The 126,817-nt window shown below is 32.3% G+C and overlaps 8 protein-coding genes across 35 annotated transcripts; 4 read left to right on the forward strand and 4 right to left on the reverse strand.

The window, feature by feature from the left end:
- The first annotated feature begins 14,407 nt into the window (after positions 1-14,407).
- On the forward strand, positions 14,408-17,334 carry LOC116403825 (probable helicase senataxin). Its single transcript, XM_031885444.1, has 4 exons — positions 14,408-14,724; positions 15,461-15,997; positions 16,092-17,144; positions 17,320-17,334. The coding sequence occupies exons 1-4, from the start codon at positions 14,602-14,604 to the stop codon at positions 17,332-17,334; spliced, it is 1,728 nt and encodes a 575-aa protein (XP_031741304.1). The 5' UTR covers positions 14,408-14,601.
- A 1-nt stretch (position 17,335) lies between these two features.
- Positions 17,336-19,095, forward strand: LOC116403719 (helicase SEN1-like). Its single transcript, XM_031885254.1, has 3 exons — positions 17,336-17,645; positions 17,806-18,067; positions 18,680-19,095. Exons 1-3 carry the CDS (start codon positions 17,408-17,410, stop codon positions 18,909-18,911), a joined length of 732 nt encoding a protein of 243 aa, XP_031741114.1. The 5' UTR covers positions 17,336-17,407; the 3' UTR covers positions 18,912-19,095.
- Positions 19,096-28,244: 9,149 nt separating this feature from the next.
- Positions 28,245-33,636, reverse strand: LOC116401620 (40S ribosomal protein S5-like). 6 transcript variants are annotated; one of them, XR_004217055.1, is made up of 6 exons: positions 33,503-33,636; positions 31,797-32,428; positions 31,103-31,200; positions 29,216-29,306; positions 28,559-29,125; positions 28,245-28,454 (listed from the first exon to the last, which is right to left on the reverse strand). XR_004217055.1 is itself a non-coding variant. In XM_031886395.1 (3 exons), the coding sequence occupies exon 2, from the start codon at positions 32,421-32,423 to the stop codon at positions 31,800-31,802; it is 624 nt and encodes a 207-aa protein (XP_031742255.1). In that variant the 5' UTR covers positions 32,424-32,428; positions 33,503-33,636; the 3' UTR covers positions 30,881-31,200; positions 31,797-31,799. The 6 variants fall into 6 exon arrangements, 2 of the variants coding, with proteins under 2 accessions (XP_031742255.1, XP_031742254.1); XR_004217056.1 differs by having other exon boundaries at positions 28,559-28,858; positions 28,963-29,306; XR_004217053.1 differs by having other exon boundaries at positions 28,559-29,306.
- A 5,620-nt stretch (positions 33,637-39,256) lies between these two features.
- On the forward strand, positions 39,257-69,644 carry LOC101217031 (pleiotropic drug resistance protein 3). Of its 2 annotated transcripts, none has more exons than XM_004140412.3 (23): positions 39,257-39,871; positions 41,169-41,292; positions 45,447-45,532; positions 46,837-46,921; positions 47,026-47,185; positions 48,813-48,889; positions 48,998-49,051; positions 49,309-49,399; positions 49,568-50,157; positions 50,378-50,691; positions 52,608-52,768; positions 59,439-59,542; positions 60,117-60,270; positions 60,370-60,480; positions 60,613-60,686; positions 60,957-61,289; positions 61,395-61,685; positions 62,343-62,426; positions 62,512-62,645; positions 62,815-63,042; positions 63,172-63,343; positions 67,811-68,065; positions 69,192-69,644. In XM_004140412.3, the coding sequence occupies exons 1-23, from the start codon at positions 39,498-39,500 to the stop codon at positions 69,456-69,458; spliced, it is 4,323 nt and encodes a 1,440-aa protein (XP_004140460.1). In that variant the 5' UTR covers positions 39,257-39,497; the 3' UTR covers positions 69,459-69,644. The 2 variants fall into 2 exon arrangements, with proteins under 2 accessions (XP_004140460.1, XP_031741892.1); XM_031886032.1 differs by lacking the exon at positions 69,192-69,644 and adding an exon at positions 68,275-68,572.
- A 6,328-nt stretch (positions 69,645-75,972) lies between these two features.
- Positions 75,973-82,048, reverse strand: LOC101217503 (pentatricopeptide repeat-containing protein At5g39680). Of its 22 annotated transcripts, XM_031885658.1 has the most exons (9): positions 81,661-82,048; positions 79,170-81,577; positions 78,651-78,716; positions 78,458-78,558; positions 78,195-78,347; positions 77,399-77,681; positions 77,194-77,280; positions 76,459-76,558; positions 75,973-76,324 (listed from the first exon to the last, which is right to left on the reverse strand). In XM_031885658.1, the coding sequence occupies exon 2, from the start codon at positions 81,364-81,366 to the stop codon at positions 79,240-79,242; it is 2,127 nt and encodes a 708-aa protein (XP_031741518.1). In that variant the 5' UTR covers positions 81,367-81,577; positions 81,661-82,048; the 3' UTR covers positions 75,973-76,324; positions 76,459-76,558; positions 77,194-77,280; positions 77,399-77,681; positions 78,195-78,347; positions 78,458-78,558; positions 78,651-78,716; positions 79,170-79,239. The 22 variants fall into 22 exon arrangements, with proteins under 22 accessions (XP_031741518.1, XP_031741507.1, XP_031741528.1 ...); XM_031885647.1 differs by having other exon boundaries at positions 78,458-81,577; positions 81,661-81,771; positions 81,867-82,048; XM_031885668.1 differs by having other exon boundaries at positions 78,458-81,301; positions 81,414-81,577.
- Positions 82,049-90,776: 8,728 nt separating this feature from the next.
- On the reverse strand, positions 90,777-95,120 carry LOC101205960 (PHD finger protein MALE STERILITY 1). Its single transcript, XM_004140375.3, has 4 exons — positions 94,805-95,120; positions 93,439-93,706; positions 92,107-92,751; positions 90,777-91,569 (listed from the first exon to the last, which is right to left on the reverse strand). Exons 1-4 carry the CDS (start codon positions 95,118-95,120, stop codon positions 90,867-90,869), a joined length of 1,932 nt encoding a protein of 643 aa, XP_004140423.1. The 3' UTR covers positions 90,777-90,866.
- A 7,939-nt stretch (positions 95,121-103,059) lies between these two features.
- Positions 103,060-105,076, reverse strand: LOC101206206 (D-galacturonate reductase-like). The gene is made up of 4 exons (XM_011661572.2): positions 104,732-105,076; positions 103,966-104,209; positions 103,695-103,874; positions 103,060-103,416 (listed from the first exon to the last, which is right to left on the reverse strand). Exons 1-4 carry the CDS (start codon positions 105,034-105,036, stop codon positions 103,204-103,206), a joined length of 942 nt encoding a protein of 313 aa, XP_011659874.2. The 5' UTR covers positions 105,037-105,076; the 3' UTR covers positions 103,060-103,203.
- Positions 105,077-118,746: 13,670 nt separating this feature from the next.
- On the forward strand, positions 118,747-120,839 carry LOC105434417 (D-galacturonate reductase). The gene is made up of 4 exons (XM_031885218.1): positions 118,747-119,132; positions 119,653-119,896; positions 119,988-120,167; positions 120,446-120,839. Exons 1-4 carry the CDS (start codon positions 118,828-118,830, stop codon positions 120,656-120,658), a joined length of 942 nt encoding a protein of 313 aa, XP_031741078.1. The 5' UTR covers positions 118,747-118,827; the 3' UTR covers positions 120,659-120,839.
- The last annotated feature ends 5,978 nt before the right edge of the window (positions 120,840-126,817 follow it).

Raw genomic sequence — 126,817 nt, forward strand, 5'->3', positions numbered from 1 at the left:
TTTATAGATCCGTCACTGCCTCTGTCTGGACAAGGATGGGCGTGCTGTGGGGGTTAAGGGCATGCTGGGAGTTGTCTTGACCCGGAGGTGCGCACACAACAGACAACAATGTTTCCCTGCATTTTTCAGATTTAATCCCAAAATTAAAAAATTTATACTCGATACTTAACCAAATCGAGTTAGCATTATGTCAAGTTCTTCAATTTTAAGTCCTCTGCAACTTACCTGAAGACAAGAAGACCTAAAAACCCTTGGATCATTTGGAAGTTCTCTTGAACCAGAGTTTACTTCATATTAGGGATTCGAGACAACCCTCAAGTTCTACGTAATTCCTATCGTTCTCAGTTCAAACACTCTTCATAAACATTTTGTTTGGAATTAAGTTAGCTTTCTAAACTGACTATGGGCAGCTTCAAATTCCACTTCTTTAGCTCAAACAGATTAAAAAACAGAGACTGTTCAGATTCACGAAATTTTCCAGTGTTCTGTCTTCTACCTACAATTGCATCATTTTCCTTTCATTTCCAGCTCATGCATTCTTTATAAAAGTTCTTAGAAATTGAAATAGCTTTCTTGCCGGACTGATCTCAACTTGACTCCACTTCTACAACTTGTTCTTCCCTAAAATTTAGAGATGACTGAGCTTGCTCTAAATTCCAGCCCAACTTGAAATTTCTTACCAACTTCCTCCGATCTCCTTTTTTTATCTCCTTATTTATTTTCCAGCAACCACTTGAGAGAAAAAGGAAAGTAAAGGAACTTCCAAAACGCAGCGCCAACCATAAATTTGGGGTTTAATGTAAGTTTGTTTTATCACTTATGTAATTTATAATTCTCTTCTAATTATATTCTTGGTGATTCATGCATTTATCCTATGTCCTACTTTATTTGTTACGAGCCTTTAACTTTTGTGTTTAAATTCTTTAATTTCTCTTTGCCCATGAGGATGACTTCAACGATATAATCATGGGAACTTCAGTTTTATTTGTCACTTACCCGTCCAACTTGTTAAGAAAATCTAGTTAGAAAATATTTCAAGTTCCTAAATGAGCAAGCTTCACCTCAAACCTCTTTTGTAAAGTTTTTCTAAGTAAATCTTAGGGATAATTGCAAATTTAGCAATTAAATTTAAAAATTGGTCTATCACCGATAGATCATATGAATTTGACAAATTTTGCTATATTTGCAATTTTTTAAAAATATTGTTATATTCTTAATTATTATTCTTCAAATGGTCATCCATTATAATTACCTTTTTTATTCAATGATGAGATTAAAGTAGAATTACTAATCATACCAAGATTATAATAATAATCAAAATTTTGATTAAATTCATATTTAGGTGTTTGGGAGTTAACTAAATATGCTTGTTATACAACCAAAACCAAAGTTAATTAATAATTTTAGATTTTATTAATGATACACAGTTTTATCGCTGTCTAGCAATGACATTGATATAAGGGGTATTTCCAAAATTAAAATAGGATATATATAAGTGTCTATTATCGTTAATATAATATGAAATTTTGCTATAGTTTTGTAAATATTTTGGTTTATTTGTTATTTTTGAAAATGTCCATTTCAAATAATTATAGAGCAATTGTAAAAAATAGCAAATTTGTCAAATACTTCAATTTTCAGATTTTATCAATAATAAACATAATAGACACTAATATGTTTCTATCAGTGGTATTGATAGACAATGAAAAATTCTATCGATTTTGTCATTGATAGAATCCGAAATTTTGTTATAGCTTGTAAACGTTTTAATTTATTTTGCTACTTTTAAAAAATGTCCCTTAATTATAAGTATTAAATAATTATTATTCTAATACTATGTATGATAATAGTTTATATTTAGAGACATTTTCAAATATAGCAAAATGAATCAGAATAATATAACAAAATAATAAACACAACTAGACTTACAAACCAAAATATAAAAATTTTAGATTCTATCAGTGTCTATAAGTGACATTGATAGAAACTAATAATCTATCGGTGTTTGTCTTTAATAGAACCAGAAATTTTGATATTACCATTTTGTTGAATATTCATAGTATCCAAGAACAATGTTACCACTTAAATTTTGTCTAAACAAAAGGTAATTTTGTTAAATTTCACACAAACTAACAACTAATGTGTCCCAAAAATAGAACTTGGAGACAAATAAAATAAAAAAAAAATCAAAGTCTCATTTCTTGGCATTTGATCACAACATTAAGCTATTGAAGCTCACACATCCGTCAATAAAATCGTCAAATGAGAGAACAAATATCACTAAATTGATTTATTTCAACATAAGAGTTGGGTTTTGGTGTTTTCTTAGTATGTTAGAGTGAATGTAAAATAGTTTTGTTGTGAGCATTGATTGAGAGTGTAGAAGAGAGTGAAGTTTATTTTTGTTTTTCCTTGGTGATAAGAGTGAAATATGTCATAAATGTTGTTGTAATTCCTTTCTCCATTGTTCAATTATTTTGTTATTTTGTATTTTGAGATAGGTCTCCTTAAAGCTTTAATTTAAGGCCATTCAATGTTTAGTGATTTTACAATTTTTTTAATGATTTATTGAATTGGCCAAGTACAACGCTTCGAGTTTAAGAGAGATGAATGAACCGAGACGATATAACTATTTTAGTGTCACATCATTTTTTCGTTAGTCAACTTTAACCTAGAAAAAAGTGAAAAGTTAAAGTCTTTACAGTTAATTTGGACCAAATATACTTTTGGTCCCTGAGGTTTTGTATTATTATCTATTTGATTCTTGAGGTTTCAAAAGTGACACTTTAGTTCTCGAGGTTGGAAAAATAGTTCTAAATGATTCATATGTTAACCACCCATAGTTCTAAATTGAAGTTTTAAATATTTTTTAAACTACTCATATATAGTAGTTAAAAAAATATGTTATATAGATTAGGTTTTAGGGCCACCGGAGGAGAAGATAAAATAGGGATAATTGCAAATTTAGCAATTAGATTCAAAATAATTAAGTATAAAGCAAAATTTTAAAAATTTTGCAAATATAGCAAAATTTGTCAAATTCTATCAATGATACAAATTTATCACCAATAGACTATGTTGTAAGTATTGGTCTATCACTAATAGATCATACGAGTTTATCAAAGATACAAGCTTATTAGCAATAGTTTTACTATATTTGAATTTTTTTTAAAATATTGTTATATACTTAATTATTATATCTCAAATGGCCATCAATTACAATTACCCATAAAAATAAGACTCGTATATATTGAGTAGGTCCACGAGCTAATCCAACTTTAAAAAAAAAAGGGTTTTAACTACTGTAGCCTAAATATGGGTTGCTTTATTATAAGTTTGATCTAATGTTGCTAAATTTATATAAATGTTCTAATGGACTTCAATTTTATACAAATGTAAAGTCTAAAATACCAAACTACTCATCTTTATTATTAATAATATATTAAAAGCAAAAAGAAAAATGGAATAAGAAAAGTGAACCATGATCAAAATTTGCATTTATTATATATCCTATGTAAATATGGTATGTGATTATTTCTATTATAGTAATATTATAATCAAAATTACTCCTTAATTATTTTCTTTTGACGATTATGTTTAAAAAAATTTCACTCAGTCTGATCTCTCTCACTTTCCAATCTCTCTATGTAACGTCCAAAATTTAGGTAATTATTCTTAATCTAACTATCTTATGTTAGTAGGATTTTAAATTTTAGGTGTTACGTTGAAGTTTGGCAAAAAAAAGAAGAATAGATTTTGTTATAAAGAAAAAGAAAAAGGAAAATGAAATAATAATTTAGAATAAGATAATATTTTTATTTTGATATTATTATTTAAGGGTTTCGCGTGTCACTCCATCTTCTCCTTCATCTCTTCTTCTTCTGGTTCGTGTACTAGCCACCGCCCATCTTTCCCTTTATTTTTTTCTTTGTTTAAGTCATTCGTCGTCTTACACCTGCAGCCTGTGGGCTATTAATCTGCCATGATCTTCCTAAAATAGGTGGAAGAATTAAGTTATTTTTCTATTTATTGTTTTGGTTATTTAATTTTTTAATTACTTTCAAAATTTTAGCAAGCACTAAGTTAGTGGGTTACTGATTTTGCTTCCTTTTTAGACTATAAATATTAGTCCATTAAATTGAATAAATGCAAGAAGTTTCATTTAATTTTTTGTCCCTCTTTGTTTTCTTCAAGAAGAGTGCGTGAGATTTTACAGATCCTTTGTTTTAAAACCAACATTTGGTATCAGAGCAGGTTGTCTTCTCATCGAATATTCCAACGAAGATGACAAGCATCTCGCAGCAAACAAAGGAGAATGGTGGAATGTCGATTCTCTACCCGATGTTAACTCCACACAACTACACGGTGCGGACGATAAAGGCAGAAGCAATCCTCGATGTCCAAGGAGTTTGGGATGCAATAGAGCTAGCGAGAGGAGCCGAAGTGGATGTGAAGAAATACAAGAAGGCACGTGCATACATTCTCCAATGCATCCCGAAAGACGTGCTTCTAAAAATCGCAAAGAAGAAGACCGCACAGGAAATATGGGATAGTCACAAGACAAGGTATTTGGGTAGTGAGCGGGTGAAGATGGCAAGAGTTCAAACCTTGAAGAGTGAGCTTAATGTTCTTCGGATGAAGGAAACGAGACAATCGATGAGTTCATAGGAAAGATCAGGATTAGTAAGCAAGTTCACCACCCTCGAAGTCGCACTTGAGGATTCATCATTGGTCAAGAAGCTCCTCGATTCCGTCCCCGACAAATATCTTTCCATTGTCGCCGAAATCAAGCAATTCCAAGATCTTGAAACCATGCCGTTTGAAGAAGCAATTGGACGGATGAAGGCGTACGAGGAATGAACAACACGACTCCGAAGAAAAACAATACCAACACCGATGGACAACTCCTACTTACCCATGTCGTATGAAAAGCTAGACAAAAACGACATAGTGGTGACAACTTTTCGATGAACAAAGGGCACAGATTTGGTGGTACCGATCGAGGAAGATGGCGAGGACGTGGTCGTGGCCGTGGTCGTGGCACTGAGCGTCAAAGTAATGCGGGAGGCACTAGCAACACTGGAAATGGCACTCGTGATAAAAGTCACAGTAAATGTTTGGGCAACAAGATGAGACATTACGCGTCGGAATGTCGTGAAAAGGTCATGATGACGAAGCTCATCTAACTTGTGTCGCCGAAGAAGAACCGACTTTGATGATGGTCGTGTCCTAGGAGGGGACACGCATTAGATGTGATCAGGAGGATGTCATACTACTCAACAAAGAGCGGTTGTTGCTAGAGATGTATTGCAACGACAAGAATGGAGAAAATAATGATGTTTGGTATCTTGACAACGGTGCTAATAACCACATGACTGGCCATCGTGAGAAGTTCCAAGAATTAGATGAAAGCTTCACTGGGAGGGTGAAGTTTGGCGATGGATCAACCATTCAGATCATGGAAAAATGAACAGTCATGTTCGAGTGCAAGAACAGTGATCAGAAGGCTCTCCAAGAGGTGTATTACATTCCAAAATTATGTAGTAACATCATAAGCTTCGGACAAATGACAGAAAACGGAAACAAGGTGCAAATGACAGAAGATATCATGAAAGTGTCTAACAGGAGTGGAAAGCTTTTGATGTCGGTGAAGCGAACTCAAAATCGTTTGTACAAGATAACTTTGAAGACACTCAAGCAAGTTTGCCTTCTGACAAGCCTAGAAGATCCAACATGGTTATGGCACGTGAGACTTGGCCATGTAAATTTTCATGACTTGAAGCTTGAAGCTCATGGGAGAGAAGAAATTGGTAGTTGGAGTACCACTAGTGAGTCAACTGAACAAGTTATGTGAAGCGTGCGTGATTACCAAACAAGTCAAATTCCCTTCCCCCGTCAATCAACATATAGAGCAAAGAAGCCTTTAGAACTCCTCCATGCTGATATATGCGGATCGATTTCACCATGTACTCTTGCTGGAAACAAGTATTTTCTGTTGATCGTTGACGATTCCATGAGATGGATGTGGTTGTATATGTTAGAGGCAAAAAGTGACGCATTTGAAGCATTCAAGAAATTCAAACTCCTAATGGAGAACAAGACGAAGTACAAGATCAGAACGCTCGAGACGGATCGAGATGTTGAGTTCTTATCTGCAGAGTTCACTCAATTTTGCAAAAAAAAAAAAGGAATCGAACGACACCTCACTGCTCCATATTCACAACACAAAATGGCATTGTAGAGCGTCGTAACCGCATCGTAATGGGGATGACGAGATCACTCCTCAAAAGCATGCACGTGCCTGCAAAATTTTAGGGAGAGGCAGTGAGACACGCGGTTTATTTGTTAAACCATCTTCCAACGAAGGCCCTTGGAGAACGCACACCATTTGAAGCTTGGAATGGGAGAAAGCCACATCTTGCACACTTGAGAGTCTTTGGTTGTGTGGCATATGTAAAGAACACAACCCCTCACCTCAAGAAACTCGACGATCAAAGCTCACCAGTGGTATATTTTGGCGTCGAAGAAGGATGCAAAGCTCATCACTTATATGATCCCAGGCCGTGGAAAACTACAAATTTAGTGGAGATGTTGCTTTTCAAGAGAATCTTGAATGGGCTTAGAACGAAGTCGTTAGTGACGGTAAGGAGATTACGGAGTTTCACGGTGAATGAACCAATTTTATTCTGACGAGTTCAAAAACTTGGAGGATGCCGAAACTGGAGTTGAAAATGCTTCTGAGACAACCAAACTCAGATACCTACGATTGGAGAGACTAGTTCATCTCCTCCATTCGACGAACACACCGGTCTGTCTAAGATCTCTCAGTGACATCTACGCCAAACACAGAGGAAGTTGTAGGTGGTGATGAACAAGAGAATGAGGTGATGATGGTAGTGTCCGAAGAACCGACTTGTTACCAAGAAGCTGTTATAGAGGCCCACTGGTACCAAGCAATGGAGAACGAATTAAAATCCATTGAGAAAAATAACACATGGAGTCTGACTGAGCTTCCACTAGGACACAAACCCATTGGTCTAAAATGAGTGTTCAAATTGAAGAAAGACTCTAATGGAGAAGTTGTCAACCACAAAGCAAGATTGGTTGCTAAAGGCTATGTACAAAGACAAGGCATTGACTTTGAAGAAGTTTTTGCATCGGTTGCAAGACTTGACACCGTTCGAGTCATTCTTGCACTCGCTGCAAACCAAAGTTGGGAGGTACACCATCTAGATATGAAGTCGACATTTCTCAATGGAGAATTGGAAGGAGAAGTATATATTACTCAACTGGAGGGTTTTGAGGTTCCAAATGAAAAACACAAGGTGTATAGATTGTTAAAGGCTCTCTACGGATTGAGGCAAGCTCCACGAGCTTGGAACATTCGACTTGATAGGAGTCTCAAAGATCTTGGTTTTGAAAAATGCACTCAAGAGCAAGCAGTCTACACAAGAAGAGAAGGAGAAGAATGTGTTCTTGTTGGAGTGTATCTTGACGATCTCATTGTAACAGGAAGTAGCACTGAAAAGGTCAATAAGTCCAAGCAACAAATGATGGCAGAATTTGAAATGAGCGACTTAGGCCTTCTCTCTTACTACTTAGGAATTGAAGTTGAACAACAGAAGGGTCGAATCTTGCTCAAACAACCAACTTATGCCAAAAGAATTTTGTCCCAGTTTGGAATGGTTGATTGCAATGCCACAAAGTACCCTATGGAACCCAAGGCACAACTTCACAAAGACATGGAAGGAGCACCAATTGATGCTACGGAGTACAGAAGCATCGTTGGTTGTCTTAGATACTTACTGAACACAAGGCCAGATCTTTCATATGTTGTTGGGATGGCGAGTAGGTATATAGAAAGGCCTACAACCATGCATTACAAGGTGGTCAAGCAAATACTTAGGTATTTGAGAGGGACAATTCATTTTGGGCTCACTTATACGAAAGGTCCTAGAGAATTCAATATATTTGGTTACTCTGACAGTGATTTAGCCGGTGATCTCGACGGGTGGAAAAACACAAGTGGAATGACATTCTACTTATACGAAAGCTTGGTTTCATGGAATTCGCAAAAGCAAAAGACGGTGGCACTCTCATCTTGCGAAGCCGAGTTCATTGCAGCCACTACCGCAACTTGCCAAACATTGTGGTTAAGATACCTTGTTAGCGAGATAGTCGGAATGGAGCCAAGGCCGGTAACATTATTTGTGGACAACAAATCCTCGATAGCTCTCATGAAGAATCCCGTATTTCATGGTCGCAGCAAGCACATAGATACACATTTTCATTTCATTCGAGAGTGTGTCGAGAATGGACACATTATCATTGAATTTGTCAACACTAGAGAACAACGAGCCGATGTTCTGACTAAAGCATTGATGGGAGTAAAGTTAGCTGCTATGCGTGAGCTACTTGGTGTTCGTAATTCAGAATCATGTCAGGATTAGGGGGATAGTGTGGGCTATTAATCTGCCATGATCTTCCTAAATAGGTGGAAGAATTAAGTTATATTTTCTATTTTTTGTTTTGGTTATTTATTTTTTTAATTATCTCCAAAATTTTAGCAAGCAATAAGTTAGTGGGCTACTAATTTTACTTCCTTTTTAGACTATAAATATTAGTCCATTAAATTGAATAAATGCAAGAAAGTTCCATTTAATTTTCTCTCCCTCTTGGAAATATATCCTACAAAGTATTTATCTTTGTTTTCTTCAAGAAGAGTGCATGAGATTTTACAGATCCTTTGTTTTAAAACCAACACAGCCGACGTCAAGCTATTTTTGTTCGTGTCGTCGCATCTCCATTAGCTCAAGTCGTTCCCGTCTCGTTGAAGTCGAAGCATTGTGTTGTCCAGGTCTGAGCCGAGTGTGCATTTCTGCTTCGATCTGTCTCTGCCATGAAACACCATCGCCACATCTGATGTGTCGTGAGCCGTCATCTCCTTGACTCAAACTGAAATGTCGACACCTACTCTACTTCAAGCTACGTCGACGTTCGATGTTTCGTTCTAGTTGAGACATGAATCAATCCACTCCACTCCAAGCCACACTCAGATCTAAGACGTTGTCGCTGTCTTGTTGTGGTTTATGGTAAGGGTGTAGTTTATAGGTTTTTTGGTGGTTGTTTTTCAATAGCCATTATTTGTTGTATTGATTGGTTGAGTTACCATTTGATTCTTGAAGGCACTGTTTGAGGATATCGATCAAATCCTTGAATTTTCAATAGGTTTGGTTTGGGTTCGATTCTCCACTACTTGGTTAAGTTTGGAACACACATTTGGAGTGATGAAATTATTTATGAAAATTGTCTATGAAAGTTTTTTATTACTGTGTGTAATTATGTTTAAGGCAACTTATTGAATTTTAGTTTAACCTAGAATCTTAGATAAATTTAAGCTAAGTGATTTCTACTACTAGACTCTACATTGAAATTTAAACGTATTGACTGAAAGGATTTGATGGACATATTGACTTAATGGATTTTACTCAAGTGAGATGGTTTGACTAATATGTAGATTTAAATGTGATGATTGATGACTGGTATGGTTGACTAATCTGTGATATGTACTAGTGTATATTTTTTACTGATTATGTATGGAAAAGGAGAAATGTCGATAGTTTTAATTGTACTTTGATGTGACAATTATGAACTGTTGGGAAAAATTGTTAGCTTTATCTATGGAGTAGTGTACCTTGTCCTATGAGATCACCACTTGTGCATCCTTTGGGAGCACTAGACTGATTATGTGCATCCTACGGGATCAGGAGACTGTTATGATGCAGGGTTCCTCTCAATAGGAAGTTAACTATTTTTACCCTTAATGGGACCGGTGATGGGTCTCACTCTTTCATGCAAAAGTAATACGAGAGGTAGATCGACGAGGGACAAGAATGACACGTGATTGCCATATGGAAACACAGTTTCTTTTTTAAATTTTTTTTCGCTTAATGCCTTTAATGCCTTTAATGTTTTTATGATTAAAATGAGTTTGTGGATAGTGACTTTATAAACAGTACTTTTGTATTTTTATTTTTTTTAAATAGGATTCGAGTTGAAATTTCATTTGACTATTGTTCTTTAAACGATTTGCAAAATCTTTTATGTTATTGATGATTTCTTTTGGGTGATTTAGTAGAGTCTTTAGGTCAAGTAATGATCTCAACTTAGTTTGAAAAGTTGGGTTGTTACACTCTTCGTTCATTCTTTCTTCTGTTCTGCATTGTTTTTCATATATTTCATGTAATTTAATAATTTCTTATATATACTTATTATATTATTTAATCAAATTTTCATTAAATTTCATATATTTGAAGTTAATTTATAAAATCTTATTGTGGCTGAAATTGTTTTCGATTTAAATAGATCATTATAAAACCATGTATATTTAGTATAATATTAGATAACAATGTATGTGCGGATATTTTACATTGTATGTTAATTTTGTAACAAATTTTACATTATGTGAAAGTACAAATTTATATCAATTCAATTAGGAAAAAGTATTGCTAATGATATTATATATATATATATATATATATATATATATATATATATATATATTGTATAATATATTATATATACTGTAAACTATATGATATTTTATATATTGTAGAGTGCAACATTGATTCTAAAAAAAGAACATATCTGACATGAAATAATACAAATATATGAATCAATGCTTACATGTTATTGCAAATATGCATGAGTATATAATGATCATGTAATAACAATATTTGAAATATGCACTAGTATATAATAAATATGTGTCCCTGCTTATAATTTATTCTTATAAAAATGAAAGTGTACATAACGAGCACAGCATAAAATCATTTTAATAATGCAGTCGTATATATTAAGAAAGGAACAAGAAGTTCATTATATTTTGTATATTGTATTTTAAAAATAAATTCATTAACCGCACACTAATATTTAAATAAGAAAGGGAAAAAAAGTCATTATACACGGTGTACTATATTTCACAATTCAAGAAAGAAAATTAATAACATGAAACTAATAGTTAAATCAGAAAATTCATAGTAAAATTTTTTTATGGAAAACTTGAATGGATAAATAAACTGAAATGTATACTCACCATATAACTGGACGAAAAAAAGTGAATGATGTTGGATAGGAGATGACCAGAAATATAAATATTGATTGGTGAGATATAAATCAGACAAAAATTGAGTGAAATACAATGGAAAGTGGACAAAAAAGTGGTGAAAGTTGCTAGAAGAATTAAAATGCATATATAATGAACTTATTTCTTTTTAGTTTATGCACTCTAGACCACGGTAAGAAATCGAAACAATTGTAACGCCAGAAACAACGTTGGTGAAAGGTGTGTCGTCATTGATCACCTTTCTGCAACGCATGCAATGTTACGTCGCGGAAAGGGTCCAATACGTCGAGAAAAAATCTAAAATTAAATTTAATGCATTCACTTTTCCCAACGTCACCCTATCAAACGTCGCAAAAAGTGAATGCATTAAATTTAATTTTAGACTTTTCGCGACTCACGCAATGTTACGTCGCGAAAAGAGGTTTTATGCGACGTAACATTGTGTGCGTCGCAAAAAGTTTAAATATTGGTTTTTAATTTAAATTTTTCCGATATGCACCCTACCAAACGTCGCGAAAAGTGAACGCATTAAATTTAATTTTAGACTTTCCGCGACGTCTTGTTCCTGTACATCGCGAAAAGGGGCTTTTCGCTACATACAACTGTGTGCGTCATGAAAAGTTTAAATATTGATTTTTAATTTAAACTTTCCCGACATGCAACCTGCCACACATCTCAAAAAGTGTTCGTTTTGAAGTGACAGTGGTCATCTTTCCTCGACGTGTGGCAGGAGACATGTCGAAAAAAGTTTAAATAATGAATTTATTATTTAAAATTTTCCCGTTGTTTGTACTACGTACGTCGGTGATAGGTACCTTCCCTGACGTTTTCGAAGACGTCGGGAAAAGTCCACACTATTTATTCTCCCTTCAACACAGAATATAATGTAAAACGAAAATAAACCCAAAATTGATCGAGAGAGAGGGAGAGGAGAAGAGTTGTGTTGCCATTGTCGTCTGCCTTTGCTGCCATTACCACCAGGAGTGTCCTATTTTCTTCTCTTTTTCTTTTCCATTTTCAAAACTTTTTCGTTTCACTGTACCCTTTCAAATCATAGCAAAGTTAGAATCCAGAGCTAAAATATGTGTTTATGAATCCACACTGAAACACAAAATTTAAAAAAAAAAAACGAAGAAACTACAAGAATAATAGAAGTATGCAATTGAAACAAAACGTAACAAGCTAGAAGAAGAAGATGATGGTGAAGAAAAAGAAGATGATGATGATGATGATGATGAATAACAAAGAAAAGAAAATAGAATGTAAAAAAGAAAGAAAACATAACGTAAAGGGTTTCCTTGACATGACATCGATTTCCTTGACGTGACATCGATGAAGGGTTCCACGATGTGACGTTGGGGAAGGATTTCACGATGTCACGTCGGGGAAACCCTTATTCGACGTGCTGAAAATGTGTGCTGGTGAACGTTTTCTCGTCGTCGACGTGATTTGCATCGGAGAAAGTATCTCCGATGTGCTTTCCTCGACGTACATGCCGACATCGACTGAGACGTCGGAGTAACCTTTTCCGACGTGTTTTGGGACTTTTACCGACATGGAGCTGCGTTGGGGAAGACCTTATTTCTTGTAGTGGACTATTTATTTCTTGTTAGAATCAATGATGCACTTTGCGAACATACAACACAAAAAATATCATATAGTTTATAGTATATAACATATATCATTAAGCATTAAGCATTAAGCATCAGACACATAATATATAATTAAGTAGCGAACACATAATATTTTATATATGTTACAATATATATTAAATATCATTAATCATTAAACATTAAGCGTTACACACATAATATATCTTTAAGCAACAGACATGCACATAATATATCATATATTATACAATATATATAAAATATCATTAGCAATACATTTTTCTAATTGTATTGGTATAAATTTGTACTTTCACATAATGTAAAATTTGTTACAAAATTAAAATACAATGTAAAATATGCACTCATACATTGTTATTTAATATTATGTTAAATATACAAAGGTATATAATGTAATCAGTTTCAGTCACACTAAGATTTTACAAATTAACTTTAATTATATGAAAATCAATATAAATTTGATGAAATATAATAAGTATATGTAAGATATTATTAAATTATGTAGAATATATGAAAAACAATGCAAAATGAAAGAATAAATGGACGAAGAGAGAGAATGATAAGTGAAAGAACAATTAAGAGGAAATAATTTTCGAACAAAATCACAAAATAAAAAATGATAGAAGAATAATTTTAATTATAATATTATCATAATAGAATTAATCATATACAACCTCTCTGAAAATTTTGAAAAGTACGAGTCCATCTTATAATATAATATGGTATACCATTTTAGTTTTTAGAAGTTAAAATTCCGAAATGAAATTATCTAAAATATTAAAAAAAAATGAAGTGATTTTTCTAAATTTTCTTCTTTTATGCTTACTAAATCAGGGTTCTTCATAACTAATTTTATAACTTAAACAAATAAAACAACCATAATTGAGCTAAAATTAATTCAAAGTTTATATATATTTTAAAAACTCAATTCCGTAGTATACTAACTTATGTCTTAATTTGGAAGACTCTAAAATTAAAATTAATAGGGTTATTTTCAAATATAATAAAATAAATTAAAATATAAAAAATATAAAAAATGTTAATCTTTACCACTCATAACTACTATTCTATCGTATCAACAATTATATTTTACTATATTTTAAAATATTTTCAACAATTTTATTATTTAAAACAATGATATAAACATGAATTCCAAACCGAACTTAAATTTTATATATATCACTGTATTTGAAATTCTAAGCAACCAAAATTGGTAAAATGAAAAAGAAACAAGAAAATTTGATTCCTTTGTATATGAAATTTTAAGCAACAAAATCGGTAAAACTAAAAAGAAACAACAAAATTTTGGTGAAAAGGAAAAGAAAACAAAAAAAAAAGGCTAAAAATGCTTCGTTATTTCAATTTTTAGGCAAAAAAAAAAAAAAGAAAAAGAAAAATGGTAATATAATATTGTGAGAAAGAGAAATTTGCAAAAAGAAAATTGTAATAGAAGTGAGTGAGGAAATGATAAAGAAAGAGTAAGAAGTGATTGGTGAATATATAGGTAAAGTAGGAGTCAATGTGAAGAAAAGAAAAAGAAAGAGAAGAAGAAATGAAGGGAATGGGAAATAAGTTGGAAACTAAGGTCTGTATTCCTTTTATATATTTGTTATTAACTTCCAAGTCAATATTTAGAGTCTCCCCGCGCTTCCTTCTCAAAGGGTTTTCCTCCATCTCTCAACATTCTTTTTTCCTTTATGATCATCAGAATCACTACTAAGACTTATTATAAATTTGTGTTATTGCTTCTCATATTTTTCATTCACTCGCATATAAACAACTTTCTTACCTCTATATTTGTACTAAACATTCATACTTACTCTTTCACTCTCTACAACATTCAATATTATGGAAGCAGAAGGAGGATTAAGCAACAAAGGTAGTAATCACAAGGATTCTAATGGCCTTATTGATGCTTTGTTTTCTTGGGACTTTAACAATGTCTTCAATCAAAACATCTACAAACCCAAGGTACCCACTCTCTCTCTCTTTTATCTATTATTTCTTTTTCTCTTTTTGTTAATTTGGTTTATACTCTTCCTTTATTTTATTTTTTTGTACCATTTCTAAGACTAGACGACAATTTAAAACAATTGTAAAAATAATAAAATCTATCTCTTGTAAACTTTCTTGTTAATTACATCTTTATTATCACTAGTAGACTTCTATTGAGATAGAATTTAGTATTGATAAACTCTTTATATCTATATTTTGCTATACTTGTAAATTTTTTTCTTATTTTGTAATATATATTTTTTCTTTTTTTATATATTTAAAAATGTTCTTAAAAATTATTTCTTATTTAAAAAAAATAAAATATTTTTGAAACAAAGTAGAATTGTTTCTAAAAATACCACGATTGGTATGCATGTTGTTAAAGACTCTAAGAAAGTTTAAGAAGAATTGTGGCATTATAGAAACTTTTGAAAATTTAAATTAACAACTTTCACCCCTAAACTAATTAAAGTAAGAGTATGTTAAAAAAACCATTAAAAAAAAAAAGTTAAAAAAAGATATTGAAACCTTTTGGGTGTTAGGGGTAGTTGAGAAGTAAAATATAAAGTTTAGTGGTATTTTTTGTTATTTGATTTTGATTTGTTTATGAAATAGAATAAAGGAAGGATTAAAATGATTGTGAATGTTGATTTATGGATAGATTTTAGTATATATAATATTGATATTATGGACTAAAAAAGTGAATTAACAGGTAAGAAAGATCCCAAAATCATTTGAAACAGAGGAGCAATATAAAGGCTCGTATATATTCCCTTTGTTAGAAGAAACAAGAGCTGAGTTGTGTTCTAATTTGAAGACAATTCAAAAAGCACCTTTCTCACAAGTGATTTCCATTGAAACTTCAAACACAAAAAAGGACAAAATCTTGTTCAATGTTAATGTTAGCTCTTGGAGAAACACTTATGGTGGGAAGGGACAACAACCATACAAATCACTTCCAGGGGATTTTTTTGTCATTTTGGACGTTGACCCTCAAACTATTACAAGTGATTATTTGGAGAAAAGCTCAAAGCTTAATTGGGCTTTTGCTTGGTTAGGACAAGTTAATGATAATAATACCCCTACTCATCTCAAGCTTCATATTTCCAACAGCATGGATCAACTTAAATCAACACCACTTTTCATTGTTTTTCTTATGAATCTGACTACCAACTTGAGGATATGGAAGACGTTACAATGTTCTTCTAGTGGCGGGATCGTCAAGCACGTTTTGGGAACTATGTCAATGGTGAGTTTTCTATATACTTCACACTAAGGTTATTTTGGGAACTATGTGAAGTTTTGAAAGTGATTAATTAGAGTTTTTGGTTATTTTGTCACAGGATAATAAAACTTGCAAACAGTGCAATAATCAAACTGATGGAGAAGATTCAACTGAAGATATGGCAACACTAAGGTTAGCATCTTTATCACTGAATGAATCCCAAAGAGTAGCAATAGAAAGTTGCATTAGAAAGGTTAAATGCCAACACAAACCTTCAATAGAGCTTATATGGGGTCCACCAGGGACAGGCAAAACCAAAACCACAAGTATATTACTTTGGAAAATCTTAGCAATAAATCACCAGATTAGGACTCTTGCTTGTGCACCCACAAATGTTGCCATTACAAATCTTGCCTCTCAAGTTCTGAAGTTACTTAAACATGATTCCCTAAGTAGAAATGCCATCTTTTGCCCTTTGGGAGAACTGCTCTTGTTTGGGAACAAAGATAGGCTTAAATTTGATTATTCTCATCAATTGGAAGACATTTATTTGGACCGTAGGGTTGAAAAACTTTTCAAGTGTTTAGGACAATATGGTTTGAAGTTTCAAATATCATCAATGATAGGGATTTTCCAAGAGAACAAGCTATCAAAACTGAAGAGAATGTTCAAATCAAATGTTTCATCACTCTTAGAATGTGTTCATATTTTCACAACTCATATACCTCAGCAAGTGATTATGGAGCATAATTGGAAAAAATTGGAGATTCTTGTTGGGTTTATTTGTGACATTGGGACACTCTTGAGTAAAAATAATTATAATTATGATGATGATGATACGATGGGAGAAGCTTTGATTGATTTGAAGTGTCATTTTTTGTTGGTTTTGAGGACACTTTTGGTTTCTCTTGATGAAATTGAAGTTCCAAGTAAATTGAGCAAGAATTCAATTGAGAAGTTCTGTTTTCAGAAAGCTTCATTGATTTTTAGCACAACATCAAATTCCTTCAAATTAAACTCAGTGAAAAAGAATTCACTGAATTTGGTTGTTGTTGATGAAGCTGCACAATTGAAGGAATGTGAATCCCTTATACCTTTGCAACTTCCACATATAAGCCATGCTATTCTTGTTGGCGATGAGTTCCAATTACCAGCAACAGTAAAGAGCAAGGTATGCAGTTAATTATATCCCATATGGGTTAGACACATAATTAAATGTTAATGAATCTATTAAACATATTTTCAAATCTTTTATACATATATTTCAAATTTCTAATAGTCTCATTTAATTGGGATTCTTCATTTGAAATAATATCAAAACTAATGATATATCTTTTTTGTACTAGGTTTGTGAGAGCTAAATTCGGTAGAAGCCTTTATGAGAGGCTAAGTTTAATAGGATACTCAAAGCACCTATTAGATACACAATATAGGATGCATCCATTGGTGAGTTACTTCCCAAATTCAAAATTTTATGGAAATAAGATTATGGATGCTTCCATTGTAATGAATAAAGAGTATGAAAAAGAATACCTTCCAAGTCCTCTATTTGGTCCATATTCTTTTATCAATGTTTGTGGTGGAGAAGAAGAAAGCAATGGTGATGGACAAAGCAAGAAGAATATGGTTGAGGTAACTGTTGTTACCCAAATTATCCAAATGCTTTACAAAGGTATGTATGTCAACTTCAACTCTTTGTTGAATATTATATTATATATATATATATATATATATTATATATATAATATATATATATATATATATATATAATACGAGTTGGAACTTGGGTTTATGTAAAATCTAAACTAGTTTGGGCTTTCATTGAAATACAGCATGGTGCAAAAACAAGAAAGATATTAGCATTGGGATAATATCTCCTTACAATGCACAAGTTTCATCAATTCAAGAAAAACTTGGAAGAAAATATGAGAAGAAGAATAACGAAGGATTTGGAGTAAAAGTAAAGTCAATTGATGGTTTTCAAGGTGGTGAAGAGGATGTAATCATAATATCTACAGTTAGATCCAACAATGGACACAACATTGGATTCCTCTCAAATAAACAAAGAACCAATGTTGCTCTCACAAGAGCAAGGTACCCTATACTACTATTATATATCCATTTACTTCCTTATATATATATATATATATATATAAACACATATTGAATATTTAAATTTCAAACATTTAATTTCCTTTTTTATTTAAAAGGTTTTAGACCTAAACTTGTAATTTAACAGTTTTGTTTTTTCTTTTTTAAATGTTGTACTCTTAGCAATAGGAATGGTCTAGCTTCTCTATTGTCATACTTTCAATGCTATAAAAGATGTTGGAATTCACCCTTTTATTTTTTTTTTAAAATACAAGTTTACTTCTAAACTTTTAGTTAGTTTTATTATTCTAATATAATTACTTAAGTTTTTTAGCTTATAACCATGTATTTAATGAGTCTATGAACTTTCAAACATGCAAAGTGAGTCATTGAACTTAGCTAAATGAGATTGTTGTTCAAATTTAAAGATTTATTAGACTTACTGGGTAAAATTTTATAAATAAAATTCTAATTTTTTTCCTTTCCATGGTCTTTCCTTTCAATACCATATAAAGAAAAACATTGTGAAGATTGTTTAAAACAATATATATATATATATATATATATGTTAGCTTTTTTTTCATTAGCTTTCTTATGTGTGTATTATTTATTTAGGTTCTGCCTTTGGATCGTGGGAGATGCAAAAACTTTAGGAAAGAGCAATTCAGAGTGGAGAGATGTTATTGATGATGCCAAGACTCGCCGATGTTTCTTTAATGTTGAGGAGAACAAAGAGTTGGCAAATGAAATGAGAATGATGAAAACTTGGCAAATGTCTGATATCAAACAGGAGATCCTCAAACTTGATAATATTTACAACAGTAATCACGTCTATGGAAGAGTTTGATTTCTATTTACACTTATGAAGATTATGGTTAATGGGTGTTAAGTTTTTAGCTTGTTAATGGTATATATACAGTGCCATGCATTTAGTTTGTTGATAGTATTTGTTTCAGTCTCATGGTCTGTTTCTGTTTTTAGTTTGTTGGTGATCTTTATTGTTCGGGTTATGTTTTTTATATTTGCTTTGACCTCGGTTGTGAGGTCCTCCTACTTTTCCTTACCATTTGCAAACAATATATATATATATATAGGGGCAATGACATATTTGAAAATCTAACCCAAAAATGATAGCATAAATGTAGTACAATTTAAAAGTATTTGCAAAGTTTACGTAGGTATTTATAATTTAAATTGTTTGCATGTGTCACCACGTGCTCGACATCCTAAAAATAGGTTAATTTTAAAATAAAACAAAAAAAAAAGAGTTGTTACTAATCTTTTCTACGATGTGATTAGACATCGAAACAAAGTAAATAATTTATAAATAAAATCATTATAAAAAATGGTTTGCAAAAACTAAGTTGTGTTTAGGAGTCTTTTGTGTGTATGAGAAAATGTGAAAGAATTTGTAACTACCATGCCTTGTCTCATAAGTTACTTTATGTGATCAGGTGGAGACGTGATCACTTAGACATCCTAGCTACATGAGCCTCTCCGCGAGATAACACGCAGAACGCCTAGTAAGCATAATTAAAGACATTATTAAGCTTAAATGTGGAATATGAATTCAAAATGAAAGGGGAAGACTTAATAGATCTTTCATTTAACAGGGTACATCATGTACTTAATACAAAGTTTCTTTCAGACTAACTATACACAACTAAAAAAAACATTGAGACCCTTCTTATCTAATATTTACAAGCTATGCGAGTTGATGTGACCACTACAAAAAATGATGCGTTCACGGATGGCACAATAGGCATTCAAGACTGCAAGTTCAACATTAGATGTCATTTGCTATCTGGAAGATGAAACAAAACATTTGAAAGGTTAGACATAAGTGTCTAGTGAGGGGTTTTTTTATCAATATTTTTAATAAGTCAAAGTTGTTGCCTTAACGAGTTACAATCATTTCGCCAAATTAAGCATGCAATATAAATACTTTGTAGTTCAATAATAGAAATTGAGTTTAAGGTAAATCACTTCAGTGTGTTAGGCGGTCAACACAGTTCACATCTCTTTATCAATGTTTACAAATTACATGAAAACATCATTTTTAAAAAAAATCAAACTTAAGGTTCATATCGCATAGAAACACATTTATCTTATGATCACAATGCAGAGTCATTTTGCTCATCTAATTACATCTTTTGTACCCTTTCCTCAGCTCAAGTGTTTACCACACTCTTTTGCCAAGTTGAAACTATGTGAAGTAGTCTCAACGCATTTAGCAAGTTTCATCAATTCCATCACACTTAATGTGTCTTCCAATATAAAATTACATAGCAAGCAAATGACATCATAACCAGATCACACACACAAGTGTGAGACATTCTATTCTAAATCACACAGTAAGAACAGAGTATCTTATCTCAGATCACACAACGTGGATAAGACATCTCACATTAGAACACACAACAAGTATGAGACATTATATTGCATAAGGTACTAATTGTGTGTGTTTGACAATACGATGATCATTCGTGTGGATGTGTTATCTTAAGTTCTAAGTGATCGACTTAGCAACCGACTAGAATAGGAAGATGTAATAAAAGGTGCATGTCTTATCTATACGTTGTTGCTTCCTAATGATATGCATGTAGTCCAAGTTTTCTTCTCACTTGCTCAAATGTAAGCAAAACGAGAGGTTTTCAGAGTAAGCAAGAGTGGAAGACAAGAAATTTCAATCAAGTTTTAGTTACAATGTCTACTTTTCATCTAAGTAGTATATAATATTTGTACGGTATGAAGTAAGTGTGTATGTGTGTATTAAAGCTACTATTTAGACTAGAGATTTTGCACAAGATGACATGAGATGATGTGATTGTGGGAAATTACCTAACTTGTTTGTTTTAGGAGGGATGAAGAAAAGTGTTAGTGATCTAAGTAATTTGAGCCATGCAGCCTATCCTTGCTGAAATTAATTGAGAATTTGAGACATTTGTGTAAAATAGAGTGAAATTAGGTCTTTCTTTTTTCTCTAAATTTTTCTAAAATCGATTTCCGCTAGGTCATGGGCTTCTTCAGTTATTTTGGAATGGGCCTAAAATTGGGAAATTTTGTAAAGGCCCAATGTATCTGATGAATTGGTTTGGGTCCAATAAGCATTCTAAACCGACGAAACCTAATAATCTCAGTTCCTCAGAGTCACCGATCTTTTAGTTTGTTTGTTGCGTTGCGCCTCTCTCCCTTCTCCCGCCTCACTATCTACGCCGTCGACGCCTCCATCTCAGATTCACCTCTCCATCAGGTTTTAAAATCTCAGGGTTAATTTGAAGAATGGTTTGCAAATTTTCTGTGAGGTTGTTGAATGTTTGTGTGTCCTCGCTTTGTAAATCTGAGCAAATGCAGAAAGCTGAAATTGTAATAACAGACGCCATTCGGTTAGGAGTTCTACCTAATGTAGTAACTTACAATTTTTTGATTCATGGATATTGTCAAATTAGGTGCATGGATGCTGCTTATTCCGTTCTTTATAGAATGAGAGAAGCTAGTATTAGTCCAAATGTGATTACTTACAATTCTTTGATAGCTGCTGCAACTAAGAATGGTTCGTTAGAACAATCCCTTAATCTGTTTGAAGAAATGCTTCAATCAGGTATCACTCCCGATGCATTGTGTTACACCACTTTGATGCAATGTTACCACCAGATGGTAAAGCCAGATGAAGGCAATAGGGTTTTTGAGGAGATTCCATTGTGCATTAAAGTTACCGCTTGCCTGCTTGAGAAGTTGAAGGAAGGTTAGTCAAAACAATGCGCCAGTTTTTTTTGTAAAAACAAAATGAAATGGCCACAACGTCAAAGCAGTAAAGCCACATTGAAACGAAGACGATAAGGTTTGAAGAGTGGTTAAAGCGTCCATCTGGATGGCCGTCGAGACCCCACACCTCTGTTCTTCCGGATTTACAAGTAAATTAGCACGGAAGCTCAAACAGAAATACGCTTGGCTCCACTCTCTCATGGACCATCTGGATCCTTTATGGTGTATGATATCCCAAAATGGCTTATTAACTTGGAAAGCCAATTTATTTGATGATTAATTGGGTCACGCAAGCTTCCACTGCCAATGCCATGAGGTGTGACCCTTAAACTGCCAATGCTTTTTTTTTTTTTTTTGTTATTTTTGTAAATTCCTCTCTTAAAAATTCATGATAAGGTTCTGTAAATTTTCGGTGAGTCAGAAAGAATGGGCCCTAAGGAGCAATATTTTATGATTGATTTGGTCTCCGTACGGTTAAAGTGACTATTTTATTGTCCGCTCTTATACAATTTCATTTCAGAATAAGTTATCCAACTTTATTCTTATGCTATACATTATTAACATTTATATCTCTAAATAAAATTCAAGTACTAAAGAACCTTATTTATAGGATTCTAAGTTTTATTAAATTTCTTATTCAATAATAATTTATTGAACAATACTTCAATCACATAAAACTTTATTGACTAATATAATATTTTAACATTCACAAATCACAAGTTTTAAAATACAAAATCCAATAACATTTTTAATTTACTAATTCAAAGAGGGAGGATGCGGTTGGCGAGGTGCCAACATCTCTTCATGGGATGAGACTCTACGTAAGGTTGAAACTTCTCAACGATGTCCAACTTAACACTTCACGCACTTATTTAAGAATATAATATCAAAATAAGCTTTATGGCCAATGCTCGCAATCATTTCTAGTTATGCGATGAAAACAAGTTAACGAGTTCCAAGTACTCAACTTCATTAACTTTCACACTTTCTCTAGTTGTAGACTTGACGAGTGAAAATTGCTAGTTTTCAACGCAATGGACCACAAATGGAGCATGACCATACATATTTTGTATTAATATCAACTACGTTGTACAACTCGAAGTGCTAACTGAAAGAATTAAATTTTGAACGTGTGGATGGTAGTCAATTTGAAAAACAAAAAAAATGCAGAGAAAACAAAAATAAACATGCTAAGGAAGAAAAGAGAAAAAACTAACCTTTGTAGAATTTCTCCCAAGAACAATTCTTTAAATCTCCAAACACCACCAAGTTTTCTTTGTTACCCTTGAGGTTCAAATCAACAAAGAGTAGTGTGGGTTTCTATGATTTTTTTTTGGTGAATATCTTAACAATCTTTCTTTTAGAAAGAGAGAAGATGGAGGGGAAGTTATCAAATAACTCCCTCCCTCTCCATCACCTATTCTATTATTTAAAATTATATTAATTAAATAATATAAACTTAAACTATATTATATCTCATATAATCTAACTTTATATTATATTATATATAATATAACCAATAGTTTAAATATCTCATGTGACTTATAGTTCTAATGGGAATCGAATCCATATTAATTTTAACCTATAGTTTATTTATTAATTTTATTCATATTATTATTATTGAAATCATATTCGAGTATTAACTTCTTTCATAATAACTTTATACTATAAATGTATCAAATACATTATATTAATTGTATCATATACAATTATTCCTTTTAATCAATTTGAACAATTCAAATTAAAACAAAATAAATTTGATTCTCACTTTATCATTACTGAGCTAACAAGGGGACCTTATGAACCTATAAATTGAAGCTCCAATAAATATACGATTAATTAATTAAACTTTTTAATTAAATTAATCTATATTCATTAACTACCACAAGACTAATAGTTGCATTCTTCTTACTGTAGATATACTTTTATGTCCATTAGATATAACCAACCAACAGTACAATGACCCTTCACAAATTGCTCGTAAGTACAGATAGGTCAAAAATTATCGTTTTATTCCTGAAGTTACATCTAACTTCATAAGTACCACTAATTCCTCTAATGAACAATAATTATAGGCTCACTATAACTGAACTCCTCTTGGGCCAAGAGAGGGTGTGGCGTTACATTGTTCAAGCTCTGGAATCAGCACTCAAGAGAGCAATTTCTCTACTTACTCTATCTATAGAGAATAAGTGAATTCCTTATGTCGTGTTTCCAGCTCCCCAATAAGACAAATCCCCAAAATAGTAAGCATATTGAGACGACATAGGTCACTTTTATCCATGGAAATCAAAAGACCGTCTATATATGTAGGAGTTCACAACTCACTCAAGATTTAGGTCAAGTCACATATGGTCATCTTGGTGAAATGTAGTCTCAACTAGTAACAGTGTTAATAAGAGAGACTATTCATTTTATGGTTCGGTTTTATATAAACTCTTTATATAGAATACCCCCGCTCTAATACCTGGACATGAATGATTAGGATCAAAATCATTTGTAGCATTTTAAACAATTGTAACAACTACAAAGCATGTTGTATTTATAGTGTCAACAAGATAAGGTATATCCAACCTTATCCATCTACTATAGACCATTGAAGTTATCACTTAAACATGATCCACTTGTATGTCTCCACACACATGTCTAGGTTACAGAAAGTAACCTTGGATGATAGTTTATTGGTTTTGTGGGTTAATGCGACTAAATGTCAAATAAAATAGAACATTTTATTTTATTAGATAAATAAAATAATTGTATATTATATACAATTACAAACTACAAGATCGTGAGATTTAGTACATCAACCCCAACAATCTTCCACTTATTCTAAAGCTAGTGCGGTGTACAACATAAAAGTTAAAACACTATAATAATACATAAAACAAGAAACTAGGGCATACAATACACATCCAGTAAATCTCCCACTTGCCCTAGATTAAATGTGACATGTCACGTAGACCCAGACTCTCTAGGTGGCCCTCAAATGCCCTACATGCACTATCTCTCGAATGAAGTGATACTTGTGTTCGATATGTTTTCCACGCTTCTGGCTTCTAGGATCTCTAGAATTAACTACAACCCCATTGTTATCACAATAAAGAATAATTGACTTTGACATGTTTGGAACAACTTCCAAATCTGTTAAAAATTTATAAGCCAAACAACCTCTTTGATAGCTTCACAAGTTACGATATGCTCTGCCTCCATGGTGGAGTCAACAATACATCCTTCCTTGATACTTCTCCAAACTACATCTCCTTCGTTAAGAGAGAACACTGAATCTGAAGTATATTTCCTAGAATCTCTATTAGTTTGAAAGTCAGAGTTTGTATATTCTGTAAGAATCAAATCCTTAGAACCATACACAAAGCATGTACTCCATCGTTCTCTTAAGATACTTGAGGATAGTTTTAACGGCAGTCGGGTGAAATAATCCTATATTAGATTGATATCTATTAACTATCTCCACCGCATAACAGATTTTTGGTTGTTTGTTTGCGATTATGTTGTCGTGTGTGGACAAACTAGGACTTAGTAGTTTTGCCTTTGTATAATGCAATTGCAATATGTCATGAAGCAGGTTCACCACATGTTAAATGCTCACCATAACTTTATGCATTGTGTGATTAATTCTATGCGATGGGTCATGGGTCATGGGTCATAATCATAGCATGCGAGATGCTCATTATGTACCTCTTCATCGCATAGTAGCTAAGTTCTTGTTGAGTACAAGTTTTTCTACTGATCGTCCAAGTGCAAGCGAATAGTAGGTTGACCTAGGTTTATTGTTTAGGCATTATGACAATTAAGTTAAAATAATATAAAAATAACTAAAACTACTTACTTACACCTAGAGACTTATGCACAGGGAATAAATTATGAAAAGATGGAAGATTGAGCAAACTAACCTGTATGTAAGAGAAGGGTTAAGGAAAGTCTATGCATTATTAGGCGATTAAGCAATGCAAGACCCTCAATGCAATGTAACTTGCATAATCAACTCATGGTTAAGGTAACCTTATCTCGAAATGTTTAGACGCCCCACTTGCTCACCTTTCAAGATGCAAATGACTGTGCTTGATTGTGCGAGATATATCTAGAAGAGTTCACTTATAATATTTATAGAACTTCTCGTTTAAGGACAACAACCTCTCAGCGTCTAATGTCCGCACTTGTTCACCTTTCGGGATACAAATGTTGAAAGTTATCTCACATAGGTGGAGTTTGTTGCCAAAATCCTCCTTGTGTGCATTAGCCCTATCCTTGCTACTTGCCCTCTCAGGTAGTTGGCGAATGACACTAGCTAGGCGAGGAATAGCTTGACTAATGCGATAATAATTATAAACTAGACTTCTTATCAAAAACTTATCACAGACCTAACTACTAAAAATCACATTGACCGATGAGAAGCCAAGAACTGATGGATTGAAAAGGTATAAACATGTAATATATGTATAAAGAATGTAGGCCTTTGGCCACTGTACAATATAGACAACAAATATTACAAAGAAGTGTAAAATTGAAAAAAGAAAGAAGAATGCAAAAATATTCTTAGTTATGGGGAAACAGAGGGTGGACTCTTCTCCTCTCAAACTTTAAGCTTTCGCGTTACAATCTGGTCAGAGAAGAAGAAGGGGTGTTGTACAGACGATGGTGAGGCTAATCCTTGCCACCTACTCTCTAGGCTTTGGCCCATATAGGCTCCCTTTAGGCCAATACATGCATCCTTTACTTGGTGGGGATGAAGTGCTTTTATAGGCAACTTTAGGCAGAAAACTTCTATTACTTTGAGATTGTTAGCGGCAATTTTGGTCCTATGAGGTCAAATCACTCCAACTACCATTCTTGTCCTCTAGTGAGCCTTCCCTGCGTGATGACATGATGATGTGGTTCCTTGATTGGAGATGTTAATCGCCCAATGAGTTCGCATCGCATAGCCCTTGCGCAAGATATCTCCTGCAATTCACTAGATTCTTTCTTTGTTCATTATTCTGCGTTTAAACATGTCAATCACATAAAACAGATATGATACTTGTGTAAGATGTATTTCAAAATATTTATGTATTTACAACGTAAGTTACACGTTTTGATCATCTGCTTATGCGTTCTGACCTAATTATTCTAAGAAAATAGGTTATAATAACATGTATTTATACACATTATCAATGTCAGATCTAGTATATAACATCACATACATTAAGTTACCAACAGAGTATTAAGCCTCTTGAGGGATATGTCTCATTTTCCTTAAACAAAGTAACTCCGTGCCTAAAAGATATTAAGCCTCTCTTGGAGTTTTGCATTGAATGTTTAACAACTATCTCGTCAATATACGATGCTTGGGACAAAACTAGCGTTTTGCTCTTACGATCTCTAAAGATCTGAATGTCAAGAACAAATTGTGCCTCTTCCAAATCTTTCATTTGAAATTGGGCCATCAACCATTGGTTTATATAAGTTAGTACACCTATATCATTCCCAATGAGTAGGATATCATCTACGTACAGAACTAAGAATGCTACTAAATTGTTAATGATTCTCTTATAGACACAAGGTTCATCAACAATTTGATCAAAGCCATAAGATTTTATTGCAGTATCAAATCTTATGTTCCAAGATCGATAAGCTTCTTTCATTCCATAAATGGAACGATTAAGCTTGCAAACCTTTTGCTCTTGACCTAGAGTTATGAATCCTTCCAATTGTTGCGTATGATGGTCTTGAACCAAACCATATCCAACAAGGTTCAATTTCTCCTTTTCGATACACCATTCTGTTGAGGTGTACCAGGTGCTGAGAGTTGGGATACAATTTCATATTCCATCAGATAGTCTTGGAATTTCAAATCCATATACTCTCCACCTCGATCAGATTGAAATGTTTTAATAGTTTTACTTAATGCATTTTCAACTTCAACCTTGTATTCCTTGAACTTTTCAAGAGCTTCAGACTTATGTTGCATTAAATAAACATACCTATATCTTGAATAATCATTAGTAAAAGTGATGAGATATTCAAACTCTCCTCTTGCCTTAACATTCATAGGATCATATAGATATGAATGTACAAGTTCTAAAGGTTTTTTGGTCCTATGACCTTTTCTAGTAAAAGATCTTTTTTTCATCTTACCTTTAAGGCATTACTCACATACAGTAAATAGTTTTCTTCTCACTCACTTAGACATCCATTCTTTACTAATCTCTCAATCCTATTAAGATTGTGCCTTAATCTTAGATGCCAAAGATGAGCATTTTCTTTTAGAGAAATTTTAAAATTGAGTCACTGCAGTTTTAAACATTTCAGTATTAAGGAGGCCTTTAGATGTTAGCAATCTTAACACATAAAGATTATTTTCTAACTTTGCAGAGCAATTTTCAACACCAATTTTGCAAATACACTTTATTCACATTAAAAGTTAAAGTTGTAAGATTGGTTCTAGTAAGCACTTTACAGAAATCAAGTTCCTTTTTAAATCGGGAACAACATATATGTTTTCTAATAAAAGGAAAAAATTATGTAAACAAAGAGCAAGCCCTCCCATTACAACTGCGGAGACGACATGCCCAATTCCAACCAGCATCGTCATCTCTCAAGTCTTCAACTGTCGCCAGGAACTAATTCCCTGAAATGAAGAACAAACATGCTTAGTGGCATCTGAATATATTATTCAGACTGAATCATCATTTTCCACTAAATAAGTCTCCAATACCAGTAAATCATATTTACCTTATTTGGCCTTCTTCTTTTCTGCTAAGTACTTGGGATAGTTTCTCTTCCAATGTACCTCCTGGTTGCAATGGAACATATTTTATTTGCAGCCTTGGCTTTCTTGCTCGTTTTAGCAGCAACGAAGTTAGCTTTATTTCCTTGACCACCCTTCTTCTTCTTCCACTTCTTAGTGCCAGATGAAGAAGGCATATACATGGTTCCAAAGGTCGAACCTTTATTGAACTTTCTTGTGGAAGTAGCAACATTTGTCGGCCTCTCCCTTCTGTCCCTTGATTTTCATTAGAGACTCAAAATTCTCTAGCTCGTTGAGAAGGTGGCAAGGGTATAAGAATCTTGTTCATAACAACATTTCTTCTAAATTGCATAAAACTCACTGACAGAGATTCCAAAATAAAGCTAACCTGACTGGCTTTATCGATGACAACCTCATTCATTTCTGGCATGTACGTTGAAATGAACCATCATATTGAGAACATGTTCTCGCACTGAGGCTCCTTCAATTCGTTCATACATGCATTATAATTAAATGTATTTCAAAGCATCATGTTTGATCTGATAAGAGACCTAACCAAGCATCTCTTGCAATGAGTCAATGATCTCACAAGTCGTTAGCATTGATTCATGTTTCTTGCCCAATACTTCAAATAAGCTTACCAAGATGTATGCTCGAGCTTTTTCATTTGCCTTTACCCAATGCTTATGTGCTTCTCGAAGAGTTCGAGTTGCTGTAGCAGTAGTGACTTAACTAGGACAAATTGCAGATTATTGATGATTAGCACAATGTTCATAATATTTTTTCAAGATGCATAACTATTCTCATTAAGTTTATTAGTAGCTAGACTTCAGTGAGGCAGGACAAAAACCTCTGCAGGGTGATTAATTATCCCTTCACTGAATTGAGACAATCTCAACTAAATATTGCACTAGAATAACTCTTATTTCTATAATAGTTAGTCATCATTTTAGTCAAGAAATGATTAACTTACTTAAAACTGTCTTGTAAGTATAACCTTTCATTTTAAATTGTAGAGTTCCACTCCAATATATTTGTAGGAAAAAACCGATTGGAGCAAAAACTAAAAAAATTTCATCCATTTTTTGGAGTTTGAATAAAATTTCATGCAAACACCTTTCGTAGGGAAACACAAGCAAAGATGCTTTGAGGCCGAGCATTATAATTTTCTAGAAATTAATGAAAGAGATAGCAAGATGTGTCCTCTCCCACTCACTACAAACATTATCTCCATTCACCTTGTTGTTGATTTATGACATAGATGGACACAAGCAAAAGTGCCTTGAGGCCGAGTATAAATCTCATGGTGCAAACGTTTAAGGAGAAACGTGCAAAGAAAAATGAAGTATCATATATCTCATTTTCTCCCACTTCGTGTTTTACTTAAAACTTAGAAAATACGGCTAATTATTTATCTAAGTTTATTGTTAAATTGGCCCAATATAACTCTTATATTGGATAGTTTAACAAAATATGATTATTATTCTTCAAACACTTTGATAATATAATCATGTATTGCATGCTTATAAAATATTTGACTAATTCACCTTTTAGGTCAGTTCCCAAGTAGGAGTGCTATGCTACCATCAGCTTAAGTATCCCAACCTAGACATAACCTTCCTTAGACAAAGGTTTCTTATAGACAAATATTTTATAAATTTAATCTTTTATTGATATCATTTTAATCCTATTAAAATGAAAAAAGAAAATAATCATATTTCTAATATAATTATAAATATTATTCATTAAGGTCGAGATGAATCATAAACTTATAACACTTGTAAGAAAATGAAACAATTAAAACCTATAAACATGTATTTCTAATGTCATTTAATAAACGTAACAATTATATTTACCAAGTAATGACATGCTCAATGCATTCCGATTTTCATCACACAATACAACAATTATATTAATCCAATAAAAATAAACATATATCCATCAAACTATATACAATACAACATATTAAAATATAGTACGATGCACAAAAGTATTAATGATACATGCTATCACATAATATAACAATTATATTAAATATGATGTATGAACATGCTAACAATCATGCAACTAAAATATAACCCTTATATTTAAGAATGATGCATGATAATTAATAATTCTAAGGTGAGATTTTAAACTATACAACATATATTATGCATATAATTAATTTAATCAAACATCACATACAATAATAGATTCAATGTTTTTAAATTATAGGATATAGTAATTTTAAAATTTTTGTATTCATCTTCCATAATTAGGTCATTTGGATGGTATTTGACCGATGGAAAAGATATAAGACATTTACAAATTCTAAGATTTTTGTATTCATCTTCCATAATTAGGTCATTTGGATGGTATTTGACCGATGGAAAAGATATAAGACATTTACAAAGATCGACAAATATAGAAAAAGAAATATTCAGATAGACATTGACAAAGATAGAAAAAGAAATTTCAGATAGACATTGACAAAGATACAACAATCAAACAAAGATAGAGCGATTGACATTGACATTCTATTTTGTTACCTCCGCTTCCTTTTCATTCTTCATTTGCTTTTCTTCTACCTTTCCTTTAGATTTGATTGTTTTGCTAATTGACATCGTTTGTTTTTTTGCTCGACCATCTATTTAGAAAAAAAGGGTTAAGTTACATAGAATTAGAATAAGAGTGGTTATTCTACCAATTCCAAAATTTCATATGGAACCATATCAAATTTGTGGTTTTAAGTTTTGGGTTTCTCTTAGTTTCTTTTCCTTCGATACAATGGAGAAGAAGCCCTTCTCTCCTTTGAAAAGAACCAGATCGAAAAGGTATTTTATTTATCTTTTTCTTGTGCTTCATAATTCAATATCTATTGTCCCATCCCACGTCTGAAAGTATCAACATTTATAACTTAATCCTATGGTTACAAATATTTTATGGTTGGTAAAAATTTCGAAAGAATCCACACATGAAGTGGGGCAATGAGCAAACTGTTTATTAGTTTCATCAATTTAGTATATACGATAACTAAACTCGATGAAATAGAAGTATTAGATGGGAAAACACCAATAAATACACTGACACTATTTCAAGAAACACAAGCATTTGGCTGTTCCACTGATATCAAAACTTTAAAGTCAAGTAATAGATATGATTTGTCCAAATAAGAAATTCAAAACCGGTAGATTTAGACTATGGCGTTCATTTTAAGAATGTAAAACAGACAAGAAAAATAACCTCTCAACGATTTGCCTTAGCAACTCTTTCAATCTCATCCTTTTTCTTGATTGCATAACTGTTGGATGATCCCTTTGCTGCATTAATAAGTTCATCCGCCAAGCATTCTGCAATTGTTTTGATGTTTCTGAAAGCGGCCTCACGAGCACCTGTTGTAAGAAGATAGATTGCCTGATTAACACGTCGCAAAGGGGATATATCCACAGCTTGACGCCTAACAACACCAGCTGAGCCAATTCGAGTGGCATCTTCACGTGGTCCACTGTTAACAACCGCATCGACAATGACTTGAATTGGGTTGAGATCGGTCAGAAGATGAATAATCTCCATTGCATGCTTAATAATCCTGACAGCCATGAGTTTCTTCCCGTTGTTTCTTCCATGCATCATCAGAGAATTTGTGAGCCTCTCAATAATTGGGCACTGAGCTTTTCGAAAGCGCTTGACAGAGTACCTCCCGGCAGTGTGGGGGACATAGGTGGCATGCTTGGCAGGTGCAACACCAACGTAATCAACCAGAGAGATGTCATTCACTTGGACATCGTCAAAGGTCCACCGGTTGAACAGCTTCACATCGTGATGAGGCTGGATCAGTTCCTGGTTAACCACATCAACTTCAACAGCCATTGTTCCTGAAGAATATCAGAACAAAGAAAAAATGAGTACCAGTTGGATAAAAACATGCAATGGGTATCCAATTGCCCAATCAGTTTCATTCTCCCTTGTTCAAATTAAAATTAGATGGTCATGAATTTCTCCACAATCAATAATGAACTGTCACTAGTCTTATTAAATACAACTTTCACCCCAAAATACACACAATATCACAAATTCCAAAACGAGTTGACTGTCAATGAGAGCAGCAGCAAAGTGTAAAGGTGAGAAAATGAGAAACAAACTATGAAGAATAAGAGCATTTCCAATAAAGGATGTTCCCTCAGTCACCCATCTATCACACCAAGCCAGAGAGAAATCCCAAAAAACCAAATGATAGGAAGGATCAGTGACTCTATTGATTCAAATTGGCAAATACATTTTTTCCATAAAGAAATTATAAAGGCAATGAAAAAGAAACAAATTCACCTGAAAGTAAATACACCCATTCCTAATGAAAACTTTATTAAGAAGAAAAGGCGCACGCCTGAAACAAATTATTTCTAGAATTCATTCAAGCCTTCCAACAAAATAGTAATACATCCAAACTAAAAAAATTAGATAAACAACAGTTTACTTCTTATTACTAATAATAGATTAGCATGTCATTGATCAAATAATATAATTTTGACACAAAAATAAAAACAAAGAATATTTAAAAAAAAAAAAAAAAAAAAAAAACAGGGTCAAACTAAATCATAGCATCAGTGGGTCTATGAAATGAAAACTCCTCAAACCTCAGTAAGGCTTGAATAGTGAATATTGCGAAGGAAAATTGACATCCCTAAGTAGTCATTATTCTGTACATAAGTAAACAAGATGCCGTATTAACGAAAAGTTAAGGAAGAAGAATGATAGAAACACACAGATCTCGCATTTAAATCCGAAGGAATTTGAAAATCACAAACAAGAAAAGGAAATATTAGCGGAGCAGGTGGGTAAGGAAGAGCGAGAGGATGAGGAGGAAATGGAGAAATGGGAAGAAAGAGTTTGTTTGAACACAAGGCGGCTGAAATAGAGGGAGGAAAACCCTAAGAATACAGGAGCCTTACCACTGCGCCACTACTAATAAAGACTTGATATGAAACGATATAAAAACAAGTCTTCCTCTTTCTCCTAAACACGCTCTCACCGCTCCTCTGAAGCAGACGACTTCTACTTCTTCAACAGAAACAACAAGGCCACACTGAAACGTTATGGGTATATATATATAGTTTGAAAACTATATTAAATAAATATAAATACTTTAATTGGCTTATTTTAAAAAAAAATCCAAACAAATCAGTATCAACGGTTGATGTTGAACTAAAGAATTTATCATTGATAGATCATGTAATAAAGAATGAAGAATTAAAAAATTGCAAATATAGTAAAATCGATCAAAATTTATTAATGATAGGAGTTTATCATTGATAAACCATGTAGCAAATATTAGTCTATCACTCATAATCAATAAAAGTTTATAAATTTTGTTATATTTGTAATTTTTTTATAAATATTGTTACATACTTAATAATTATTCTAAAAATTACTATCCATTATAATTACCATAGAAAAATTGGATGAGAAAAGAAAATGGATTCAAACTCAAGTACAACAAACACAATCCAACCCAACATGTAAACGGGTCTAAGCCCACCTAAAACCCATAATTTTTTCTATAAGTAGAGACATTGTCATTCATTTAGAGGATCTTTGATTCAAGGAAAAATCAAAGCTATCGAGAATTGAAGATTCAAACTTCTAAAAGCTCTCAAGACATAAAAGTTCTTATCAACCTCGAGATTACTACTTTTGAAAGATTGAAGACTTGAAATATTGTGTGAACAGTTGAATTCTTATACTTTCTCCCTACTTCTTACAACTATAAAATATTGGCGTGTGTTGCACGTGTGATAATGTTATTATAAGTTTCTTAGTACAACAATTTTGAGGAAGAGAATCAAACCTCCAACTGAAAAATCTTTCTTTTCTTTTCTTTTTTCATTATATAGGATGGGAGAATTGAACTTCTTACTTCAAGGTTATCGTACATATTTGACGTTATTGATCTATGTGATTGCTAAAAAAATCTTTATTTGGAGGTAAAGTAACCGTTAATAAATTATAATTATAATTATTTTAAAGATTTGATAATTAGAGACTTATATGGTTGTCAATCTACATCAAAGATTACTTATATTTGGAAAATTCTAATTACTTTTAAAAAGTTCCAAAACATGTATGCGCATATTTTTAATATGTTTGAATTTGTGTATCAATGTATTTTCAAGAGCCTAAGAGTAGTTTAAAATGAAATTTAAACAAATAATTATAAATCTAATTTGTGCGTAAAAAAATTCAAAATACACTTTCATGAAAAAAAAATGTAAAGGCATGGAACTTGATTATAATCTTGATTTCTTAATTATGAGAGTGGAGTACAAAAGTATCTATACAACATATAATCCAAATATAGACTAATAAAATCCCAACCATCTAACAAACAAAATAACACATCATATTTACAAATTACATTAGCATTCCCCCCTCAAGCTCAAGCGGGTAGAGAAGAAACCAGCTTGAGTATTCCATGTAACTAACGGAAGCGAGTAAGAGAGAGTGCCTTGGAGAAAATGTCTACTAGTTGTTCTTCAATAGATATTAATTGAAGATGAAGGTTGGAACTCTGAAGATGGCGATAGATAAAGTGATCGTCATTATCGATATATTTTGTCTGCTCATGAAAATTTCGCTATATCGTTTAATTATTATTGCTGAAATGGTTATCCATTCAAATTTCCCTTTTATTTATGTAATGTTCAATGATGTAGTTTTGAGCAAAAGCTCAAGACAAACTACGTTGTTTTAGGCTCTTTCTTTTCAAAACCAATTTGGTTTAGGTATTCCTCTTCCCCAAATGTTCAAGGATTCATGAGAACTCTAGATCTTGTTGTGAACTACCCCTACACAACTAAACGCTGCTGTTCGATAGTTATCAAGAATTTTCTTAATAATTCAAGATGTTTTTTGAAGTCAATTTTTGGACCATAGGATCTCACACTTTAATCAAGCTTAATTAATTTATTGTCATTGGATATTTCACATCTATCTAGAACATTTGGAGCCATGGGATCATACACATCTATCATGGACAAATTAGAGTCATTAGATTTGCTTGATGATCAAGTATCTTTTGGGTCCTTTCTTCGTAGGCTATAACATTGATCCTTTTTTCGACGTTTTGGGACGAAAATAAAAACTGACACTCGGGCATATTTTCTTCGGCTTTTATGGGCAAAAAAACTTTAATATAACTCAAAACGAGACCACTAGTAGTTAGATGTGAGTTTTCGAGACCTCTGACACCGTTATAAGTTGGGTCATTTCTTGGTAGGCTATAGCATTAGCCCTTTTTTTGACTTTTTCGGACGAAAATAAAAACTGACTTTCGAGCATAATTTTTTCGGCTTTTATGGGAAAAAAACTTTAATATCACTTAAAACGAGACCATCTAGTAGTTAGGTGTGAGTTTTCGAGAGCTTTGACACCGTTATAGATTGGGTCCTTTCTTCGTAGGCTATAACATTGGCCATTTTTTCGACGTTTTGTGACGAAAATAAAAATTGACTCTCGAGCATATTTTTTTTACTTTTATGGGCAAAAAACTTTAATATCACTCAAAATGAGACCACCTAGTAGTTAGGTGTGAGTTTTCGAGACCTTTGACACCGTTCTAGATTGGATCCTTTCTTCGTAGGCTATATCCTTTTTTCGACGTTTTGGGACGAAAATAAAAATTGACTCTCGGGCATTTTTTTTCGGCTTTTATGGACAAAAAACTTGAATATCACTCAGTAGTTAGATGTGAGTTTTCGAGACCTTTGATACCGTTCTAGATTGGGTCCTTTCTTTGTAGGCTATAGCATTGACCCTTTTTTCGACGTTTTTGGACGAAAATAAAAACTGACTCTCGGACATATATTTTTCGACTTTTATGGACAAAAAACTTTAATATCACTCCCATCCCAAAATCTCCAACAAGTAGAGTTTGTATAAAGTATAGAGTTTTTCTTATAAGAGAGCTTTGTATTCCTAAATAAGAAAGAAAGTTTGTAACTCCTATTTTACATAGTGAATTCTTCTATGTTTGTCAATGGTTTTTATCCTAATCTGTTTAGGAGTTTGCACATAAAATCCTTATGCTCTATCTTCTCCCTCTTCTTCATCATTATTATTGTTCTCAATTTAATTTAGCTGCAATCTTACTCTATTAGATCACAGTCCATATTCATAACAACCACTATAAATTATGTCATGAAACTCGAATTGGGATATTTCGAATGTTATCCACAATCCAAACAATCTAAGGTTAGATTACCCATTGAATGAAAGGTTCGAAAGTATAATTTAATTTCAAACTCACACGAATGCAAACCAGCAAGTCATCAGCGAATTTCAACATAAAAGTGGAGTAAGTATTCATTTGAATTTTGCTATCAAATTCAATAATAACATCGTGACATTAATTTACACTTCAAATGTATTCTATCCGACGTTTTAGTTTTCACTTTGTTTTGTGGATCGAAAACTTTTTCATATCTCCTTTCTTTTGAATGTGGGAGAACATCTTTCTTTCTTATTTTAATCCCTTTTTTTTCTCTATCTAATCGTCTACCACCTTCACTATATCGAATCATAAAGAAAGAGTGAACGAAAACAGAAAACTAAGAAAAATTCAATTGTTTTTATGTTCTGTATTTTTTTAACTTGGTTGGATAAATTCTCTTAATAGTTTTTTGCTTGATCATTTGAGACTGCCATTCGATTTTAGTGAGACGACATCTAAGAATTACAGGTTACATGTATGTTGAAATTGGTATAAAAAATCACATGTATCTCTTGGTTTGTAGTTCTTTCCTATCCTTGTGTTCTAATTTCATAAATAACAAAAACAATTTACCTCCCCCCCCCCCCCCCCCCCAGTTATCACGAATTCTTGAATCTTTACAAAAACACCTTAACTCAATTACCTTGAGTTTGACTCCAAACTCAACGCTATATTATATCTTTATAGTTACGTTCATAGTTGGAAGTTTAGTGTAATAAATTAATGTTGTTGTAAAGATTCTTTATGTTAACGAATGCATCGATCAATCTTGTTGATAGGGTTTTCCTTGTGTCCACGAGTTAAGTTAAAAGCAATGGCTACATCGATGGTGACCTGAAAGTGGGGTTTGAAATGGTCAAAGTCGTGACCACATCCACACCATTTCTTTCTTTCTAAAAATTATTATTTCTGTCTATAGTTTATTCTTTACCCTTACTAAAACGGACTCTTTACATTTTTTTTCAAAATCATTTCTTTTGATTTGATTTTTAAAACAAGAAATTTTGGGTTTGGCTCGACTTTTAAAATAATTAGTAAAAAGCCAAAAAATAAAGAAAATAAAGAAATTTAAAAGTAAAAATGAGATTTATAGAGTTAATTTTTAAAAGTCAAATACTTATCAAACAAAGTTAGAAGAAAGGTTTAGTTTTATATATATATTATTTGAGAATCTTTTTATAAATGGTGAAGCGGCTGATACACCACCCCAGAAAGAAAAAAATATATTGAAAAATGGTGGAGTGAACCAAAAATTAATTTCAAATAATTATTAATTAAACATATTATATACAATTGTTCTTCGGAATCTGATCACAATATATATACACACATACAGGCGTCAGGTATAAAATAGAAAAATGGCAACTTGTTGTTGCAATCTTTCACTTTTGAAAGACGAAGTAAAATGTATCACGTCACGCCTGACATCAATTTATATATATACTTCTAAAGCAACCATATTAATTATCTTATTCTATTCATTCCTCTTCTTCCATTTTCATTTTGAACTTCTCAATTTGTTGACTAATTTAAGCCTGTTAGATGGTCGACTAACCATAGTAACTTAGATGAGTTTTACGAAATTGAGTTGTCAAAGTTATTGGGTTGAACTTCTTTCCTCTTACTTTAGTTATCAACCTTGCCACTAGCTTTGGTAACAGCTAATATTGAAAACATAATCTATTTTATTTTTTCACTTTGACAAGGATCATGGAATTTTACAAGTTTCAATTGAACTTATCAAATGATTCGATTGACAGAAAGATTGTATTTAGGAAGCTCTTATTCCAATAATTTAGTTACACACATTGTTCAAGCAAGATATTGTAGGGTTTGATAAACTTTGCCACTCATGGGCATGTCTTTTCGTATCTAATTTTGGGCATAGCAAGAGTTTGCTAGTCAACTTTTATGTAGTTGCTACAAAAACCTATGAAATTAGAATGCGAAAGTTCATTATGCGATGAAGTTGAATGAAATGAAACCTATTATATTACTCAACCCTTTCAGATTTTTCACTTTTAATTTAGCAATACCTTTTGCATTTGGCATTTTTTGTTTCTGGTATTCATTCGTGAGTACGACGTAAATGAGACGTTTTCAAATATAGTAAAATGAACCAAAATACTTATAAATTATAGCAAAATTTCATATTTATCGCTAATAAACGTCTATTCGTGTTTATCGATACAATACTAAATTTTACTATATTTTATAAATATTTTCAATAATTTTGTTGTTTCCAATAACTTTTTTATTTAATACTTACATGTAAAATATCAAAATTTAACCTTGGATCAAAGTTATGTTTGAACAACTATAGGGTCAAACAGTGTAAAAACTAGTTGAATGTATATTACTAAAGTAAACTATAAATAGTATTAGCAATAGACAGATTTGTGATTCAAATGGTTTGTTATTATATTATTTAATTTACTAAAAAAACACTCGTATTGACTTCTTCTCTCGACCAATGACCAACAATATCATCCACACAAATATTTTAATTAAACACAAAGTTCTAGATAAATGTAATCTTTAAGTTCATACGTACCCTTCTCAAATTGAAGTCCAACCCTTTTACATATAAATAAATGAAGTTCAACTCTTCATTTTGTCTCTCATACTTGACGATCTTCTTGAGCTGTTGATCAACAGTTCTCCAAAATTGGCTCCAAATGGACGAGAGAGAGCCGGTAAGAATTGAGGTGCCGGAGATCAGAAGAATAAGAAGCCTTAGTTCATCATTCCGTCGACAAGCATCGAGTTTCCGAAGCAACTCGACTGCATCGCTAGAGGAGGAGCATGAGAGGGATACTATAGATGCATCGCTTTGGGCAACAGTCGAGAGATTACCGACGTTCGAACGGTTGAGATCGTCGTTGTTTGAAGACAAAAGAGAAGTAGAAGTTGATGAGAATGGTGGAAGAAGAGTTGTTGATGTTACTAAGCTTGGAGATGTGGAACGCCATCTTTTTATACAACGACTCATCAAACACATTGAAAATGATAATCTCAAGCTGTTGACAAAAATTAAAGAGAGAATCCACAAGTAAGTCATTACTTTCTCTCTCTCCTTCCATGCTTAATCTTCTTATACATTTCTTTATTCAATTTAGAGAGTTTATTTTAAATAATCAAAACTTATATAAAAGTTATTTTAAATTAAAAAAAAAATCATGAAAATATTATCAAATGAGAAGATAGAATTTTGTTTTTGTCACATTTGACTACATTTATAAGTATGAAAAAGCCACCTTCTTCATTTTAAGTAAAAGCAAAACATCTTTCTTAAAATTGGTAAAGAAAGTTAAAATTTCAATATGTATGGTTTTAATAGATTAAACTTGGTTGAAAAAACCTTTATAAATAATAATCTTCAATGAAACTCTCATAAAATAATCATTACCCTATGAATTATTCATATATAAGTGTTATCAAATTATGGAGATAAAATTTGGAATAAATTCTAACATTTTTCTTAATTTTCAAATAGTATGAACTAAACAACTTAACTTTTAATAATTGTATTCAATTTGGTTGACTTTGAATTATGATGCCTAAGAGGGTAGAGCCAACAAATGTAGAGTTGAGAAATAAAATAAATTAAAAACATTGAAGGCCTCTTAATTCTCATATTTTCAACTATTGTTTGATTGTGATTGCTCCAAATAAATTTTGATAAACCATATATTGGATAACAAAACCACAATGAAATCGTTACAAATTTACTCTTATATAGTTATTTTAATTTACTTGTTTATATATATATGTGAACTTAATTAAATAATTATGTTTTTCATTAAACTACTATTGAAGAAACTCCCTCGATAAACCAAATTAGATAAAGTTTTAGGTGTAGGCCCAATCTAATAAAACCTAACTAAACTACTTAGTAAATATTCTTTAATGTTGGGTTGAAATGGAAGCAAAAATTAAAGTCAGAACATTAAGTTTTGATAAAATTAGAATCAACCTCTGTTGAGTAAAGTAGATAGTTAATTAAGAAAAAAAAAGAGATTATAAACATGAATTAAGAGTAAGTTTAATTTAGTGATAACTTGAGAAAATGTTGAAAGCAAACCTATATAGATATATGTCATTGCGTAAAGGAAGATGAATAATGACTACAAAGAATGTGAGGGAGTGAAGGAAGAGAGATGAGAAGCAGAAAAAGGTGATTTGTTAGCAGTTAAGGATGAAACAAATTGAATGAACTAAATGTAAAAGAGTTTAATCTCAAACCAACCAAAGTTGAATCAAATCAATTGCAAGTTGATGAATTGTATTAAAATAGAAAAATCTTCATAAAGTTAATATTGAAACATAAAATGGTAAATTTGGTATAGGGTTGGAGTGAAATTTCCAACGGTGGAAGTGAAATACAAAAATGTGCACATTGAGGCAGAATATGAGATCGTTCGTGGAAAAGCCCTTCCAACACTTTGGAATTCATTTCAATCCAACCTTTTTGTAAGTCTATTTTTTTCTCTTTCTTTTTTCTATATAAAAATATTTAATTTTATAATCTATTTCATTTAATATTATATGACCTTTAAAACTTTCTTTTATTTAGAAAAAATGTTTTTTCCAATGGTTAACCTTTTAACCTATATACCCTAGATGATGTTTAGTGGGTAGTATTAACTTCTTCTGTTTTTTACGTGGCACGTCACTAAATAATTTATTAATTGATTACTATTTTTTACACATAATTCTTAAATGCTTCTATATTGTTGCAAGCGATGAATAAAGTTATAAAGAAAGTTCCACGTTAGCGAAGTACTAAAATTCTTTTCATCTTAGTTATTAATTAATTTATTTAAGAATTTAAATAGGGATTCAATCAAAATAGGGTTTTTTCTTTTATGTTTTCATATATGTTTGGTGAGAGATTCAACAATTGAAAGCTATTTTTTTAAAAAAATATTCAAATGTGTTTCATACTATTTGTTTAACCAACAAGAAGAATCCAATCCACCATACAATGAAAGGTGAGTAGGAGATTGACGAACTTCTAATATCTCTAGTCGATCATGTGAATTAGGGTCGAAGAATAGACTAAAAAAATTCCTAAACCCCCTGAACTCATAGGTGATAGAAGGCAAAACACATTTGGCCATTCCTAACAACCATCAGCACCAAAGACAGCTTCTAGCTCCTACCCTAAACCCATTGTTGAACCAAAAAAAACTTATCACTTATAATTTATATTAAAATCTTCATCTTTATATCTATATCAAAGGTTGAGGATATTGGATCTCCCGCCTCATAACTCTCAAACTAAAAAAATGACTTAAGAATCCTCATTTATATATATTAACTATGTAATTCTTATTTCAAGAAGAACGTGACTATTCGAATGGTCACGAAAATAGTCTACAAATACGACTCTTCTTCAAATTGCTTTTGAGAATTTTTGTCACACCGAAATCCACAAAAAAACCAGAACACGGAAAGTAGTGCAGATAGGATGCGATTTAGCTTAAAACTTGAAACTGGTCTTATCGCCTAGCTCAAACTTAACTCCTTTAAACTACCAAGCGATAGAGATAAACATAACGCAACGGACACTACAAGAAACCGGGAGTTTTCCGACGCAGGAAAAATCGTCGAAAAATATGACGTTAGTAAAAGTCGGTGTTTCTCGACGCATCTTGGTTTCCCCCGACGTAGACACATTAGCGTCAGAACTAGCTGGAATGGTTTAGGGTTCCTCCGACATGGTGCCAGGTCCATTGGGAAATGAACCCATATTCCCAACGTGGAAAGTGTAGCTCGAAAGAGGCAGACAATTAATTGGCCTTCCTCTGACGTGGTGTCAGGTGCGTCGAAAAATGGGTACCTATTCCCGACATCTATAGTGTTGCATCGGAGGAAGGGCAAAATTATTAATTGTACGTTACGCCTTCCTCCGTCGTGGTGTCAACAACATGGGGAATAGGTTTAGGGATTCTCGACGTGTCAGTAATCGCGTCTGGAATAGGGTGCTATTCCTGACGCTTTCGTTATGCGTCAGGAATTCTCCATCTTTTTGAACTCCATTCTTTATAGAATGGAAACATAAAAGAGAAAGAAAACTGAGAGAGGGAGAGGGAGACTGAGAGGGAGATCGAGAAGAAGAGGGCATTGTTGTTCCCGTTGTCGTCCACGTTGCCGTCGTCGTCGGTAAGTAGTTTAGTTTAGTTATTGTTTTGTTTTAGTTAATTAGTTTTAGATTTTAGATTTCAAATTAGTTTTAGTATTTAGATTTTGAATTAGTTGTAGGGTTTAGGAATTTGAATTTGAAGTGTTGAAGTTGAGATTGAAGTGTTGAATGTTGAGATTGAAGTGTTGAAGTTGAGGTTAAAGTGTTGAAGTTGAAGTTGAGTTTGAATTTCAAAATTTTAATTTGAATTTCAATTTGAATTTAGGAATTAATGAAATGTATTTTTTTAAAAAAAAATAGATGAACTTTCAATGAACTTGTGTCGGGAGTTCCTAGACATTTTCCGACGCTATATTGACAGCATCTTTGACGTTCATACAACGACGTTCCTGATCTCCTGACACATTTTTTTCGACTTGTGTCCCGACGTATATTTATGCGTCGAAAAAGCCTTTTCTGATGCTTTTCATATATCTCTCGACGGTTTTATGCGTCGGGAGAGCCCCCATTTCTTGTAGTGGGAAGTTTAACTTAAACTTTTATTCAATAACAGACGTTTAGTACATGAACATACAATTACAACACCTTAACCAAAATTAATGTCTAAACGCCAAAAACATTCATCTTTAGATCATTTACCTGGTTTAAATGTCAAATACTTTAAATAACATGCTTTAGGCGATAAAGCTTAACACAGTCAATATAACTAAAACTTCAACTTTATTAATAACGGGTGTTTCGTACGTAGTACACAATACAACTTAAAACTCCTAGTAGCTTTTCGCGTGGTAGGCCTTTTCCTTCCCCCTCCTCTTATTTGATCTTAACGCCAAATACTAGAAGATAAAATTTTAAAATGCAAGTCTAAAAGACTTGGTGAGGTTTTATGAAACCCTTTTCGCAACATCTTTCCATAAATCATTTCGCAAAACAATAACATTCGTTTTAAGTAGAAACATATCAAATCTTGTAAACATAACATTTCGCATAAACACACATTAGTCACAATCATTTCTTTCACCAAGGATCCCGAATCGTTCTCTACACTTGATCTCATTACCTCGCGTTTAGACTATTGTATCAACAACAGCCGAGAACATACAGATTCGTCCGTGTTGTTCACGTTGCCTAACACAATGCAATCATTTTCTACATTAGCTGACTTCACTCCACCATGCAGACCTTTTCTATATGGTTGTCTTTACCCTTATGTGCACATAACAGTTAGCTCACTCAACATAAGCAACTAATGGTTTGAAAACCATTTTATAATCATTTAAATCTCAATAATCAAAATCATGTTTTAAACATTATAAAACATGCAGTAAACATATAAGCTTTTCATATTTGAAATCCTCGTTAAATCATCAGAGCTTAGCAGAGAAAACATGAAATCAATATAAAACATTTTAAAGAAAATCGCTCACAAATACTTAGCCTTAAAACCAAAAATCTATTCTTCTTCTTTCTCGCATAGCCTTCTCACGAAAACAAAATGACAGAACTTGAACACTTCAAAATTTCCAGAAATCTCCCTTACTTAGTGACAAAAGTCCTTTACTTTATACTATTCCTTAAAATGGGTTAGTCATCTTCAAATCCTTGTCCAATTGTCAATTCTTAATTAAAACTTTACACTTGTAAAATCAAGATTTATCACTTAATCTTTCCGCGGATTGATTCAAACGCTAACTCTTCTTATCACAAAGTCTAATTTAAAAATGTCTCCTCTTATTCAAAACGCAAATTTCAAAACACTTAGTCAGATTTTACTTCTTTATACTCAAATTAGAAGTAGGTCTCACAAATTTTTTCACAATGGTTTTCTCTCTCATAGACATTTTTTTCCTTTTGTAAACTTTGTTGAAGTTCGATTTATTTCCACAAAGAATAGTTTATTGGATCTTGTGGACGAGGTGCTACTCCCTGAGAAAGTTAATATGTTATATCGTAGAAAACATTTACTCATGAAACTTAAGCATTAGAGTGAGTAAAATCGTATGGAGACAATGTGAATTTGTTGGGCTCAGCTTCATTTCAATGTACCAGGTTTCTTATTTTTCGATTTCTTTTTATGATATTCTTCCTATACACTAAAATTATTCCAACATCCCAAAAATTAGTTTATAAATATCTATTTTTTTGTGAGTACAACCTGTGAGGCAGAAGAATCAACCTTCTAACTTTGAGGATAATAGTATACAAATATTGTGTTGATTAAATTATGTTCGTTTCGACTTAATAATATCTTTCATTGTCAGTAATTTGTGTTATTTATCCCACTAAACTCTTATATTTGAAAGTTTTAAAATTGCGATTGTAAGTCTATAATATTACAAAATTACAATATTTGCACTTGTTTTATTTGGTTCAAGAAAATGTCAAATTTTGTGATTGTTTACTAAATTTCAATTTTTGGACTTGTTTATTTTGTTTAGAACATTGTCAAATAGTGTTACACTTGCTTTATTTTGTTTAGGACATCATGAAATTATGTGGTTCGAAGTCCCACGAAGCTAAAACTAACATAGTGGAAGATGTGAGTGGTGTCATAAAGCCAGGAAGGTAAGCTCTCTTATTTTATTTTCTTTGTTATTTATTTTAATTATTAGAATATATTTAAAGGATTTTTAAAAAATATAACGAACCGATAAAATATTTGCATTGGATAAAGAACAACTTTGAAAACGAAAATAGCTCACAGACCCACAATAAAAAATACCAAAAATGTCTCCGTCAATACGTGATTAATCGGTCACGCATACGCGTGTAATTCTTTTTCTAAACGATCGTGATACGTAATCTTGTAGTAAATAATACACAATCGTGTAGGTAGTATCAACACAACATTGTAGTTTTTTTTAACGAAGGAAAAATGTTTCAAATCTAAACGATCATGTTGACCACGCTAAACGATTGTGTTGACTATGGTAAGTGATCGTTTAAATCATATCCACACTATCATGTAGTTCTTTTTAAACGATGGAAAAATGACTTCAAATCTAGAAGATTGTGTTGACCATGTTAAAACGATCGTGTTGACCATGACAAGTGATCGTGTTGATTATGGTAAGCGATGATTTAGGAAATTTTATTGAAGCTACTGCCTTTCAGAGCCAAACTTCTGAAAAATTATGAAAAATGTCACTCTATATGTTTTGGTCCGTTCTTGCTTGTTTTAACTATGATTTAAGAAATTTTTATTGCATTGGACTTGTTGCGATGTCTAGATCATTATTTCCTATAAAATGAAAGATTTTAGTGAATACGTGATGAAATAGAAAGAGAGTTAAACTACAAAAAGTAAGTCAAATATAACCTCTAACAACACTCCATCCCCTTGAGCTTAAGAGATAGCGTTAATATAAATGTATATTATGTTTAATCTTTCTACGTCACTTGTCGAAATATCACCATGTCGGTTGGGTTGGGTGACATTTCTTATCTTGTTGTTAACATTAACTTTCCAAATAATTTTTCTCCTATAGTAATTACCAACTTAACTCAACTCAACTTTGTGCATCAAACAAGTTGCCTATACGGAATCATCTTTTGAACGATATTATTTGAACCTTGACTTGAGAATTGGAATTAAAAAAATGATGGGAATTTTGATGATTAATTGGAAATAATAAATTGTGTGGACGTTGAGAATTGGATATGAACATGAACAGTATGGTTGTTTTGTATTGAAAATAATAAAATGCTGAGTCTTGAGGGTTGAGGATTTGAAAAAAAGAAAAATTGGATAACATATGATTTTGTTTTTCTTTCTATTTTTTGGGTATCTGTTTTAGGTTATTGATTACAAGTATATGTGCTACTAATTAAATTGAACTCAAAAAGGGAATCAATATAATTTGTTTCAGGTTAACTCTGCTACTTGGACCTCCAGGATGTGGAAAGACCACACTACTAAAGGCACTCTCTGGGAATCTTAACAAATCTCTCAAAGTAACCTTCTTCTTTTCTTAAATTTATTATTCTTTCTCTCTTCTTTCTTTTATTTTACTTTGTATTTGAATTTGACTAATCATCATCATCATATTCATGAAAAGATGAGAGGACAGATTTGTTATAATGGACAGAAACTTGAAGAATTTGTCCCCCAGAAAACTTCTGCTTACATAAGCCAATATGACCTCCACATTCCTGAGATGACTGTGAGAGAAACCTTAGATTTTTCAGCTCGGTGTCAGGGCATCGGAAGTCGAGCAGGTACTTCATCTTTTTCTAATTAACTCTCCCATGCATGTCATGTTAAAAACCTACTATTTCTTCTCTTTCATATTTACACAGTACATAAATATTTCCAAAACAAACTCAACTAAAATTATACCTCAAAAACTCTCATTCTCAGGTGAGAACCAAAATAGTTACTCATCGCAAACTACCATTAAAAGAAGCAAAAAGTAAAAAAGAACGCCTCAAAAAACATGTAGTTGTTAGCCACAAACTTTGAATTATGTCAAGTTCTCTAAGTATATGCATAGGGTACCAAACCATAAATCATAATTCATTTACAAAACCCACCAATTTATAAACCGAAGAATGAGAATAATGTTACATGAGTTGAAAATCATTTTGGTTTTCAAAATATTTTAAATCCATTCATAGTCGAGATAAGATTTACTTCTAGCCTATCCACTTGGCCAAACTTCTCGTCAACCTTGAACGCGAGACTAATATGAGAAAACCTCCTTAGCCTTGCAATATCTCTAGCTCTTATACACTTAGCTCAAAGTTAAGACTAACCTTTAAAACGACTTATATGAAACTCTCCTATTTATACACTTCTCTAGTGAGAATTTTCATGCTAGAATGATTACTTCTGTTCGACGGTGGCTTCAATTAATCGTTTACTGCCACATATATAGCTCTCACTATTCAAATTCTAATCATCAATGGACGGTTGGATCAAAACACCGACTTACTAAGAATGATATCACCTCTTCAAACTTAAGGATGGTGTTACTTACTTATTTGCTAAGGAATCTTTAATTAGATCATGCCAACTACTAGAACACATAGAAATTTTCTCAACGCTTGTTCAAAAAACAACAACTCGTCAAAATCGCGAGAAACACTTCTAGTCTGACAAATCTTACCGCATTTAGTCTTAACTAGCTTAGAGGGCGATTGGGGTCTCATAAGTATCCTACGACGATCACATGAAAATGGTCACCTTATAAAGTTTGGTCGACAGCGATTGTCTAACAGCAATCGTTGGAGGTTGAATTAAGAAATATTTTTGCTGGATATTCCAATTTCGATCTCTCAAAACCAAAATTGTAGGTTAAGAAATATTCTTCAATTGGATATTCCAATGCCCATAAAAATTCCCATCAAATTTTGACCCCCTCCAAACCTCTTGGGTTTGATGATCCTGTGAGTAGTGAGTACTTCTTAATTACCCAATAGTTCTAATACAACTTGTTGGAAATTTACACTGAGATAAAACAATAATTACATAATAAATTAAAGCATAGGTTAGAGGCTTAGAGCAGGGGTGTAAGGAGAAATGGAAGAAAATTGCTAAAAATTTAAGAACTTAACCCTTCACTAATTGGAAATATAAAAACCATTATAAAATATTTAGAGGAAATTGACTTTAATTTTACAAATTAAAGATTTGATTTTTTAAAAATGAATTAATTATCAAACGAACTATATTATTATTAATTAGTTGTCTCTTTCAATCTGTGTTTTATTTCTAGTGTTATAGTTTCAAAAGTAAAAACACAAGAACTTTAGTGTATAAATGATATTAAAGTTGAATATATAAATGGATTATTATTAGTAACACAATTTTGTGGTTTGATTTCTTTTTAAATAAATATGTAAGATATGATGAAGGAAGTTTGTAAAAGAGAGAAGGAAGAAGGAATTATTCCTGATCCTGATGTTGATACTTACATGAAGGTAAAAAGAAAAGAAAAAAACTTTCGTCTTTTCACTTTCATCCTTGTAATAGTTAACTTTTATATACTAATTAGTAAAGGTGTTAAGTTTTAATTTTGGTTTAATCAGGCTATTTCTGTTGAAGGATTAAGACAAAGTCTTCAAACTGACTACATACTCAAGGTTAGTTCTCTTTTTAAATAAATTGTAAATTAATTAATTATTGTTTTTTTTGACAATATAATGAAAATATTGATATACTTAGATGATCAAATGTTAATAACTAACATGATTCTAAATTAGAAGGAAAAGTTGTTACTTAAGTATAAGAAATTGAATAATAAAAAAGAAAGGAAAGAAGAGAAGAAGAAGAAGAAGAAGAAGAAGGGAAGGAAATAAGGGTTGAGCAATTTGAAGTTATTTGATTGAAAGTAATGCAGATCCTTGGGCTTGATATCTGTGCTGACACTTTAGTTGGAGATGTAATGAGAAGAGGTATTTCAGGTGGTCAGAAAAAGAGATTAACCACAGGTATTCTTTTAATGCTCTCATCACAATTTCCAAATTGTTATCTCTAGCTAAACATTGTCAGTGAATCATATATAATCTCTATGACAATTTCTTGTTTTTTATTATTTGCTTCTTGATTTCTTCTTTTTTTTTTTATAACATGAAAAATCTTGATTTTCTAACATATAGGAGAAATGATTGTTGGTCCAAACCGAGCATTGTTTATGGATGAAATAACAAATGGATTGGACAGTTCCACTGCCTTTCAAATAGTTTCTTGTCTTCAACACTTTGTTCATCTTTCGGATGCTACAATTCTTATTTCTCTTCTTCAACCAGCCCCAGAAACCTTTGAATTATTCGATGATTTGATCTTGATGGCACAAAATAAGATCATATATCATGGACCATGTAACCAAGTTCTTGAATTCTTTGAAGATTGTGGATTCAAGTGTCCTAAAAGAAAAGGTGTTGCAGATTTTCTTCAAGAAGTCATTTCTAAGAAAGACCAACCACAGTTTTGGTACCCTAATCACATTCCCTATGCACATATCTCGATCGATACATTTCGTAAGAATTTCAAATCGTCAAGTTTTGGAAGGAAGCTTGAAGAAGAACTCTCGAAAGCTTCTTCTTTTGACAATGACAAAGGAGACAAATCAGGAAGCTTCCATTTCGATCATAATGTTTCTAAATGGGAAGTGTTCAAAGCTTGTGCATCAAGAGAACTTCTCCTCATGAAAAGAAACTCATTTATCTATGTATTCAAGACAACTCAGGTAATTAGTAGCTTCACACTTCATATCAATTTATAGGTTCTACCAATACCAATAATAAGAAACACCTTTTTTTTGGTGGCTTAATCAAGATGACCTCTTATGAAATTTTGTAGAAAGCAAGTGAATAGAGACAATAACATGTGTTGAAAGAAGTTGTGAATTTTGATGACCTTACAATAATGAAATTTTGATTATTGGTTTTTTGGTTTTGATGAAGTAGCTTATTGTCATCGGTTCAATCACGATGACAGTGTTTTTACGAACTCGAATGGGAGTTGATCTTGAGCATAGTAACTACTACATGGGAGCCCTATTTTTTGCACTTCTTTTACTACTAGTTGATGGGTTTCCAGAGTTGGCGATGACAATTCAAAGACTAGAAGTTTTCTACAAACAGAAGGAATTCTATTTCTACCCAGCATGGGCCTATGTAATTCCAGCTGCCATTTTGAAGATCCCTCTTTCACTACTTGGATCATTAGTTTGGACTTCTCTTACTTATTATGTCATTGGTTACACCCCTGAGGCTTCCAGGTCAGTTTCACATTACAACTCTCTCTATTCATCTATTTATTTATTTATTATTATTATTATTATTATTTCTTTTTTCCTTCTTTTGTTATATGTAGTGTTAGTGAATCTGGTTGAATTAGGTTTATTTTGCCACTCCACGGTTAAAAAAAAGTAAAAAGAAAAAAAAAACTTAGTGATAAACGTTTCAACGGTATTCTTAAAACGTTGAATTGGAGTGAGCTATAATAGCTCACTTTTTGTTTAGAGTTAGGTTTAGATTTAGTTGGCGATTAGGATTAGTAATAGTATGCACTCGAGATATAAACTATTTTAACATCCCCATGCTAAAATAATCAAATATTATTCTAGTTTGTTATAAATCAGACTGTAATTAATAATTTTCACCTCAAATACAAACTATAATAACACATTATTTATTATAACAGAAAAAACTATAATAAGTAACACATAATATAATAACTCATTTTGTACCCCAACTGTCTTCTAGTTTTTAGAAAACTACTCGGACTTTCAAAAGTTTTATTAATATTCTTAGTCTTATATGATAATGATTTTAAAGTTTAGCGGTACTTTTTTTAAATGAAAAACAAAAACAAATAGCACAATTTAGAAAATAAACTAGAAAAATAGCACAAGGATAAATATTTTAATAAATAGCTAATAATGTTGACTAGTCAACTAATCAAATTTTTTAAAATGCAAATGACCCTTCAATGCCTATTATGGATAGCTGCTATCAATGATAACAATTGATCACACACTCTCAAATGGAAAGTTATATTTAATATAATTTCTATTAATGATAGCTTTCAATTTAAGATAATGGGTAAAAAGCACTCATAATTGTGGCAACTAGAAAGTTATCACTTATACTAGTTATTAGTGATAATAACTAAAAGTTATCAAATATAAACAATCGTATATCAAATCTAAACGATTGTTTTTCAAATTTAAACAATAATTTTTCAAATATAAACAATCGTGTATTAAAAAATATTGAAAAAAAAATCATTTAAATTTGGTTATCCAAATTTAAACGATTGAATATAAACATTCGTGTACCAAGACAATTTTAAAAAAAATTCAATTAGATTTGGACGATCGTCAAATCTAAACGACCGTGTAGGAAAGAATAGTCAAATTTAAATGATTGTTTTTCAAATATATTATGGAAGGTGAATGCCAAATATATTAGGTGCAGTGGTTAATCATAACATTTTTTGTATCTTCCATTCTAAACATATGAGCTTTTTTCGTTTTTGAAATTGTTCTATACCGTGTAAATATTTTGGAGTTTTGTTATATTTTAAAAAATACACCTAATTCAAGAATTGTTTTTACAATTTTTACTATTTTTAGTAGTTGTGATTAATCCAATGACGTGTTTGAATGACTTAAAAAAGATATTTTTCAAAATTTTATTTTTATTAATTTCTTTAAAATTGATAGCCATCTTGTCAGAGTTGGTGGTTGAAAGTTCACCGATAGAGTTGTTGAAAGGTTAGCCGGCAACTTAGGATGCCTAACCCACTCAATGATCTCAACCTTTAAAACACACACTCATGATTACAAAACAAAAAAAACCCAAACTTTTAAGTTGTTGTTAAGGACGGATTTGTTCTTTTTAAGTCTCGAAAATTAAACTAATAAATACAACTTTCACCAATAAGTTTCAATAATGTGTTACATGCCTTAATTTGTACTCATTTTCAAAATTAAAGAATTATTTTTCATTTTAGAAATCGATATAATCGAAATATTGAAAAAGAAATACGTATAAGTTTTAAAAACAAACGATTAATTAAGCCAAAGTTGTTATGAAATTGACTCTTAGTTGATACCATCAAGAGATTCAATCGATATACCTAATGTTTACTCACATACTTATATGTCAATTGAACCTTTTGTATTTGTAGGTTTTTTCGACAGCTCATTACTTTATTTGCAGTGCATTTAACATCTTTGTCGATGTTTCGACTAGTAGCTGGGGTGTTCCAAACCAACGTTGCTTCCATGGCAGTAGGCAGTTTCGCAATATTAACTGTCTTGATATTTGGTGGCTTCATTATCGCACATCGTAAGTTTATTAACTTTACTATAAAAACCCTCTCACACACATACTTTAAAATAAAGGAGAAAACAGTTGAAAATATTTATTCAATAGAGTAAAATTCTATATACTATCAAAAAAAATTTTGTTTACTTCTATTAGTGTCTCACGATTGAAACATATTTATAGAAGTCTTTTTCTTTTTTAAGAAACTAATAGAATTTTGTTACTGTCTGTAGTAGACTTTTATCATATAGATATGAAATTTTGTTAATGTGGTAAATATTTTGGTTTATTTTACTATATTTAAAAATGTAGATTAAATAAAACTAAATTCTATAGTTTTGTAAATATGGTAAAATGTACTTGTCAGTCTATTGCCCTATAGACTTTGAGAGTTAATTTTATTATATTCCCAACTATTTTTGCATTGTGTTTTATATATATATTTACAATTGCTCCTTTTTTTTTTTATGCAATTTAAAATGTAGCCCCAATTTGGTAATCAATTGGGTCGCATTTAGTAACTATTTGAGTTATATTGGGTAACTACTTGGTTTATAAAAAATTAAACCCATAGTTAATTATTGCTTCAACCTTTAATCTTGGTGTTTACATATACACTTTCTACCAATATTTTAAAATTTTAAGATATTAAAATCTTAAAAAAGATCGTTTTCATTTTTTTTTTTTTGGAATTTAGTTGAGAATTCAACATTTTTATTTAAGAGAAATTAACTTCCCAAAAATTAGTAATAATTTCACGCTACAAGAATTATGGGTTTTTCCGACGCAGGCGAGCGTCGCCATAAATTTATTGTGCATCGGTGAAGGCTTCCACGATGCAGAAAGGCATGTCGGCAACGACATCGTAAGAAGCAATGACGACGCATGCACGTGAAGGCGTCGGCATAGACCTTATGCCAACACAAGATGTGCCGACGTGGTCAACACGTCGGCCGAAACCTTACGTTGATGTTGGATCAGAGCATCGATAATAACTCAAAGCCGACGTGCCTGTAGAAAGTGCTGACACATCGTCGCCTAATGCTACGCCGACGCTGCATTATAAGAGGACGCCATTAGCGACGTGATGTCTGTGTTGGGAAAGGTTTCACCAACTTTTTTTTATTTTTATAATTTAATTTTTATATTTTTATAATCGAGTTCCATTTAATTTGATTGAAATTGTAAAACATATAACATAAAATTAATAAAACATCAAAGAAAATATATATTAAAATTAATTAAAATATTAAAAAAAACACACATTTTGTTTGAAGAAACATTACAATAAACCTAAACTAAAAGGAAAACAACAAAAAACTAATCTAAGCGATACATATATAGTAGTTCCCCATGTCTTCCAACCTACAATATAATGACACGAAATTAAAATATAAATATATATATCATCCAAAAAGAAATGAAAGATTGTAAAAAGTTGAAATTACTTACATTAAATGAAGAAATCAAGGTTCTCTGGATGATTGATCAGTGAGCTTCACAATCATCTTCATCATTTCTTCCATCTTCCATTCACTTTCCTCGCGTCGCAGTCTATTTTGTTCTTCTACTTTCGTAAGACGAGTTGTTAGCACATCAACCCGCTTGGCGTGCATATCTTGCTCGTGGATTAATGCAACTGAGGAAGAACTGCCAGCAGCATGTCAGGACTTTGGCATGGGCCCCTATCAAAACCCTTTGAGTAGTCTGATTGTCTACCCAACACTGTCTCACATATCTCTTCATCAGATAGTGGTTAAGAACCCTCTGTAGTGAGTTGGGACTGGATGGTCAACATTTGATTCTACAATAAAATTTTGATTGATTAATAAGTTAAAAATGTGTGTAAATAAAATGTAAGTACAAATGAAGACAAACAACATAACCAAAAATTACATGAGCCTCTGTAGCCGCTGGCGAAATGAATTGGTCATCCTGAGCGTGTGTTTCCTTTAACAACTCTACTCAGTCGATTGGATGACCCCGTCATTTAGTGAGCTCGTGCACCCGTTGTATAAACGACTTGGCACCACTATTATGACTATAGAGCTGCTTTGCTCTAGCAACCCTATTCATTGATGGTTGCTCCCACATGCAAACAAATATCAAAATGTTACATAAAAAATGAATTACCATTTGAGAACGTTAATAAGTTCTGAATCACCTGAAATTGTCGAGTAAGGTAGTGGTTGCATAGGAAATGTCAATCTTCCACACGATACTTTTGTCTAGGGGGTGGGTTGGCATGTGTTTGTCCAGGATCACTGAACTTCTTGAAATGACGATGGTTTTGCCCCTAAACTCCTTCCAGGTGGTAAGCATCTGATGCTCAACGAACCGATTAAGTACTGAATCTGTGAAATCCAGCTCGAAAAAATGCTACAAAAGTACAAACAAATTAGGATTCTATATAAATACTCGGTAGGTAGAATTAACATATACGTATGCGTAATTGTAAAACTTAGCTATAAAGAGCCCTTCACGAGCTTGATATAATCTATTGTAACATTAGTCCACTTAAGCAAGTGAACTAGAAAAAGTATCCAGCGTTACCACGTCGATGATACAGCTAAAGCGAACGACGTGTGAAAAGATCAGCTTATCCTATCCTGAAGTGATCAATATGGAGATCTTCCCATTTTATGCTATATCGCTCCAACTCAAGGTTCCTCGAGTGCTTGCATCTCCTAGGAATGTGAGCTGTTGTAGACCCCTCTACAGAAATAGAATAATTTCATAAACTAAACTCCACACTTATGCAATTAATTATTTATATAACGGTAACTAACTTGATGTGTCACCCACCAACAACGAAACTTATATCTTATTAAACTGTGTAACATTATTAAAGTAAAAAAGATCATCGCTCTCATTCACACTGGGAGGAAAATTAGACAGAGTAGTACCTGATGACAATAAACCAAAATTAATTAAACATATGAGAGTACTTAAAACTTATTATCTAAAAAATGAAATATATGTTAGTTCATGATTCATCATTGTTACTATCCGTCATCGCTTGATCCGCTTTCAAGAGATAATTGTTCGTCATCATCGTTAATGAAGTCGCCAATGACATGACACACAGTCGGTCTTTTCACGATTGTAGGGTCAACAACGCATCTGCAGAGGGTGTCATTCTCAATGTGATCATCCACATTGTCCGACAACGACTTCAAGTACATTCAGTTGTTGATCCTCGACATCTTCCACTTTGGACACGTCCCATATACGTTTATTTTGGATCACTTGAACAATCTTCCAATTAAAACCATTTTTTGGGTTATCGATGTAAAAGTCTTGATGTGCTTGAATTGCGAGAATGACCGATTCCTCATGAAACAAAAAACAAGACGTGTTGATTGATTTGTACCCTAATTCAACGTGTGTGTTGTGGTTTTTGTTCTTTTCCTTGTCAAACCATCTACACTTGAATAGCCAAACACGGTACCATTGAATATTGAACGAAAAGAACTTCATCCAATAAACCGTAAAAATTGTTCTTTGCGCTTCCATTGACACTAGTTTCACCAACTACCATGACTCCACTATTTTGTGATGTGCATTGGAAATCACGATCAATCGTGTGAAATCGTATCCCACCCACGATGCATCCACTGTACGATCAAACGTCAAGTGAAGGTCCCATTGCAAGTGAGAAGAAATCATTAGAAATGTTTTCCCTTAAACGCGTTTTGATGACCTGAAATTGTCTTGCTAATGAATATATAAGTTTGGAATATGCCTCTATTCAATTCGAAATGTATTTATGTATTCTACATACCTGATCTGTAAGCCAGGAGACCTTGGACCGGGTATTAGCAATGACATGAACAAGTTGAACTCTTTCATGCATTTTGAAGGTGACACATACTGTAGGTGGTACTCATATGTCCAAACTAATGTTCTGTGGACCTGAAGCAAACTCAGGAAATTTAGAATCAAAATGGTTCCATCCCTCTGCATTAGCTGGATATCTCAACACGTCCTCTATTTTGACTTTATTTTTATGCCATCTCATTTCAAACGAGTCTTCTTGCAATACAAACAATCTCTATAATCTTAGTATCAATGAAAAGTGCCGCAATACCTTATGCAAAAAAAATTCTCTTTGTTAGGATGAACCTTGTACCGAGACTCACCACAAATGGACAATGTTGCAAATCATTGTTCCATCCCTACATAGTCGTACTTACATGCATGAATAGTCACATATCCCAAGTCCAAGTCACACACAATTTTCGTTCTGCCTTGTAGAATGAGCTAGGGACATTGGTGTCACACATTGGAAACGCAAGTCTTATTATCTCTAACATTATGTCGAAGGATTTGTTGCTCCAACTGTTGAGAACTTTCACATGCATTATCATAACCAAAAAGTTAAAAGATGAGAATTCTGAACAGTTGGGGTATAGCCACGACGTGCTTGGTTTAATAATAACCCCTGAAATATATTTGTCGTCTCCTCTTCTACACCATTATTTAGTCGCATGCTATTCTCCAAACCTTCCTCTTTTATTTCTTGTTCCTGTTCAATCGTCGCTTGTAAATCGTGCAACATACCCAACATTTCACTGTCTTTAGGAAACAAATTATTACTATTGTTTGATTCATGTAATGGGTCTGTGCTAGTTCCTTCATGAAAAGGGTCGTCACTACTAGTTCTTTCATCAAATCTTTCTATACCTCTATACAAGTTCATTGGCTCTCCATGATACATCAAATCTGTGTAGGAGGGGCATATTTCATTCGTTAATAAATGTCTCTCCACACCCTCTAATGAGTCTCAATTGGAGTTCATACATCTCTTGCATGGACACCTTATCCATCTGTACTCATCAACGTGATACTTGACAATTGCTAAAAATTGAAAAATTCTCTCTCTATACTCAAATAACAACTTATTCCCAAGTTTCATTCAACACTTGTCCATCGATAAAGACCTAGAACATAAATATGTGACATTCGTCTTATATTTCCTTCTCTCAAATGCTAAATTTCCTCCATGAATAAGTCACACCTCACAAGTATCTAATATCCGAACTTTCACTGTATTTAAGTTTAAACTAAAAAATCTAACACTTCTAACTAACCAACTAACAAGGCTTTAGTAACAACCTAACACTTCGAAATAACATAAATACAGTATACAATTTACAATTTATAACATAAATACAATATACAATTTTAATTTAAACAATCTACCAATAAACATATATACGATAACAATTTCAATTTCAATATACATATATATAATACACATACATAGTGCACATACATACAACATTCCAATATACACATACAATTTACAATATATAATTTACACATACATAATACATATATACATATACCATAAACATTCAAACCCTAGACCCTAAACCCTAAACATACAATATACTACATTAATACACAATCCCTAAACCCTAAACATACATACAATTTACAATATACATATACTTATAATAATACACAATTCCTAAACCTTAAAGATACAATATACATACAATATCCAATATACAAAATGACATTTTTTACCGGTAGGAGGTCGATGGGCAATGACGGACGGAACGACGACAACGGTTGGCGGCGGCTCAATCTCCCTCTCTCTCTTTCGTCTTCCTTTTTCGTTTTCTCTTCTTCTCTGCCTTTCTGTGTTCAAATGAACTCAATTAAAAGAACGAGGGTTCTCGCGATGCACAATGCGAGAACAAGCTTCTAATGACGCATCCACTTATGGTGTCGTTAATTAGAAGCTACCTAATGTCAACGCCGCCACTTATGGCGTCGACATTACCTTTTCAAATCAATCGAAATGTCGTTCGTCATAATGACTTAAAGGTTGAACCTTTATTGACGTTGTCGCAGGCGTTGGGATAGATCCCCCATTTTAATAATATATTAGGGATTCGTCGACGCTTCCTCGACGACGTCGCTGTTAGGGGAAAATGGCGATGTGGTCTTGCATGACGTTGCGGGAAACTAAAATAATATTTTTTAATAATGACCTTACACGATGTCGTCATGTTATGGCATCACTGTTTCCTCTAATGCCAACACCGTCGTAACCGCGTCGGCAAAACCATTTTTTGACGATGTCTTTTATCTCGACGCCTTTTCCTACGTCAGGAGAACCCCAAATTCTTGTACTGTCATTATTTTAAAATATAAATTAAGCTTATTTTCTTATAATAATTTATACATATTTTTAAGTACAATAGTTCAATAATTTTGTAAATATTTTTTAGCAGTTTTACTATTTGAAATAGTTTTCCTTTAACTAAATTATAAAGATAGGGGCAAAATTTTTAGATTTTATCAATAATAAACATTGATACTCCTTGTAAGTAACATTGATAGACAATGATAGAAGTCTATTAATTTCTAACCTTGATAGAATCCAAAATTTTACTATAGCTTACAAATATTTTAATTTATTTTGCTATTTTTAAAAATACCCAAAATCTACCTAATTTTTAAAATCATTTTTAACTTTTTTTACTATTTGTATAAATAGTTTCCACTTTTTTTTTTTTTTAATATACCAGATTTCTCATAAAAATATTCAAGTGGGAATATATATATTTAAACTACGACTTAAAAAAGAAAAAAAAAACTAATTAATGATTAATTGTTGATGTATTTAGGATGAGGAGAAAATGACAGTTTTACCCTTTATATTTGGAATTTGTAGCCTCAATGCCAGCTTGGTTGGAATGGGCATTTTGGGCTTCTCCCATTAGTTATGGTGAAATTGCGCTTTCAACAAATGAATTCCTTGCACCAAGGTGGCAAAAGGTAACTCTACTTTCTTCTTTATATAATCCATTCATATATATATCTCCAACACATTTATTTTTCTTTCCTTTAATAAATCATTCTATGCACATTAGAACTTACAAAAACTATAGCAATTACATTTCCAAGGTATTAGAGCATCATGTTTATTTTATTTTAAAAAAACATTATTTTATTCACAATGAACTTTTATACCAACTAGATTTAATCAATCCCAATTTATTAACTAAATGAATTTAAGATATTGTTAGTTAATTTATTAATACCTAAAAAGTATTAGAAGGAAAAAGAAGAGTTGTAGGTGAGAAAAGAGGATGCTTTTCAAATAGTTATAAGGATTGAAATTGAAAACTACATAACAAACATAGTGTTTGCATTGTTTAAGAGAAAAAAAGATCTAAACCAAACCCCTTGTAAGAACTATAGACACTTAGTTTAGTTGATGGTGATGAGTGGATGGAGATACGTACGTATTTTGAAAATAGAATTTAGGGAAAATTACAAAAATAATAAGGGGGAAGAAGAAGAATGTGTGTGGGTCTATGAATATGGTCTGTTGATGCCTTTTCTGTAGCTTGAAGCTTCCAACAGTACAATTGGGCATGACGTTCTTCAAAGCCGAGGCCTCGATTATCGTCCATACTTCTTCTGGATTTCACTCGCAGCCTTGTTTGGGTTTGCACTTTTGTTCAACGTTGGATTTGCTTTGGCTCTTACTTTCCTCAATCGTAATTTCATTTTCCCTTTTTATCGCTTTAAATTCATTTCAATTTTTATGGGTTTCTTCATATAAATATCAACTAATTCCTCTTTTATTCTACACTTAGCTCCTGGGTCTTCTCGTGCTATTATCTCTTATGAAAAGCTTTCCAAATCCAAGAACCGTCAAGAATCTATTTCAGTGGAACAAGCTCCGACCGCCGTAGAATCCATCCAAGGTCATATAATCTGCTTTTTCAATTTTATGTATATATTGATGATTAAACAAGTTCTACAAGTCTTATCGTTAATTATATGAATTTATTGATATTGTTTTCATGCTTTCATGGATGGATTGCTTCAAACAACAGCCAGATTAGCATTGCCATTTAAACCTCTAACAGTTGTGTTTCAAGACTTGCAGTATTATGTAGACATGCCATTGGTAATACTCTTGACTTGACACTCTTTTGTCTCATTAGCTTTTAAATTTAATGAGTGTGCTCGTTATGTGTTTTTAAAAACATTGTTTTATTTGTGCTTTTGTAATTTTTTTTTTAAAGAATTGTGATTTATTGATTTGGTAATCAATGCGTTTTCGCTCAATTTATGTCATGAGAAGGTGCAAAAGTATTTTGAGAACAGTATCAAATAAATTTCATTTTCGTTATTTAAGCACTGAAAGCCATTGCTAACTTTTTCTTTGGAATTCAAGGAAATGAGAGAAAGGGGTGCCAGCCAGAAGAAACTCCAACTCCTTTCTGATATTACAGGGGCTTTAAGGCCTGGCATCCTCACAGCGTTGATGGGTGTCAGTGGAGCTGGAAAGACAACTCTACTTGATGTTCTTGCAGGAAGAAAAACGAGTGGATATGTCGAAGGAGAAATTAGAATTGGTGGTTTTCCAAAAGTTCAAGAAACATTTGCAAGGATATCTGGTTATTGTGAACAAACTGATATACATTCTCCACATATCACAGTGGAAGAATCTCTAATTTTCTCTGCTTGGCTTCGTTTGCCATCTGACATCAACTTGAAAACAAGAGCAGTATGTGGTGTTTTCTTCCCTCCTAAACTGGAACCAAATGATTATTAGTTATAAACACACAGGATAATTAGTTCATGATACTAACAGTAGTCTATTGTTTAATAGCAATTTGTGAATGAAGTCCTTGAGACCATTGAACTTGATAGCATAAAGGATTCCTTAGTTGGCATACCTGGCGTCAGCGGTCTATCAACTGAGCAGCGTAAAAGATTAACCATAGCTGTGGAGCTTGTTTCTAACCCCTCCATCATCTTCATGGATGAGCCTACCACTGGTTTGGATGCACGTGCAGCAGCAATTGTCATGCGAGCTGTTAAGAATGTGGTTGATACTGGAAGAACAATAGTTTGTACCATCCACCAGCCAAGTATTGACATCTTCGAATCATTTGATGAGGTAAAACTTTTCAACTGTTTTATAATATTTAGGAATTTGACGATGTTCAAGACAACATTAAACTACAGTTGAATTATTTTGACAAGATGAGCAAGAAAATAATTCATTTGAGATTATCTCAATCATCAGTACTTTTAAAATATTGTTTGAAGGTTCTTTTTAAAATTATTTGAATTTTTTGTTTGGAAACTGTCTCTAACAATGATTATCGAGTGGCTAATTTTACAAATGCTTAGACATAGAGACCCAAATCCAATCCTCTTTTCCACCGTTTTCACACTTTACGATCCCATCTCCATTCCGCCCTTGATTCCTCACGTATCCCTAACACCCATTTGATACCTAGTAATCCAAATTACATTATAGCTCCCCAGTGAGGCCCTATGTGTCTACATTTTTTTACATGAAAATTGATGAACAATTTTTTAGTCAATCTGTCAGAAATCATTGACTGATGTTTCTTCAACAATCTTAACCCGCAGATCTTTAAACCATGAGGATGGCCACAATCACAAGCATCCGTAAAAACAAACAAAAGAACATAACGTCTAAAAGAATTCCCCACTCCACATATGCTTATTCTGAATTTTTGTTCTCCAAGAAAAAAACCCTTTTTAAAATTGTCACTTGTTTTAGACTGCTTTCATTATTGTGCAGTTGATTCTTCTCAAAACTGGCGGTCAAATGGTTTACTGTGGTCCATTAGGACAACATTCATCCAAGGTTATAGAATATTTTGAGGTCAGTCTGCTCTACAACTAGTATTGTTGCTTGTGACTGTATTCTATTTCCATTATTTCTGAGCATTTCATTTTCCATTACACAGCATGTCCCTGGGGTTTCAAAGATTAGAGAGAACTACAATCCTGCAACATGGATGCTAGAGGTTACCTCTTCATCAGCAGAAGCAGAACTTGGCATAGATTTTGCTCAAGTCTATAGAAACTCTTCTCAAAATGAGTGAGTTAAGCTCTAGAATTTTTGTTTCACTTAACTACATGAGTTAGGATCTCCATTACCATTTGTCTCTTCTTTTGGTCCTCTTCTTGAAATAAGATGACATTGGAAGTAAGATGCTATGCCTTTATGTACTGAAAATGAGAGGATTTTAACAATTCTTGTTATGCAGGCATATCAAAGAACTTGTGAAGCAGTTGAGTATTTTGCCTCCTGGTTCGAGAGATTTGCATTTTTCAAACATCTTTTCGCATAATTTTGTGGGACAATTCAAGGCTTGTCTTTGGAAACAAAACTTGTCTTATTGGAGGAATCCTTCTTATAACTCAATGCGTTTCTTGCATTCAACTTTATCATCTTTGATTTTTGGGATACTATTCTGGAAACAAGCAAAGAAGCTGTGAGTATACTTTTGGATTGTATTTATTTTCTTAATGTGAAGGGTTTTAGTGCCATAATTAGTTCTCAAATATTCGGAGGCTTATGAATGATGTGCAACCTTTCCTCTACTTTTTGTTTGTGTTTAAAGAGAAAACCAGCAAGACTTATTCAATGTCTTCGGTTCAATGTTCACGGCTGTGATCTTTATGGGTATCAACAACTGCTCATCGGTCCTTCCTCATGTATCAATGGAGAGAACTGTGATGTACAGGGAAAGGTTTTCTGGGATGTATTCTTCATGGGCTTATTCACTTGCCCAGGTACACATTCATATCTTAACCTCTTAAATCAATCTCTATTAGACCAACTTATAATTATAACCATTATGGGATAATGTAGTGGTATAAAGGGAGATATAGTCTCAATAACTAATTAAGAGGTCAAGGGTTTAATTCCTATGAGTTTCCTTGACACCTAAATGTTGTATGGTCAGACCGGTTGCCCAGTGAGATTAGTCAAGGTGTACGTAAGCTTACTCGACTCTCATAGGTATAAAAAAAAAAAGACCAACTAATAATTATGTAAAACAATTTCTTCATGAAAACTCTTTATATTCGATTGGGAATGCAAATAGTCTCACATTGAACTGAAATAGGGTATATATATATATAAGGACGGCATCTTCATAGTAATATAGTTCTTTCTAGCTCTGTATACCACAAAACATAAAAGAAAAGGGTTGTTCAACTCTTCCCGAGCATCTGCTTACCGAAACCCTCCCTTCCCAAGACCTCCTCAGACCTTGCTGCCTATCCATTGTGGACCTCTTCCAACCACATCTCTTCCGACCATCCTCCGTCGCCCCATCCCTTCTTTGACCTAACCATCCGACCTTCCAGCCTTCCTTTGCCCTTCGCCGTTCTTGCCTTTTCCAACCTCAGGATCTTTCTCTCCCCATTAACCTATCTGCCATTCTACGTTTGTCAACTCTTTCCATCTATCCGCCATCCTCCTTAGACCTTGCTGCTCATCCATTCAGGACTTCTTCTGTCTTCCTTCCTCCTATTCCAATCTTCTTAATGGAAAATATGCTCTCTCCACTCTCCTCACTTTTCTCCTGTGATCCTCTCTTCTCTCCCCACCTTTCATCCTTTTCCCCGTCACTAGCTCCGGTCAGCAGTTTCGATTTCCCTTCAATCATGGAAGTGAAAATTTGCAATGTGAGTGGGATCCCTTCTTGCATATGGAATGAATCTGGTATGTTTCTAGTAGAAGAAGTGGAGGTAAGTAATTTCCTAATGCTTTCTAATTCTCAATTAAGCTGGTTTGTGGAGAATATTGTTGAAAAATGCTCCAAGGCACTGTTTTCTGTTTTTTGTGAAAAATGGACGTGATGGTTTTGATGCAACAAGATTCTCTAAGTTCTATGGTTCCTCAGGTTGGATTATGCCATGCATTGTTTGACTATCAAATGGGTGTTTGTTTTTTATTCATGTTCCTCCTGGAGATTTGCAAAATTGTTGGCATTCTTTTCGAGGATGCTCATCTCAATTTTCACTGCCTCTACAAGTCTTCAATTTAGCCATTTTTCGAAGATAAAGAGTCGAAATCTTGCAGAAATTCTGATCATGAGAAATAGTTTAGGGATGGTGCTGCATACAACCCCCCGTTTTGATACCTGAAAAACAGAGCAAGAATTAATTTTGGGCAGAGATTGCTGAAATGCTAATAATGTACTTCCAAACAGATGTCATTGTTATCCATGGTTTGCAGAAAATGCTTTGATTGAATAAGATCAAGGACACCTGGAGGAATTAATTGTGAGCTAAGATAAATGGCAAAAATTTGGCTTGTTGTGTCAGGATTTCAAGTTCAATTTTGGCTCAACCCATTTATTTCCTTTATCCATAAGTATAGTTTTAATTGACTAATTTTGGAGGTAGCTTATCAATTGGTTGTTAATGGAAGACTTGCCTATGAAAGAAGAAATTAGAAGGTGGTGGATTTCTCTTTAAGATAACGGGCTTTTGGTAATTAAGGTTTTCTCCATATTGGTAAATTTTGAGGTGACAAACGATTAAAAGAAAAAAAGGGTGGTGGACATCGTCTATAAAAGAAGAAAAAATTGGGAGAAAAATCTTGAAGTTTGCTGAGTCTCCTCACCATTGAAAAAGAGAAAATAAATCAGATTGAAGTTTGAAGAGTTCCTTAATTCTAGTGTGTTATTTTAGTGTGGCAATGAGGAATTGTGTTGAGGGTTTTTCTTATTATCTATTTCAAGTTATCAAGTTGTGGTACTTGAATTCAAATAGTTCTTGTTGGGCTATTTGGGATGAGAGATTTATAATCGTGTTCGAGGGTTTCTTTTCGATCTCCATCACAGTAGAACTTGCGGTTGCAGAAGATTGGATGTAATCTTGAGTTTGGGGAGAACCAGTGCATTTTTCGGTGTTCTTCATTTTCCCTACACTTTATTATTTGCAATGTTAGAGAAATTGCTTATTTGGCTCTAACCTGTGGAAGTGGGCGTTTGAGATATAATTTAATTTGTTCTGCATTTATTTATATCTTGCATAACTCCCAACACTTTCCACCTGAAATTTGAAAAATGGAGTAAGCTTGTGAACATCCAGCCATCATATACAAGAGGTTTTGAAAGTTGGATTACTATAAAAAAAACCTCCGTTTAGATTATTGGATTACGATACAAGAGATTTTGGAGGTTGGATTACGATAAAAAACCTCCCTTTAGATTATTGGAGCAACCAAACGTTCGAAGCTATTGGTGCTTATTTCAGAGGATTGGGAAGTATTGCTACAGAAACTTTGAATCTTCTTAACGTCTTTGAAGCCAGAATTCAAGTCAAAAGAATCTTTATGCTTTTATCCCATCGATTGTAGAGATTAGCTGAAACACGAGGAAAGATTTATTTACATTTTGGTGATGTAGTATCAATTGATCCGCCAAGTAAGATCAAAGGTTTATTATTTGTTAAAGATTTTACTAATCCAATTGATATTGTTCAATAGTCTCAAGTCATGCAAGATGAAGAAGTGGATTTCAATTCTCGAAATCCTGAAATGAAATTTCTTTTACCTTCTTGAATTCTTCCGAAATTTTTAAGTGCATTAGTTCACAAACCAAAGATTGTGTTTTCGATGCCAAATACTTCAATTTCTTGTCAGAAATTTTCCCAGGCTGACGACTCCGGTTCCTTGCCACACTGGAAGTAGTTTGTAAACAAGAAGGATGTAAATTTGGTGAAGGATAAGGTGGAGACAGATTCATTACGGAGAGAGAAAGTGGATGGTCGTCTGTCTCCAAAGGACTCCAAGAAGCGTTCTCGCCTACTGAAGTTAAACATTTTATCAGAAAAACATCCTTCTACTCTTGGGCAACATTAGTCAACTCAGATGTGTTCGAGGAATGTTGTGTCCAGGTTCAAATCTCTGGTTTTTTTTCCCTTACAGGTCAGCTAATTCTCCATCTTTAATTACTCAGATTTTTAGCTCCCTGGCTGAAGCATACAATTTGTGAGAGGTGCCCTGAGCACACCACCGAGTATATCCAGCAATTATGACTCAGATGGAGATTCAATTGCAAGTGCCAGTAGTGAAGATTTAGAAAGATAAAAAACAGAGGAGACTATAAGACCCCTAGCTATAGAATTAGTAGGATTGAATAATATTAGTATGGTTCTTGGGAGGGGGCTATGTTAGTAATTGATTAGTAAGTTTGTTAGGGCTTTTTAGTTATAAATAGTGGGTTTGGGTTTAGGGAAGGGGGTGAGTAATTTTTTGGTGATTTCCTAATTGGGGAAATTTGGGAGAGGATTCTCAGCCCTCTTGAATGTGCTGAGGTATATTGTAGTCTCTTATTGATATTGCTATATGATTCTATATTTTTGTGTTTCTTGTGTATTCTTAAGTATTTTCTTATTAGGTGGGACCCTAACAAATTGGTATAAGAGTCCCTGTCTGGGAATATTAGTATGGATTCAGACCGAATATCACTGCAGTGTTTAAAAAGCCTTCTCGAGCTGCGCCTTAGCGCGCCTAAGCTTTAGGTGTACATCTGGCGTCTCACCTTGTAAAGGCAAGGCTTACAAAATAGGACGTGCCTCAGGTGTGCCTTTTGTGAAGCCCCAAGGCCCAAGCGCCTTGGGGCTTTTCATTTTTTTTAAAAACAGTAATAATTAAAGGTTTTCCTTTTTTATTAACTAAAAGAATCAAGTTACTAAGCCTAAATGCAAAATTTCTTGTGTTTGGGTTTTTTTTTTTCTTTTCCTTTTTCATATTTCCATTTCATCTGGGCTTTCTCTTTTAAGAGTAGTATTTTCTCCATATTTCCATATTTGTGGTTTCTTTGGGGATGAAAGTTTGAAAATAAAGCTCCAAGAAAAGTTGGATATTGAAAAAAGTAACATATTGAAAAAACTTCATCCTTTGTTAAAAATGAGATTGGCAATACATTAACATGTGAAATTATACAGTTGTGTGTAAACATGACCGGAAAACTAAAAAATAGTTGAATTGAGCTAAGTTGATTACATACATAATTCTTTAAAAATAATTCGTTGAAATGGGGTGAAAAACGAAATTCCCCCCTATTTGGATCAGAATTTTCTACCAGGGCCAGGTGTAGGACTCAAGCTCACTAAATGTTTTATTTTTGTTAAAATGTTGTATATGTTTACAATTAATATTTAGTTTCCTGAGATTTTGAATGCCTATTCAATGAAGAATATCTTATATTAAACTAATTCAGAAGTTCTTCTAATTTGCAGGTGATGGTTGAGGCTCCATATCTATTTATACAAGTAGCTATCTATATATTTATCACTTACCCAATGATTGGATTCGATGGATCAGCTTCCAAAGTATTATTGTGTTTCTACGCGATGTTCTCAACACTTCTTTACTTTAATTATCTTGGGATGTTGCTTGTCTCCATCACACCAAACTATCAAATTGCTAGCATTTTGTCCTCTGCCTTCTACACCATGTTCAATCTCTTTTCTGGCTTTCTCGTTCCAAAACCGGTAAGCTGCGATATCTAACTAAAGTAAAGACAAGCATCTCCTTAATGTTTATTTGCAAGAAAATGCATCTTTTCTCTCTATAATTGGGACTGAATCTAGCCATAACTTTGAATGAAGACACCACAAATAATTTGTTTTGACTCTTGCTGTTTAAATTTCATGTTTGGTTTCAAAATCTTGAATACTAAATCTGATATATGGGGATGCAGGGTTTTTCACAAAAAAAAAAAAATTAATATCAAGGACCTAAAAGATGTTCATGGAGAGGACCACCAGAATATTAAGTGGTAGAGCTAAGAATGATTGTATAATTAGATGTCTTTGCAAGTATAACTGGAAGTTATCCAATATAAATATATATGTAAGCTGGAAAGCCTAATTCTCAGTTTGGGAAGCAAAATTCTATTCTTATTTATTGTAACAACAAAGAAGTTGATGAAACCCAAAATATTTTGATATATAAACATTGACCAAAGTACGGGATAAACTAAGTTTTGGAGATACTTATACCCTCCCAATCTTTAGATCACACCTAAGTCCTAACTTCACTTACCAAAATATTGCTCTAGCTTCTCCATTCTCGTCCCCCTCTATTTGTAATCAACAAGTATAAGAAACTCCTTAACTAATTACTAATACACACTTGGTACTCTAATATCTTCCTAATATCATACCTATCAGAAGTGAGATTCACTCTGTAGTAACAAGAATACTACAAGAAAGGAGGTGGATTTCTTTAGTAGGATTGGTTCTTTGTTGTTTGATGCGACATTTGGTTGGGTGAAACAACAAACTTTTTAGTGGGGAGATTGAGAGGTCTTGGAGGGAGATATGGAAGATCATAGATTTTAGGAACAGTGGCAGACATAGAGTTACAAATATTATAAAACTTTGTTCCAAAACTCTTTTGAGTCTATTAGTAAATAGATCGATCATATTGCTAATAGGAGTCTATCAACAATACTCTTATCATTAGTAGATTTTGTTATATTTACAATTTTTTAAAAATGTTATTATAATCTTAATTATTAGTTTGAAATATGCTACTATTGCAATTACCCTACACTTTTAATACATATGTGGGCTTAAAAGAAGAGTTTACTAAATATTTTTTCGTTTTATGCAGCAAATTCCAGGGTGGTGGATATGGTTGTATTATATGACCCCAACATCGTGGAGTTTGAATTGTTTGCTAACTTCACAATATGGAGATGTAGACAAGCCATTGAAGGTGTTTAAAGAAACAACAACAATATCAGCTTTCTTGAGACATTACTTTGGGTTTCACCACAACCAACTTCCCCTTGTGGGAGCCATTCTCATTCTCTTTCCAATCCTTATCGCTTTCCTTTTTGGATTTTTTATAGGAAAATTGAACTTTCAGAGAAGGTAAACACGTAAACTAATTTTTTTTTTTTTGGTAAAAATCCTATCTGAAAATTAGTATTTGTCATTTTCATGCTGTCAAAGTTTCACCTCTGTACGTATTCTGATAATAAGAGTTGAAAAAAGATCATGTAATAGTTCATTTTCACAAAAGCATAGCATCAATTAAATATGATTGTGTGTTTCATTTCCATTGAATTCTTTTATCATCTTTTTGCCATAATGCACTAGATTTGGTATTCATTTGGTTTGATAAACAACATTTTGAGGATAAGGTGCAATTCGAGCCAAGTGGTAATGTGAGACCCCTAGTTTGCACACATACAAAAGAAGAGTTAAAATGGGAAATGCCTCGTGCCAAGGAGAGAATAATACTTGAGGGCCCACTGTGAAGGCAGTATAAATAGGGAATGTTTTTGGGAATGAGATTTCTAGATATTGAATGGGTTTAAAGCTGCTGTATAGATTTTGGGGAGAAGTTTCCAACCTTCCTTTAGGAGATAAGTTATTTTCTTTATAGTATTTTGTTATTTCTTGCTTATAGTTGCTTATTGGTTATTTGTTGGACACTGTGTTCAAGTAAGGTCGTGTATCAATATATTTCAATAGAGTGCTGCCTCTGTTTTGTGTTAATGTTGAGATTTTTCTGAGTTTAAGGTTTGGAAATCTTAACAGCTTCCTTCCTTATCTTTCTCCTCATTCTTCTCACTGTCGACTTCATCGGCTGATTTCTTCTTCCTCACAAGTAGAACAACGATCCACCTCCTCCTCCTCCTCCTTGCCGCTGCCTTCTTTCATCTCCCTCCTCTTCCTCCTTCTCGCTACCCACTTTCTTCATTCATTTTGTTGGATCAACTCCACTAAAATCTAAATCCAACAATCTCGAGGAGAAATAATTTTCATTCTGGTAATTCATCATGAAGCAAATATTTCTCTTCCTCATTTCTATTCCACCAAGAGCATCACAATTCCAAAACTACAAAGAAAAATGTTGAATCCCCAATCAACTCTCCCAATATCTTCTCATGAAAGTAAAGATAAAATCTATGAAATGGAAAGAACTTGCACCTCAACGTGAAACCCTGCTTGACCATACACACCCCTTTCCATCAACCATAGTGAACATTCGTTGCATGTGTAAATGGGCAACTGGTTGAATCCGTAATTTTCTTGGCGGTGGTGATTGGTAATCAAGGATTGAGGTGTTGGGTGTTGGGTGTCATCGGATGTCTGACTTTTCTATCACTAATACACTTCTACTTATCAACCTCTATCAATGACAAACTTGTACAAATTTTTATTTTTGAAAGACACTAATAAACTTCTTTCAGCCTCTATAAGCGATAAACTTCTATAAGTTTGTATCCCTAATAAACTTCTATCAACTTCTATCAATGATAACTTTGTTTAAATTTTTATCACAGATGGTATCGATGATAGACTTCCATCAGTTTCTATCATTGATACAAAATGATAAGACACTAACGGACTTTTATCAGTCTCTACCAATGAGTGCTTGTATCAGTTTCTATCATTGATAGACACAGATAACTTTCTATCAATTTCTATTAGTGATAGAATTCTATCATGTTCTATCAACCTTCTATTGGAGATAAACTTTCTATCAGTTTCTATCATCAATAGATAGACTTCTATCAGCCTCTATCAATTACAAATGTGTATCAATTTCTATCGCTGATAATAAACACTGATAGACTTATATTACCCTTTATCAACGATAGAATTACATAAGTTTTTATCACTAATAGACATTGATAGATTTTGATCAACCTCCATTAATGATAGACATGTATTGGTTTTTATCGCTGATAGACGTTAATAGAAGTCTATAATCAATGATATATATTTCCTGTCACTTATAACATCGATGTAGACTTCTATCAGTAGTTTATCACCTGATAAACTTTGATAAAACACTATCACTGTCAATCACAAATTTTATATTATATTTTTGCTTTCACTATGACATGAATATTTGAACTTTATGTAGTGACATAAATGTGGATTAATTTTGAGTTGTAGTTTAAATGGTCTATAATATAGGATTAAGGTCAGACGCCGGAGACACTATGAATGTGACTCACGTTTTATTTGAAAGAATTTGAGTTATGCACAATGGAATTTTGGATCTAAATCACTCTAATTGCATATAATCTTAATTAGATATTAACATGCATTACTATCCTAATTAAAATGAAATTAGGGTTAATGAAATTCACACTTTTGAAGTTCTCGGTTGAGTATGAGTCTGTATTCATTTTCTCGAAATTCAAATTTGAATATTTGATAGTCAAAGTTTGATTTTTCGAAGTCAAAACAAAGCCAAAAGTCAATATTTTGACTTTTTACAACTTTGATCATTTCCATCATTTCCGAGCTTCCGAATATGAATTTTTATTCATATTCTTAATATTTAAATCATACTTAAACATAAAGCTTTGTCTAATAACTGACAACTATATTACATATACTTGTCAGTTTCTCTCTCTTTTACTAATTTGAACAATTTGAATCATTCCATCATACTCTTCTAAGTTGTTCGTAATCTCGACTGAGTCAAAATTATTATTTTATCCTCGAGATTATATCTTGTTTCTTAAGTCATACAAATCATTTAATGAATGATTGGTGTCACGCCCCACGTTGCTCGCATCCTTAAACTTGTCATGCGGAACAGAATGCGATTTAAAAACTTTGAACCATTAACCATTACCATGTAAGTTTAACAGTAACAACAACATCTTAAGTAAAGCAACATAACTCTTATTCACTTAAACCCAAAAGTTTCTACAACAATATAGAATAATATACAACTTTTGAATTCAAGAGATTTACAAAGAAATGCCAAAAGCATTGATAATCTTCAACGATCACTTAGCTCTGATTGTCCAGCTCCTTAAACGATTGCTTAATTTCAACCCCATTTCTTACATTCCTAACTGATCGATTAGCTTCTTACAACATGAGGGAGAGAAAACTTAAAACATAAGTCAAAAGACTGAGTGAGTGATGCTTTAAAAACCTTTTGGGAATACAATTCATAAATCATTTTCGTTTAAACACAAGCTCAATGCCTAGATTCAATAACACATTTCCAATCTAATAAATACACATTAGTTTTACTTATTCCTTTCACCAAGGCATGAACCATTCTCGTGCATGTACTGTGATGGCCTTTTTATAAACAATATCCTTAGAGAATTCTCTAATTCATTCCTTGTTGCTCAGGCTTCATGGCGCAATACACATCTTTTATGCATTGTCCCACCTCATTCCACCATGTAGGTCTTCTTTACACTATACTCATTATGTGCACATAATAGTTAGCTTATTGATAAGAATATGACCAATGGTTTAAGCTCAATCAAGCATACAATACAATCGGAACTCAACTTAAGAAACTTCCTTTAGAATTCATTTGCATAGAACATGAACTTTAACTTGAAAATATTGCACTAAAGCTTCCTTATTAAAACATGCTTTTCATAAACATAAACATGCAACACATAATGCATGAAAACATGCTTTGTAGAAAGACAAGCTCTAGAAATCTGTAACCATTTAGAAAATCACTCACAAAACACTTGGATTTTCCTTCCTTTTAGAACGCTTAAGAATCCATGGTCTTCTTCTCACTTAACAATCTTTTAATACAACATTTGGCTTTTCTCTTAATAAAATCTCAAGATAACAATCACCTTCTTTAATACTTCCCAAACTTATTTATAATAATCCTTTTAATATGCTTAGTCACCACTTAAGTCCTTCTCAACTTGCCATGTCCTTCTTGCTTGCACTTTACACATGTTGGCTTACTACTTAGCCGACCATGCAAACCAACTTAAGCTCATAACTTAACCAACTGTTACTCAGGATTAAACATTTCCCTTGAAATGCTTAACTCTTTATCATCCGACTTCTCCTCCTACATGATTGTCCAACCTCCTACATGATTGTCCAACCTTCTACATAATCGTTCAACCTTCTACACAATCATTCATCCTTATGTATGATTGTTCACCCTTTTACACGATCATTTAGCCTTTTATACGATCGTTCAATCCTCTTGCACAATCGTTTATCCTAATTCTCTTCTTATACGATCGTCTAACCACTATAAGAAATTTGACCTTTAATGTCGGTTGACAATCGACATCTATGCTAACTTTATTAAAGGCCTTTAATGTCGTTTTTGTTTTGATGTCGGTTTAAAAACGACATTAAAGGTCTCATTAATGTCTAAACTCATAATTCGAACCAAGATTTAGAACTCGGATCTCCGACATTCCCCTACATCCCAGGAGGTCACCCAATATAGAATTACTCCAAGCAAAACACGCTTAACTTTAAAGTTCATATGATCGAGCCACCGAAAAGAAATGTGTACCTTGGTATAGATATTAACTTTTAATTCTTTTAAGTATTTCTTAACATGACTTTCATGTTCTCAGGATCCATCTCATTCAGATGTGATATCGGTCCATTCATGTCTTCCTCCTAATCTCGGACGTTACATTACATTGGGTACGTATAAATAAATATTTTTTCTCACGCTAACAAATCAATAAAATTAATATTATATTAAAAACTACAATATTTTTCTTTTACATTTGTATACACAAAATGAAATCTTAATATTATGTTTGTATATACATTCTACAATAATACATGCAACAAGATTCTCCTAATATTGGAAAAAATCTTAATATTAATAGTACCCACCCAACTCATGATCACCTTGATTCACTAGCATCTCGTACAAGAGGAGCCCTCCCAAAAATTAGCTTGTAGGAAACAAGTTTCACTAATTTTAGATGGATCACAAGGAGGATAGTGTATAAATGTTGTTGAACCAACTACCAAAGCTCTCCAAAAGAACATAAAGGTGATCATTGCAACAGAAGAGTGCAGTAAAGTGGATACATCTTTCAACCATTATGAGCAACCAGTTGGGGAGGTTTCGATGGGTTGTCTTCATTTCTTGGTCCACTCGTGAGAAAGGTAGTTTTTGTGACTTCAAGCCATTAGAAAAATTGGAAACAAAATCCAAGGAAGTCATTACAAGTACTTTATTTTTCAATATTTCATAATTTGATTGATTATAGTATGTTTTTATTTGTATCTAAGAATTATTTGAAATGTCGTAAAGATATAATGCCAAAGAAGATTGGCAAAAAAAAAAATATTATTGCCAAAAGATGGGTAGCCTTGAGGAGCAAAAAATCATAAATTGGTCATAAATTCACATTGAAGAGCTCGTTACAAAAACAAGTCATACAATATACTAGGAATAATTGTGGATAATTACAATGGATAGCAATTTTAAGAATAATAATTAAATAGCAATTTTTTTAAAAAAAATTACAAATATAGCAAAATCTATCTGTGATAAACTCCTATCATTATCGATACTCTTATGGTCTATCAGAGAGATAGACTTTGATAAATTTACATTTTTTTAAAAAAATGTTGCTATAAATGTTAATATTTTGAATGTAATTACTATATTTGCAACTATTTCTTTAAGATCCATGCAATATTGGATGAACTTTGTGAAAGAAAAGAAGAGTACAACAATATGATTTGTGTTACAAAAAACACAAAGTAAAATTAATGTTGATAATGATTAATCCATTTGTGTTTGATTAGGTTAACAGTGCAATGTTCAAATCAACTTACATCTATAAGGGTTATACTCGATTGGCATAAGATATGGTATTGATTATTTTTAAATTAAAAATATATTAATTACTTAAATATTAGTACTAACTAAACTGAATTTTTGTAAGGAAAAAAAAGTTACTCAAGACTCCTCATCATTGATAAAGGTTGCGTTATGCACTAAAGCACACCCAAGAAAAAATAGAACTCTTGTTAACTCAAAAGCTGTAGATACATTGGTAAAGTTTCAAAAGCTCTTTTATTCACTAAACATACTAGTAATTAATGTCTTTATCATTTCTATAGTTCTGGAACTTAGGATGCATCTTATTGTATCTGAAAAATTGTAGAGTTTATCCATTTTAAAGTTCCTTATTAGTTTTTGTGGTAAATGAAGGTTACCAAATATTCGACTTGTTGATATGAAGAGGTTTATTGTTGAGGCTCTTGAAATCACAAATGCTAATATGAAGAGGTTTATTGTTGAGGCTCTTGAAATGACAAATGCTATTGATACGATCATGGGGCATCAAATATTGACTTGTTGATTTGGAGAGACTTCTACACTACAACAAAACTGGACTCTACAATTAAAAAGGAACAATGTTGATTGATAACTGACATCTACGATTGTGTTATTAAAGCCTTTTAATGTTGGTTGGGGCTTTGACATCGATTTTAAACTGACATTATTAGTCTCTTTAATGTCAGTTTTAAACCGACATTATTAGTCTCTTTAATGTCAGTTTTAAACCGACATCATAGATCCCAAATAATGTCAGTTTAACACCAACATTATAGACTATTTCAATACACACGTCAACCAAATAAACGACAGATAAATTTTTAACCAAACTTTCACCAATACTTTTCGAAAGAGTTCACTTATTCAACATTGTCAATATACAACTTACAAGCTTGTGAATAATACAAGCATCCCCATATGAACAAAAAATATAATGAACAATTCTAACAACCTCATATGAACAATTTCAAAAGTATGTCTAACTATCAACCCCCGTATAAACACATTGTCAATACTAAAACCAAGGCCCCCTCCCCCACATGAACAATTCCAAAATTTACACACCTATCGATCCCATATAAAGTAATCCTTGCAAGATCTTTCTCACTGTGCTCCCACCTCCACAAGATTAATGTAGCACACCTTGAACTCGCCGCTTTTAGCACCTACATGGATTGAAATAAATACAAAAAAAATCACAACAAATATAAAAAAGAACTTCAAAGACTATTGAACTCCTGAAGCTTGAATAAAGGCAAAAGTAAAAACTACTAAAGCTACTAAAAGTAAGCAACACAACCTACAAAGTCCATTGAACTCCTGAAGCTTGAATACATTAATTTCCCAATTAGCTTGAATATCTTAATTTATGCGAACTCCATCGAAGCTGACATGTCCATCTTCTTTCAGTGCAAAAATTTGTAAAGGTGGAAGTGAGGATGAGTTTGAAAAGGAAGAGAATGCAATAAAAAGTCCAATAAATGACACGACAAGAAGCCCAGCATAAGATAGCAATAAACTTATGGAAAGAAACCAACGAGAGAACCAAAATTGAAGTTAATACCTACTGAGACTAAGCAAACAATTAAAAATTAATAATAAAAATTGAAGGTTGATCCCATAGAACTCCAACAACTAATTAACAATAGACTTGAAGCTGAGACAGTGTCAGAATTAAAATAGTGTGGAGTGGTGCTACAATTCCTAAGAATGAAAATGATTAAGTACAATAAACATAGTCTTGGGCTCATGTTTAGACAATTATTTCACTTGTATAGCAAAGAAATTGCAAGCCATAATTGTTTTTCATTTTTATGATTGGAGTTCACAACTTGAGTATAGGTTCATAACAAACTTCATTCTTAATGCACAATTTCAACTTTCAAGATATAACAAACTTCATTCTTAATGCACAATTTCAATTTTCAAGATGTAATAGCCAAGTCTTGATGAGACTTCCAACTCATTATAACCAATCAACTAAAGACTAAGGTGTCCGAAAAAATGGTGCATATTTAATAGACAGAAACCATACCATACTCATCAATAGGGGCATCATAATCATAACTAGTAGCAATAAACGGTCCACCAGAAGTCCTGCCAAAGTTTGTTCCCCATAGTACTGTGTAAGAGAAAATAAAGCAAGACTGATGACGTTTATCACGGGTTCATACTTTCCAAGGAAGCGTAAAGAAATCAACTCTTCTGTTAACCACAATAAGTACATCACAAGTGAGTACCACGTAGAAATTCTGTAAACTTCCACCGGTCTGGTAAAAGCGTGCCACAGAAAATGCAAGATCTTCAACGGGTCTTTATGGCGAGGCTCCACCAATGAAGGTAAAGGAAATTGGAATACAAACATACTTCTATTTCTGTTGAAATGAAAAGGGGGAAAAGGAAAAATTGAACAAAATACATAAAATTCACCTGAGATAAAATAATTGATCCGCCTTGGGATGCATATAATTTCTCCTGCTTTAATACATCAACAATCTTGGCGGTAAATCACTTCATTTCAGCCTATATAGAATCATTATTTCAATTTTTTTCTCTCCTTAATTTGTGGATAAACAAAGTCACTGGAGCAGAAAAAAGAAGAATGCTGAAATCGTAAAGTTATAACTAATAATTAACCTTTCTTTCTACTTAGATGAGATTAGTGGAGAGAAACTTTACCCAAAACACCCATCAACTTTACCCAAAATGAACTTGGTGAGTCCAATAGAGTAAAAAATAAGAGAACATAAAGAATCATTTCCCACGGAATTCCCAAGAGAGGCCACAAATAGATTGCATACTCCATAAACTAAGAAAATGTATTAACTTTTTTTCCAATTCCTCTACAGCTTGAACTTATAAATACCTACTATTTGCGACCAAAGCAGTTACATGTTTTTTTTCTTTAGTAGTCTTTGCAACAAAAATAGTTACATGTTCTACCATAGGAAAAATAGAAATCAGTTCAAAGGTTAAATAATATGAGTGCTATTAAGAAAAAGAAAAAGCATGAAAACCTCATAAATAAGAACTTACACACGGCTTTCATTTCTCATTACAAATCCCTATTTTCAGAACGGAGAGAGAAGATAGCTCTTAGAGATGGAGTATTACAAAGTTATAAGCCTCTGCCGATTGCTCTAAAAGCTCCATAGTGTTCAATACCATCAACGATGTCTCCGCCTTTGACTAGTACATGCACCAACAAGTTAATAAAGGATATAAGCATTGAATATGATACTTTACATGAAGAATACAAAATGAGCTAAAAGGGATCATCACGAAGAAAGCATACTCACAGAATGGGGAAATAGACAGGGAATAAAGAGATTGGAGAAATTAATGAATGAGTTGTGCTTTTCACATAAAAAGTTATGGCGAGAGTTGCAGATGACTTCATCTAGCACAAAGCAACAGAAGTTCTTTCAAGAAAGGCTATTTGAATATTAATCTCAAACGACACTAGCTCTGCCTCGTATGTAGGTCCCTTACTCTTTTAGTTTTTGCCCTTCCATTTCATTCCAAAATATGAATTCCAATATAGCAAAAAGTTGCCTTCTACAACGTAAGTGCAAAGCAAAAATCAGCAGATGAATGATACTGGCTCTGATCGAGTGATCGTGAATCTCTAGTTGGAAACTCTGATACTTAACCAACTCGTTAGTAGAAGTTTCAATCTGGTTTCAAGGTTGACATACAATCTAGGGGCTAGCATTCAATAAATCTAATGAAGATCAAAATGACGACTGTCAAAGGTACAAGTAAAATACTAACTTGTAAACTTGCAAATCAATTGCTTGTACTTGTATTTTTTAGTCCAAAAATCCTTGATACTGGAGAATTTAGCACCCAAATAAGATGCCATCAGGAATAGGATTTAGATTTTCTTTAGCTAGTTCCAATAGTAGTGATCAAGTAAATTTCAATAATAACTCAAATACCCAACATGTGAGAATGCAGTTGTTTACTGCATGCCTGCTACCAGACCTAAATAAAAGAGCATGGCATTACCTTTCCTACCACACAGGTGGAAATTTTTATCATCAAAACATTCATGCTCTTGAGAAGCTCATCCAAATTGTCACCAATAATCTCCACACGAACAACAACCATTTTGAAAATGATGGAAGCGATTGGCATCTCTAACAACTATAACCCTATTAGCAACTTTGGAAATAAGTTTGATAGCAGTGTGACAATCATCACACATCCTAAGGTTTTTAATCACTGTGATTGGTGCGCCAGATGGTGTCTTCATTAGGCCATATGCTACAGCAAGCTTCTCACTGTGATAGCTAAGATTGTCGACCTTCTGCTCGTCCTCAATATCATGCAATACATTATCAATATCAGGAACATACCCCAAAGGTCGAATCTTAGATAATAAATCCTTTACATTTTCATAAATCAGATTGGCCTCAGGGTGTTTAATATCCTCAGATGTAAAAACATGGGCAACATTTCTTATTTCTAACCAACTTACTCCAGGTTCCTTCTTGACATTTCTTTCCCTCATCAATTTTCGAATCTCAACAACATGATCCCACCTCCTAACTCTCGCATGCATGTTTGACAATAGAATATAAGTTCCAACATCCCTAGGCTCCAACTGTAGCAAGTACTCTGCTATTTTCCTCCCTTTATCATAATGTTTATGAACATAACAAGCGTTGAGAAGGGTGCGCCAGGAAACAACATCCCAATTTATTTGATGTGACCGCATAAAATTCTCGGCTTCATCCAGTCGTCCAGATCTACTTAAAAGTCCAACAATACAGGTATAGTGCTCCAATCCAGGAACAATTCTGAACTGTTTCATCAAATGATTAAAATAGTAGAATCCTTCATCCACCAGTTTTAAATGGGCACAAGCTAATATTACACCAATAAAAGTTACATAATTAGGGCGTTCTCCAGTAGCCATCATGTCCTGGAACATGCTTAACGCTTCCTTGCCCAGACCATGGTGTGAGTGGCCAGTTATTATTGCATTCCAGGTAATGATATTACAACACGTCATGTTTGAAAACACACTTTGTGCTGCTAAAATGTCCCCACTCTTAAAATACATAATGATCAAGGCATTACCTACCATAACATTGCCTTTGAGACCTGATTTCTCAGCACGTGCATGTAACTGATCCCCAAGGCATAGTGCAGACAAACCTGCCGCAGAGTTGAACAACACCGCCATTGTATATTCATTGGGAGGAATACAATCAATTTCCATCTTTGAAAACAGATTCAATGCTTCTTCAAAGAATTCATTCTGAAAATAAGCTGCTATGATCGATGTCCAAGAAACAACGTTTCGGCTTTGTAACCGATCAAAAAAGGTTCTTCCACTCAACACATTACCACACTTCCCGTACATATCAATGATAGAACTTCCAATATAGACATCACAGTCAATATCACTTTTCAACATTTGAGCGTGAACTTGCTTACCTAATGTTATATCTTTAAGACTAGCACAAAGGCGGAAAATTGTAACATAAGTGGCATTATTCCATTCTATGCCTTCACTAATTATTAACTTCAGAACGTCTACAGCTTCTGCCATATGTGTGTGCTGTAGAAGCCCATTCACTACCAAATTATAACAAAATATGTCATTACCTGGGACAGTATATAATATCTGGATTGCTGCTCCTACATCTGAACATTTAGAGTACAACTGAATAAGTGCATTCTTAACATATTGATGAAACTCCAATCCAGACTTTAATGCATACCCATGACATTGTTTCCCTTCTACATACATTTGACTATCACAAGAAGATATAGCAGTAGCAATCACATATTCATTGGGGAAGATATTATCCTTCACGACCATCTTTTTGAACAACTCGAAAACTTCCAAGGGATTACCATTTTGCATGTACCCAGCCATTAAAGCACTCCAGGACACAACATTTCTTCTAGGCATACTATCGAACAATTTCCGAGCAATCGATACTTCATCACATTTCACGTACAAATTAATAAGGGAATTCAGTTGGTTTACTTTGGAGTCTCTATAGTTGTGATTGGTGATGGTCAGATGGGCATGGATTGTTCTACCAAATTTTAAGTTCTTGGCATCTGCAGCTACCTTCAACAGCTTGATGGGGTCCTGGTGAGGAGAAGCAAGGAAATTGGACCTGGAAAGAAATGGTGTAAACTTCACAGGCATAATGTCAGTAATTGGTAGTTTTAAAATAGACATTAGAATGCTTTGAATTTGCAGTTGGAAAAAGAGTCAGCAAAGAATACTAAGAATTAGTCGCATTGCTTGAAAAACCACTTCAATTATTTCTGTCATTGATCTTTCTTCTCCCACTCCTTTCTGTAATCTTTCCTTCCTATATTTCTCTTTTCTTGTTTTCTTCTTGCATGTGCCATGCTGACACGTATAGAAAATACTCAGAGCTTCACACCTGTAGTTGACTAGATCAATTGAGCATGGAGTACCAGAAAAGGTTAACACATTCAAGTGAAGACAACCGCAGAATGATGTTACCTGATTCGGCGTTGAGGAGGAAACGAACGGCGGAGGTAAGGCTCTGCGGGATTAGACGGTGGAGTGGCACAAACAGGGGAAATTGCCAAAAGTGGGACAGATTTCTCAACCCTCCAAAAATAAAGATATCGAATCAACCAATCTAAGCGATGAAAGAACACCAATTTCAATAAAATCTGAAAAACTTGTTGAATATGGATACGGACTTGGGGATTTATAGCCGCTTGAAAGTGTAGGTACGGTGGCGTCGAAGCAGGAGAGAAGTAGTGTTTTAGAAGGGGGAATGGGATTGGGCATTGGATGCCATTTGTTTCTTTTCATGATTTGAACATGAGGTTTCAAACAATTAGAGTAACATTACAAAGGCTTCCAACTTAGTTTGCTTTCACCATTTCAACCAAACCTTTAAAAGAAGTTGGTATCATCTCATTTGTAATAACACATAACCAAACATTAAATAACAAATCCAAAAATATTAATACTTATACAAAAATTGTTAGCTTCACACTTTTTTTTTTTTCCTTTTTCTCACTCGATTATCGATAATCCATTTTTTTACGTGTATTTGTTTAGTTTAAAGAATGAGTTAGAATATGATAAGTTCACAAATACAAATAACGTTCCGGTCAATTAAGATTGCACCAACATCCTCTGGTTGTAATATATAACCGACTTTTGAATTTTTAAGATTTAAATCAATTAATTAACCATTTATTTCTATAATTCTATAAAATATATATATGTTTAATAACGATTTGAATTCAAATGTTAGATAATATCCGAATGATAAAATTCAATAGTTTTGACTTCTTTATATTTCATACTATTTATCAAAATTTTATTAAATAATACATAATACATATTTTTAATAACAATTTGAATTTAAAATTTAAAATTCAAATGGTTATATTTTAAAATTTAACAACATATATTCCAAAGTTTTTATAAAAAAATTATTAAATAATATATAATACATATTTTTTATAACAATTTGAATTTAAATTTTTTTTAATCCCCTAAAATCGTGATCATTACTATTTTGTTGAATTTTAATAACATTTTGAATTTAAATTTTAGATCATCTCCCTAAAATAAAAATAAGTACAATATTTTTTAGATTTTTTTTATTCCAAACAATTTAATAACAATTTGAATTCAAATTTTAGGTTATCCCTAAAATAATGCTAATTACGATTGTCGATTTATTTTTACCAATTTAATAACAACTTTAATTTTTTTAATTTAACAAAATTAATTTATTGATTAAATTGATCAGGTTTGATTACGTTGATTTTCTATAGAGTTAGTGTATTTGTACATACTACATGAAAATATTATTCTTTCCAAACTAATTTCACAGTATTTGACAGAATGTATACCATATGTTGCTCACACAATTACATTACAATTTTATGTTTTTAAATAATGTGATAAACTATTTGTTCTATATCACGATCATATGTTCAAATATGAATATTTATGTGCTCATATAATTATATACTTTGCAATCCAAAAAAATTTAACATTAAGATGGATTTGTTACAAAACCAACAATAAGGAATGATTTCTTAAATAATGTCATTAAATCATAACCACGGTTGTTTAGTTAACCAAACTTTATAATAACCAATAGAATTAAGATTTCTCAAACATAATATATGTCGAGTATGAATGATGTTATAAACAACAAATTTAGGACACATACAAAAAGGTAAAAATTTTGGTCATCAGGATATAGTATCATTCCATTAGGTATAGGATAATCATATATTCCAAATACAGTGTATTTGAATAGTTCAAAAAATGAGACATGATATTGGAAATAGCACGAAGACGATGTATTTTGCAAACAACATTCAAATTGTAAATCTTAACTAAATTTGCTATTTTGTTGTTGGACAAGATTGCAACAACCTCCTATCGTAGATATATGGGGTTTGTTATATTTTAAACTATTTATTAATAATATCGGTAATTATTACCATTCCTTAAATGACCTTAAATATTTTTTTTTATCCATTCATTAAGAATTATATCTTATTAGTTAATCACAAGGGATAGCTCAATTTTAACAAATTACCAATCTTGAAGACATATAAATTGAAAAATGTTAAAACATAAAAGATTCCAAAAGTATCTCAAAGATAACTTTCAGTTATATATTTTGACAGGTCTCGGTAGAAAAATGATAAATATTTAAGTGGGTTAAAATAGGTTTTATGTTGAGGGCAGAATTGTAGTTATGCCTCAATGACATTTTTGCAATTAATTAAATATTTTTATTTAGGTATTTAATTAGAGAAAAGAAAAGAAGTAGAACAGATAGGAAGAGGGGGCAGTCGCGAGCTAAAAAGCACAGTAGAGAGAGTTTTTTCTAGCAAAGAGATTATAGAGAAAGAGGGTGGTGCGACGATTTTCGATATTCCAACAGGAAGAGAGATGTTGGTCGATAGAGAGGAAGATGTCAGAGGTTTAGCCATGGGTTTCGAGGCAGACAAAAGCCATTTACAATCGCTCCGATGTTCATTTTGACAACTTTGCGACGTTGATCGTAGGTTTGCAATGGGTTCTAACGTTCTGACATTTGTTAGAGTCGAGTTTAATCTACTTTCACGACTTTAGCCGAGGGTAAGGGGATAGAAGGGTTAAGCGACATTTTCAATGAGTTTCACCGTGGGTGTTTTACTTTTCAGTTGTGATTCTTCTTGGAACTTTCAATGAGTTGTTCGACACACGTGAGTCTTCGATTGGAGGAGCCGACAATATGAAAATCTCAAAGTCTCCAGTTAGAGCAGCCGACAAGAAGAAAATCCAAGTATGGAGAATTTAAAGGGTTTGAAAGGGACGAGTTGGAAACTCTAATAGTTTATGTAACTTATGGAAGTCTGATGTTGATAGGTGTTAGTTGTGTGTTGGAAGTTTGATTTTAATTATAGGGTATTTGTGGTTTCTTGAATAATTGTATTTAGGATTATTCAATTTTTTTAATTTGGTTAGGGCATTTAAGACAATGTCTCATCAATTATTTTTCCATATTTTTTTATTTTGCTATTTTCTCAATTTAAATAAGAATTTGTCATTTATCCAAAGTAAAGTTTCTATTTTGCTATTTTTCTTCTCTGCCCTTGAAATAATCCAACAATAGTATCAGAACAAGATTATAAGGGTTCTAATATTGTTATTTGGTTTTCTCGCAAGCTATTGCTTGTAGAGCTTGAAAACATGTTTATTGATAACATTTAGAAATCGATGTGTTACTCATAATATTTGTACAGATCCTTGGCCAGAAGCTCCTCTTAATCCTTATTGCCTTGAAGACTTCATATTTTATCCTTAATTAATCCCTTGAATGTCAAAATATCCAAAATTTCCTTTAAAATTCTAAAAAATAACAAGACAACCTAAAACAGCTCAAAAACGCCAAACAGTGTCCATTAACATGATAAATGGGGTTGGCCACGCGCAAGGCCTAGGGCCTGCCGCGTGCTAACCTTACTGAGGTGGGGCACATGTCTCGTGCTAACCTCGCAATGGGGTTACCGCACGCATGCTTGCTGCCTACCGAATGTCTCTCACGTGCTTGGCATTATTAATAAAATGTTATTATTATAGTTTCAATAAATATTATTGATTATATTATTAGTTTTGTTTTAATAACCCAAATCCAATAAACTAACATCCCAAACTATTTGATGAGTTTTGAACATTATGTAGAGACATAAAGAGATCAATGTTCGAGATCAACTTAAAGAGTCTATAGTATATAGGGATAAAGTTGGACATCTTATCCTGGTAACACTATGGATACGACTCACTTTGTATTTGATACAAACACAATGATCCAACACGTTCATGTAGGTGACATGCAAGTGAGAGTATCCTATGCATGCAACGATTTTGCATAAGACTAGACCACAAAATAATAACCACTAGATCTAACTCTGTTATCTTTATGTTTCTATTTCACTGGGATGATCTCTTAGTCTTAATCCCGAGTGTATTATAAACTCTTGGTCACGAGGGATTGTCCTTTAATTTGTACGGATGAGAGTGGCCAAATCTCCAACTCAATATGCTTATCATTTTGGAGACAAGACCGAGTGAAGATCTGAAAAGTTAATTACACAAGATGAAATTCATTTCTTCCTTTGTTTAGGGTAAGTAGATTAGCGTTCCTTTAAATGGTGTCTTTGGGACTTCAACAAATAGTTCTACCCTCTCTATGGCACGAAAGGAGTTTTTGTTTATTTGTTGGACCATAAACAGGTTGTTCATTAGCGGAGCACTGATATTTAAGGACTAGAGGTAACCCAAGAGTAAAATGAAAATTTGATCCAGCTAGTGTTACGAACACTCGTGAAGGACTAACTTACTGTTATTAGTCTATATCCGTGAGCGTAGAAATGTATCTACAGTGAAAAGAGTTCAGCTGTGAGTTTTTAGATGAGTGTACATATAGTTAACGAATATTGATTAATATGGTTAATGAGTTTAGCCAATTAATCTCATATCGTTGTAGCTTCTGATCTGTAGGTCCATTAGGTCTCCTTCATAGTTCGTAAAGGGTAATGAGATTTATTTATATTGGTTGTAATTTGAAATGTTCAAATTTACTTTGGAAATTAGTATAATGGATGGTGATACATTATAATATAAAGTTTATATGTTAATCAAATTTTATTGTTTAAATTTAATTTTCGATATGATTCAGAATTAATTTATGAGAGATAAAATATTTGAATGAGTTCAACTATCAATTTAATGTGAATTGGATTCATATTAAAATTATTGGTTATGAGAGAAATTTATATTTGAATATGATTCAAATTTAACTTAAGTTAAATATAAGATATTTAATGTAGTTCTTAATTAATTGAAGAATTAATTAATAGTTTAATTAAATTTGATTTAACTAAATTAATATAAAACTATAAGATATTTGATAGATATTCATTTAATACGATTTAAATAAAATATTTAAATATATTTTTTAGTTATTAACTAATTGATTAATAATTAATTAATTAGTTTATTTGAAATTTATACTGATTAAATATTGTTTAAATTAATAGAATCTTATTATTCTCTCTTACTCCAGTAAGGAAAGATGGTTATAATTATGCATAAGAAAAACAGTTTTTTCAAACCAAACCAAAATAGAACTGATGATTTTGCTTTTATGCAAAATGGTCTCTCTAAAAAAAACTTTTCATCTCACACAACATTTCATCAAAAGGCCAAGCCTCTTGACAAGTCCAAAACCGCAAGACCAAATGTCAACTAACCTCTCTTGACCTTGTCGCAAAGCTCTAAACACATGCCTTTACACCAAGTCTTCTCGCCATCTAACCTCTAACCAAGCTTTCTTGCCTACACAAAACGCTCAAATAAGCTCTCAAACTACTCTTCTCGCCTAGCCCTCAACCAAAATGTCAAACCTTAGAGGTTTTTCCTACTCTTCTCGGTCATACATAAAACACAAAGATAACATCTAAAGAGGTTATCTTTTATTCCTTTGCCGCCTAGCAAGCATCCTACACGCCCACACTAACCTCTTTAGAGGTTTTCTTCTCCTCTTGGCCACCCAATAAAACCTCTAAACGCCTAAGCCAAATTCAAAACGCCAAACTTCCATTCTTAGCCAAATTTTATATTCTTTTCAAACTAACCATAATCCCTTAAATCTCATTTTCTCTTATCTTTGATAATTTTCAAACATCCAAAAATTTGGGATTTCACATTTAGGCTTATGATAAGTTGTTGATCAGAAGTTTAACTTATAAGGTTTATTGCGTTAGTTGAGTTTTACTTTGTTGCTTGGCCAACATCTATTGCAACCTACTCAAGAGAGCAAGTAGCAAGGATATAGCTAGGTCGGGCAAGGAGGAGTTTGGAGACAAACTCCACCTTGGCAATTAAACCTCCATCACTTGTATCCTGAAAGGAGAACAAATGTGGTGACTTGGTGCTGAAAGGTTGCCACTCTTAAAAGAGAGGTAATATATAGGTCTTATAAGTTTTATTACTTATAGGTCTTAAAAGTGATTACTTATAGGTCTTATAAGTAATCACTTTTAGGATAGCTATCACTTGATTAAGCTTTATAATTTGCATCTTGAGAGCCGAGCAAGAGTGTGGAATTTAAAGACATTGAGAGGTGCTCGCTTTAATCAAAAGCTAGTTACTTGATCTCTATTGCATCAAGGATTGACACATGACTTAATCGCCTATAAACGCATAGACATTCTTTAATACAAGTTAGTTCATTCCCCATCTTCTCACCATTCTTACTACCTTTTACAGAATCTCTAGTGTAAATATTAGGATTAGCACTTAGACACACATTTACTTTATACTTTATAGATATTTTATACCGCCTAGATGAAGAAGTGAGCTTTATAACTAAGATCTAATAGCAATTTCTTGTACTCGACCCTGGTTTTACCAGGAAACCTATCATTTCGCTTACACTTTTTATACGATAGAAAAACTTGTACTCAACAAGGCATTAGTAACTACACCAGGACAAAGACTTGTACCTTTTATTGCATAACTCTAACCTAGAGACATAGTGAGCATCTCACATGCATTGACCATGACTCGCCGCATAGAGTTGAGGTTTGCAATATGAATTTAACTTACACATCTCAATCGTGCAAACCCATGTAGTAAGACTATAAATGAAACACAACACTAAATCCCTGAACTCAAACCGAATTTTAACAAGCACATACAACAGTCTAAATGAATTATCTACGATCGTTTAGGTTATGATCTACGTTCGTGTAGTTCTTTCTAATAATGAGAAGAAAAAGCTTCAAATTAAAACGATCGGGTTGATCATGGCTAACAATCGCGTTGATCATGGAAAATAATAATGTTGATTGTGATAAGCGATCGTGTATTCCAATGTAAATGTTCGCTAAAAACTTCAGATCTAATCATTGTGTTGACCATGTTAAACAATCATATTCACTATGGTAAGCAATCGTTTAGATCATGTCAACACGATCTTGTAGTTTGTTTGAAACAATAAAAAAAATGCTTCAAATTTAAATGATCGTATTGACCATGGTAAACGATCATGGTCATCATTTAAAAGGATATTTAAACGATCTTGATATTCTCAAATATGAGAAAAATGAAGAAGAATATTGAAATAATCGTGAAATAACTTCAAATAATCTTGCAAAAAATGATAAAGAAGAAATAGAAGATTTAAACAAAAGAATAAATCGTTAAAAAATAGAAGAGAAGAAAATTCGGAAGAGAAAAAATCACAAAGAAGAAGGGAAAATTTGAAAATTATGAAAAAAAATATTTTACCGACTTCTTGGACTTTTTTTTGCTACACAGATCGTAAATATTTTTAGGTTTTGTTACATTTATGTAAATTATCCATCCTATAATTTATGGAAATATAAAATCCTAAATAACATATATAATTCTTTTCGTTTATGATAGGTTATATTCTAAACTCCACCAATACCATACCTCTATAGATGCGATTATTTATCACAAATATAAGATCCATACTATCAGACCATATAATTAAATACAAGTAATATATATTTCATAAACTTACTAAACATCCATCAAATAAACTAATTAATTTTTATTAATCAATTAATCAACAGTAAATTAATATTTATACAAAGAAATAGTATCTAACAAATACGATCATATAAGACATAACCCTATAGAAATTGACAACCTATCACTATATACATAAACCTATATATAAATATAATAACTATTGATCCATGGCAACAACAAAAGACATATATCATATGCACCATCCTAGAAAGTCATAGTAATGAACTCTCACCGTGTTTTATTTGAATTGAGTATACGGTGCTTGTCTCTCTAACTGCAAGCGAAATAAATGTAATGTAATAACTTGATTGTACTAAGTGTAAGAATGGTTATAAGAGGTGGTGCAAGAAAATGCATACCACATTTGTAATTCTCTCGTGCTCTTTTGTCTTACTATGTCTTGCATGAACTTTATAATATAATATCTACATTCTGTTATTCAATTGCCGAGCACACTATACACTCATATATTTCAAAACACATGTTAAAATAAAAAATTTAATTGAAATTGAAATACTCATAGAAACTCAGGTAAGAGGTCGAGTTCTTATGTTTATGTTTAAGACCTATATATATATATATAACTTGCATAATAAATTAAAACACATGTAATTCAAATCTATCAAGAAAGGTTTGTATTGATGGCAGTTGCCCAAACTGGCAGAGGAGTTTTTGAAAGGTAGGTTCATCAAGCCAAAGCAATTTGTTTATCCACCATTTCTTCATGAGCAATGCCCATCAAATAATATGATATTTTTTATATATTTTTTATATGTATTATCTATCAAGCAATGCTTTTCTTGACAGTTTTTGGCCGTCAATGAAACTCCAACCAAAAAACTCAAGTATTTCACCATTTTTGCACGTGTGTCCACAAAATAAGGAATCTTTTCTTGATGGTTAGGACCATAACTAGTGCATAAAGAAAAATATTTTTTTGATAGGCTTTTGGGATTGTTATCAAGAAATCAAAATTTACATGTATCAAGAAAAGCCAAATTTGTAGCAGTAGTCATTCGTAGGAATTGTTGGAAATGACTATCGTTAATAATGAATTATAATTAATATTTCAATTGGAAATATGATAATTACTATTATTATTATTATTATTTTGATGGTTAGGAATACTATAACCATAAAATGGTTATAATGATATATTTTAATACACGAACGGTTGTAGATCTAAAATTAAACTTAGATCTAAAACCATTATTCTTTTTATATATTTGAAGAAATTCTTTTGGTGTTAGGGGTGGTTCTTCTTCTTTTCAAAAACTTTGATTTCTTCTTTGAGCATTATTTTTTCTTATTTCATTTCTTACTCCACGTGAGTGCATACATGAGTTGAGAAGTTGTGTTAACTTTGTAGAGCAACATATGCAATTTAGCATTGAGAGTCACACCAAATTTTGCTTTCAAGACAGTGGTGGTTTGACACAGCACAACAATTATTGATATATTTTTTTTCCAACAAATTTTACATCAATGATTTCTTGGAAGAAGAAAAAACATAAAAGAAATGGTGAAAAACAGACGAGTTCACAGGAATATATCAAATTAGAAAATAACACTTGGTTTTTATACTTAAAATACACAAGTTTAGATTGCCTCTAAGGCAATGAGTGTAACAATGCAATTTCTTGGTCACACCTATTACAAATAAAAATATGAGGAACTTGTTGTTCATTTGGTATTTGTACACACCTTGTGTGTTGCCAAATTTCACAAATGTCACAAGCCACCATCCTTTCTCCATCATCTTCCATAGCTCCACAAATACACTCCATAATTTTCTTATTCATCCCACCATTATTATTAGTATTATTATTATTGTTCATGAAAAAGCTTCCTTCATCTTCTCCACTTCCTTCAAACACCAACTTCCCACCTACTTCCACTAACCCAAACACCAAATCATTCCCTTTTGCCTCCAAATCAACTATCTTTTTCACTACAAAACTTCTCAATCCCCAATAGATTTCTTTGAAGTTCCTTTCCACTTCCTTCTTTAGCTCATCAATGGTGCCATTATTCTTCAATGCAATGCACTCATATGGAAGTATTGTTGTTGTTTCTTGTCTTTTGACTCTAATTGTGCACAAGAGGTTCAACTTTCCTTCAATTTCAAGCTCGAATTTTGTTTGTGGCTCCGACATGTATTCCTTGACAAGGAACTTTGAGTCGAGGATGATCTCAGAAGCTATTGTTAGATTGGGAAGAATTCCTTTTGCCTGCAATGGCTTTTGGTCTCCAAGAATATATTTGTAGAGGTTGGAGATATCTTTTGCTAACTCCACCCTCCCAACTTTACACCTTGTTAAAAATATAAATGTAAAAACAAACAGTAAATTTATCATACCCTAATTGAATAGAAAAAGAGGTTTAATTTTAAATTATGAGAAAATAGGTTTAATCACAACTTTTAAAATGTCTATTTTAGTTATGAATGTAAGAAGTTTTTTGTTTTGTTTTGTCTTCTTTTATCTTCATTTTCATTTTCAAAGTTTCAAAAGGCTTACTTTTTGTTCTTGCTATTATAATTTGGTTACCGAAAACCCATGACATTAATACACACTCAGTGATGTTATCTATTTATTAAATATGCAAAGTAGAAGTAGTAGGATAAAAATGATTTATCTAGTGTGCTTTATTATAATTTAGATATATACATTAAAAAGGTTTATGAACTAAAATCCAACCAATCTAAAAGTTTCAAGGACTAACATGAACTTAAGAATCAAAATAAAATACCTTATAATATTTAGAAATATATCAAATAAAATAAATAGATAAGAAATTTAAAAACTTATCAACTTAAGTTTTCAAGTTCATAATGGTAGTTAAACACACCTGGGTTTCATTTCAACACTACTGCATACATCTTGCAAACAATACTCAAGCACTTTCGTCACAGGATTCAATGTTCTTCGAACCAAATAATTTCCAACAACATGATTTCCCAACGACTTCAACACGAAATCCAACAACCCAGTATCACCTATATAAATACGAGCTGCGTCTCGGACCTCCTGTCTTGAAACCCATCGAAACTCTGCTCGCTTCAATGCCTCAATGATGACTCGAACTGCCATCTCGACACGCTTGGGCGACCATCGACAAGAAGTTTCGAGCAAGAATCCAGCCAAGCTATGGGAGTATTCCATGGTGTTCTGCGTGTGGAGAGGGGATTTGAGGTTGAGCATGAAATGGAGGAGGTCTTGAAGGGTGAGAAGAGGATGGTTGGAGAGGGATTGGTACTTTGAAAAAATGAAAGGAATTTGGGGATGAATAGAGGCAAAGTGGTGGAGAAGGAGAGAGAGAGGGAGGCTTTGAAGGGTTTCAATGGCTTTTTGGTGCATTGGAATGGTAACTTTGAAGGGTCCATGGCTGAATTTGTAGCCCCATTCACCAAACCATGACTGACCAAATGCAATGCTATGGAGTAGCCTTAGTTCCATTCCTTTCTTTTTTGAAATGTCCCTCAAACTCACCTTCCTATGGTGAGGTTATCATCAAAATAAATTAATACAAGATGTAAGACAAAGTCAAATATACTATGAGATATAGGCTGTAGAAAAAATCAATTAGAATAATTTATGTCAATTACAAGTTTAGTTAATTAACTTTTTGTTCTAAAGATGTATAAACAGTCTTACTTTTCTTCTACGAATTAAAATTTCAACAATATCAAATTCTCGTGTTTTACCCAGTACTAACACCTATAACTTAGTTACTGTGTAGGCGTTACACAACTATTACCTCTTCATCTATAACTAATAATACTACGATAAGAGAAGAAAAAGTAATGAAATTTTATAGATTGGAATAACTTAGTTTGAATATGTTATTTGGTACTTCGAATGACCATAAGTTTTCCATAACTTAAATTGTATATACGCTATCTGTTATTTATGATTTTTGGAGAGTAGTGTCATGTATATAAACTCTCTCTAACTCTTTGGCGCATTGGCAATCTCTATCATATGATATATATTCATATCTAATAATAGAACTGCCTCTCTCCTTCTAGGAGCATGAACCTAGTCAACTCATTGTTAGTGAATCATGTTAATATCTTATGCTCCCATAGATTTATCGTTTAAATGGTCGTTGATTTTTGAAATTTTTGTCATACCCTTTGATAAAATTATGAAATAATAACTTAATATATAGGAGGCTAACCTTGCTTTAAGAGCATTGCACAAACGATCCCAAAAGTCCATGAGAAGGTAGCCAGGTAAAGAATTGCCCATTTCAAGTCCATTGAGACACAACAAATGGCCAAAGCCATTGGAATGGAAAACCCCATGAAGGATATGACCTTCTAATTCCATCAGCCTCAAACTCAACATGCTTTTGCTATTTGAAGAAGAAGAAGCAGCCATCATTGTCTCCTTTGATGGCAACACAAAGTGATACTTTTTATTGCATATCATATGTGTCCCCCACCCTAAAAATATTACCCCAATCACGATTATCCTTTTAGAATATATACTATTAAGAGAGAGAGTTGTTACGTAAACAAAATTGATAAGTAAAGAAAAGATGAAAGCATAAAGAGTAAATATATACCCACGTGATTTATTAACCATGGATTAGCTAAGTCTAAGGAAGAGAACACTTCTATTTTTATAGAGAAAATAACCGGTAATATAGATATAGAAGTGTAAATCGAGTTACTGGGTTTCTATACAACATCTCTCTAAAATCTTATGCTCAAAATCATCAATACTTTCAAATGTGTGTTACAATTAGGTCTCTATAGGTAGTTTATTGATTTAGAAAAGTAACAAGATTTTTAAATGTATGAACTTGATTGTTAGCCACCAAGTCGGAGCTAATTACAAAATTGTTAATACCATGAATAAATATTTATAAGGATAGTGTAAATATTAAATGGTTACTTTTATAAAAGTTTTCAACCTATCAAAAATAATTTATAACTATGTAATTAATAACCATTTTTATTAGTTTTGAAATATTGTTTGTAATTTTGAAATTTCTTCTCAAAAGTTAGATAATAGAATGGGGTATTAGTGCAAATGATAAAATTGTTGAAAATATTTCTAAAATATAACAAAATTTCTATTTGAACAATAAAGGTGATAGATCCCAAATTTTGTTATATTTTATTTGCTATATTTGAAAAAATGTCCATAATAATAATTATATATAAAAAAAACTTGTAGGGAAAAGAAATTTTTATAAATCTTAGTCTTCTTAGAAAAAAAATTACATTTTTGGAGGTTTTCTATCTAGTTTCCACTTGGACCCTAAATTGTAATTAAAAAATATTACTACTTTTAAGTGTGACTACAATTTACTTTTTATGTTTCAAAATGAGGCTCAAGTTTTTATTCAAATTTTTGTATCTTTGAAGATTCACACTTTTATTATTAACTTAACAAAATTGAAAGTTAAAAGTTAAAGTTATAATTAACTATAATAATTAGGAACCACGAGATTTGAAATCAAAGTTAATATGATACCTTTTACCCAAAACAAACCCAAGAAAAGATTTTCATAATATTTGCTTTTGAAATCTTACCAACATACTGACATTGTTTACACTGCCTCGCCGCCACGGTGACAGTCTCCACCGCCTCCTCCAGCACAAACAGCACCACATGGAAAGGCGGTTGCCTCTGCACCTGCAGCCGAAACGACCAACACCGAAACCCCTCGCAGCTGCACTCTCCGCTCTCCCACTTCCCAAACCCTAGCAGTGCCTCTACATTCTCTCGGAATCTCCCCACAAGCTCTGCCGGATGCCCATTCTCCCCAAAGCTTTTGAATCTAAACACCCTCTCTCCCCCTCCGCCACCCCTTCTCCTCTTCTTCCCAATCACATCCGTCGTCATCATCGTACGATCAAGAGGGGGAAAATAAGTGTAGTATATATAAGAGATGGGATATGAGTTTAAAAAGTGAGGGTGGTGATGTGCATGAAGGGGTTTTGAAGTGTCTAAAAAATAGGAGGCATGCTTTTGGAGAAGGTGAAGAATTTTATTGTGTTGCCATTAGAATATTTAAAAAGTTCCGCCAAATTTTGAGGTCAGTTGGGAGAGATAACGATGAACATAAATTATAATTAAAACGCACACTTTCTTGGCTAACTACCCTTTCAATTCCCATTTTACAAATTACCCAAAACTAAACAAAAAAAAGATATGTTTGTTTGTTTGTCTTTGCTATGTGATTTGCGTATGCATGGTGTGAGTAATAATGTATGAGTTTATGCACTTGGAGGATTGGATGAGCTTAAACTTTAATCTCAAACCCCTCTTACCATTTCATTCCAGATTACAGATGTAATTTTGAAATTTTTGTTTCAATCACTTTAATCTTTAATCATTTTCAAAATCACTGTTAAACCTGTTTTTCTTTCAATAATTCAAAATCAATTTTATGTCCGGTTCAAATTCAACCATTGATTTAATTTTAAATTATCAAAGACATTGTTCAACTAATGCTTCCTATTTAATCACCGTTAATAACATTTATAATGGAATAAGACTTTTCTATGTAATATATAAACCTTTTTTTTTTGTTATCACTTAAACATACTCTACTTATATGTCGACCATATTGTTCGAGAGTTACATGATATAACTTGGATGTTTGTTTATTAGAGTTAAGTCATTATGCAAATTAAATAAATAACACTTATTTATCAATAATAAACAACCCTTTATTTATTTAATAATTCTTTTTACTGATACATAAATTTCAACAACTCTTTTTGTTGGGATCAAGAGCAACCATTAGAATGGTGTTGGAAAAATTAAAGAGCACACTTGACAAACTTTCTAAAAAAAGTGAAATTACACATTTGAGTTCTCAACAAATAAATCCTCTCAACGTAAAAATCTTCCTCTGAGAATAAGAAGAAAAAAAAGAGAAGAAAATTGAAGTTTGGAGAGAGCAACAGTGAAGGTCTAACGAATTATGGAGGATTTAAAATAAAATTAAAAAAAAAAAATTGTTGTGGGAAATAGGTGAAACCGAATTCAATTTGAGGGTTTAGATCTTTTTGTGAAAGAAAATTGAATTGTTATGATTAAAAGTAAAATATATATATAATTAAAGTAACAACTAGAATTCTCATTAAACAGAAGCATATAATGAAATTGTATTGGGTAGCAACATGAGAATAATTTTTAGAAGTTATGGCACATACTTTTCAAAATTTGTAAATATAACAAATGTCAATCCCTAAAATAGGTTGAAGATATTTCTATTTTAAATTTTTTTATTATTTCCAAACTGCCACCACACCTTCTTCCCTCTATTGGTCATCTCCCTTTGATGCTTCCTCCTACAAATGTACGTAATTCGGATTAGGCCGGATTGAAGAAAAATTATAGACTAACTCAAAGTATCTAAGTTGGCAAAAAAAAAAAAATGAACCTTATCGCTTCAATATGTAAGGGTCAATCCAACCCAACCTAACCACAAAAACTCAAGTTGGGTCAGGTTGGGTTAGCAAGTTGGTTTTTTTTTTTTCATCTCTCCATAATTTAGGCAAATTTTCATATTGTTTTTCAATATGCAAGGTGAACATTCAAAATGAGGTTTACTTTTAGGTTTTAGGTTTATACACATATACATAATCAGGTTGGGTCGGATCAACCTGACCCCTTACTTGTAGAACCTGGCTACCTAGCTCAACTTTTTTTTCTCCAATTTTCTAACCTAACCCAAACCCGGATAATTCGAGTTGGTCAGATTACTAGTTTTTTTAACAGCCTACTTCCTATTCAAGTTTCTCTTCTTCTTCTTTGTAAACCTCTACATCAAATTTGTATCCATAATGAAAAATTAATCTAATAATGAAAAGTGTTTTTTCACAAACATCGTTTTCCAGTTGATTTTCTGTAAGCTACTCTAAAAAAATTATAAAAAACTATAGTTCATTCAGTTTTCGTTTTTGGCATCTTCATCTCCTTCTTCTTCTTTTTCTTTTTCTTCTCCTTAGTCGCCCAACTAATCCAACTCAAAGACAAGCTTCAGAGCTTCCTTTCCCTAGCTAAACTACTACTTTTGCTATCTAGCTTGACCTCACCAACCTAGGAGTAGCATTCACCTTCCTTGTGACCTGAGCCATCCGCGCTAAGGAGCAATGCGCCTTCCAACTGGCTCCATAGACGTGAGATAAGATGACACATGGCTAGCTTGCCACATAAGCTTACATAACAACCCTTCCTTCCCTCCTTAACCTGGCTTTCATGCTAGAGAACCACCACCACAATCATTAATAAGTTCCAAGCACTCAAGCTAACACACGTTCTAACTCATCATCGAGACCTGGGATTTTCCCCTCGTCTGGGACCTGTGATTCACATTCAACCAACATCACACAAATTACCTGAGATTTCCTCCAGCATCTTGCCATATTCAAACTTTTCTCAGACCTAGGATTCACATTCAACTAGCGTCTCATCATATATATTCAATCTTTTCTCAGACCTTGGATTCACATTAAACCAGTGTCTCATCGTATTCATAACTCATAATCGAGCATAAAAAACATTTAGACAAAATAATAGTTTAGAAACCACTTTCAAGAACAAACTTCTAAAAGCTACTTATAATCCATTAGATAAGTATAGTGTCACCAACCTAAAAAGAACATATAGTCATTTAAGCTCTATAAAAAATAAACTTACTTTTCTCATTCACACTTCTAAAATACAAGTAGATAAGCATGGAAAAACTTACTTAGCAACATAATAGACTTGTCTCAGTGGTAGGAAAAGTCTTGGCAATAAATCTTTAATGTGTTGTTCTAATTGAAGCTACATCCTGTGATGACATGCTTTTAAACTTGTTAATATTGTGGTACCACTTCCTTTATTATAATTATGTATTATATTTTGGTTCAGATTTGATTTTTAAAGTTGTTCGGTTGGTTTGTTATGTTTTCCATCATTCTTGGTTTGTTTAGATTGCTTCTGCCATTTTATGTTACCTCATATCACTAGGTGATTTTTGGTTATGATGCGTGGAAAAAAAGGCACTAGAAGAAAAACCCTCTACTATGACATTTATTTATTTCACAAAATAGAGGGAGGAAAAAAAAATGTCACGAAAGGGAAAAAAATGCGTTTTTGGCGGGAAAAGACGGAAATTTTCGGAAAATGTTTTTCGCGACAGTTATTTGATGTCATAAAATAGAAATAAAATAATAATAAAATAATATATTTAATATAAAAAAAATAATAACTTTTTTAGGGATTTTTAACTTATTCCCTTCTCCCTTTTCCCCTTTCTTTCGTCTTTCTCCCCTTTTGCCTCCCCTTTCTGCTTTCTACCCTTTCTCCCCTTTCGCCTCCCCTTTTAGATTTCTTCCCTTTCGCCTCCCAATCTCCGAACTCCTTGAATTCCCTTCTCCAGACGACGACGAGGTCCATCATCGGCACTGCCGCCTCGTGGCCATCTCCCCACTCCAACGCCGCCTGTACCTCTTCTACTACACGACAAACGGGCTACAACCACTCTTTGGAGTCTACCATTGAAGCCTCCAAATCTCGCCTTTCTCAGATTCGTTCCACCTCTTATCCTCATTTCCAAAAGAGATGTCATGGCTAGTGCCGATTTCTTTGCAATCTTTAAAATTATTTTCTTTGTTTTCAAGAACTTGTGTAGGTTGATGATGAAACATTTTGGTAGCTTACAATGTGTTTGATGAAATGCCTCAATGAAGCATTTGGTTGATTTTTGATTGATTTTTGTTCGTTCGAATTAGGAAATCAAGGCCAAAGGAGATGTCATGGTTATGGGCTGAAGCTTTGAGAAAAAAAGAATGAAAAATGAAATGTGAGATCTTAAACTTTGATGGTGTGTAGGGTCTTTTTGTTTGTCTATGCATTTTCCAAGTGAATTTTAGTACTTTTGATTTTTCTATTGATATTTTATTTATGGTTGCTATTGAGTTGCTTTGATTGAAGGATAGAGGGAAGTGATTATTGATAATTATAGGTATGTTCTCGCTCCCTTTCTTACAATAAGGATAGTAGCAACAAAAATTACTACATGTTCTATATTGAAAGGAAAGACAAAAAAATGATGGTGAATTAAGATTTATTTTGTATGGTAGAATTTTATTTGCCATTTACCATGCTAGATCTTTCCAAGAGGAGTAAATTTGAAAATGTTGAAATACACCCTCTACTTGAAACATAAACCGCGATGTATGTTATACACATTGGAAAGGTATGAATGTGTATGTTGAAACTTAAGCCTATACACTTTCCAAGGGAATTTATGTATGTTATCTATTTGGTTTTTGGCTTTAAGTTTTTGAAACTTAAGCCTATACACTTTTTTTACCTTACTTTTTATCAACGTTTTTAAACTATATTTTCTTCCTATGACTACCTTATGACATTTTGAATAATTGATTGAATTGAGGATTAGCAGAAGTTCTCTTACTTCAAGGACGTTCTCTTACTACAAGTATAGTGTCACCAACCTAAAAAGTAAAGTACGTGGACTTGCACCGAATAGAGCCATGGTAAGTTTCCAATTTCAAAAGTTTACCTAAAGCTCTACTGTTTATTGATGAGTTTCCATAGAATTTTGAAGGTTTGAGAAGAGTTGTGGAAATTTGGGACAATACCACCCTCCTTACTTGTATTTATTCCCATTCTTATTAAGTTTTTCTAACTACGTTTCTTTGGTCCCTCAAGGATATGTCAAACTGTTCAACTTTAAGGACTACAAATTGTCATACATGTATTGTCGTAGCGTTTTTGTTGTAAGGACTAGGAACGACCCAACTTTAAGGACTACAAATGGTTATTTTGCTCTACTTTAAACATTGTGAACTTTTCATTGATGAAATTTGCATACCTTTGACATTTTCTTTTTGAAGTACCTTTCTTACCATGGACAACGGTGCAGTAAGCCTAGGGAGGAGGAAACTTCTTCTTTGGCCGGTCTCACATTTTTCAATGTAATAGGTTTTAACTTAAGAGTAGAGTATGTACAGATTCTCAGAGCTAGTATTTACAATGGGATAATAAACTAAATTTCATCGGAGAAGAGTTAACCAAAGAATAGCTAATGTTTGTTACTATATTTAATTTTGAGAGTTTTATTGCAAGAAACATGGGTGAGAGAGTGCTTTGCATTCTTATACTTGAAGCTTCGATCTCATCTCACTTCTTGCTTTTCTGCTTGTCATGCTAAGCTTCGATCTCATCTCACTTCTTCCATCGTGTACATGTCTGAAGAAACCTCAACCCAAGTAACTAGGAAAAATTAGTTTGTGAGAATTACTTGTGAGAACAGGATTATATATTTCATGGTTGACATTTTGTAATTGACATTTTGCACGTACAAATGAACAACATCATTTCTATTCATGAAAAATATTCAGGAGTGGTTGTATATATATTGGTTTGATGTGCTCTAAACCTCAACCCTATCTAGTGCTTTATGCACACATACACACACACTTGAACTCTCTATATTTGTCTCTTTTTGTCTCCATGAATAATGAGAAGTCAATACAAACAGATGAATTCTTTGTTTGGTTCTCTTTCTCTATCTCGATGTTGGGAAAAAGCTAAATATTTGAGGCATTGATTTCAGGAATTGGTGCAAGGGTTTGATCAAGAGGCTGCTGCAGTTGTTTTGGTTGCTGATATTAAATTCTACAAACGCTCATCAAGTACATGGTTAGGAAATAAGTTCTTGATTAGAAACAAGATTCATAATATATATAATGTTTCTTTTACATTCACATTACTACATGGTAGTCCTCCATTTTCATCTTTGTTGTGGTAATGTTGGTTCACAAATGTATGTGTTATGGATGCTTATATTCATGTTGTCTTTGTAGGTTCAACTGGAGTCGACAACTTCATGAGTTTTCTTTCAAAGAACATTTTCAGAGACGAACATTCTCGGTTGGTCATTTATGCTTCTGCAGAAAATCTTGTTAGATGTATTCTAATGCTATTTAAAAAAAAATTTGATTAAGGGTTGAGATTTTGTACTTGTAAATTGTTGACACTTGATTGGAAATGTACGAATATTATAAATTGTATTATATCGTATATATATTAAAGTGTTGGCTACTTTTTTCTATATGGGTGTCAATATTATAAATTCAAAATTGTCATTCTCAGCTACATTATTGTCATTCAAATGGTTCGTGTAATGGTAGAGCGGCAAGGAGAACAGGAAAAAACTGTAGTAAATTGAGAAATTTGCAACAGAAAATAAATGACGTAATAAATGAATTTGTGACAGTTATTAATTGTTGTCAATCTAAAAACGATGACAGTTGTTTAATAAAATAAATTGTCACGATTGCCCTATATGTGACAGGAAAAAAATGTCGTCAATAGCAAAACAATGACATTTTTATACAGAAAAACTGTCGCGATTAACATATTCATAACAATTAAAAAATGTCACAATAAATGAATTCGCGACATTTATTTAACCATCGTTAATACACAAATGATGATAGTTATTTGTTGTCATAAAATAAAATATGACAGTTATTTGACGTCGTTGAATTCTAATTAACGACATTTATTTCATGTCATAAAATAACTTATTGCGACAGTTTTTAAAAACTGTCATCGAAGGACTTTCCATGACTCCTGCTTCTATGACTGAAAATAACTGTCGCGAATTTCGTTTACGACAGTAAATAACTGTCGTCGTAGACCACTTTTGTACTAGTGAGGGTTTTCTTGAAAAAGCATTTGTCATGATATAATCATATTTGTGGAAGTTTCGAAGTGTCCCTTCATTGACCTATAGGTTACGATATTGAACACCGAAGATAAGAGATTAAAGAAAGTCAAGAATACTTGATGATCAGATTGCAAGTGGATATTGATTAAGGAGGAGTGATCCTATTAATTTTATGGCTATTGTTTGTGTACAATTGAAGTTATGATATTTGAGTCGGTTCAAGGACAGCACGCTGATCTATGTTTAGAGTGTTGTACCTTAAGTCAGAACATTCGACACAACTTATTTAAAACATTTTGATATAGTTTAACGTTATCTGCCAACATCTGTAGTCAACATCTCTTTTGACGGCCAAGTGCACCTGTCGATAATTCCTTAGATTTTTTGTTTTATTGAAAGTATCCCTCGACGAATGGCCTCAGGGAACTAGCAAAAGGGTCTGTTTCCTAACACTTGATATACATTGTTCGGAGTTTTAGTATACTCCCGACACCCACATAATCCATTGACGTAAACTTTAACTTTCGATCATCTTTTTTTCCAGCACTTTTGCTATGGCTCGACATATAGGTTTTTTTTTCTTGTATTAATAAAGGACATTACTCGATGAAACATTTAAAATATCCTACTATCTTCTACTAACAAACTTGAGACTAACACAAGTGTCAAATTTTTTGCAGTTATTGGACACCACACCATTGCTCAATTTCTTTTATTAGGCAAACACTTAGACTATTTTTCCTTGTAATACAAATGTTTGATTGATCCATCTTTTGGCATCGATGTAATAACAGTTACTGGTATGAAATCAGATCATTTGGCAGTGAAGCTGCTTTGATTTCATACCAGTAACTATTATTATATGGTTATGCAAGTTCTTTTAGGTCATCAAATGCTAAATTAATCCTCCAAAACAAGTTAATTAATTTTATCCAAGAGAAAAAGATAGGACGAAGTTACCTTGATGATCAATATCAAGAGTAGAAAAAACATGTTTTTGAACTTAAGATTCCAATCAACCCTACGATGCAAAATAAATCACAAAAAAATGAAAAGGAAAAAACACATGGTTTAAGATAGAAACAGTAATTCAATCATATTTTAGTTTATAACACAGTACAAAATAATGTACTATTCTATAACTTTTTCCATTCTACAATTTTAGGTAAAGAAAAATGCATAATGTATAGTATGTAAATGAAGAGGCAAAATAGCAAGAAATAAAGAGATTCAAAGCTCAGCATCAAGATGAAGAACCACATCATGTTGGCCATAAACATTGGCAAACACAACAGCTTTGTGTTGAGGAAGTTGGCCAATCTTATCTGATTCATCTTCACTCAATGACCAATCAAAAATGTCGATGTTCTCTCTCATTCTTTCTTTGTCAAAGCTCTTTGCCACTATGCTCACTCCTTGCTCATAAACCCATCTCAATGCAATCTATATAATTTATAAAATTGAAGTTTATACTTGCAACGCTTTTATTCAACATTTTTTACGACTACGAAAAATAGAAAAATTTAGAGTTCATTTAACACAAATAAGTTTTATCTCAAATAATTCAATTATTTTTTAAAAAACTTTGATTATATTATTCATAGATATATATTAAAGACAGAAATGAGTTGAACGAGCTTAGAGATATTTACTCGATTTTTTCCCCCACAAATTAAAGTTCTTATTGTAATTAAAAGTAAAAATGAAATGGTTAATTATACCTGAGCAGTTGTTTTCCCTTTGGCCTTTGCAATTTGAGTAATAACATCAGAGTCCACAACTTTGTTGTGTCCCCAATGTGTCCCAACTGCCCCCAGAGGAGAATAGGCAGTTACATGAATGTCCTTTGCTTTACAAAACTCTCTCAATTTATTCTGATGCCAAAGTGGACTCATCTCCACCTGTTAATTGAAATAGAATATTGTTCTAAACATCACCTAAAGTACTGAATTCTGAAAAGAGGATTAATATATATAAGCAATGATTAATTACTTGATTCAGAAGTGGGGGTATTTTTGCAAAGGAAAGAAGTTGTTGAAGCCTTTTGGGAGAGAAATTACTGACACCAATAGCTTTGGTGAGACCAAGGTTTTGGCAGCATTCCATTTGATCCCAAACTCCTTCGAGATCAATTTCAGAAATATCCTCCTTTGCAACTGGGACTTTCCTTACTTCAGGATTCAACTTCAATGGAATGTGAATCAAATACATATCAACATATTCCATTCCCAAATTCCTGAGATCATCAATATCATTTTTTAATGACAAATTATATATATATTTCACAGTTAACTGCTAGCTAGCTGTATGTATTGTAATTAATTAGAAATAAACATGTAGTTTTTGAGATATAAAGAAGTTGTGGGTTTGTTCAAAACTTTCAATTTCAACAAATCATATAGTGGATGAAATTATATAATCTTGAAATTACTGATTTTCTTCGTAAAAAAATTGCACAAGTTGTCCTAAGTTCCGATGAAACTGACATTTAGGATGAAAATTTGTAGAACTTTAGAAGTAAAAAATGGATTCTTTTCCTCTCTTAAATTATGATTGTCACTTTGTTGCCATTTGTTTGTTCATATTCAGTTCACGAAAGTTAATTCTGAATTATTTTTTTTTCCTTTTGTTTTAACAAATTTAATTATTTGGGACTGCCAAATAGTTTTCTTTTAAATTCATCTTTCAAAAAAAGAAAAATTGGTTGAGAATGTGATAAGAAAAATAAAGGAAAGGGAAAAAGAAAAAGATTGGGTACCTTAGACTGGCCTTAATTCCATCAAGAACAAGGGAGGGATCAGCAAAACCACAGGCTAACTTAGTGGTTATGAACACTTCATCTCTTGACTCTATAAGTCCAAGTTCCAAAGCCTCCCGAATCCCCTCTCCAAGGGCCTTCTCTGATCCGTATGCATAGGACGTATCAAAATGGCGGTATCCAGCTCTAACTGCTTCCACTACGGCAAGTTTTGTCGCCTCTGGGCCGACCATGGACATCGTCCCCATCCCGATCACTGGCATCAACTGGCCATTGCTCAAAGTCACCACTGGAACCACTCTCATTGTTTAGTTAGGCTATGTTTGTTAAAGCCCCCTCCTCTTAGCACCCACTCTTGTACAAAGCTCACAAATGTATAATTTGCATTCATGTTTAGCTAACTGATATTATATATACTCTAACTTCTTAGGAATTTATGAGATTATTGCATTGATATTTCCGTAAATACGAAGCAGTTAATATTAATTAATTCTTGCACGTTGAATAAAAAATAGTATTAATAAAAGTATAACTCTGGCTGCTATCTATTGGAGCGTAGTATATATTAGGAATATTGGATAATTGGATTAGCCACTTGGCAATCAATTTTGTTCGGTTGACTCCACTAATTATTTAATGCAAAAGAAAAAAAGTATGTTTAATTTTTTAGCCACTTGATAAACAAAAAAGGGTTTTCTTTAAAAAAAAAATTCATTTATACCCTAAAACATGGAATTGTATGATTAAAATGTAAAATTAACGAGTGTATTCATTTGAATTATTCTAATTTATAAACCTTTCTAAAGGAATAAATTTAGACTAATATATTCATGAGCGATTTATAACTATTTCCCCCTTTTAGTCCATTTAAAATCAACCTAAAATTATTTGACCAAAATTATTGTTGGTCTCATAATATAATATAGGGTTAATTTTAAAAGTAATATAGTTGTTTAAAAAATAACAAAAATAATATTATGAGCAAATATATTCTAAAAATAATGTAAAAACATAAATAAAAGACAAAAACAGAGCAAATTGGAAAATATTGACCATAGTTTTGAAAAATGTTCATAATTTTCACACCTATTTTTATTAAATATTTTTCTTCTTCCTATTCTTGTCATTATTTATTAAAAAAATGTTACTTTTTCTAAAAAAAAATTAAAATATATATAGTAAAACGAATAAAAATATTTATTAAAATAAAAAATATAAATATAAATAGCAAAACGAATAAAAATATTTATTAAAATATAACAAAATATCACAATCAATGTAAGATGGAGTGTCATATACAAACATCAACTACTATTTGTATTTATATGCATTACGATAATTTGGAAAACTCTTTTAAATGGGAATTAAAATATTTAAGAATTTTACTTTTTTTTCTTTCTCCATGTCAGTTGGAAAACAAAAAAAAAAAACAAAAAATATTATGATAATATGATTCATGTCACTACATCTTCTAAATTGCAAAAATAACAAATTTAAAATTGAATAGTCATCTAATTACTTTTTGATAGTCCTTTATCTATTTACTTATCATATTTTTCATATTTGTAAAATGAAAAAAAAAAAACGAGGTGCTATGGGTTGTTTTTTTTCCAATTTTTTTTTTGTTTTTGTTATCTATGCCATTTTTCTTTCTTTTTTTAATGAGTAATAGATGTTTATGGTCAATAGATATTAAAAGTTTATTATATTTATAAATATTTTTATTATAGTAAAAACCAATTCTAATAATTAATAATAATAATACATTACTTAGTTTTTCATAAAGTAAAAAAAGATAAATCCACAAACAAGTCTAAATTGATTTATTTATAAAATATTCAAATAGGTGAACAGAGTTATTAATTTCAAATTTCGTAATTGGTATAATTTTTAAATTTAAGAGTGGATCTCTTATTTTCTTTTGGTATAAATGTTTCTTTTCAAAGTGTTATTTGGTTCAAGATCGTGTACAAAATAAAAAAAATCCGAACTTGAACAAAAAATGTTGGGATATTGGTACAAATATTAGTACACAGTCATTTAGATTTAGCTATACGATCGTGTACCAAGTCTAAACGATATTGGTACAAGAGATTACCATACATAAAAGATCTTGAAAAAAAAAGTATATCATTGGGATACTGGTATATAATCTCTTAGAATTGGGTACACAGATTTGGTACAAGATCGTACACCAAATATAAAAGATCTGGTTACAAAATTTTAAACCAAGATCGTTTAGATTTGACATGTGGTCATGTATCATTTCCTACACGATCTCATATTATCAGTGTTTAAAAGAAGAATTACACGCGCGTGTGACCAATTAATCGTGTGTTGATTATGACATCTTTTGTATTTTTCATTATAGGTATGTAGTCTTTTTCCATTTTCGAAATTATTCCGTGTAAATATGTTGCCGGTTTATTATATATTTAAAAAAACCAAAGAGAAAAACTATTTTTACTCAAATTATGTTGCAAACGTTTTTAAGTATATGTCCAAATTAAAGACTTCATTTTCATTCATATGTAATACTTAATTGAAGTTAAATATTTTAGCATTTAAATATAACAAAATATATATATATATATATATATATATATATATTATATTATTTAATCTTAGATGGTAAATATTTTGAACAAGGTACATTGCATGTGGCCATGACTATTGACGTAATCTTAAAGGAAGTTGTAGAAGCAAACAATTTAGTATTTAATTTTGTTTCCTATGATATAAATTCAAATCAAAATCAATCCCTTTATTAATCTGCTTTTGTTTTTTATCATATAAATTTTAAACCAATTTTGTCTACACCCAATAAATTTTAACTTCTTTCGATCATATTACAAACATTAAATTTCATTCTTAACTTTTCATTCAACTTCGTATATTTTTCAAATACATATACTTTTAAAATTTTATTTCAAAATTAAGTCTATTTGACAATAATTCAAATAGTTTTAAGGTGTATTTTAAAATATTGGTATAAAAAACTCTTCATTTTTTGATTTTTTATTTTCAAATCAATTCAAATGGAAAAAGAAAAAATCTATCCATGTAATTCATGTTTATGACCAAAATATTGGTCTTCTAATTTGACATTTGTCTACTCTTTTATCTCTTAATATTCTTCAAACTTTGTTCAATCTTTTTCTTTTCTTTGTACATCAACTTTTTTTTTTATTGAAATTGGTTAAATTTTACTTGTAATTTTCATGCCAAAAAATATAGGAAGAGAATACGTGTTCAAAATGATATTTTAACATTTATGTTGGAGATTAGAAGAATAATAAAATAATATATATTCATCTTATTTTGTTGAGGCATTTTAACCTTTACGTTGGTTTTCATGTATTGTTCTTACTTTGTTGACTCATTTGACATTAGAAAAGTTAGGGTAACGTTAAGATTCATATATTCAAATGTGATTTCATATTTAAATCAAACAAAATTTTGTTTTATTACTTAAAAACATGTAATTCCTTTTGAACAAATTTATTAAATATAATGGAACAAACTCATTGCCATTGTTTTAAAATTAAATATTTTGTTTCAGAAAAGCTTGTTTTTACCCATCTTTTGTGTTTTATATTTGTATATTACATTTAATTAAAAAAAATTAAAACATCAGTCGATATATATAAAGATTCAACATTTTTATTAAAGGAAAAAAAATATAACATTTGAACTTAACAACTTCCAAGTTTAATATTCGATCATTCATCCCGTATTTTGTTAGAAGAAATAATCATTTGTCACTAAAATAAAAAAGTCGAACAAATATAAGTTTCTATAGAAAAATTTATCAAAAATAGAATATTTGACATAATATTTACACTTCCCAGAAAAATCAAAAGTAAATGTATTTTATTCTATCAACCGTAAATAATTTGTTAAGTTTTTCTATTTTTGAAAAACTCATTTTATAATCTATAAAAAGTTGATATATTTTTAAAGAGATAAAATGAAATAAGTTTTTTCATTTATAGTTTTAAATAGTTTGAGTCAAAATAAATTTATCAAATCACATTAAATATTTATATATATATATATATATATCTGAAATATTTTTTAATATGAAAAACTGGAAAAATTATTGCATAAGACAAAATTACTCGAAATATTTCCAAAATATAGCTAAATTTCAAATTCTATCAGCAACATAAAAAATATAGTTACAAAAAATGGTTGTTTTGTCATATTCAAGCTTCACTATGGAAGCCGAGTATGTAGTTACTTTTGAAACAGTGAAGAAAGAGCAGTACCTTTGACTCATAAAGTTTTGATTTAAAAAGTTATTTCAAACATGAATTTTCCTATTACTTTATACTATGACAACAATGGAACAATAGAGCCAACTTTAAAAAACCTTAGAGCTACAATTGAGAAAAACATATATTGAAAGGAAGTATCATCTGAGATGGGAGATTGTGCTAGAAGAAGATGTGATCATCATAAGACCAGAATACAAAATAGTAACTACTAGATGAAACTTTGTTGATTAATTAGGTTTGTATTTCAATAGAATGACATGAATAACTTATTCATAATTCTAATTATATTTTGAACTCTTAACTTGTTCATGAGAGATTGTTATTTGATTTGTATGTGTGGGAGTAGTCAATTTGCCAACTCGATATGACGTTGGTTGAGTGTGAATCCTAGATCCAAGTGAGGGAAGAATCCCAAGTTTCAGTATGAGCATGATTTGCGAGATAATCTAAGTGCAAGTTGCTTGTGGCAAGTGTTGTATTGATAGTTAAATTGTTTGTAGCTTGATGCGATGAGATTTATATTTTGCGGTTTAACCTTATTATTGTTGAATCTACTATGTTTTTCCCAAAAAGCTTAGGTTTTCTCAAACCCATCACTCACTAAGTCAGTTTGACTTACATTTTAAGTTTTCTCCTCTCTAGAATGTCGGACGTTGAAGCCAAGCGAAGGATGGACCTTAGGCATTGTAACCTAGTTAAGAGGGGAAGGCGAAGTTATATTTTGAAGCCTTATGCAGCATGACAATTGTGTCATCTTATCTCACGTCTAAGGAGTCGGTTAGAAAGTGCATCACTCCTTAACGCAGATGACCCAACTCATATAGAAGACAAATGCAACACTCATGGTTGGTAAGCCCAAGCCTGGGGAGCTGCAAAGAGCCAAGTAGCTGAGTCAGGAAAAGGAAGCCCTAAATGTTGTCTACAAAGTTAGGAGCTAGGTTGGACAACCGTGAGGTGAAGGATGAGGTGAAACCTTTACACCTCTAGGTACCCCGCCACATAGAGCAACATTTAGCAGTGAAGAAAGAAAATGAGTCTTATACTCCTAAACACCTTGTCGCAAAGAGCAGCACCTTGGTGGAAGGAAGAAGGACATGTAAATAAGTTTTGGTTTTATTTCTATGCGAAAAAGAAAAGAAATGCATTCTTGTAATTTATGAACATTGTAAAAGTGTTAAGTTAATAAAGAGAGGAATATTAAATTTCTTATTTTTTTTTTTTGTGTTTACCTTTGCACTTATCGTCTAAGTTGCTAAGTTTAAGTGATATGAGCTAGGTATCAAAGCTAAGTTAAAGAGTTGTTTTTTCGCTTGAAAATGATTTTGTAGCAAGTCTAAACGATCTCGTAGCTAGTCTAAACAATTTAGTACCGTTGTACTAAACCTAAATAATCTTGTACCTTTGTACCTAGTCTAAATGATCTTTGTATCCAATCTAAACAATTTTGTACCAAATCTAAAGTGTCTATTAGTGATAGTGGTACATCACTGTCTATCTGAGATAAACAACTGATCGTTTATATATTGGTACACGATTGTTTAGATCATGTACCAATATCATTTAGGTCTTGTACCAAAAAGAAAAAAAGAAATTGAGAAATGAAGAAGATTAATGAAGAAATTCTAGAAGATGAAAATGAAGAAATTCCAAAAAATAAGTGAAAATACGAAGAATGAGAAGTAATAATAAGAATAAATTGATAATATAAAGAAGATAAGAATAAATGGCAAGGGAAAATAAGAAAAAGAACTGAAAAATTGTCGAACGATAATCAAAATCTAATAAGGATAAATATGAAATATTTTATGAAAAAAATAATTGGCTTCCTAGGCTTAAATATTAAACATTTTGTTAAAATTAAATTTAATTAAATACATGTTATTGGTTAAAGTAAATTAAGTAAAAATATGATTTAACTTAAGTTTAGTTGAAATTTTAAGCAACCATGAGGAGCTAAAAGTGAGTTAGGTAGGGAAGTTAATTAACTTCTCCACTCATGTAATTTTAGTTAATTAATTTCCACTCTCACGAAATAAGTTTCCCACTCTTTGATCTCTATTATATAGTAAAAGTGGAGTATTTTTACCTCTTCTTTTATCTCAATATTTTTCATAAATAATTCTCATATTTCCCTTTTGTCCTTTTCTCGAGTAAGTAATTTTAGGTGACTAATGCATTTAATATTAATGAGATGAGACTTTTTAAGATCGCTAAAATGTATCTATTCGAGATAGATATGTGTTATATTAGTATATTGATTCTTTCAATGTATATGTGAGATGAATGTGTAAAAAAAAAAAATATTAAAAATTAAGGGACATTTTAAATATAGTAAAATAAAGTAAAATATTTACAAATTATAGCAAAATTTTGGATTTCTATCACTATCTATCAATATTATTGATAGAAGAATATTGCTATATATTGTAAATATTTTATCAAATTTGTTATTTTTGACAACTCTACAAACATTAAACTAAATAAAGTACTCTTTTTAGAAGACGGTAATATGAAAATATTAAATAAAATGAGGCATTCTATTTTAGTGTAAAAAATCAATCTTCCATTTACAATTTAAATATCTCTTTAATCTCTCTAGCTAGAAATTCTGTAAGAAAAATCATATTATGATTGAGATTTTGATATCCCAAATTCAACATTGATTCTTGGAAACCAACTCAATATCTCAGAAAATAGAAAGGTTTCGAGTGATAGTGTTTGTGATTTTGATCTCACGAAGAATCAATAAATAGATTTGAGTCATGAGCGAGAGTAAGTAATGAAATTTCTTCTCTATGAGTTTAATTACTAACATGATAAAGTAAGCTTAGTCTCATTTATATACATACAAGAATAACTTAGGCTCCTCTTGAGTATGAGGATCTCCTCTCGAAGTGTAGCAAGATGATTCATTAGAGAAACACTCCAAACACTAATGTTTTCGACACAAATAGAAGACAACGATAAAAAAAGAATATGGAAAGTGGCAACTTGAATATAGAAATTCCTGTCTAATACAACTTGAATACAAGTTGGCAAATATAGAAATTCTAGCTAAAAGGCAGGAAAGACACAAACTCTCGTTACCAATGATCATATGCAAAATGTCATATTTGAAATTCAACTCGCACTGCTACAAAACCGTTTTCTTAACGTTTTTTAATAGTCAAGAATTACTACTCTTGACGGTTTTAAAACCATCAGTGTCAAAAAAGTCGAAGTTCATGAAAGTTAATAAATGTCAAGAATAACAAACCTTAACATTTTATAAATGTTAAGTATATAGATGTTCATGACATGTAAATAAAACCTTCAAAAGTATTACAAGTGTTCATGATATTTAAAAACCGTCAAGAGCTATTCTTTACTGGATACGAAAAAATTATCAAGAAATTGATTGTTTATGACATTTAAAAAACGTCAAAAATGTTTCATCTTTTTTTTTTTAATTGTAATTCAGTTATATCTTTACTCCTATATTGTCCCTGTAATTCCTGTAGTGTGGTCTAACAATCTCATAAATATGCATGAAGATATTCATCAAATACAATTCCAAAATTTAACATATATGAACATTCCACCATATATGTATATATGAACATTTCGAAAACTTTACATATTTATTCGATACTGTCATATACAAAACAATACTTTTATGAAGAATTTTTGTAAGTTAATATGGACAACTCCATAAGATATCGGTTACAAGAAGAATATATATAATTCTATTGGTTAGCCACAAATTGATCAACTCATCATCCACACTAACTTATTTCAAAATTTACAATAATATCTCTCTATCAACCCAAACCCAATTATATGATAGATTCCATTACAAGACCAATCCAACTATGTTATTCCAAAAATCACGACTACAATTCTAGGTTTAAGAGACTCAAACTTAATTAAAGAAGCTTGAAACTCTTTAAACCAAAATACAACAACGTCAAGTTAAAATAGCTAGTTGCATTTTTTTTTACTGAAGAACAGAAAGGAAATAAAAATAACCTTACATAAAAAAATTTACACATAAACCACATGTATTAATATTTTCACAATCAATGTTGTTTTTATTCTCCAATATGATCCACTCGAAAGTTGTAACTACGAGATAGTATTAAAATAACTAACATTAATGTGGATAGCAACTGAGTCGTCTTAGGCCAAGTCTTTCTCACTCCACTTGTCAATTCCAACACAAAGACCCCTCATGATAGGTCTTCGTTTGGTAATAATATTGTTTGCATCATTTTTTCTAAGGAAAGTATTAATAAGAAAAATAGAAAAAACAAAACAGAGCCTCCTCACATGAACGTTTCTATAAACATGACTATCAAAATCATCAAACTCAAGGAATAAATTCACTAAGAGCTCTTGATCAGCAAGTTCAGAACAGGAGTAATAACCAACCTTCAACACAACTGTTGTCAAACCTGCCTTAAGTACAAATAATTCCACAATCTCTAGCTACGCAATCTTGTCCTCCATCTTAGATCTCTTTCTCAGCAGTAATTCTTCTTTTAATTTTATATTTCTAAAAGCCAACTTTGTCAAATGGCTCATTAGCATGAGGCATAAATGAAACCGATAATGGAGGATTCCTTTTAATTTATTCTCTCTTGACCTTGATGGTTATTTATTGGACTATCTTCCTTCGTGCTTGTCTTCAGCCACACATCCTTGATGTACACTAATTTACCACTTTTGGAGACATACATATTATTCGTACAAAAACTAGAATCACTACAATAAATAAGTATTTTCTCGATGTTGAAATTTGTTGAGAAAAAGAGAACTAGAATTGATACACATAGATATACATTGAGAGATATATTGGTCAAGAAATATTTGTTTAGAGATTCTCTTTGAAGCAAAAAGCTAGGTCGTTGAGAGTTCCTACGTACTCACAATTTGATATATATGGTGTTGGATGTTCTGATCTCTCGACGAAAGTCAAATCAAGTTGGCAGCTAGACCTTCAACTAGTCTTACTTTTTTGCAGATTTTGTAGATTAGGTTTGAGTATATTACCTTTATCCATAATTTTACTTCTAGCCCCATCTCTGAAAGGCACATGACCAGATGTACATTCCTGTAATCTTGAGATGAAAACCTGATTTCCTGTCATATGTCTAGAGAGCCACTATCAAAGTACCAATCATCAATAGTTGTTGAATGGATGGTGGTAAAGGCTACATTTACATGAACAGATGAGAGTAGCCAGTTTGTCGACTCAATATGTTTATCATTTTGGGGACAAGGCCGAGTGGGGAGTTGGAAACATAATCACACGAAATAAAATTCACTTCTTCCCGACTTTAGAGCAAGTAGATGAGTATCCTCTTAAATGGTGTCTCTAGAAATTTTACAAATGGTCTTACCCTCTCTATGGCACGAGAGAGATTTTTGTTTATTGGTTGGAACATAAACATGTTGTTCATTAGATGAGCACCGGTATTTAAGGACTAGAAGTAACAGAGGGGTAAAACGGTAATTTGACTCAACTGGTGTTACAAACACTTGTGAATGACTAACTTACTGTTATTGGTCTATATCAGTGTATATAGAACAATATCGACAGTGAGAAGAGTTTAGTCGTGAGTCTTTAGTAGAATGTACAAACCGTTAACGAATATTTTATTAATATGGTTAATGACTTTAGCCAATTAATCCCATATTGTTGTAGCTTCTAATCTAGAGGTTCATTAAGCCACTTTTCTAGCTCGTAAAGGGTAATGTGGTTAATACATATTGATTGTAATTTGAAATATTCAAGTTTACTTTGGGAATTAATATAATGTATAGTGACTTTTTTTAGAATGTCTTTTTAAGTATAACTTGGGTGGGGGATTTGAACTCGGGACTTTTTGTCCTTGGGAACATATTGATGCCGATTAAGCTAAACCCATAAAGCCAGCATAATTACTTGAGTTAATTTTTTGCATAAATTTCATATTTTTTCTTCTAGATTTCTTCATCTCCTCTTCCAGAAGTTATTCCTTCTTCATCATCTCTCATCTTCAACATTATCTTTTTCATAAAGACAATATTTTTCAGAAATTGCATCAAATGACAAAATCATTTAGAAAAAACAACTCATGACACCTACTTTTTTGCATATTGCGATTATGGAAAAATTAGTGATATCAGACGGCTATCAGATGGTAATCATAGGACTAACGAAGGGCTATAAAACGGTAATCATAGGGTTATCGGCTTTTAAATTTGCTACTTTTGCAATTTAAAAAATGTAGTGACATAGACCCTATTATCATAAATTTTGTTGTTGTCATTGCATTTTCTAAATTGCAAAAGTAGCAAATTTAAAAATCGATAACCCTATGATTAAAAATAGGTGTCATGAGCTATTTTTTTCTAAATGTTTTTGTCATTTAATGTAATTTCCCTAAAATAAATATATCACACCGATAATAAATCATGCTTACTTTAATACTTTATTTAAAATAAGAAACTTTAAAATTTGGACATTGAAAGATATTTACAAGAGCTTAAAAAATAGCTAAAAAAAACTCCATCAAACATGTTAGTAAAACCACCCTAAATCACCTAAAACAAGTACACAGTTGATTTGAAAGTTGGATATTTCAAATTTGAACATGAGATCAAGACATTCTAGAGATTGTTGCAAGAAGCTTACGAGATAAAAAAACACAAAATACATAACTCCATAAAATCGATAAAATCACAATAAATTATGTTGATTCTTGTTTTCTTTTAATTATTTTTTCATAATATTGTATCAGATGACAAAAAAGATTTAGAGAAAAACAACACATAGCAACATCTATCGACGTAGCCATATCTATATTTTTCCTTCTTTATTGTAATAAAGTGTGACATTCTTTCCAATAGCAACATCTATGGACAATTTATTGTGTAGTATAGCTTTTGGATGCCGTAATAAAAGGCAGATACAAAATACAACTACATTTAAACTTTAGGAAGCAAACATTAAACAATAATCGAATCATATTTTATTGAGTTCTTCTAATATACATATTTCTAATTTTTATATAATCATTGGTTTAGAATATATGGATCTTCCAAAAAAAAATTATTATATATATTTTTATGGCAATTGTAGACTCGTAGAAGCAAACAGTTTAGTATAGTTGGAATCTTCAATTTAATTTTGGATCTCTTTCTTGAATAAAAATCATCAACTAAAATTGACATTTGATGAAAATTCTTAACCAACCCTTTAATTAATGTCGTCAATAATGGACTCAAATTTAACATATGAACTAAAATTGATTAAATTCTAAAGTATAGGGCTAAAATAATGTTTAAATCTTTTATTAGTACATTAATAAAATATTGTTCTTGACTTGGTTGAGGTATTTTAACCTTTATGTTGTTTCTATATTATTATAATGATCTTTTTTTAATATCATAACCTTCTAAGTAATGTTATTGAGTAGAATAATGTATAAATTTAATTTAATTATTGCTATTACTTAGTTGGCCATCTATATGTATCATTGACTTTGCAAAAGTTGGGGGAACCTTAAGATAGAAGTTATGAGGTGGATGATGTGCATTCATATTTTCAAATTTTGTTTTATTATCAAATATAAATAAAACAAACTTGTTTCTGTTTACTTTAATTTGCATTTTTTTTTTCTTTTCTTTTTATTTATGTAATGGAATAAATTGATTGCTATTTGTTTAAAATCCAATGTGTTGAAATTTTTGATCCGTTTTAAATTATTATATTTCATAATTAATTTATTTTGAAAAACAAATTTGGAATATTTAACGTGCAATCAAAATATATATGTTTTACAATTCATCTAATTGAGTTTAAATAGAAATGATTCTTTAAGAGAAAAATTAAACACTTTTTCGGTCTTCCCGAGTCAATTCAAGCTCTCTAAATCTTTTGTTTTAATTTGGATTTTGGATCATTTTCGTGAATATAACAAAATACTAAAATATTTACGGTTCGTGTAACTAAATAAAATAGTTCAGGAAATCTGGTTGATATTTTTCATAAGTTCAAGATTTGTTTTTGATATTGCAGACGATTCGTGACTTCTTTTTCTTCTACTTTGCGATTTATTCATCTTCAATATTTTCTTTTGTATTGGTCTTCTATTTCTTTCTTTCTTTTTTCATCTTCTCTTTCTTCTTACCGTTCCTCTTCTAGAATATTAAGATTATTTAAATATTACTTTGATATGATCTAAATGATCACTTGCCTAGCTAGTCAACACAATCATTTAGCATGGTTCACACGATCGTTTAGATTTAAATCATTTTTTTCATAGTTAAAAAAAAACTACACAATCGCGTATCATGATCGTTTAGAAAAAGAATTACACGAAGAATCACTACAAGAATTCAAGGTCATCTCGATGCAGGAAAAAGTGTTGGGCTAAAGGACGTCGTAAGAGGTGGGTTTCTCTGACGCCATTGCAACGACATCGACAATACAGGCATCAATAACGCAATACAATGACTTTGTTGCTTCATATCCAATACGCCATTGTATGTATTTTTATTACAATTAAATTGTAAATTGAAAAATTGTTATTTGCATGTATGTTTGTTATTAAATATGTTGTATGAATAAGTTAAAGTAAATTGAAATTTAAATTGTTATTGTATGTATGTCTATGGTAGATTGTTGAATTAATGAATTTGATGAAATTACACGTATATGTAATGTGTGTATTGATATTACGTGTTATTTGAATTTTAGATTGTATTTGTAATATATGTATGTGTAGTTTATGTGAAAATTGTATGTGTAAATTCTTGTTGTATGTGTATAAATTTGAAGGAAATAAGCGTTCGATTGTTCTTGTTGAAATCCATGGATGAAGAGCTCTCGATGTATGTATAGATTCTTGTTGTTGTATTTATATTCTATGTATAGATTGTAGAGTGTATGTATGTTTGATATTAAATTTGTTGTATATTTCAAAATTACAATTTGCTCTATTGAAGTAGCGAAGAAAAAAAATGAAGAGTATGATAAGACGGTAGAAGAGTTTAGGTGCAAGAATTTCCTTCGATTGCGTTTGAGGATCTTGAATCCAAGAGTAGGGACATGAGCATAATGTGCAAAGAGGGAAGTTGAACATTATTACGAACTGGATCGAAAGAAATAGGAGGTTGCTTCAAAGAGAAGCGACTCTTGCTCTCGTAGTTCCAAAGATTTGATAGAGAAAAAAGAACCAGAAAATGACAAGATCGAGAACCGAACAAGTAAGCCATAGAAAGTGTAGAACTCTCTATGACTTACCTCATTTTTTGCTCCTCTTTTTCCAATCAATTTTATGGAACCATCAGAGCGAGGGTCGTTTCTCTTTGAAGCAACCTCATATTTTTCGATGCCGCTCGTAATAATGCTGAACTTTCCTCTTTGTACATTTTTCTATTAAAAAAACATTTAAATATATTTTTTCTTTTGCAGTAACTAATTAGTGGAGTCAACAAAACCAAATGATTGCGAAAAGTGGTTAATCCAACATTTCTAAGTCAAAATGATTGCCAATTGGCTAATCTAATATTTCCAAGTCAAAATGATGGCCAAGTGGCTAATCTAATATTTCTAAGTTATACTATTCTCCAATTAATACTTTTCTTTATTCTTCAAGAATTAATTAATATTAACGGTTTGATTTATGGGAATATCAATACAAAAATTATTCCCATAAATTTCTAAGGGGTTTGAGTATATATAAAGTCAGTTAGCTAAAAACATTTGAATGCAAATTACACATTGTGAGCTTTGTACAAAGAGGGTGTTAAGAGAAGGGGCTTCAACAAACATAGCCTAACTAAACAATGGCAGGGGTTCCGATGGTGACTTTGAGCAATGGCCAGTTGATGCCAGTGATCGGGATGGGGACGATGTCCATGGTCGGCCCAGAGGCGACAAAACCTGCCGTGGTGGAGGCGGTCAAAGCCGGATACCGACATTTTGATACCGCGTATTCGTACAAGTCAGAGAAGGCCCTTGGAGAGGGGATTCGGGAGGCTTTGGAACTTGGACTTATAGAGTCAAGAGATGAAGTGTTCATAACCACTAAGTTAGCCTGTGGTTTTGCTGATCCCTCCCTTGTTCTTGATGGAATTAAGGCCAGTCTAAGGTACCCAATCTTTTTCTTTTTCCCTTTCCTTTATTTTTCTTATCACATTCTCAACCAATTTTTCTTTTTTTGAAAGACGAATTTAAAAGAAAACTATTTGGCAGTCCCAAATAATTAAATTTGTTAAAACAAAAGGAAAAAAAAAATTCAGAATTAACTTTCGTGAACTGAATATGAACAAACAAATGGCAACAAAGTGACAATCATAATTTAAGAGAGGAAAAGAATCCATTTTTTACTTGTAAATTTCTACAAATTTTCATCCTAAATGTCAGTTTCATCGGAACTTAGGACAACTTGTGCAATTTTTTTACCAAGAAAATCAGTAATTTCAAGATTATATAATTTCATCCACTATATGATTTGTTGAAATTGAAAGTTTTGAACAAACCCACAACTTCTTTATATCTCAAAAACTACATGTTTATTTCTAATTAATTACAATACATACAGCTAGCTAGCAGTTAACTGTGAAATATATATATAATTTGTCATGAAAAAATGATATTGATGATCTCAGGAATTTGGGAATGGAATATGTTGATATGTATTTGATTCACATTCCATTGAAGTTGAATCCTGAAGTAAGGAAAGTCCCAGTTGCAAAGGAGGATATTTCTGAAATTGATCTCGAAGGAGTTTGGGATCAAATGGAATGCTGCCAAAACCTTGGTCTCACCAAAGCTATTGGTGTCAGTAATTTCTCTCCCAAAAGGCTTCAACAACTTCTTTCCTTTGCAAAAATACCCCCACTTCTGAATCAAGTAATTATTCATTGCTTATATATATTAATCCTCTTTTCAGAATTCAGTACTTTAGGTGATGTTTAGAACAATATTCTATTTCAATTAACAGGTGGAGATGAGTCCACTTTGGCATCAGAATAAATTGAGAGAGTTTTGTAAAGCAAAGGACATTCATGTAACTGCCTATTCTCCTCTGGGGGCAGTTGGGACACATTGGGGACACAACAAAGTTGTGGACTCTGATGTTATTACTCAAATTGCAAAGGCCAAAGGGAAAACAACTGCTCAGGTATAATTAACCATTTCATTTTTACTTTTAATTACAATAAGAACTTTAATTTGTGGGGAAAAAAATCCAGTAAATATCTCTAAGCTCGTTCAACTCATTTCTGTCTTTATTATATATCTATGAATAATATAATCAAAGTTTTTTAGAAAATAATTGAATTATTTGATATAAAACTTATTTGTGTTAAATGAACTCTAAATTTTTCTATTTTTGGTAGTCATAAAAAATGTTGAATAAAAGCGTTGCAAGTATAAACTTCAATTTTATAAATTATATAGATTGCATTGAGATGGGTTTATGAGCAAGGAGTGAGCATAGTGGCAAAGAGCTTTGACAAAGAAAGAATGAGAGAGAACATCGACATTTTTGATTGGTCATTGAGTGAAGATGAATCAGATAAGATTGGCCAACTTCCTCAACACAAAGCTGTTGTGTTTGCCAATGTTTATGGCCAACATGATGTGGTTCTTCATCTTGATGCTGAGCTTTGAATCTCTTTATTTCTTGCTACTTTGCCTCTTCATTTACATACTATATATTATGCATTTTTCTTTACCTAAAATTGTAGAATGGAAAAAGTTATAGAATAGTACATTATCTTGTACTGTGTTATAAACTAAAATATGATCGAATTACTGTTTCTATCTTAAGTCATGTGTTTTTTCCTTTTCATTTTTTTGTGATTTATTTTCCATGGTAGAGTTTATTGGAGTCTTAAGTTCAAAAACATGTTTTTTCTACTCTTGATATTGATCATCAAGGTAACTTCGTCCTATCTTTTTCTCTTGGATAAAATTAATTAACTTGTTTTGGAGGATTAATTTAGTATTTGATGACCTAAAAGAACTTGCATAACCATATAATAACAGTTACTGGTATGAAATCAAGGCAGCTTCACTGTCAAATGATCGACAGAATTTACCGCCCGACTTTGATTTCATACCAGTAACTGTTTATTACATTGATGCCAAAAGATGGATCAATCAAACATTTGTATTACAAGGAAAAATAGTCTAAGTGTTTGCCTAATAAAAGAAATTGAGCAATGGTGTGGTGTCCAATAACGGCAAACAATTTGACACTTGTGTTAGTCTCAAGTTTGTTAGTAGAAAATAATAGGATACTTAAGATGTTTCATTAATGACTAATATTGTCCTTTGTTACTACAAGAAAAAAAAAACTCATCTGTTGAGGCATAGCAAAAGCATCAGAAAAAAATGTTTGAGAGTTGAAGTTTACATCGATGGATCATGTGGGCTTCGAGAGATATACTAAAACTCGATAATGTATTTCAAGTACAAGTCTACTTCTCCAATATCCCCCCTTAAGATAGTGCCTCTTTGAGATAACCTATCTTGGACCAAATACCCATTTAGGGCTGTTGGCTCTAATATATACCATGTTAAATTTGATAGTATTTGGTTCTATCTCAAAACCAATTGATAATGAGAAGAGTAGCTCATCTATCTTATATGGAGTATGAGTCCCCTTAGTTTTTCCAATGTAGGACTCTTAATATCTCCAATAATGCCAACTACCGATGCGTTATATAGGCGTTGACAGGTAATAAACTATCAATGCTTTAATTAAGTGTTAGCAGTTCTACTATTTAAACAACCCTAACATTTTCAGCAATCGCACACGAAAAACCCAAAGCACATAATGAAAATTTCATCTCCAAGCCAGCCGCATCTTGCTCGCTTGAGATCACTTTTCGTCGTTTCTAATCCTGCCGGCCATCCCACCTCTATTTGTTGACAGTAAGATATAGCTTTTAGGAGTTTACTTTCTGTTTGTTTATTAAAGGTTTGGAGGGATGTCATGAGAGGATGTAGCTTCAACTAGAACGACATATTAACAATTTATTGCTAGGAGTTTTCCGACCCACTAAGACAATCCATTATGTTGCTAAGTAAGTTTTTCCATGCATATGTACTTGTACTGTAGGAGTGTGAATGCGAAAAGCAAGTTTATTTTTCATAGAGTTTGAATGACTATGTTCATTTTAGGTTGGTGACACAATACATTATCTCATGAATTATAAATAGCTTTTTGGAGTTTGTTCATGATGATATTATGTATTGTTTTACTTCTTCATATCTCATGAATTATCAATAACTTTTAGGATTTGCAGTTGAACTTTGAAGTGTTTCCAACGTTTCAAGGCATGTGCATTTTAGGCATTAAAAGATGTGTTTGGTTTCTAAGTTTGAAAAATACATCTAAGTCAAAAACAAGATTTCCACCCGCGGCTGGACATCCGCTCATAACCAATTGAGTGTTCCTCTACCTATCGACTATTTTAATTTGTTGATTGAAGGTTTATAATTTTATTTGAAGTGTGTAAACATATCAGGTAGATTTATTATGAACAAAAGCAACCAACATCCTAAATTTACATTTGAAAAAAAAATGTTCTTTTAGACTCTAAGAAATATCATATGTAGTTAATTTGTTTTCAATTTTTTTTTTTTTTTTTTTGTAGAATTTCTATTTGAATTCTATGTAAACAAATTTAAAGCAATCAATCCAACCCATTGGAATAAAAATTTCCTCTCAAAACTTTTTGTTCCTCAATCTTACTCTTACTAAGATTACATCAAAGCTTAGTTTAGAGTAATTTGGTTTTCAAGTAGGAATCATTCATGGTTCATATCCTTTTGCCAAAACGCCTACAAAATAAATTTTTCTTTATGGTTCATTCAATGGTGAAATAATTTTGGTCTCACAGACGATATTCTACCAACACTGATTCAAGAATCCTATTTTTGTTTTTCCAGAACAATTCAAAAGAATTTATTTCATAATTCAATGAGATTCTCTCTTTACTTCCAAATCTCGTGGATATTTTATTGGAGTTTCAATACAACATCGTATCCTTAGTACAAAATGTTAGTTTAAAATCTCAAGATATGAAAGAATGGTTCATAGAGATTGGCTATCTTCGAGACATTTATCAAAGAAAGAATGTGGAGTTCTGGAATGATAAATCAAAACTTCTTACAGGCCACAACTGATGCAGATTTCCAAAGATTATTGTCAATAGCAGTAAATTGCATCCTCATCACCAAAATCAGCATCTTCTTCCATACAGGAAGACAAAGAACAAGAAGTACCAAAATACGATTTGGACTACTCGTTTCTCAACTCACAGCCTATGTGAGCTCTGAATCCAAGAACCTGTTTCAAGAAGAAAATAGGATCCATATCGAGTCTTCACAAAGTAGAGTTATATTCAAAGGTTTTATATACAAATAAATAAATAATGTATATTTGCATCTCTAGTGTAATTGTTGAGTAAACTTTGTACATATTCTAGTTTACTCGGTAAATATTGGTCTATCTTCTAGAAATCCAGTGAAAAAATTGAAGACAACAAGCGCAATTGAAGATAAAGTCCGAGAGCAAAAATGAAATTGTATATATTTCATGGAGTGTTCGACTACGTTTTATGGTGTCAATAGTAAGTCACAAAGGAGTGCAGTGAGCCAATTGGTCCATCTGTAATCCATCGTAGGGAATACCATTGAAGGTATACAAAAATTAATACATGCAAGAAAGGACATCAACGGATGAAGAAAATTGCTTTTACTTTTCTCCTTTGGAAGACAATTCTATGTTTTATTTTTAAAGAAGAAAATATTTGTTGTAAACCCTAGTTCTTGAAACTCCCTAAGAGTTCTAAGTGTTAAGTGTTATGAGAAGTTAAGTGTTTGTTGTTCTTTGTTAGGGGGAAGAATAAAAGAAATTTAGCTAAGTATGGAAGGTGTAGTTGGCGGCCAAAAGGAAAAGAGAATGCTTGATGATTGAAAATTTGACCAAGCGTTAAGAGGTTATTTTATAAGGTAGTAGGCGTTTCAGTGAAGGCTTAGACATTCTGCTCATGGCCTAGGCAAGAAGAGAAGTTGTTGGCGTGGAGAACCTCCAAGAGACAAGCATTTTGTGGAGTGGGTTACGTGTTGAGAGTGAGGCTAGGCTAGATAACCTCTAAACGTTAAGGGCTACTAGGCAGCAAACCTTGTGTTGTTGTGCGCAACCGAGATTGTAAGCTCAGTGATGAGACTTTGGCTATGCGAGAAAAGGCCAGCATGCGAGGAAGTTTGTTGCCAAAGAGGTTGTACGTGATAAGTTTTGTGAGCAAAGGTTTCATGAGGAGGCTTGGGCGAAGACAAGTTTAGGTTAAAGTGTTAGAGGTTAGTTTAGGGAAAAGACTTGGCTCTTGTCAAGAAGTTTTGAAAGTTAGGTAATTGGGGGTGTGTTTAGAAATTTTGGGTACACGGTAGAGTGATTTCCACGTGCCTTAAGAATGCAAAGGGTGGTTTCATGCAAGTAGAAGGTGGCAGAAGGCTCACTTCATAACAAAATTTCTCTCAGTTCTCTTGTGCAAATTAAGTGATTCAAGTTGAATAAGCTTCCTTTTTTAGTCTATTTTTTAGTGTGAGCCTGCCATATGAAATTTATTAAGGGAAGGTTGAGTTTGAAGTTCAACAACACTTTAAGGTCATTTTTCAAAGAATTTTGAGCAAGATTGAGTTTCTGGAAGCTACAGACCTCCATTATTTAAATTTGAAGTTTAGATTTTGAGGTAAGATAGTTAACTCATTTATAAGCAAGTTTGAAGAAGGAAGTTTTGCATTTTGAATTTTGGATTAAAAGTTGTGAATTTTTAAAATCAAGTAATTTCCAGAAAATTTCAGTGTTTTGGGTTGTTCTTGAGCTTAGTCGAGCATCAAGGTGGAAGGTTTTGTTGATCGTGCAAGTTAAGCCAAAGAGGTTACTTTTGGATGTTGGATTGTCATGCAAGATGGGCAAATGCATAGCTAGGTGACAAGAGGGTGCTCGTCAGGCTATGCGATAGGCCATGCGCAAGAGAGTGTGTGTGCCCGTACAATGTGCGGTCATTGTGAGGCGAGATGCGCGGCACCCAAGCATGCGATAAGGTCAGGCACGCACGGTATCACAATCGTAACCTTTCAAACTCGAGACGAGCGATTGTGTGACACTTATTTGACTCAGTCAATCGAAATCCAAAAACAGCAGACAAACTCACAGTACAACTCAACCTCTTATCACGTTCTTCAGAAAATGTTTTAGAAAATGTGAGAGAGAAATAAATTCATTGAAATTGTTGTTAAACATAATCATTAAATACTGTCAATTGCAACGAAAAGCTTAGATTCCAAATAGTGCAACAAGGCTTGGACGAGGATTCAACTACTATGCCTCTCATATAGTACATTTTCAACTTTTTCAGTTCTAGTAGGTTTGCATATGAAAAACCTGAAATGTCACACTCTAGATTTATTACATAAAAAGAAAAGAAACTAGCTAAACTAAACATAAGACATAACAATAAGATAAATTAAGGGTATTTGGGCATACGGCCATAGGTAAACATCGCCTTGAACAAGCATGCTCGTTACATTCTCCTCCACTTAAACAGTTAACGTCTCTGTCAACTGGTGAAGCTTGAACTCTTTGATCTTCTGTGTCTAGCCTTCTAGGTCTTCGACACGTTTCTAACTAGTTTCTTCCACAAGAAGGTTTTTCCACTTCACTAAGTACTCGTGGATCCTTCTTGTGGGTCTTCGACCCTTCCTTTCTCGCTTAACCAGGATTTCTTCAGCTTCTTTATTCTCTTTCTGACCAAGGTTGATAGTTAGTCGAACTATGACATTGCGCTGCATGTCATCAGGATCTTGATGGCAGGGCTTCAAGTTACTCACATGAATTACTGGGTGAATTTTAATTCATGTGGGCAACGCCACTCTGTAAGATGTACTCGCTACCCTTTTCAGCACTTCCACTGTTCCCTAGACATTTAGCGTAGATCCAAGAATCACTAGACATTTGGCAATGCCAATGTTCAAGTAGAAATTTCATTCCTAATACTACATCAAAGTCATCCATTTTAACAACCACCAAGTCTATGAGGTCGTTCCATGCTTCTAACTTTATCCTCGTTCATTTTACCAGCCCAACATTAGGCAAGGCAGCCGAATTCACAACCTTCATCTTTCTCGTGTCCTTCTCCCAACGAAGATTTAGCCTTCTGGCTTCTGATACTGTTATGAAATTATGAGTCGCACCAGAATCCACCATAGTTCTCTTGGATGGTTTCCGGTTGATCCAACTGTCCACGTACATTAGACCCCTCTTCATCAGCCCTACCTTCTTTTGGAGAGGCGACAAAAATTCAAGGTCCCCATTCTAGGATTTTTACCTTCTTCTATCTTACCAGTTTCGCCTTCTGTTTGACTCAACTTATCATCTGAGTCTCAGGCTAACGTGGCTTGAAAGACGTTGAAGGTAGTTCGGTTGGGACACTCTCTGGCCATATAGGGTCATTTACATATGAAACTATTGAGAGGATGACTGGTTGTGTGTTCTGATTGTTGGGTCCTTGCCATGTGTTTTCTATTTCCTCCAAATGAGGAATTTTGATGGCGTCTCACATCTTGAGAGTCACTGGACAAGTCAAATAACCATTTAGTTGCTGCATAGGCTGACGTAAGATCTTGGATCCTTTATTCGTATAGTTTGGTCTTAGTCCACGGCTTCAAACCTTTGACAAAACAGAAAACTTTGTCCTTTTCTAACATATCGCATATATCTAGTATCAGCCCCACAAACTGTTTCATATAGTCCCA

The sequence above is a fragment of the Cucumis sativus genome, chromosome 5 (genome assembly GCF_000004075.3).
Source record: "Cucumis sativus cultivar 9930 chromosome 5, Cucumber_9930_V3, whole genome shotgun sequence".
In the NCBI taxonomy this organism is placed as follows: domain Eukaryota; kingdom Viridiplantae; phylum Streptophyta; class Magnoliopsida; order Cucurbitales; family Cucurbitaceae; genus Cucumis; species Cucumis sativus.

Coding starts and splice junctions, on each gene's coding strand:
- LOC101205960 (XM_004140375.3), bottom strand. CDS start 95,120: ATGATGACGACGGATGTGATTGGGAAGAAGAGGAGAAGGGGTGGCGGA. Junction 93,707..94,804: donor TAAACAATGTCAGTATGTTG/GTAAGATTTCAA, acceptor TAATATTTTTAG/GGTGGGGGACACATATGATA. Junction 91,570..92,106: donor AGTGTTGAAATGAAACCCAG/GTGTGTTTAACT, acceptor ATTTTTAACAAG/GTGTAAAGTTGGGAGGGTGG.
- LOC105434417 (XM_031885218.1), top strand. CDS start 118,828: ATGGCAGGGGTTCCGATGGTGACTTTGAGCAATGGCCAGTTGATGCCA. Junction 119,133..119,652: donor GGAATTAAGGCCAGTCTAAG/GTACCCAATCTT, acceptor TGATGATCTCAG/GAATTTGGGAATGGAATATG. Junction 120,168..120,445: donor AAGGGAAAACAACTGCTCAG/GTATAATTAACC, acceptor TAAATTATATAG/ATTGCATTGAGATGGGTTTA.
- LOC101217031 (XM_004140412.3), top strand. CDS start 39,498: ATGGACGAGAGAGAGCCGGTAAGAATTGAGGTGCCGGAGATCAGAAGA. Junction 39,872..41,168: donor ATTAAAGAGAGAATCCACAA/GTAAGTCATTAC, acceptor AATTTGGTATAG/GGTTGGAGTGAAATTTCCAA. Junction 46,922..47,025: donor ATCTTAACAAATCTCTCAAA/GTAACCTTCTTC, acceptor ATTCATGAAAAG/ATGAGAGGACAGATTTGTTA.
- LOC116401620 (XM_031886395.1), bottom strand. CDS start 32,423: ATGGCTGTTGAAGTTGATGTGGTTAACCAGGAACTGATCCAGCCTCAT.
- LOC116403825 (XM_031885444.1), top strand. CDS start 14,602: ATGGAAGCAGAAGGAGGATTAAGCAACAAAGGTAGTAATCACAAGGAT. Junction 14,725..15,460: donor AAAACATCTACAAACCCAAG/GTACCCACTCTC, acceptor GTGAATTAACAG/GTAAGAAAGATCCCAAAATC. Junction 15,998..16,091: donor TTTTGGGAACTATGTCAATG/GTGAGTTTTCTA, acceptor ATTTTGTCACAG/GATAATAAAACTTGCAAACA.
- LOC101206206 (XM_011661572.2), bottom strand. CDS start 105,036: ATGAGAGTGGTTCCAGTGGTGACTTTGAGCAATGGCCAGTTGATGCCA. Junction 104,210..104,731: donor GGAATTAAGGCCAGTCTAAG/GTACCCAATCTT, acceptor TGATGATCTCAG/GAATTTGGGAATGGAATATG. Junction 103,417..103,694: donor AAGGGAAAACAACTGCTCAG/GTATAATTAACC, acceptor TAAATTATATAG/ATTGCATTGAGATGGGTTTA.
- LOC116403719 (XM_031885254.1), top strand. CDS start 17,408: ATGCATCCATTGGTGAGTTACTTCCCAAATTCAAAATTTTATGGAAAT. Junction 17,646..17,805: donor TATCCAAATGCTTTACAAAG/GTATGTATGTCA, acceptor ATTGAAATACAG/CATGGTGCAAAAACAAGAAA. Junction 18,068..18,679: donor GTTGCTCTCACAAGAGCAAG/GTACCCTATACT, acceptor TTATTTATTTAG/GTTCTGCCTTTGGATCGTGG.
- LOC101217503 (XM_031885647.1), bottom strand. CDS start 81,366: ATGTCTATTTTAAAACTACCAATTACTGACATTATGCCTGTGAAGTTT.